Source organism: Apodemus sylvaticus, chromosome 2 (assembly GCF_947179515.1).
Source record: "Apodemus sylvaticus chromosome 2, mApoSyl1.1, whole genome shotgun sequence".
Classification (NCBI taxonomy): Eukaryota; Metazoa; Chordata; class Mammalia; order Rodentia; family Muridae; genus Apodemus; species Apodemus sylvaticus.
This window is the reverse complement of record NC_067473.1, coordinates 61,999,196-62,139,699: the sequence shown is the minus strand read 5'-3', so window position 1 is coordinate 62,139,699 and position 140,504 is coordinate 61,999,196. Positions and strand designations below refer to the sequence as shown.

Sequence of the window (140,504 nt, the reverse complement as noted above, 5' to 3'; positions counted from 1 at the left end):
TCCTCTAGCCTCTGCGCGGTGTACGGCTGTGGAACCCAAATTCTGGAATAAAGAAACCCTCATGTTATTGCATCGAGACCATTTCTTGTGAGTGATTTGGGTGTCCCCTTCAGGGGCGTGGGGTGCTGGGGCACTCTCAGTTTTTGAGAGTGGGGGTCTTACACTTCCAGGTGGCAAAGCATCCCAATAAGGTTCTCTACAAGATAAGCTTATAGATGGTATTTTAAATTTTTACTTATCAGTCTATTGTCACTGCTCTGGAGGCAGTGGGACCTGGGAGAATGGAGCCTAAAAATAAAGAGGACTAAAGCCTCATGCAGAAGCCAACTTTATTCAGAGCATCAGACAGTTTATATCCTGAGGGTTATGTAAGGTCTTATGAGCAAAGCTCACAGAGATCAGGCTCCTGTGAACATTATGCATAAGAACACAAGCAACAGTGAGTAATCAGAAGCAAACCCTCTCCTCTTCGCTATGCCTGGGAGGGCCATGGAACACAATCTAAGAACAAACCCATGCTTTGGAGGAGCAGAGTTCACAAAACTCTTGTTTTCACTTTGGAATTTTCTCACAAGCACTCAGAATTCTCCTTGTACAGGTCCATTTTTTTGTTGTTTTGGCTGTGTTCTGACAGTCTATGCCTCATAAATGCGCTGTATAAATGATTATTCTTTTTAAAACTTTCTGCATGTGCAACTATAAGGAGACAGTTTCCTGAGTCCACCCATCTCAGTAACAAGTTCCAATTTGTTGTCAGGGCAGGATCCAAATATGATAGAGATTCTTAAAGAGGAAATGGATAAATCCTTTAATGAAATCTAGCAAAACACAATGAAAGAAAATAAGACAGTTCAAGACCTGAAATACAGATAATCCCAGACCAAGAAATCAAAATAGGGAAACATACCCACAACCACCACCACCACCAACAGCAACATAATAGGAATCAACAAACACTGTTCATTGATATCTCTCAAGATTAATGGTCTCAGTTCACCAATAAAAAGAAAGAGACTAATAAAATGGATGCAAAAATAGTATCCATCTTTCTGCTGTTCCATGGTACCTTGACATCAAGGAAAGGCATCAACTCAGAGCAAAATGGTGGAAAAAAATATATTCCATGAAAATGGACCTAAGAAGCAAGCTGGTGTAGCCATTTTAATATCTGACAAAATAGACTTCAAACCAAAACTTTCCCATGTTAATGGAAAAGTGTGGGAGACCAAACTGTGGAAAACCAGACTTTCAACAGCTCCCACCTTGAGAGTCCACTGACCTTGTGGTTTACATCTGAACCACCCCCTTCCTCACACACGGCTGATCAACTGGTTCTTATCCTGGCTGAACACCTGGGGTTGTCTAGGCAGAATCAGCATTCCAGAAATGCTGCTAGATGCCACAGTCAGCATCTGCCCCGATGACCTTTCCTCCTTCTGTGCTTTTAGCATCCCCCTCAGCCCCTCCCTACTTCCTCTTATGGAGTGTTCAAAACCAGGTGCTTTGCTTTTCATTAAAGAGGCTTTGACAAGACACCCCTTTTTGCTTGGCCTCGCTCTGTCTTTCCTGCCCATTTCTCTTCCAGGCTTGGTCATCCTCAACCGCCCCACCCCCACCCCCGAATAACTATGTCCCGCAGGACGGGATAGAAAAGGTTTAAAAAAACATTTTCTATCACTTGGCTAAATCAGAAGAGATGATGAAGGACACTACACACCCAATAGAAAACTCAACCAAGAGGACATTATAATTTTTAACATCTAGCCACCAAACACAAGGGTACCCAAGATCATAAAGAAATATTATTAGCTGGGCAGTGGTGGTACATGACTGTAATACCAGCACTTGGGAAGCAGAGGCAGGTGGATTTCTGAGTTCGAGGCCAGGCTGGTCTACAGAGTGAGTTCCAGGACAGCCAGGGCTATTCAGAGAAACCCTATCTTAGAAAAACAAACAAACAAACAAACAAACAAACAAACAAAATCCAAAAAAAAAAAGAAAGAAAAAATGTTGCTTAAATTACATATTAACCCTCTTACACTGATGTTAGGAAACTTTACCTACTCTTGCCAATAGATAGGTCTTCCAAGTTAAAAAAAAAAAAAGAAAGTTTAGTGCTAACTGACATTATACATATATATTATATATTATACATATTATATATTACATATATTATACATTATTATATATTATAATATGTATAATATATTATACATATTATATATTATGTCCACCAGGTGGATATGACAGATCTTCAAGTAACTTTTTACCCAAACAAAAAAAGTATATACTTTCTTCTCAGTATCTCACAGAAATTCCTCCAGAACTAATTATTTTCTCGAACACAAAGTCAGTCTGAACAGATAAAAGAAATTGAAATAACACCCTGACAATAACATCTGAAATTTATATAACATCTGACTGACAAAATTAAAGCTGGATATCGTCATCAACAACAGAAACAACGGAAATCTTACAAACTTGTGGAAATTGAATAACTCACTACTGAATAAAAAATAGGTCATGCATATAGAGACTGATGAATTTGTACCTGATATCTCATAATTAACTCTGTTATATATACAATTGCAATAGGCCATCAGAAGTAGAAACTAGCCATATAGGTTTGCCATGTCCATTGGCTCAAGAAAATGATGAAATTGACCGATTACTATAATAGGAAATGTGTTAGAAGCCCCAAATTTTCATAAGAAACATATTAATGGGAAAGTTTAAAAAAAAAATCTTATCACTTGGCAACAAGCCAAAGATATAATAAAGAAAAATGTCCTATGTGTTCTCTATACAACCAAACTATGTTTGTTAACCTGCTGGTAGTAACTCTAGGGGTACTGGCAGATGGATGTTTTTCATTTTGTAGAATTTGGAAAACGAAGGTATATAAACCATACCACTGACATGAACTCAGAGTTCAGTGGGCAACTGCTTTAAGTTCTGAAAGGGCTAATTGTGTAATTACACATTTATTGGAAATAATGGCAATGATCTGGGTATCTGCACAAATTAAAACTGATGTCCCCATATATGTATCCAATAAAATGAAGCAATTCTTTGCACATTACAATATAAAGCTTGTTACTGGTATGCCACACAATCCCACGGGACAAGTAATTCTAGAAAGAGCGAATCATTCTTTAAAAGGGAAAACTTATGAAACAAAAAAAGTATGAGTTAAAAACCCCAGGGACAGACTAAATAATGCTTTGTTAACTCTAAATTTTCTTAATGTTAGTGAAAAAAGAATAGCAGCAGCTGAGAGACATGGGGTTATCAAAAAAAACTGAGGAACTAGGCCATACTATAAGAATGTGTTGACATTAGAAGAGAAACATACAATTTTTAAGATGGGGCATGGTTATGCTTACATATGTACAGAGAATGAAAAAATATGGTTACCAGAAAAACTTATAAAGATTAAATCTGATAAGGGAAAACCTTGTATCAGTTGAGACAGAATATGTTCACAAGGCAAATAGCTCAGGTAATCTACTCTCACAGACAACACAGAGACTGGACAACACATAGACTGGACAGACAACACATAGATTGGACAACATGTGGACTAGACAGACAACACAGAGACTGCACAACAAATGCTACAGTTAGCGTTTTTCAGGCTAATCATTTTTTTTCCCTTGGGCCCCAAACAGAAATTCTTCACTGCAGTCATCCTGGTCCCTTAAGTTGAGGTGGTTGTTTTGGTCATTTGATGTGTTATGGTTGTTATTATCTAGGAGGGTAGGTTATTACTGGATATGATCAGGTAGGAAACAAGTTGATTAATGTATACTGATAGAAATTTAAGGTTTTTTGTTTGACTATATTGCTTATAAGCCACTTATTTAAAATGTGATATAAAGTTCTAGTTTTATGGTTCTTTTTTTTGTTTGTTTGTTTTGTTTTGTTTTGTTTTTTTGAGACAGGGTTTCTCTGTGTGGCCCTAGCTGTCCTGGAACTCACTCTGTAGACCAGGCTGGATTTGAACTCAGAAATCTGCCTGCCTCTTGCCTCCCAAGTGCTGGGATTTTAAAGGCATGTGCTACTGCCCAGCTAGTTTTATGGTTCTTATAATTATTTCTATTGTATGTAGATTATTAATGTTAGAGAAAAAATTTTTTAAACAGAAAGGGATATGAAGCAGAAATGTCTGGTTTCTTTAGAGACTTAGTTGTGTCATATGATGCTTTTCTGGAAGCTGTCTTATGAGAGGATATTTTGCTGAGGCAGACAATGAGAGGTTTTGTTGAGGCAGACACTAGAGAGACTGTGTGGTGTTTGGAAAGAGTGTAATTAAAACCTAATAGACAAAAACAATCCTCTTGCATTGGTCCCCCTTGAAATGCTTTGCTGATCTTTATTGATCTTCACTTGTGATAACTGAGAGAAACCCACCAAAGAACTTCTCATGGTATTCCTGCTGCTTCTTCCACTTCTCAGGACTCACACCAGTTTGCCAGGGCCTATGGGTATCTTCTGGATTGAGCTGATACTCCTGATCCATGTTTGGTATTTGACAATTGGACGGAATTGCTGCTGCTCATTTGTGTTTGATGCTTTGGACTTAGACTGCTGATATCCTGCCAATGAAGATTGGAGTCATCCTAAGAACTGTTTCTAAATAGCTCCACATTCCCTCTGTCCTATTAACCATCTATCCCCCCCCCTACCCTTGGTTGTGTAGAAGGGAGGTTGAAGCTTATTAAAGTAGGTTTTGAAAAATCTAAGTCTACAGGGTCAATATCAAAATTAAGAAAAAAAATTAAGACTTTCTAGAATTTAATGCAAATGAAAACACAGCATACCTAAACTTAAGGGACACAACGAAGGCTGTTCTGACAGGCAAGTTCATAGCACTAAGTGCCTACATTCAAAATTGGAGAGACCTTGTGATAGTAACTTAACACACCTGAAAGAAGTAGATCAAAATGAAGAAATCACACCCAAAATGGAGTGGGTGGCAAGGAATAATCAAACTCAGGGCTGAGATCAATAAAATAGAAACAAACACAAAGAATCAATGAATTCTCAAAGAACCAAACAAAGAATTGGTTCTTTGAGAAAATTCATAAGACTGATAAACCATTATCCAAATTTGTAAAAAAAGGCAAAGAGGAAATATCCAAATTAACAAAATTAGAAATGAACAGGGAAAATAACAACAAACATGAATGAAATCTAGAGAATTATGAGGACATACTTTTCAAAATTTGAAAATCTAAAACAGGTAACTTTCTCAGTACACACCACTTATCAGAGTTAAATCAAGGTTAGGTAGACCATCTAAACAAACATATACCCTGCCTGTGAAATAGAAACAGTTGTTAAAAGTCTCTCAATCAAAAAAAAAAAGGGGGGGGGCAGGGTCAGGTGGTTTTTAGTGCAGAATTCTACCAGATTTTCATAGAAGAGTTAACACCAATATTCCTCAAATTATTATACAAAATAGAAACAGAATGAATATCTGTTTTTATTCATTTTATGAAGCCATAGTTACCTTGATACCCAAACCACATAAAGACCCTACAAAGAAAAAGAATTACAGATAAATTTATGAATCCAAATATTCCCAATAAGATACTTGAAAACAAACAATCAAATAAACACCAAAAAAAAAAAAAACAAAACAAAAAAACCCAACGAAACAAATAAAAAACATATCAAAAGGTCATCCACCATGACCGAATAGGCTTCATCCTAGAGTTACAGGGACGGTTCAACATATGCCAGTGAATGTTATCCATATGTAAACAAACTGAAAGACAGAACCTACATCATCATCTAATTTGATTTAGAAAGGGCCTTTTACAAAATCCAACACCCCTTCATGATAAAATCCAGGAGAGATTAGAGATACATAGGATACCTCAACATAAGAAAGACAGTTTACATTAAGTCCTTAGCCACCATCAACTTAAATGGAGAGAAACTCAAACCAATTCCACTAAAATCAGAAACAAGGTGTCTTAGTTTGGGTTTCCATTGTAGTGAAGAGACACCATGATCAAGGCAACTCTTATAAATGAAAACATACAATTGTGGCTGGCCTACAAGTTTAGATACTCAGTCCATTATCATCATGGCAGGAAGCATGGTAGCATGCAGGCAGACATGATACTTTAGAAGCTGAGAGTTCTAAATCTTGATCTTAAGACTACCAGAAGACTGGCATCTTCAGGCAGCTAGAAGGAAGCTCTCTTCCCCACTGGGTGGAGCTTAAGCATAGGACCTCAAAAGCCACCCCCACAGTGATTCATTTCCTCCATCCAGGTCATACCTACTCCAATAAGGCCACACTTCCTAATAGTGCCAATTCCCATGGGCTAAGCATATTGAAATCACCACTCAAGGCAAGAATGTCCACTTTCTCCATACCTATTTAATACAGCAATAAGGAGGAGATCAGGGGATACAAATTGGAAAGGAAGAAGTCAAAATTATCTTTATTTGCCTATGACAGTATATATAAATGATCCTGAAAATTCCACCAGGCAACTTCTACAGCTGATAAACATTTTCAACAAAGTGGCTGGACACAAAATTAACTAAAAATATCAGTAGTTCTCCAATATAAAATGACAAATATACTGAGAAAGAAATCAGAGAAGCAACACCCTTTACAATAGCCTCAAATAACATAAAATATCTTGGGATAACTTGAACCAAGCAAATTAAAGACTGGTATAATTAAAAACTTTAAGGTATTCAAGAAAAAAAAATGAAGATCCTATCAAAAGATGAAAAGATCTTCCATGCTCATGGATTGGTAGAATTAATATAGTAAACACTGACATCCTACAAAAAGCAATCTACAGATTCAATGCAATCTCCATCAAAATTCCAACATACCTTTACAAAATTTGAAAGGACAATTCTCAGCTTCATATGGAAACACACACCCAAAGAGGATCAATAAAGCAATCCTGATTAGTAAAAGAACTGTGGTAAGTTATCACCCCTGATTCCAAGATATAGTACAGAGCTCTAGTAATAAAAACAGCATTATATTGGCATGAAAACAGACATGATGATCAATGGTATGAAACTGAAGTCATTACCATAAGTTCACATACCTATACTTTTTTAAATTAAAAAACAAGAATTACAAACTTCAAAAAAGACAGTATCTTCAACAAATGGTCCTGGTGCCACTGGATGGTTGCATGTAGAAGAATGCAAAGAGACCCATACCTATCACCCTGCACAAACTCAACTTCAAATGGATCAAAGTCCTCAACATAAGGTCAGGTATACTTAATCTATTAGAAGAGAGAGTGGAGAATAACCTTGCATTCTTTGGCATAGAAAAAGACTTTCTAAACAGAACACTAAGATCAACAGTCAATAAATGGGACCTTATGAAACTGACAAACCTCTATAAGGCAAAGGATACTGTCATGTGGATAAAATGGAAGGATACAGAATGGGAAAAGATATTTTTACCAACCATACATACAATAGAGGTCTAGTATCCAAGATATGTAAACAACTAAAAAGAAAACCCTAGATATCAAGAACCAAACAACCCAGTTATAAAGTGGGGTACAGATTTAAACAGAATTATCAAAAATGAAACTGAAATGGCTATGAAACACTTAAAGAAACGTTCAATATCCTTAGCCATTAGAGAAGTATAAATCAAAACTATTTTGAGATTTCATCTTATACCCATCAGAAAGGCTAAACCCAATAAAAACAAGCGACAGGTCATGCTGGTAAGGATGTGAGGTAAGAGGAACAGTTATCCATTGATTGTGGGAATGCAATCTTGTACGGTCAGTATAGAAATCAGTATGGTAGTTCTTTAGGAAGATGGAAATAAACTTGTCTCAAGAACCAGGTATACCACTCCTGGATATATATACCTCAATAATTGATGTGGAACTATTAGGGTTTGAGTATTGGTGACAGAAGGCCCCATACTCAAATAGTATGCAAGAACAAAAAGTGTTTATTCTGCAGAAACAACCAGCATGTTAGGGTCACCATCGCTTCAGAGTGGTGACTCAGACAGAGACATTTGAGCCCCTTTTATAACAGAACTGATTAACTGCTTCTGAGATAATAATAGACTTCTAAAACCTAGAGCACATTCCAAGGAGTTATAAAAACTATTAACTGAAGGTCATTAAGAAGGAGCTAAGTATATACACCACAGGTGCAAGGACAGGAGATAAAATATTGACTGGGTTTATCTGTACAAAACTTCAAGGACAACTTAGTTATGGTTTCTAACTCTGCATGAATTGTAAGCTAGTAACAAATGATGGTTTAGTAAGATAATTACTCCTAGTGGCTATACATGTAGACATTCTCTGCTATAAACCTCTTATTCAATTTATGACCTGAATTTATGTGCAAACTCATAGTGAACACACACTCTGAAAGTCGTAGTGCCGAGAACAAAGTGCAGAGACAGGCCTCCCTCTCCTTTTCTTCAGGAGATATTAACTTAGAATCATCAATTCCTACCAAGATAGGACAAGGCTACTTTACCTAGCCTCCTGCTGGGTTACTATGAGGTGCTAAAGTGGAGACTGTAGCTTCTCATCTCAGAGAAACCCAGACTGGCAGATCAGCTGTGGAAGCAAAGTACCTTACACTTAGGATGGGTAGCAACTGTTTTATGGCCTAGTTTCTGAGTGGAGACAAAAAGAGATAAAAAGAATCCTTCAGGTTGTGCTGGTATTGGCAAAGACTGGGCATATGCGAGAATAGAGTACATGAAAAAAATCTTGGTGGGTTCTGTATTGGCTGGTTTGTGTCAACTTGACACAGGCTGTAGTTATCACAGAGAAAGGAGCTTCAGTTGGGGAAATCCCTCCTCGAGATCCAGCTGTGGGGTATTTTCTCAATTAGTGATCAAGGTGGGAGGGCTACTTGTGGTGGTGCCATCTCTGGGCTGGTAGTCTTGGGGTCTATAAGAGAGCAGGCTGAGCAAGCCAGGGGAAGCAAGCCAGTAAGTAACATTGTGCCCCCTGTCCCCCCAACGGCATCAGCTCCTGCTTCCTGACCTGCTTGAGTTCCAGTCCTAACTTCCTTTGGTGATCAACAGCAATGTGGAATTGTAAGCTGAATAAACCCTTTCCTCCCCAACTTGCTTCTTGGTCATGATGTTTGTGCAGGAATAGAAACCCTGACTAAGACAGCTTCCATTTGTAACTTCCATTCATCTTTTTCATGATTCTAAAACCAAGAGGTAACAACAGGAAGGAAGAACAGGAACAAAGAACCTCTGATTCCCAGGTAGGTCAAGATCAGTATGTGAGGACCTGACATAGCCTGTTTGCTGAGAGCATCATCTGGGGCAAATGGCAAGGCTGATAAAAGCCTTTAACATAAGCAGCAAGAAACACAAGCTGGTCAGGGTCAGTAAACTCCTTTGATATAACAGCAAAATACTCATTGTGTTGGAGAGGATATCCTATAGTTCAACCTGAGGAAAATGGACCTAGGCTAAAAGGTGGGTAGAGAAATGACACACCTAAGGGTCTGAGAAAGAAGTGAGAGAAGTACCTATCTCCTTAATACACTATACTCAAAACTGCAGACTTATCCTCATGGCTGTAGCTCGCAGACACTGTTGAGCCTGTTCATTCCCACCCTGGGAAAGAACTATCCTTGCTTCCTCCTCTAGGCAGCGGCTCAGAGCTGCCCTATCCCTCAGGGTACAAGGTCCTCCTCCTCCTTTTCTTCTGAAACAAGGTATCTGTGAGTAGCCCTGGCTGTGCTGTTCTGAAGACCAGGCTGGCCTTAACTCAAACTCAGCCTCATGAATGCAGGAATCAAAGGTGTACACTACCACACCAGGCTTAAAATGCTTTTATCAATGAAACCTGAACAACATCTGGGCTCCCTGGGGGGGGTGGGGGTCATGGCTTTACAAGCCAGGCCTGGTGTCTCATTGTGGTAATTCCAACACTTGGAAACTAGAGGCAAAAGGATGCGGAGTTTAAGGGAAGCCTGGATTATACACTTTGGACAAAACAAAACACTGCTATGCAAACCAAAGTCTACATCAACAAAAGCAAAAAGGCAAACAAGAAGCACTGGAACAGACTCTGAACACAGTATGGGCTTGGTATCCATGCTCTGACTCACTAGCCAACAGGACCCTTCCTCCCTCTTTTACTCTTCTTGTCTCACAGTTATATGAGTTTGAGGCCAGCCTGGTCTACAAAGTAAGCTCTGGGACAGCCAAGGATACACAGAGAAACCCTGTCCTCAAGAAAGCAAAACGAAACCAACCAAACAAAGGGTCAAAGGGCAAGGAAGAGTCTGTTGCTCCTGGCCATCTCAAGCTTTGGAAATTGCAGCATGGGCTTTGTTTTCAACAAAAACCAAGCTGGGGAGGTGAAAGTTGGGGACTTCTATGCATTGTTAGCCTCTGCCAGGCTAGCTATCTTTGACTAAAAAGAAAAAAAAAACCCAATATACTATGACGCCCACCTTGGATCTGATTAGTATGTTCCTGCAGCTTATCAGACTCCATAGTAACCATTTACATTTACATAGTTATTACTGAGGCTGTCACAATAAAATCTATAAAGATCAGCCAAATGAAATAAATATATATAATACCAAGTATGTGGATATGTGGATGGGTAACGAGATTTCCTTCTCTCTCCAAGCATGCCACGCTCCAGGAAATTCCACACATTTTACAACCAGAAATTCCTAGATTTCATTCCCTTTTAGTTATCATGGTAGTGATAAGCATAATTGATTAAACATTAGTCAATGTTGATCAACTTAATCTTTAGTCTGTTTCCTAACTCAACATTTTGGTGGCAGGGCTGAAAGTCTAATTTTGCCTTACTCTTTCCAGTGCCAAAGCCCATTCTGAAGCTGTCTAGGGACTAGCCACTATTCATCCTATTAATGTTCAATAGGTGCTAGTCACTCTATGGATTCCAAGGTTTTTAGGAGTGGTAAGTTAGCAAGCAATGAAGAAGTTGAAAACAAAATATTTTACAACTTTGATGAGAGCCTCTTGAAGCTAGTCAGTCCTATAGAAAGCTCAGATTTCTATATATATGGAGAGAGTCTCTGGGTATGATGATGTCCACCTGGAATCCTAATACTAGAAGGCTAAGGCAAAAGAACCATGACTGTATGTCCAGCCTGGGTGCATTAGTGACTTTTCTGTTGCTATGAAAAACACTGTGATCAAGGCAACATAGAGAAGAAAGGATTGATTTGGGACCGTGTTTCCCTAAGGTTAGAGTCCAGGATGGCAGAGTGAAGGCATGGCAGCAGGAGCAAGGGGCTCACACCTGGAACTGTAAACTGAAGAAGAGAGATGAACTAGAAACTCCCACAGCACAGTACTATTGACATACTTCCTCCAAAAATTCCATACTTCCTAAGCCTCCCAGAAGAGTACTACCAACTGAGGAACAAGCATTCAAATGCCCAAAACTACGGGAGGCATTTCTCATTCAGACTGCCACACTAGGCTATATAAGGAGATTTTGCAAACTAAAAAGAATGGAAAAAAAAAAAAAAAAGAAGCTAGAGAGAAGTTAAGAGCACTGACTGCTAGGTTTGGATTCTAGTACCCACATGGCAACTCACAATCATTTATAACTTTATTACACTAGTTCCAGAGAATCCAGAATTTTTTTTTTTACCACTTTAGCACCAGGCATGCATAGAATACACAGACACAGATATAGGTAAAACAGTCATATACATTTAAAAAAAAACTTAAGAGAGAAAGGATTCTAGAACATTATGTATGTGTGAGAAGTAAGGAAAGTGTGAGCCTTTTGTGTGTATAATGGTAGATTAAAGACTGCCTCTATCTGAGGAAGAGAGTCATAAAAAAGAAAAATTAGATTTTATTCCAAAGAGAGAAATAGAGTAAACACTTGAGAAATCTATAAGGGAAGAGAAAAGATAATGGGAAAGAAGAAAACTGGAAGTACTACACTTGAAAGGGTCAGCTCAGGAACTTTGGAAAGGTCTTTGAACACTTGCCCCTCCCAGAACGGAGAGGCTAAATTACATTTCTCAGACCACAGGGAGGTCCCTGCAGCTAGGGGAGGCCCAGAGACCCTTGGCCACCTACCTAATGGTTCTGCCAATCACATTGTGCCTAATGGTGGCTGCCCTGAGGACTGTAAAAAGGCTATCAGCCCACTGCATTGTGGTCGTTCTCTGACCATGTGCAGGGTGACCCCAGCATGCTGGATTGAATAAAAATCCTTGCTTTTTGGATCGATTCTTGTCTCCACGCTGTTCACTCAGGGAGTCTCTCCGGTAAGTTAAGGTTCCCCCAAGTCTTACACACAGAGTAGCAAACTTAACTTGTCCTCAGCTGCCCAGTTTCCTGGTGTGATGGGGAGGGGAGTGGAAACAGAAGCTACTTCCAAAGCAGTTTGTTTTCCTCTAGCCAAGTAGTACTATGTATTTAAAGTACTTCTCATAAAAACAGAACAAAAGAAAAAACAAAACAAAAACAAAACAAAAGCAACAACAATAAGAATATCCAAAGCTTTATCAACAAATATACAGTGTATAACATTGAAACACAAAATAACAGGAGAAGGGGTGCAAAACAGCGTGACTCCTCAATTACCACTGAGAGATACTGACTGGGATGAAGGCCAAAGGAAGATTTCATAAGTTTTTGCTAAAACTCCAAATAGCCTATTTTAGGGTTTTCATTGCTGCGATAAACACCTTGACCTAAAGCAACTTGGGAAGAAAAGGGTTTATTTCAGCTCATAGTTCCACATCACTGTCCTTCAGGGAAGGACTTATGACAGGAACCAAAGCACAAGCCATGGAGGAATCCTGCTTACTGGCTTGCTTGCTAATCTGCTTTCTTATACACCTCAGGACTACCTGCCCACAGTGGCATCATCCATAGTAATCTGGGACCTCCCACACTAATCATTAATCAAGAAACTACCTCACAGACTTGCCAATGGGCTAATGGAGGCATTTTCTCAATTAAGATTCTCTCTTCACAAATATGTCTAGATTTGTGTCAAGTTGACCGAAACCAATGCGCCCAAAGATAGAAACAGGCAGAGGAATTCATCCAGTACCCAGAGAAGAATCAGCAGCAGAAGGAAAAGTTAGCAAAATAAATAGGGAAATTAGAAATGTGGATGGAAAGAAAGACAATGACAAAATGGAGATTTGGGGGGTAAAGTAGAAATGTAGGAAATAAAAAGCTCAACAAATCAAATAAAAACACAACAGAAGCATCACCAATAGACTCATCAAGCAGAAGAAAGACTAGGGATATTTATAAGTGTTAGGGTCTTGCAGTGGAAGACCCTTGGTGGGTTGGGCATAAGGAATGTCTTATAGTCACATTATGGAACAGATATCATGTGAGAGATTTGTTGGGGAAAGGGGAAGGCCACCTCTGAGCAGGGGTGAGAGAGACGGGGTAGGGCAGGGGAGTGAGAGAGACAGACAGAGGCTGGAGCATGATGGCTCGGGTTTTGATAACTGGTACTCAACTTGTGGCGACAGTGGAAATGTGGTGCATGACAACTGGTGATGATGTGGCTGCAGGCAAGGTGGACCTCCTTCCTGATGATGAGGTTGTTGGAATAAGCATGACCCACAACATCCAAGAACTTTGCAAAATGATTAAGAGATGAAACATAAGAATGCATGAGAGGGAAAGGGCTAAGATGACACATAAGGTCTATTTAATGAGACTACAGCATTCTAGAGGAGGATTTATTCACTGGGACTATTATATTCTTCACAGAATTAGAAAAAGAAATCATAAAATGTAATTGAGAGCACAAAAGGCCCTATAGACAATGCAATCCTTAGCACACAGAACAATGGCAGGCATAGCAATGTCAGATCTCAAATTATATTACACAGACACAATAGCAAAGACTGCATAGTATTAGGACAATAGACACATAAACTGGTGACATAGGATAGAGGAGCCAGAGATCCCACACAGTTAACTGTAACCTAATTTTTTACAACGCTGTTAAAAAACAAAACAAACAAACAAACAAAAACAAAAACAAATTGGAAAAGATAGTCTCTTTAAAGAAAGAGAATAGATAGTCCTGGAAAAACTGGATTCATACATGCTGAAAACTGACATTTGACCTGCATATCTATCTCATCCTGTATAAAAAATAAGCTCATTGTGGATCCAACATTGACCTGAAACTGAAACTGCTGAAGGCAGGTGAAAGAGGGAAAGTACTCAAGATACAGGCAGGACTTTCTGAAAAGGACTCCAACTGCACTGGACACAGTCCTAGATTGACAAATGGAACCTTCTGAACAACAAAGGAAGCAATCACCAGAATGAAGAGACTGCCTACAGGATGGAAAATTGCCAACCATCATCTAGACGCCCCCAGAGTTATCTAAAATATATCTAGACACACACACACACACACACACACACACTAAGCATCAACCCCCCCAAGTCATCTAATTAATAAATAAGCTAATGAGATGGATAGACAGTACTCAAAAGGACACATACAAATGTCCAATAGTCCAATGAATGATTGAAGAAAAGGCAGAGGAAGGAGAATCTCTGTGAGTTCATCAATCACTTCCAGGTTAATTGAGACCCTGTCTCCATAAAGGAAGGAGTAGGGAGATGGAGAGAAGAAGAGGAGGGAAGAAAGAAAAGAAACACAACAAACTCTGATGAAGATGTGGGAAGAGAGGAATTCTTAGTTCTGGTGCAAATGAAACTTGTGCAACAACTATGGAGATCGGTGTGGAGGTTCCTCAAAGAACTGAAAAACAAACAAACCACAAAAAAACCCAACCAACAAACCAGACAAACTACAAAAATATACCATATGGCCTGGTTATAGTTGTAATTATATTACTGTTGTGTTCTGAAAGAAGTTGTAAAGCTACCACAGAGAAATGTACATATCTGCCTTTATTTTTGCACTACTCACAATAAGCAGGAAACAGAATCAGCCTATATATCAAGCAACAGAATAATGGATGAAGAAGACTCTGGTATACATACACACAGTGGGATATTTTGCAGCCATAAAGAGGAATAAAGGCAGGACATTTGTAGGGACATGCTTGTAAATAGAAACTATTATGTTATATGAAATAAGTCAGACTCAGACAAATGTCTTTCATATGCAGAAGCTAGATTTAAAAAGATTTATGTGTGCATTTATATATGCATAGGTTGGTTGTACTGGTTGGTTTTGGGTGTCAACTTGACACAGGCTGGAGTTATCACAGAGAAAGGAGCCTCCCTTGAGGAAATGCCTCCATGAGATCCAGCTGTAAGGCATTTTCTCAATTAGTGATCAAGGGGCGAGGGCCCCTTATGGGTGGTACCATCTCTGGGCTGGTAGTCTTGGGTTCTATAAGAGAGCAGGCTGAGCAAGCCAGGGGAAGCAAGCTAGTAAGGAACATCACTCCATAGCCTCTGCATCAGCTCCTGCTTTCTGACCTGCTTGAGTTCCAGTCCTGACTTCCTTTGGTGATGAACAGCAATGTGGAAGTATAAGCTGAATAAACCCTTTCCTCCCCAATTTGCTTCTTGGTCATGATGTTTGTGCAGGAATAGAAACCCTGACTAAGACATTGGTCATGCAACTTGAAAAGGGATCATGGGAAGATAGAAAGGGATCTTAAGGGAGGTGGTAAATAGGATAACAGACATGTAGAAAGCAGAAGTTGGGACTAACTGAGGAAGAACGTTAACCAAAGCTAGGCGTGGTGACTCAAGATTGTAGACCTGACATTCATGAGGTTGAAGCAGGCAGACTGGTATGAGTTCAAGGCCTGTCTGGGCTATAGAATGTCACTATATAAATACATAAAAAAGAAAGGAAAAAGAGAAAAGCAAGCAGGCTGGCAGCTGGAGTGGCAGGGAGTGGAAGTAGGCGATAGTGATAAAGAAAAATAACTCGTAATGACACATGTGTGAAAGTACCATGATGAAATCTATTACTTTGTATGTTAATCTAAAAAGAGGAGAATATATAAATAAATAACCAATAACATGGTAATGTCAAAAGAACACAAGAATCAACTTGGAGAGGAGCCATTGTCCACTAGAAGGCTCCAGCCTTCACTTCCTGGTAATGGTTCTGGAATGCCTAGAGATGAAGAAAGATAAGGGCCACCTACTCTAGATTTCAGCAACAGTTTCCAGCCACCACACCCTGGTAATGGACAATGGGTCAGTAAGTTTCCAGCCCTCCCCAGTAACAGTTTCCAGCCTAGATGCCCTGGAAATGGAATGCCCCTAGAAATGGAGTAAGTTAGAGGTCCCTACCCCAGATTCCCCTGATGTGCTTTATTTAATTAATTTATTTATTTGGGTATTTTATTATTTACATTTCATATGTTATCCCCGTTCCCGATTTTCATGTGTATTTGGACTTTCTGTTGTTTTTGTTGCTATTGAAGACCAGCCTTAGTCCATGGTGATTTGACAGGATGCATGGGATTATTTCAATCTTGAATCTGTTGAGGCGTGTTTTGTGACCAATTATACGGTTGGTTTTGGAGAAGGTACCATGAGGTACTGAGTAGAAGGTATATTCTTTTGTTTCAGGATGAAATGTTCTATAGATAATTTGTTAAATCCATTTGGTTCATAACTTCTGTTAGTTTCACTGTGTCTCTGTTTAGTTTCTGTTTCCATGATCTGTCCATTGGTGATAGTGGGGTATTGAAGTCTACAACTATTATTGTATGAGGTACAGTGTGTGCTTTGAGCTTTAGTAAAGTTTCTTTTATGAATGTGGGTGCCCTTGCATTTGGAGCATAGATGTTCAGAATTGAGAGTTCTTCTTGGTAGATTTTTCCTTTGATGAATATGAAGTGTTCTTTCTTATCTTTTTTGATTACTTTAGGTTGAAAGGTGATTTTATTGGGTATTACAATGGCTACTCCAGCTTGTTTCTTGGGACAGTTTGCTTGGAAAACCTTTTTCCAGCCAGGGATGTGGGAGCACGGATAGGTAAACGCTTGGGCCTTTTTTCATTTACCAGACTTCTGACAGTATATGTGAAAATCCCTTGAAATATACCATCGAAGACAATTTAGCACCCATTGGGTGCAAGGGAAGTTACTGGCTAATTTGTACCAGCATTCCAGAGGACTTCCAGTTACGGCCAAGGTAGAAATTCAGGTCGTCACAAGTATTTTCTAGGGCCTGGTGTCGACATTTCCTAGAAACGTCAGAAAGCAATCCAACCTGGTCCAGGAATTTTTGGCTGCTGCTAGAGCCCAAGGGATTATGAACTGCTTTCGGGAACTGAAGGGCCTCTATATCCTAACTCAAATGCCAGGTGGGAGGCTTGGTCATGTCTCGGAGATTAGACAGTGGTTCTAAAGGCGAAGGCCTTTTCCATGGCTCCCCACAGCAGATCCCGATGAAAAGAGGCAGTCCACAATTTTAAGGCATTTATTGTCATGATAGAAGGTAGATGAGCAAAACCATACCCCACTTCTCAGGGTCGGCCTGAGGTTAGATAAATACCTTTTGCAGGGAGGAATGTCTCGGCAGGAAAACTGATTGGCTAAGCGCTCCAGGCTTTTAGGTACCTCATTAAAATGGAAATCTGTCTTGAGCCTATACTGTCCCAGGTCCCCAGACTTTGAATGAGAAAGCTAGGCTGATTTCATGCCAGACTTTAAATTGCAGTTAGGGAGACTAGACCTAAGAAGTCCTGGCAAGTCCAGGCAAGTCAGTTACTACTAGAAGAAAACCCCAGGCTCCCGCCTCCATGCCCTGGTAATTGTTCCAGAATGCCTAAAGATAGAGTAAGATAAAGCCCACCTCCCCCAGAATTCCTTAAAGTGCTTTAAATCAGGCCTGTGAGCTCACTTGGTTGTCTCTCTTTTCTGGTAATGGGAGACCCCGGCATGCTGGGGACTTTTGTAGAATGAAACACTCTTTATGTTTACATACTATTTGAGACTAGGGTCTCATTCTTCAGTGAACCATGGCCCCATACATCTGGGAGGTTGTCATGGATTTGCTGGAGACCCCCTGACCCAAATAGTGGAGTGTTTTTCAGATCAGTAAGTCCAGGGCACCTCGTTGTCTTTTGTGTTGTCCAACTGTGTTTCTGTTTTGGGTTTAATCTGCAAGCAGAAAGGGTCAAAGTGGGCTCATATTTTGTCAGCTGGCCAGGGGCAATGGAGGGCACTCTCAACCCACTCCCCGAAGCTGGAGAACTTGCTAGTTCTCATCTGACTTCTGAACCGGCTGTGGGGTGCAGGGAGGAAGACTGCTGAGACAGCCTTCTGGTTTTGTTTTTGTTTTCCCAGGAATGTCCTTCTGAGTCTGTTGGTGTGTACTCTGTGCTTTCTGTCCTCTCATACAGAGTTCTCTTTGATTCCTGCGATGGGACAGGCACAAAGCACCTCACTGGGCTTGGTCCTAACCGCACTGCCCCGACACCCTTTGGAAGCTTCAGCCACGGAATGGCTTCGCTGTCTGCCTCTGGCACCCAAAAGCCAGCCCCTATTGTATGCCTTTGACGAGACATGGAGAGAGGCATCAAGAGACTTGGACAAGCCTGCTTCAAGGAGTCAAGTACTCACTCACCACCTCCGAGGAGGCACTGCACGAGGACTTGGGTGAGTTCTGGCAGACACACTCCCAAATAACTGTGCTCCAGTATTGATTTTCCGCCCAGGAACCCCTACCCCGACTTGGAGACATTCTAGGAGGTCACAGGAGACCTGCTACAGGAGCTGAGTCAACTTGGCTACCAAGTGTTTGTTGAGAAGGCCCAGTTTTGTCAACTTGAGGTCACCTATCTGGGGTACAGGGAGTGGGGTGGGTCAACGCATACTGTCTGACACCCCTCCCTCAAAAGCAAACCATCCTAAACATCCCAGTTCCTTCAATTTGAAGGCAAATATGGGAATTTCTGGGATCTGTCTGGTTTTGTAGACTTTGGGTGCCAGGGTTCACTAGAACAACCAGAGAAACCCTGTGAAAACCAAAACCAAAACCAAATCAAAACAGCAACAACAAACCGGATGTGGCTGGGGAAGGCCCCCCATGAAAAGCGCCTACGTGGACTAACTCCACTTTTTTGTAGTCCTTACTCTTGCTAAGTGTTCTTGTTGACTGAAGTGTGTCAACCAGGATGTGGTTTTTGTCTATAAAAGGCAAAAAAAAAAAAAAGTGATGATCAGGGTTGCTTTATTTGGGCAAGTTACCATTTGAGCAGCCTAGGCAGCTATAAAAGACGTTCTTTTTGGCTTTCAGATTGTCTCTGTGTGTTCTCTGGTGGACGTAACTTGCCACAGGTAGGTACAGTAGAGATGGGTACATTGAGATGGGGGAAGTTTTTTTTTGAGGTCCAAAATGCTTTGTTTTGTTTTGTTTGTTTGTTTGTTTTTGGTTTTGTTTTTTTTTTGAGACAGGGTTTCTTTGTGTAGTCATGGCTGTTCTGGAACTCACTCTGTAGACCAGGCTGGCCTTGAACTCAGAAATCCACCTGCCTCTGCCTCCTAAGTACTGGGATTAAAGGCGTGTGCCACCACCGCCCGGCCCAAAATGCTTTCTGACGATGCTATCTGCTCTTGGACTGGTGGAAGTTAATGTTCTGCCACATTAATAGTTTCTAAGAGGTTTTTATTTATTATTATAAGGTGTTAGTTCAGATACAGAGTGGGACAAGGCTGTTTAAGAAGGCTAAAAGAAGCTGAGGATAAAGTAGTTAGCTTCCAAGCCTACAAAGTCCCAGTCTCTTCACCATGGTACTGATGTTCCAACTGCTCCCTCCATCCCTGCAGACACAGACACTTCTTTCGTGAGTTTTTTGTTCCTGGTGACACAGCTTCCTTTCAGAAACTTTTTGTTCATCGAGTTTTGGAATAGCCTAGATACACAAAAGATTCTGGCTCAAAAAAGAGAAAGGAAGACAAATGCAGCTGAAGATGACCTTGAACTTTCGAGTGACTTGTCTCAGATTCCCAAGCCTTAGTATTGTGGTGAGGGGAAAATAAGCTTCCAACAGATTAATAAGAAAACCAAAACCACATAAGTTTTGAGTTTTTGTTTGAAATGGGGTCATAGGTACAAGCTATTGCACTTGGCTCAAATCTGTTTGAAACTGAACGTTTTACTTGATGAAAGTGAAGAATGCTTCATAGAGAAAAGATAAAGCACCACCCAAATAACCAGGCTTTGAAGGTTACATTCCATCCTGGCAAAGGAAGATCACTTTAAAGAAAAAGAGAGTGAATAAAGGACATTTGAGCTTCCACGGGAGATGGATTTTAGGAAGGCAAATATTTGGTTAGATACATACATGCAAGGCAGAAGCAGAAGGATCTCTCCAATTTTGAGGTCAGCCTGGTCTACACTAGTGAGTTTCAGGCCAACTACTGCTACACAGAGAAAACTTATCTTAAAAACAAAACAAAACAAAACAATAGAAAATGAGGACAGTTCATGAGGGTTACTTACAAAACTACTTTCTTGGCGGCGTCTTGTCTTCAGTGGTAAGGTTGCTATTTGTTCCTATGCAGGAAGTGTGTGAGAGGGCTGTCATTCTCAAAGGGATTGTGATCTGTTTTCAGGCATATGTGACAGCAAAGCTCCTTCTGGGTCTGCTTTTCCTTAATTGCCTTCTGCTCAAAATAATCTTATTCTAGTGTGGCACATTTTGCAGCGCCATATTGTGACCTACTGCTTATCTATAGGTAAAATTGAAATCTGCTCTAAAATAGCCTAGTTGGGGAGTAAATAGGAGTATGTAAAAAAGATTTGTAAAGCCTGGTGATGGTGTCACATGCCTTTGATCTCAACACTCAGCAGGCAGAGGCAGGTGGATATTTGAGGACAGCCTGATCTACATAGTGAGTTCCGGAACAGCCACCACTACATAGAGAAATGCTGTCTCAAATAAAAACAAATCAAATTAAATCAAAACAAAACAAATTTTTTTAACAATGATTTATGATGTATTGGTATCTTATGAAACAAAGTAATATATAGATATAGATAGGGTCATGTGTTAGCCATTCTTCTGTGGCTGTGATACATGTACTATGACCAAGATAATTTATAGATGAAAACGTAGGTGTGGGCTTGCATTTTCAGAGGGTTAGAGTTCACAATGTCAGGGACAATGTGGCAGCCATCTTCAGCCACAAGCAGGAAGTAGAGCAAACGAGTAGGTGAAAATATGAATTCTCTCCTCTCTCTCTATTTCTCTCTCTCTCTCTCTCTCTCTCTCTCTCTATGTCTTTCTCTTCACACACACACACACACACACACACACACACACACACACACACACACACACGTTTTGTTTTTTGTTTCTTCAAGAAAGAATTCCTCTGTGTAGCCTTGGTTGTCTTGAAACTCCCTTTGTAGATCAGGCTGGACTCAAAATCAAAGATCCACCTCTCTCTGCCTCCCAAGTGCTCGAATTAAAGGCCTATGCCACCATGGCCAGAATGCTGTGGATTTTTAATTGTGCCCTCAGTACATCTTCCAACAAGGGCATACCTCCTCTCCAAACAGCCAACTTGGGACCAAGTATTCATATACCTGAACCTATTAGGGCACTTTCTTATTTCAATCAGTATAGGTCATTATACAATTTCTCTAATTTTATATATATTTTAATCACACTGATATGCTGCTACTTTTGATATTTTATATTTTAAGGAAAGAAACATAGAGCCTTGTGTATGTTTAGCAAGTACCCTACTCTGGGTCCAATATTAATAGTTCACAATGTAACCAAAACATGGCATTACCCATATCACTCCCTTTTTCTGAAAGACTATTACTATGTAGCCCTTGTTGGCCTGGAACTCACTATGTAGACCATACTAACCTTTAACTTATATAGTGATCCACCTGCCTTTGCCTGGCATTGAAGGCATGTGCCACCAGGCACTTGTAGTAAGAAGATTTGAAAAATCCCTGGAATGTTGCAAAATGATTAGAATCTAATCCGTGATTATCAACCTTCCTACTGGCACAACCCTTTTCTACAGTTCATATGTTGTGGTGCCCCCCAAACATAAAATCACGTTTGTTGCTACTTCATAATTGCAATTTTGCTACTGTTATGAATTGTAATGTGAATATCTGATATGCAGGATATCTCATATGCATCTCATATGCCTATCTCATATCCCTGGGAAAGGGTCATTTGACCCCTAAAGGGGTCATGGCCCACAGATTGAGGACCATTGGATTAGATGATTCTGGTGGAAACTCAGACAAGTATGCTATTAGGAATGTGAACTTTCAGATGGAAATTAGACTCTGTTATAGATGACAGGACATTTATATTCCATTCTAGCAAAGGATATGTCTATATTTTGTCTGTACCCTGGGACTTTAAGTGATGCTAAATTTTAAAGTAATGGACACATTAATGTTAAAATTTTCATACCAATAAAGCATTCAATTTATGACATGAATATCACTGGTGCTTTTAGTTAGATTTATGGTAAGCATTGGATCAAAGTAGGAAGATTTTGAATTACAGCCAAGTACTCTTAACGGCTGAGTCATCTCTTCAGCTACATAATTCTAAACTCAAAAAAAAAAAAAGAATTATATTTAATGTGTACGAGTGTTCTTGCTTGGATGTATACAGATGTACCATATGAGTGCCTGGTGCTTAAGGAGGTTAGAAGGCATCAGTCCCCTGGATTGGAGTTACAGGTGGTTGCGAGTTACCAGTGGGTACTCTAAATGAGCAGCTAGTCCTCTTAACTGACAAACCATCCTCTCTCCTTGGTATACTTATGAGTGTGAACAAAGATAAAAACTAGGGCTATATTGAGTAAATCAGGGAGTGGCCCATCCAGCAGAGATTGATTATCCTATATCCAAAATGCTTAAAACCAGAAATGCTTCAGGTCTCAGGATTTAAATATTTGTACTTAAATAAGAAGATATATGGGTATAGGACCCAAGTCTAAGCACAAATTATATTTATGTTTCATATTATATACCTTACACACTTATCCTGAAGGTATTATTGTTGGGGTTCAGGAATCGTCATACAAACCACTCAGACTCTGGTCTCAGTTAAGCAAGAATAGTTTATTGAATGCATACCCAATGACTGATGGGTTAGGGTCGAAACCTAGACTCAGGAACTAAGACTAGACCACAAATGCTTCCCAGGGCTAGTTTATAAAGTCAAAAACCACAATGAGCTCATGTGTAGGTGCAGGAAGTGCCGCCCAGTGATCAGCTATGACTGAAAATATTTTGGCTAGTTATACAGAACAGTTATAACTTACCTTTGTTTGGATTGGTCCTAAGTGGAGCTCATTGTTACGGAATTTCTTAAGATTAACAAACCTTAGAACATAACTGATATGTGGTTATAATGGATGTGTGGTTAGCTTGTGGTCTGTGTAGAGTTATTTTTCTGTGTCAATATTACAGCAACAATATGAAATGGCTGACAGGCATGAAACACAATGGCTACAGCTGTGCTAAGAGGGCAGGCCTTAACAATTATTTATTTTGTTTTTTTGAGACAAGGTCTCACTCTGGAGAAGTAGCAATCCCGGAACTCACTGTGTAGAGCAGGTACAGAGATTCTCTTGCCTCTGACTACTATGCGTTGGCCTGAGGGTATTTTTTAGACACTTTCATTAAAGCCTGTCACAGGCAGTCAGATGTGAAACATTCCACTGTGGCATCTTGGTAATATCCTCAAAGTATTATATTTTGGATAGTTTCATATCCCAGTTTGGGAATGTTCAACTTGCCCATATAATATACATCTAGTTGTGCTTCGAAGGCTACAGAGTCTTGCATAATGTACTACAGTGTGTGCAGGCACTTCTCTTTCAGTACATGAGAGAGAAGTTTCACAATGAAAAAAATGTTGTGGACTTCACTGCCTGAGTTGTTCTGTGTCCTTGCATTGTGTGTCTCCAGCACAGACACATGCCAACAGCAGTACTAGGTCATAAGGGAGACGAATTTCCAAAGTTCTCAGATATTGTCAAATTCCACTCGAAACAGTTTTGCTAACGCTCTCTATTAGTGTAGAATACTCATTTGGCTATAACTCTACTAGTATGCATACAACAAACCATTCTCATTTTATCAGTATGCTTGTTGAAAAGTGGTATGTCATTTAAAGGACTTTGTTTTTTAAACTTTTATTTTTAAAAATCAGTTCATAAAAGAACAGGTTTCCTCTCCCCCCCCCCCCTTTTCTTTCAAAATCTCATGTACCCCAAGCTGGGCTTCAAGTCCTGAGCTTCATGGCTTGATCTCCAAGTGCTGGGATTCTAGGTGTGTGCCACCGTGTGCTTTCAAATGTATCTCACTCTGGTCCTCCTTCTCCTGCTTCCTCACCTCCTCACACCCCTGCCCTCACGGTATCTTTTTTCTCTGTATCTACTCTTTTACTTTCTCCCTTTGTCCTTTATACACACCTCTCCTAAAACCTGTCCGTGGATCCCCCTTCGTTTCCTGGGCTTTTTCCACATTTGCTCTTACCTGGATGCACATATTTAACAGTGGCCAGGACCTGCATATGGGAGAGAACATATGGTATCTGTCTTTCTGAGTCCAGTTACCTTACCACCATTAACATTGTCCACTTCCACCCACTGTTCTGCAAACCTCGTAGTTTTGGTTTTCTTTATGACTGACTAAAATTCCACTGTGTATTCGCACCACATTTTCATTATCCATCCATCAGTTGATGGATATCCGAGCTGATTCCTCGATGTTTTGAAAAGATACAGTGGTTAAACCTCTAAGTATAAGTGTTTCTGTAGTAGGATATATGGTATTTTGTGTGTACCCAGGAGTGGTATAGCTGGGGCATATGCTACTTCTAACTTTTTTTTTTTTGAACAGTCTCCATGTGATTTTTCTACTGGCTGACCTAGTTTACATTTGTACTAACTGTGCCACAGGCAGATAGTGCAGAGCTTCCTCTGCCATGTATTCTTAATTAGAATTTGATCCGTTGATGGAGAATCCCATGGAAAGTTACCAACTCTATTCTAGGAACCCAAGGTCAAGATACCCCAGTTAATTTATCTTAGTTTCTATTAAATTGCCTGTTTGTGCAAACCTCCCTCCCTCCTCAGATAACGGCTTATGGTAGCTTCTGTCAAATTGCTTGCTTATTTGAAATATCCTCTGTAGCCATTAAGTAAGATGCCAAGATGTGTTTTCTGATTTCATGAACTCCAGACTCTGTATACACAAGGCTGTATGTAGGTCCCAAATAACTAAGTGTAGTCCCAGCCAGCTGGAACAAAGACTTTCAATTGGCTATAAACTGTGTCTGTGTGGTCATCTGGTAGGCTCCCTATACTATAAAATGGGATAAAGTGTCCCCTTTCCCCACAGTGATCATTTTGGACTGTGTAGTAAGTTTGAGATTACCCCAGTATACATGAGAAACTGAGAAAAAGAGTGGTATATCATTCTTATTTCAATTTTTATTTGTCCAGTTACCAGTAATAGTTAGCATTCTTTCATGTTTTTTGACTATTTAATTTTCTCTCCTGTACTTCATACATTCTTATAATTAGTTTACTTTTCTGTTAAACTGTTAATCCTTTTCTTATTGATATAATCGGAATTTACATGTATTGTATATCTTAGTTTCATTTCAATTACTGTGATAAAACACCATGACCAAAACAACTTATAAAATGGAACATATAATTTGGAGTTTGTAGTTCCAGAGGGTCAGAGTTCATGACCATCATGGTGGAGATCATGACAGCAGGTAGGCAAGGCATAGTGCTAGAGTGGTAGTTGAGTGCTTACATCTTTACTTGCAAGCACTAGGCAGAGAAACCTAACTGGGAATCATGTGGGCTTTTGATCCATCAAAGGCCAAGCCTAGTGACACATCTCTTTCAGCAAGGCCACACCTCCTGACCTGTCTGAAACAGGTCTACCAATTGGGACTAAGCATTCAAACATATGAGACTATGGGAGCCATTCTTCAAACTGCCATGTTATATATAAACACAATTACACATCTTCTGCCTTATAATCCTTTGCCTATTAACTACATTGCTAATTTTTTCTACATTGCAAGTATTTTCTATATTCCCCCTACTCCCCTAAATAGGGTTTTGCTATGAAGCCCTGGCTGGCCTGGAATTCTCTTGTAGACTAAGCTGGCCTTGCAATAATATTCCTGCCTGCCTCTGAGTGTGGAATCATAGGCCTATAGCACCATGCCAAGCCCATATTTATTTTATTTTATTTTGCTTCTGAAATTTGTGTTTGTTTGTTTTGGTTTGGTTTTGAGAAAGGTTTTTTATTTTTATTTATTTATTTATTTATTTATTTATTTAATGTATTCTTGACTGCCCTGGAACTTACTATGTAGACCAGACTGGCCTCCTACTCAGGTATCTGCATGTCGTGGTCTCCTGACTGCTGTGATTAAAGGAGAGCACCATCACTACCCCACCTGCAATTTTTTTTATCATACAGAAATTTAACTCTCTGTCTGTCTGTCTGTCTGTCTGTCTGTCTCTGTCTATGTGTGCATGTGTGTATGCATGTGTGTGTATGTGTGTGCGTGTGTGTGTGTGTGTGTGTGTGTGTATGTGTGTGTGTGTGTGTGTGTGTGTGAGAGAGAGAGAGAGAGAGAGAGAGAGAGAATTCTAGACTGGATTAAAATTTTATATAGTTGAGAATGACTTTGAACTTCTGATCCTTCTGCTTCCACTTATATCTTTTAATTGTCAACTTGACACTGCCTGCCATCTCCTGAGAAGGGAGTGTAAACTGCAGTATTGGCCCATGAGTATTTCTGTGAGAGATTGATTATATTGAACGTTCATTGATCTAGGAGGACCCAGACCACCATGAGTGGCACCCTTTGTGGAACAGATGGCCCTGGGTAATATAGAAATTCTAGTTAAGCATGAACCTGGCCAATCTACCAAGTACTGGTCTTCTCTGTTTTCTATGTCATATTCCTCCTTGAGTTCTGCCAGGTCTAGCATAGCCTGAGACATGGTCCAGCCCCTGGAGCAGAGCCAACGGGATGTGGGCTTCCATGAGTCTTGTTGGTTGTTGTAGGTATTAGGCTTGTTTGTATAATAATATACTTAATTTACTTCATGTTCCCCTTTCAGGAAATGTTCTCCTTGCCAAAGTTATTGAGGAATGTTCTCCCACTCCATGATAATTAGAAACTGCATGAGTCCAGGAGGCAAGACTTTATTCCTCAGCAAAATGGTAAATGCTAGGACCTTCAGGACAGCCCTTAATGTGGAAAGGAACTCCAAAAACATGAGTTTTAAAATATATATTTTCACAACCATGCAAAATATAAAGATGCAATGTGAATTGTATGAGGGGCTTCATGGACCTGAAAGAAAAGAAGCACCTGCACTAATGAGTCTGCTAAGGGAAAGGAATGGTTAAAAAAAAAATGCTCATGGTTCAAAAGGAGCACTAGGAAGTAAGGAAGTAGTGATCTTGGGACATGGGATCCCAATCAGCTAAACTTATTGTTCATGCTTACAAAGGCAAGCTGATTTCTGAGTTCTAGGTCATCCTGGGACAAATCCAGTTTAGGTTCAGAGGTTGTGGAAGTGGCGATCTCAGAGTGGGATCCTACCGCTCTAGTTTACTGTTTGTGGTTACAAAGGCAGGCAGATCTCCGAGTTCATTTGCTATGTTAAAAAAATGTACTTGCTGTCTTTTTCTAGGAATCAAGAGGCTAAGGTCATCATATGCTGATTTGTGGGATAATCAAATGGGAACCTGGGTGTATAACTGAACTGATATGTAATGACTGGGCTTTGATTTACTAGAGCTGAGCTATTTACACCGCTGTCTAGAGAGCCAGCTCAAGCAGAAGACAGAGCTGTCAGCTTGCACACATCACTGACTTTGACTTATTTTTTCTGCTGCTCCCAAACACCCCTTCTTTACGAACCCTTCTTCAAGCTCAGGGTGGTCCTTGGGAGAGTTCCTGTCCTGTCTTCTCTCCACGACAGACTAGAAGTGTAAGCCAAAATAAACCTTTCTTTCCTTAAGCTGCATTTGATCACAGTATTTGTACTTGAACAATCCCCTAAGTGCTGAGATTACAGGTGTGTCAACACTCCCAGTGTATGGGGTGACTAGGGGACATACCTAGGGATGCATGTGTGCTAAGCAAACACTCTACCAACTGAGTCATACCCCAAGACTCAACAATCTAAATGTTTTGAATGCATTTTCATGTATTATTTATTTTGTCTATGTATGCATACTTGCATGCATACTTCATGTTCCCCTTTCAGGAAATGTTCTCCTTGCCAAAGTTATTGAGGAATGTTCTCCCTCCCAGGGTTAATGACTCCATGATAATTAGAAACATGCACATGTCACTGCATATGCACCCAAGGAAGTACAAGGACAATACTCAGAAGTCAACTGTTTCTTTCTACCTTGTAGATTTGGGGGATTGAATTCAGGTCATTGGTCTTGGCAACCAGTCTCTTAATCAGCTGATCCACACCAACACCCCTACAGTTTTAATGTAATAACATTAAGCAATAAACCATGCCTTTGTCATCTTACTTAGGAAGATTTAAGACTTAAAACTCAACATATTTTTCTGTATTTTTTTGCCTATCATTAAAAAAGTTTTCATTTTATATTTGATTTTTCAACTATGTGAACATATTAATACAAGTTTTAAAAATTATGTTAAAAAACCTTTATCGTGTGTATATGTATGTAGGCACACACATGTGAGAATTAAATGATAACGTGCAGGAATTGGTTCTCATTCCACCATGGTACGTCTTGAGATTGAACTCAAGCTAAACTTAGCTTATTGGGTTTGGTGGCAGACACTTCCACCTGCTGAGCTATTTTGCCAGTCCCTAATAGCAGTTTTAAAGTCAGACACATATGCACTCAGGAAAAAAACTTTGCAGGCTTTGGAGTTAGCAGAAAGATACCTACTTCTATGTCATCCTCATCACATAGAATGACATATGTCCCAGCACACAGGGAGCCTAGTATGTGCTCTCATTGTCAGTTTTAAATGTGCAATAGTGTTTTATCTGCAGGTATGTCAGTGTGAGGAGGTCATTATCAAGTTGCATAGATTCTATTTTGCAAGTGGCCTAATTGTATACTTACAACTAGAGTGAGCTGACATGGTGGGTCAGGCCTATAATTTCAGCACATGGATGACTGGGGTGGGTCTGTCATAAATTCAAGCCCTGCTGAGGTTGTGACATTAGACTCTGTCACATCAGGAACATTGAAGAGCTGGTCATGCTGGCCCACATGAGGATCTCAGCACTGCAAATTGAGGCAGGTGGGGGTACCCTGCGTTTCATGACATGCTGGGCTACATTGTGAATCTCAGGCCATGCAGGTATACAGATGGAGATACTGCTGGCTTTGTTCTCTTTGTAATTCAGACTGGTCTCAGAATCTGCATGTAGTTGTAGAGGTAATTGAACTACTGATTCTACTGTTTGCATCTCCTCAATCCTGGGATTAGAGACATTTGCAATCATGCCCAGATAAGGACTCATTTAAAAAAGTATAAAATAAAATGTTGAAAAAAATTACATATAGCTTGCCAAAGTTTTCTGGGCAATTGACCAAAATTAATTAAAAGTTTTATGAAAGATGCTATGGTTTTAGGTAAAAATTTAAAAAGAGAAATCTGATAGATTTAAAAAAATGAAATCTTAGACTCAAAAGGCTGTAATAATAAATAAATATTTGGAAAGATGAGAGGAAGAAAATGTATAAATATTTAATATGACCACATTAGTGCAAATTTTCAGCTACCATTTAAAAAATTCCTATATATAACAAATGGATATGAAGTGAAAGGACTTTCTACATAATGTAAATATATAATATAATTGAAACCAAATATAGTCCCAACACTAGGAAGGCTGTTGCAGGAGGATCGATCACCTCAAATTTGAAGCCAGCTTGGGCTACATAGTGATTCCTAAGTCAGTCTGGCAAGACCCTATCAAAAAAAGAAAAAGAAAGAAAGAAAGGAAGGAAGGAAGGAAGGAAGGAAGGAAGAGAAAGGAAGAAGAAAGAAAGAAAGAAAGAAAGAAAGAAAGAAAGAAAGAAAGAAAGAAAGAAAGAAAGAAAGAAAGAACTGTAAAATCCCATATACTTCAGGATCATCATGACAAAAGGCAAAGCTTCACAATTAAAATGAAAGTGGAAAGCAATAAGATCTTTATTTTATACTCTACACAAAAAAGTCAATCAAGGGCTGGAGAGATGACTTAGTAGTTAAGAGCACTGGCTGCTCTTCCAGAGGGACCTGGCTTCAATTCCCAGCACCTGGTTGGAATGAGTGTGGCCTTGTTAGAGGAACTGGGCCACCGAGACTGGACTTTGAGGTTACAAAAAACCCACGTCAAGTCCGGAGTCTTTCTCTGCTTGTGTATCAGGATATAGCTCTCAGCTTCCACTCCAGCGACTGCATGTGTGCTGCCCTGCTTCCTGGCATGATGAAAATGGACTTAACCTCTGAACCTGTGAGCAAGCCTCAACTGCATGGTTTCTTTTATAAGAGCTGTCTCTTTACAGCAATAGAACAGTGACCAAGACACAGTGGCAATGTTTCTTGTATTATTGTTGCTGAATTTCTACATATGACACTAAGAACTTAGGGAACCAATGTAAAAACAGATAAGTAGGATTACATCGAGCTAAAAAGCACAGCAACAGAAACAAAATGAGACAGTAACACAGAGAACAGAAGAAAATACTTGCAAACAATGTATCTGATACAGGACACATGGGCACACAGACAGATAGACAGACAGACAGACACACACACACACACACACAGACGAACTCCTATAATTCAATAACAATAAAAAGAAAAGAGGAAGAACTGGATTTTAAAGTGGGTGAAGGATACTGGTTTCATAATTTAGCATGTACAAGTGATGGCGGCCAACTAAATTCTTAGCTGAAACCCACAAAGCAAGTCAATGAGCAGTATACACCTGTAATCCCAGGACTCCTGACACCCTATGGAAGATGGAGACGGGAGAGTCTCTGGGAGTGTCACAGGCCAACCAGCATGAATACACAGCAAAGTAAAAACAAGAACCCCAGCCTCAACAGAGTGGAACGCTAGAACCAAATACCTTCACATGGGAGGCAAACTGTGACAAGTCTGCTTTCCCCAATAATAGTTACTATAACAACAACAGAAATAATGATAATCAAAGAATCTGAATAGAGATTGCTCCCCAAAGAAATTTTGATTCAGATGTTTGAGATACTGGTCAGCATCTTTGATCTGCAGAGGCAGAAGGATTGTAGGACGTTTAGTTCCAGTCAGGGCAATATAGCAAGACCCCATCTACAGGGAAGGAAGGAAGGAAGGAAGGAAGGAAGGAAGGAAGGAAGGAAGGAAGGAAGGAAGGAAGGAAGGAAGAAAGGAAGGAAGGAAGGAAGGAAAAAACCTTTTGGGCAATCATTGAGGGTCAGTTTTTTGTTTTCTGTTTTTCCTTGAGAAAATGAAAGAGGTCAGTTTCTTTTTCTTTCTTTCCTTTCCTTTCCTTTCCTTTCCTTTCCTTTCTTTCTCTCTCTTTCTATCTTTCATTCTTTTTCTTTTTCTTTCTTTTGTTTTTGTTTTTAATTTACCTTGAGAAAATGAGATATATTCCAACTCAAAAATGAGTTCTTTCTTTTCATTTCAATGAGCATGAAAATAATTGTTGTGCTGTTTTTGCTAAAGCAATTATATGAATAAACCATGAAAACCAGAGTCAGTTTACATGAGCAAATGCTTCAAAATACTGAACAATTAGAATGTATTGATAGCTAATAAATAATCAGTGATGGCTTTCACTCACAGTTCTGTAGGTATGCAGAGCCCAGAGTGTGTAATTTATTATACATAATAATCCTGCAGACATCTGGCAAATATAGAGCTCATCTATAATTGTTTGCATTTTTATTCATATTAGACATGTAGTTTATTGCATGAATTACTTTTTAAAAAATTGAAGAAATTTAGCTATATGAAAAGACATGAAACAATTGCATATACCTTGCTCTGAAAAGCTTTTTAAAAAAATATAGTAGTCAATAAGATTCTGGATTGCAGGCCTAACAGTTTTTGTTTTTAATGCCCCACAACCATCTGTCCCATATTTTCTAGGACAGACATGGTTTCAATATCCTTTAAAGTTAGTTTTATAAACTTACAATTCCACAGGAATTCAGATACTCTAGATTCTTTGGCAAGAAGGAAGTGAATTAAGGTAGTATCCATTAAGTATATGTATAACAAGAAGTCCCAGGTGACAGACAGAGTTCCAGAGTAAGGAAGACTTTTCAGTGTTTACATGAGCTCATGCATGCCTAAATAGCTACATACAGCATCATTACAGACCCAGAAGCTATGGGGAATAAGGGGGACTTCTGTCCATTTCCGCACCTCAGAACTTGCTTGCTTTCCCAAATGTGGCTCTGCCTCCCTTAGTGGCTCAGCTTCCGCCCATCTGTTCTGGTAATTGCTTTTCCTTCCTCAATGTTTCCAATGTCCGGACAGGCTTATCCTGTTTCCTCCAGACGTGGTTTTTGTTTGTAATCAGTTCCTGACTCCTCTTCCTTTCCCCTTCCTTTGTGTCCGTTGGACTTCTCCTTTGCACTCCGCACTTAAAATGTACAGTCTAAACATAATTAGGATAGCAATCCCTAGCATTTAAGTATGCTCTCCAGAATACTCTAGTTCCTGATTTCGGTATCATAGGTTTTGTACATGCCACACACACACATGCACACACACGAAATTTATTAATCTTTGAAACAGTGTCTACTTAAGTAGCACAGGCTGCCCTTGCATTCTTCATTCTCATGCCTCTGTCTTTAGAGGCTGAGTAACTGCGAAACCCATTCATACTGGATTTTAAGTAACATACTTGTAACAAATATTTGTTGCAGCCTCTTAATTATTTTCATTTTTAATTTATATGCTCAGTGGTGTGTGTGTGTGTGTGTGTGTGTGTGTGTACAGAGCCATATTGGGGTGTCATGCTACATGGTAGGAACTTGACATTGGACAAGGACAAGGGCTTTGGGCAGGAATCTGACGTTAGGGCATAATAGGGAAGTAGGTTACAGCAGGAATTTTTATCCTAGGGTGGAGTGCTCAGAGTGAACTTGACATTGGTCAAGGTGGACTTCTCCTAGCCTTTGTTGAGCAGGGAATTTGTGCTAGTCAGGATCCTGCTCTACCTAGGGTGGAGTGCTCAGAGTGAAGGTGAAGTTCATTGTTCCTCCAAGTCTACAAATTCCTGAATTAAGTAGGTGACCCACCCAGCTACCTGAGCAGTGGAGCCAAGAACCACCAGACAACTTTCCCGGAACTCAGCCTGGAGTGGGGGGGGGAGGGTGGGGGGGATTGGGGGTGGGGGGTGGGGGTGGGGGGGGGAAGGGGCTTGGCCTGCCTTTTTATCTTGGGAGAGATGCATTAAAGGTTGAGACTTGAATCAGAAGCCATGTCTGTCTCCACGTGTTTTCTCTTGCCACCCTGTTCCTATTCCCATCTCTCCCTCCAGAGAACATGCCATTAGAATATAGGTACAGAATCCTACATGTGTGTGAGATGTGGGGTGTGTATGTGTGTATGTGTGTGTGTGTGTGTGTGTGAGAGAGAGAGAGAGAGAGAGAGAGAGATGGTGTCTGTGTGTGTGTGTGTGTGTGTGTGTGTACTCTTCAGGCATGAGGAACTGGGCAAAGCAGCATGTGCAGGTTTCTCAAGTACTAAGGGTTTACAGACAGGAAGTTCCTGGGTTTGCTGGCCAGCCAGTCTATGGAAAATGGTAAGTTCCAGGTTTAGTGAGACAACTTGTCAAAAAACAAGTGGAAAGTAATAGACACAAACACCTGATAATGCCTGCACACAGGTACAAGAGTGTGGTGTATGGATATGTATGTACACACACACACACACACACACACACACACACACAGACAATGGGGTTATAGCTCAGGTGATCTGTTTAGCATGATCGAAGCCCTGGATTTGATTTCTAGTACAAAAAAACAAAACAAAACCAGCACCAAAGAAAACCACCACCACTGCCACTAAAACCCAACTAACAGCAGCAACAACAATAACAACAACAACAAAAATAGCTGTTGTGGCTTGTACCTGTAATCGCAGCCCTTAAGAGGTGGAGGTATAAGGGTCAGAAGTTCAAGGTTATCTTTGATTATTGATGGAGTTTGAGGCCAGTGTAGATAGATTACATGAATCCCTGTCTCAAAAATAAAACAGAGGCAGGAGTAACGGCTCAGCAGACAAGAACCATTACTGCTCTGGCAGAAGACCTGGGTTAGATTCCCAGCACCACATGCTGCCTCACAAATGTCTATAATTCCAGTTTCAGAGATGCCATCCCCCCCCCCCCCCCCCCCCCGTGAGTACTAGGCAAACGCGTGGTAGAATACATGTAGGCAAAACACATGAGTATTTTTATATACATAAAACAAAACAAATCAACAACAAAAACCCCATTTAATCAAGTAGACACTGTATAAAGCCATATTGGGGTGTCTTGCCACATGGTAGAAACTTGACATTCGCCAAGGACAATTCCTGGCTTTGGGCAGGAATCTGACGTTAGGGCATAATAGGGAAGTAGGTTACAGCAGAAATTTTTATCCTAGGGTGCAGTGCTAAGACTGTACTTGACATTGGTCAAGGTGAACTTCTCCCAGCCTTTGTTGAGTGCGGATTCCCGTGCTAGTCAGGATCCTATTCTACCTAGGGTGGAGAAGCTCAGAGTGAAGGTTAAGTTAATTGTTCCTCCAGGTCTATGAATTCCTGAATTAAGCAGGTGACCCCCCCCCCCCCCCCCCCCCCCGCCCCAGCTACCTGAGCAGTAGAGGCAAGGACCACCAGACTACTGCTCCAGAACTCAGCCCAGAGTCTGAGAGGATGGGGCTTGCCTAAACTGTTAAATTGTCTGACTGCCATTAAAGTTGGGGCCTCAATCGTAAACTATCCTTCTGGCTTCGTTCTTTTACCCCTTCCCTATCTATCCCTCAGCTTCTGTTCCAGCAACCCAGTTCGTAGTAGCTGGAGGCAGCTACGGAATACAACAAGACACTGTCTGTCTCTGCCTGATTTTCTGAATTATTCAGAGAAGCAAAACTTTTATTTCTTCTGTTTCTTTGTATTTTATTTTAATTTTTTCTGAGACAAGATTTTTCCGTGAAGTCCTGACTATCTTGTAACTTGCTCTGTACACAAGGCTGCCTCATGTGCTGGGATTAAAAGTGCATGTCACCCCCACCTGGCTTCTGTCTCTTCTCTAAGCATGCTTTTCATAACATTTTGAGATTTCTCATCAATATTTGGGCTTCCATATTCTCTCTTTAAAGCCTTCTGGCCATGTGGCTACTTATCATTCCTGTGTCTGACCTCCATGTCAGCTTCAATGACATAGGTTTTCCCTTTCTTTCTTCCATTCACCTCCTCCTGTCAGCTGCTGTGGTTTATAGCTAAAACTTCTTGTTCTTTGATAATGATGATGGTGATGGTGATGATACGTAATTAAAACAAATGAAAACCAAGATCTCTTGGAAGACATTTTTAGGGTAATAACTCTAGGAAAGAGGAATTTGTGTTTTTCCCTGTATGGCCATCTTCATAGAGGCCCAAGTAAACTCTATTCTCATACTTGGTGTAAACTGGAGTTCTCAGAAGAGATAACTATATTAAGCCGTCTATATTAAATATTCTGTAGGCTGTTTGACCTTGGTCGTGATTGGGGAAAGATAGAATGTGGTGGGCAGGACTCATAATTGACTTGAGTTGGTGAACTTGCTTGATGGCACACAATGATAATCTGAGCTCTTTGGACGCTGAGGCAAGAGGAGTTCAGGGCTAGCCTGAGCTATATAACCAGATCTTCTAGAAAATAGTTTTTCCTCAGGCTATCTTTAGTGAGCTCCATTTACTATCAATCTCTGTATGTAATAAAATATTTTTATGGCTACTAGATAAAACTTTTAGAAAATGTTATATCCAAATTTATCAATCATAAAAGTAGGATGTGATAAAAGAGATTTACCTACTGGCCCTACCAAGGTATTCAGTAAATATAGCAATTCATGAATTGTCTTTGTTTTGTGACAATAAAACCCCATGCATCTTTTTCCATGGTGGAATATGTCAGTCAGGGTAAGTTGAATCTGTGTTCTTGGGCTGTAATGACTCATGGTCTGTTCATCATAAATGCTCTTCTTTTCCTAAAGCAGAGTTAATGATTCATGTTGACCCGCATGTGCCTGTTAGGTTTATAATACAAGAAAGAAAGCACTTAGTTCTATGCCGACACTGGGGCAAGTTGGTCAGCAGGAGATTTTTCTCAAGTGCCAGCTGTAAAGTTGCCAAGCAGAAGAAAAGAAATAAAACCTGAGAGTAACTGTTTGCAACTTACTCACAGAAAAAATGGGGACTTGACTATAGTTATAGTAACAGGAAGTAAATGTGACTAAAATCACGAGTAATTGGGGGTTGTTGAGAGACAGTTCTGCAAATACCTTACATTTCTGAACATTTTGCACCCAGGGAGATATAGGATTCTCTGCTCCTTTCTTTTTCTAGACAAGGTCTCATGTTATGTTGTTATTGAAAACCAAAAGTAAAAACTGAAATGTTGCAAGGCAAAAAATTTATTTTTATGGCCAGATCAAACTTGCTATCTTCTCAGAAGTAGCAGAATGAATCAGCCAAGACTGAAAGCAGGGGAGCCCTTTTAGTAGTAAGTGAGAAAGCGAATAGAAAACCTGAAATTTTGCAGTTATTTTTATGATTATGTTGTGGGTTTATAGTCAGATGGTCCCTGGAATATACCATGAAATATTGCAAACAAATTATGACATGTGAATCACAAGATTATAAAGAAAAAGTCAAAAAATCAAGTTGACTTTTAGCTGAAGACATGATTAGAGAAGAGAAAAACAACATTAAGGAACAATATGGAAATAAACAAAATTCTAATACCATGTTTATGTTTAACTAAAAATGGAAAAAAAATGGAGTCAGCTGTCCCTTAACAATGTAGCTTAACATGGTCTCAAACCACCCATACAGTGATGGATGACTGTGAACTCATGATCTTCTAATTACCTGTGGGTTTTATGCAGTGGTAGGGCTTGAACCCTGGACCTTATGAATGCTGTGCAAACTCTACCAGCTAGAATGCATCCCCAGCTTTTGACCTATCTTTTCAAAGAGATTTACACTTCAGGTTGTCTTGGTGGAGACACTATCTCCCTGCCTCTGGACTCATTTTCAAATGCTCACCGTCTCCTTTCACCCAAGTGTCTGAGAGATAAAGATGTCAAATTTAATGGCCAAAGATAGAAGCAAACTTTGTTCACAAATCAGCTTCTCAATCCCCCTGGAGTTGATGGGGTTTAGAGAAAAGATGGGAACAGTGAAGCGGAAAGAGACTTGAAGAGGATGTCGGTTGTGCATCCTGAGTCATGTCAGTGGGGATAAGGCTGCTCAACTACCGTCATCCCATCTCAAGAAAGTACCCTAAGAATACTACAAATGCTCAAACTATCTTGGGTAAAACCTTAAAGTCCTATACAATGTAGCTCTGAGCAGGGAACCTGTCTGACCACTGTAGCATCCTTGCTTCTGTAAATAACATTTGCTTTCTATATTTGTCACAATCATAGTTTTTGTTTGTCCTTAAAAACTCTAACTGTAGGTCTGCTCTGCTTCCCACTACTCTGCCTAGGACAGTCCTGTCCATGTAAAAATGACTCCTTTCAAATTATTCAATCTACTCAGGATGTTTTCTCTTCATCAATGGCAACAACAGGTAGAAAGATGAGTTACATCAGGACAGTAGGGAAACCCCTGCTGTAGGCTTCAGAATCAATGTACCATATTTTTAGTTTTGGATTTTATGGATTGGTTGTACCAAGGAGGTTTATCCAGGTACAGAGGTGAATAAAAGATGGCTGTTAAGGGGTTTAAAGAGAAGATAAATTGCAGTTGGCCTCTGGACTTGCAAAAATTCAACTTCATAATAAATAATAATAATAATAATAATAGATAATAAATTTTTAATCAATTTTTTGGAAGGTTCAGCATAAGATGTGGAACTTTCACAATGGAAAAATGTTCCTCCCCTTTCTGGAAAGAGTCAGAGACCAACTAGTAACTTAGGGATTGGTGGTGTTACAGGACAAGAAAATGCATAGGTCTCTCTCCAAATTTTATTCTTGCTGAGGTCATTTTAGATTTAACTATAATTTGACCTCCATGATTGATAATCCTATGGAAAATTACTCAGTCCATTCTTGGAAACCAAGGTCTGGATGTTTTGGCTAACTTATTTTAGCCTATTTGTGTGGACCCCCATTCCCACTACAGCTAACTGCTTATCTTACCTTCTGTTAAGCTGCTTGCTTCTGCAAAGCTCCATTGTAACTGCCAGATGAGATGCCAGGATATGAATTTTGCCTTCAAAACCCTATGCTCTGGAATCACAGCTAGGTCCCTTAACACCTGGGTATGGTCCCAGCCTGCTGGAATGAAGACTTTCAATTGGGTATAAGCTATGTCTGAGTGTTTATCTCTGATGGGCTACCTGTAACAGCAGGTATCTTAAAACAGAAGAGGGGAACAGACTGGGAAAATTTAGGTCAACTTAATCCTATTTAGTGATTATGCTACTGGGGTTTTGAGGTCAGAGCCTGGGCCATGGCAATCCTAACAAGCAGTGTTTCATAAACCATCTTCAGTAGTTCAACTTAAGTGACAGATGATTGATCATGTAATGCAGAAAAAGAAGATACATTCAAGGTGGCCACAGAGAGAGGGCTAGTGACCTTCCAGTCCATCTTGAGGACCCTTTCTTGACCCATGAAAAGGTAGGAAAGAACCAACTCTACAAAGTTGTCCTGTCTGATCTCCATACAAACAGAAAATGTAAACACAAAGTAAGAAAGCTCGTGTATGCGGTGGTATACATCTTTGATTCTAGCACCTAATAAATAAGAGGCAGATTTCTATGAGTTTTAGACTAGATGTCTACATATTTCCAGACCAACTAACAAAATATTTAATAATTAGGTTCAAAGCAGTCCCATCAAGTTAATGGAAGTGTTGGTGATCAAGTCTTAAACAGAACTCTCACTGGGCAAACAGGAAGGGACTGTTTAGTGGGTAAACAGAAGCCTAACTTCAGCATTCTGTAGGACGGCTCTGCTTACTACATATATAAAGCATCGGTCAACTACCTCCAGCAAGTGCATCTAGTTCCTGATTAATGAAATTGGGGCCCATGGACCAAGCCTCCTATGCCACATCCCACGTTGCTCTGGCCTGATCACTCCTGATGCAACCTGTTGCCTTAAAACTGACAAGGCTTTTCCCACTGTCCAAGGCTCTCTGTCCCTTGAGTGGTTGGATTACTCAAATTTATCACCAAGTGGACCACTCACTGAGTGGTCCAGTTGGGTGGTTCCACTGCTTTCTTGCTTACATTAACTAAGAAATCTCACCCCCCCCAAAAACAAGCAACAAACAAACAGACAAAATAACATTTAAAGAAGCAGTGAGTTTATTCACTAAATATCTTTCCCTGTTACAACCCTGCTCTGTATGAGGCTTCAACAGGACCTGGCATCAGCCTGTAGGAACTGAGTATGGAGGGGACCTGATATAGACATGCTGTTGCTGTGAAAGGGCCTGAATGGCACCTGCATGTTCAGTGACCATTCCTTGGATTGTGGGTTTCTGGTGCCGCTGAAGCCTTGGTTCTTCAAGATGTTTCAAAGTTTTATTAAGAATGTCTGAGTCCCCTAGAAACTCTTCTCTACCCATCTTTAGTCAGTAAATTTAGGTAGAAATGTATGATCACCTTTCTTGTTTAGAAAGTACTGATAAGAGAAGTAAAGTTTTCAAAGGCTCAGATTCTGCACCTGCTCCATGGCCATCATTAATCAACTCTCTGAGTACTTTTAAGCAACCTGTGTTAGATGGAGTATTATTTAGGGTTCTCTAGAGGAACAATGTTGCGGGGTTTCGACCAAGGAAGACTACTGTAGCTGGCTGGCAACTACACAGCTGTTTGGGATCTCCATGTAGCCCCAAACCTTTCTCCGGGTAAGCTTTTAAGGACAAAAGCCATATCCTGGTTCTGGCCTGCATGGTATCAGCTGTGCTAAGGTCTGAGGATCTATAATGACAGAACTGATAGAATGAACACACACACACACACACTCATTCATTCATTATATATATGTTTATACATACACACATATCATACACATTCATTACACACACATTCACACACACAGATGACACATTCATTATATATATGTATATATGCATACATACATACACATATATCATACACATTCATTATACACACACATACACACATTTCTTATGTATATGTATATACATACATATGCATATCATACACATTCATTTTACACACACACATACACACACACACAATCCAACAATTGTTATCTCCCAGTGAAAAGTCCAAGAATCCAGTATATTCCTGAAGGAGTAGGCTCTAATGCCAGTGAAGGAATCGACTTCCCAGTGACAGTAAGGGCAAAAAGGCAGAATGAACACTTTTTTTTGTCTATGTCCTTTTTATAGACTACAACCAGACTTAAGGTGAATCTTCTCACCTTAAAAGATCCAGATTTAGGGTGAGTCTTCCTTCTTCAAATAATTTAATTTAAAAAAGTCCTTTACAAGTGTACCCAGTGCTTGGATTTTAGTTAATTCCAGATGTAGTCTGTAGAGGAATTTTAATCCAGAAACAGCTGCTCTGGCAAGGGATCTTGTATCAGGCTAGAATGCAGACAAATCCACATACTTACTTCTTCTGCCAGGTATACAGACATGCCTATAGTACACACCTTTAATCCCAAACAAACAACAATGTCTAAGGGAAAGGCAGACAAAATGACAAATCAGAGAATGATTTGACGGAATGTGTCAGCGACAGGATATACCCAACTCTCACAAGAAGGGACAGGAAAGAGAGGCTACTTGAAGAGCAGTGAGAGAATTCAATTCAGTTCAGGTCAGGCCATAGTAGTTCATTTCAGAGCAGCTGAGTTAAATGCGGTGAAGTTGAGTGCAGTTAAGCTCAGAGCATAGTAGTTGAGTTTGGAGCAATTCAGTTTGGGTAGTTCAGAGGCAGTCTTTCTAAGCAGATCAATTCAGTCAAAAGCCGAGAGAAGCCAATTTGAATCAGTCAGCTTGGAGAGGAGTATGAGCCAGAGCAACTAAGTTGAACTAGCCAACCATAGTTAAAAAAAAAGAGCTAGGTAGAGTGAGTTTATTCAGCAGTAGGTCTTGGAGGCTGAAATATTCTAGGCATAGGCTAGCATACAGAGACTAGAAATCATAGCCCTTTATGGTCTGGTATTGCAGAAGATATTATGCAGGCTAAAAGCTTTCAGGCCAAGGCTGAAATAACTCTAGGCTCAGCCCAAGCTATGTATCATAAAGCTTGGGTATGGCTCTTGTCTTATCCTTTCATCCGAGGAAATAAAAGGGACATTTACATTTGTTTTTTGATTTTGTTTTTAATTAATTAATTAATTATATGTATATGAGCACACTGTAGCTGTCTTCAGACACACCAGAAGATCGGATCCCATTACAGATGGTTGTGAGCCACCATGTGGTTGCTGGGAATTGAACTCAGGACCTCTGGAAGAATAGTCAGTGCTCTTAACAGCTGAGCCATATTTCTAGCCCAACATTTTCATTTGTCATTGTATGACACTCCCCTGCCCCAACCCACCACAGTATAGTTATAACCATTTTGTTCCATGCTTGCCAGCTATTTCATACTGTTGCTGTGACATGCCTGCTAGGCATTGACAAAGGGAAATGACTTGGCTCAAGGACATGCTGATCATATATCCTGTTTTGTTCTCTATGTTCTGAATGTTCTGTATGAGGTCTGATACTATTAAGAAATTCTATGAAGATTTATGTGGGTCCCATCAAATCAAAGGTCAATATGAACTGTTATGTCTAAAATATTTTGAGTCAGAGCTGACCACTGGAAAGCTCTTCCTGTACTTATAAATGGATGAGTTCATTGTGGTTTTTGTGGCTGACACTGAAAAATGCTACCAATAAGTCAAAAAGTTGTGATTACACAACTCATGTTCTGTTATCTCAATGTTCTGAAATTCCCCTGTTCACCACTCATTCACCACCCCACTTACCTTTCTCAGGACCAATCAGGTTAAAGGGTAGCTGATAATACTTTGCCTCGTATGTCAACTGCTCTCCTTACCCTTTAAACTTTTGAACCTTTTTTTTTTTTTTTTTAAAACAAACCTACTTGAGAATAGACTAATTAAGTAGTCCTGGATGTGCAATATTATGGTGTATATTCAATAAACTATTCTTACTTAACTGAAATGGTGTAAAATTTGAGTAGTGATTGTAAGGTTTGAGTAGTGATTCCTGAACCATAACACATTAATAGTAGGCAAATTAATAACCATGAATATCCACCACAGATGGGAATATGGATGTGTTGTAGATTTCTGTTTGTATTTTGATGCTAATTCTGCTTTCTCAAGAGAGGCTGCCTCATATAAAGAGTGGCTTATGCTCTCAGATGACTTCATGTGAACCTGTTCCCCACCTTAACAGGTCAAATAAAGGCTAGAGCCTGTGATTGGGCAGTGGAAGGAAAAGCGGGGTAGGAAGTTTTAAAGAAGAGGGAGAAGGAAGAAGATGGGGGATGGAGGGAGAAAAAGATGGGGGAAGAAGAGTTGGAAGATGGAGCAGACCCACATGGCCTGGTAGAGCCGCAAATAGCTAGGGATTTCATAGCTGGGCAATAGAATAATGCAGTGGTATATCTGCCCAATCTACTTATGCAGCTTGTAAATATATTAACTGAGTTGTGCATTCTTTACATAGGCATATTGGGGTTGGAGATTTCCTGACATAAATCTGGCTGACATAAATATAAGTCTCTAGTGCTTTCCTTTCGTGGGACTAGAGGATGCTGAGTGAGATTGGCATGGCTGTTATCATTTTGTAGACCAGTCACAGGAGGACCAGAAGGCTGGTTGGAGCTAGTTGTTGGGGTTGGGTGAGACCTCTGCTGCTGGCACCTAGCTGGAGAAATCGTGGGATTTATTTTTAATTACATGCTACAGCGATGTCCCTGTTTTAATCACTATGTATAAGTATCTTGATGAGATTCGCCTCTACCAATGTGTACTACTTTCTGTGTCCCCATGAATAGGTTTTTCCTTAGAATGTAGCAGGCATCCTCAGAACCTCACTAAGACACCTTAGGAAACCTGAAGAACAATGAAGTCTCTATTGCATAAGGGTTGGTGGTCAGGCTCTAATAGGCCTTTGGGCATATCTGTGGGAAATTGTTCTGATAACCTTAATTGATGTGTGAAGGCTGATAAAAAGCTATATCTCATTTGTTCAGTTGAGGTCTAGGACTATATAAGGAGAAAATGAACTTACTCTAATTTCAATAGTCAATAAATATTTGTTTTAAGATGAAAAGGAAAAAAATACTGTTACTCTGATTGGAGGTATTGCTGACTTAAACAGTCCTTAATTTTGGTCTGTAGCATCTCATGTCTTTTCCTAACTGTGACAGACTAACCAACAGTTGGTAAGTGGGGCAAGTAGGGTCCCTATTTATGTTAATAGTGTATTAGTATTATATGATTTCTCTCCCAGTTTCATTTACATAGTTGTGATTATATGATGCTGACAAAAAGCAACAGGGAGAAAGGGTTTGGTTTAGTTCACAAGTCTAGGTCACAGCTATCACAGCAGGCAGTTAAGGCAGTAGAAATTTAAGATAATCAAGCACATCATGATCAAGGAGAGAAATGACCTTTATTTTGATTGGTCCTAAGTGGAACTTATAGTTGTGAAATTTCTTAAGATTATTAGCACATAGAATGTAACAGGCTATGTGGTCAGCATGGCCCTGCTCTGAGTCAAGCTATTTTTCTGCATCAATAACTAATGACTTGCAGGCATGGAACAAAATTGTGATAGCTATACTGGGAGGGGGTAGGCCTCAACAATAATCATGATATTTTGCGAGGGGAAAAATATATTTTCAATAAAAGGAAAAAAGTGTAATAAATTTCTTTTAAAATGAAAACAATAAAAGAAAAAAATTTTAAACTGGTAATAATCCAGAAATATCCTTGGGTTTGTATGTAGCTTAGTTCTTGCCAGAGGCCAGAGATGTCAGAAGTGATTAAGCCTAAGTACCTTTGGTTCCACCTGACCAGAGGCCAGGAAGTCAAGATGGGAAGATTTCCTTATCTATTTCCCCTAAAAGAGTACATTTTTTAAAGGCACTGAGGACGTGTCACCTGGAATAGGAAATGGACTGATCATGGTAAGCTCCCTACTCTACCCAGTAAAGTACTATTGAATAATTTCTATGCTTTCTAGTTCTTTTAGAACTCTGGCTGGCTGTTTCAACACAGCTGTTCTGGCTTGAATTCCTCTCTAAGCTGATTCAACATGGCTTCCAGTCCTTTCCAAATCAATTGGACTGATTCAATTTGATTTCTCTCAGCTTCTCACTCTTGGCCTCAGATTCTAGCAATTTGTTCTAATCTCTGGCTCCTTATTCTCTGGGTTCAACCGACTCTGCAGACCTGCATCAACTCACAAAGGAATTCAACTCCACTGCATTCACTGACTCTCTACTGACTGACTCGACCTACTGACAAACTCAACTCCACCCAAATGAACTCACTAAACTACTTTTCAACTCTCTACACTGGTCTTATTTTCTTCTGAGAGTTGGGAGTATCCTATCTCTGACTCATTCTGTCAAATCTCCCTCTGACTCATTCTGTCAAATCTTCCTCTGATTCATGACTTTGTCTGCCCCTCAATTAGGCTGTTATTGTTTGGGTTTAAAAGTGTATGTCTGCATTCCAGCTAGATCACACAGGCCTAGAAGGTCTTTGGATGTGATTAGAGTAGCCATGTTGCAGTATTAAAATTCCTCTACATCTTTCTGTATTTTTCTTTTTACTTCTAATTTCAAAATGTAAGTGGCAGGCTGGAGAGATGGTTCAGGGTTAAGAGAACTTGCTGTTATTTCAGAAGACACATGTTCAGTTCCCAAGACTACCAATGTGACTCCAGTTTCAGACAACCCAAAGCTCACTTCTGATCTTCATAGGCTGCTGCATGCACATAATATACCTATATACATTTAGGCACACACACACACACACACACAGAACGAGAGAGAGAGAGAGAGAGAGAGAGAGAGAGAGAGAGAGAGAGAGAGAGAGCATGGCTTCCAGTCCTTTCCAAATAGTTCCATCAACCAACCAGGGACCAACTATTCCAATATTCCAACACATGAACCTAAGAGTGACATTCTCATTCAACACAACAAGAAAGAAAATTAAAATAGAGTCATATTCATAACTTTCTAAACAGTAGAAACCATATAACCTCATGAAAAATTTATTATTTTTGCATGCAATATCAACCACAAAAATATGGCACTTATTAAATGCCCAGCTTTCTCTGTCATATTCAGAACTCTGAGAGGTTAGTTGATAGATAATCTTTAGTATTCTATTGAGAATAACTTTAAGGGCCAACTTGAAGTTGAGAGGACTTCAAAGGCTTTACGATTAAAGAATAGAAATGGTTGCTAGGACAACCTTCTCAGGCTCAAAAGAGAACAATCATGCAGAACATGATTGGACACAGACTTTGCTGGATTGTGGTCTTCCCTTCTATAACATACTGTCCATTAGCTTGGTTCTTAGGAAGAACAGTTTAGCATGTCTGTTTAAAAGTTCAGTTTGGGGTCAAAAGAAGCAGAGGCAGTGAGGTGAACATTAAATGGCTGGTAAAGAGCAACCTGAAGAGATGTACAGTCACTTTCAAGGTTCCTGCTGAACTATCTGGATAATTAGTTTGAGTGAATTAAATAATATATTATTGTTATGTTTATTCATTTATATATTTATTTAGTGTGTCTGTGTAGCGGGAATAATAAAAAGAAATCTGCCTGGTCAACTCTCCGCGGCAGTGCTGGATGACGCTTCTGAGATCTGCCAGCCTGACAATTTGTAACACTGTGTGCTGGCAGGGTCCTGCTCTGCGTGACGCAAGCTCCCCGGCTGTCCTGCCTGCCTGGCATCTCTCCAGCAGAGGTCCAGGGCTAACCAGTGTGGTTCCCACATGTTCATCTCACTTTCACCCAACACCTACTCCTTCCAATTACCGGTAAAGCATGACTCTAAATCTTAAATAGTTAGCCAAAGATTTATGCATATTAAACTCACAAATACAAGATGCCAATTTACAACAATAAAAGTCTTATCCCAATCTCTAACTTTTATTTTTAGATAATCTAACGTTTGATTCCACCTTGAGATTCCAACCTCTCACAGGCCTCTCTGCTGTCCTCTCCCTGATCCTCCAAGTCCTAGCTCTGCCTACTCTTTCCTGCCCAATCACAGGCCTCTCACTGCCTCAATGTGATTGGTTAGGGAATATGCTGCAACATGTCTGTGTTGGCATGTACGTTCTATGGTGTATGAGGAAAGGTCAGAGGACAACATTCAAAAGTGTTTCTGTCCTTCTACCATATGATTCCTAGGAATGAAGTAGGTTTGAAGCTTGTTGGCTGGTACCTTCACCTACTGAACCACCTTACCAGCCCCCAGGAGGCATCTAGAGCTGCCAAATATAGAAGGTGTTTGTTTAAGGGAATGCAAGAATGGAGTCCAAATCAATTTTTCTGTTGGGTGTAGAAATACATTTGATTAGTTAAGAAAGTAATGATTTTATATTTTCTTTATTTCCCTATTTTTGTTGTTATTATTTTGGGGAATAAGGTCTCATGTAGCTGAGGCTAGCCCTTAATTCACTACAGAATCTAGGTAAGCTTTGACTTCCTGGTTCTTCTGCCTTTGCCTCTAGAGTGTTGAAATTATAGGTGTTTTCTTCCTTCCTTCCTTCCTTCCTCCCTCCCTCCCTCCCTCCCTTCCTTCCTTCCTTCCTTCCTTCCTTCCTTCCTTCCTTCCTTTCTTTCTTTCTTTTTTCTTTCTTTCTTTTTCTTTATGTCTTCCTTCCCTTCCTCCCTTGCCCTTCCTTCCTTCTTTCCTTCCTTCCTTCCTTCCTTCCTTCCTTCCTTCCTTCCTTCCTTCCTTCCTTCCTCCCTCCCTCCCTCCCTCCCTTCCTTCTTTCTTTCTTTCTTTCTTCTTGTTGATTATTTAAGAATCTCATATCATGCACCCCAGTAGAGCTTACCTCCCAGTCCTCCCATGTCTGCCCCACCTCCCCTATGACCTCCACGCCCAAAGAAAATAAGGACCCTCCTCACCCAGTCCATTTTTTGTTTTTCATATATTCACTTGATCATGATCATATTCCTAGTGCCCAGCTCCTCTCTCCCCAAGCGAGAATGAACCTTTCTCTACCTGCCTCTACACCAGAAGCCATCTACTGAAGAAAGCCATGTGGTGGCTGGTGAGTGTAGAGAAAATATTTTGTATGTTGTTTGAATGCATCACCCATCAATTAAAAGCCCTATTGCCTATGGCTTAGGCAGGAAATAGAGGTGGTACATCTGGGAGAAGAAAGAATTCTGGGAGAGAGAAGGTGGGAGAGTCACCAAAAAGATGTGACAAGACAGACGCATGTTACCGGAGCACAGTTAATCAGCCTCATGGCAGAATATAGGCTAGAATAAATGGGATATTTTAAGTTGTATCTTGTCAGAGAAGAGTCTAGCTGTATGGCCAAAGTAGTTGCAAATATATTTTGAATCGAGTCTTATTTCTGGGAGCTTGGGGCTAGCAGGAAGAACCAGGGCTTAATTCCTACAGCAAGGGGTAGGGCCAGCTTTCCTGAGCCTTCAGACGTCAACATGGCTTAAGTGGCTGCCCCGACTACAGACATCTTCATGGTCATAAGTGGAAAGAGTAGCATGGCAGCTATTGACTATGACTTTGAAAGAATGGCATAAACCCCATCTGTCTACATTTTAGGACCAGGCCTGGCTTCAAAAGGTGACTTCAAAGGTCACTAGCTCCAGGAACAGACCATCAATCCCAGGAAGTAGGCCATAAGTCATCAGCTCAGGAAAAGATCATAAATTCTAGGAACAAGGCCATAAAACCTCGCTCCCAAAGAACAGTCTGGACATAACCACAAGAATGAGAAAATACCTTATCTGAGGACATGTATCTGTGCTGAGCAGCCCTATTTCATCCTGAGGTTAAACATTCATGATGTAGGAATGCACACCACTGATCAAGCCAATCAGAAACTGACACATGAGACCTTTCCAGCACCCACCAATGAAATTTTAGATTACCTAACCAGCTCTATAAATATAGAAAAACTAACATAGTAGCCAATCAAAATTGTACTAATGTTACCTCTATGACCCCTATCATATCAGAGATTATCTAATCCTTCTAAAAAATTCCTCTGGCTTTGTATAAAAAGGGCCCTATGAGCTCCTTCACAGTCACCATTTTGATAAATGGTTGACCCTCACATGCTGGTTGTTTCCATAAAATAAACATTCCTTGTCTTTGTATACTATTTGAGTCTGATGTCTTCCTTCAGTAATTTTTGGACACTTACAGCCTAATGCATTCCTAAAACTAGTATTTAGAAGGCAAAGGCAGGATGTCATGGTGAGTTCTAGGTCAGCCAGGACTGCAAGAAGGGACTCTGCCTCTAAAGTAAAAATAAACACCGGGCAGTGGTGCCACACACCTTAAATTCAAGCAATTGGGAAGCAAAGACAGTCAGATTTCTGTGAATTTAAGGTTAGCCTGGTTTACAAACAAATGCATCAAAACAGCAAACAAACAATCAAACAAACAAACAAATAAATGAAAAAGCAAGCAGCAGATGTGAACACTGAATTCTGGAGTTCCCTTTCACTGCTTCAATGATTGTCAAAGTTTGAGGTCTGTGACAGTCAATTTTTTTTCCAATAAAATGAAAATGAAGTCTGCAGTGTTTGAAGGAAGGATTGCATTTCATATCCAACCCCCAAATACAATTCAAAGACCTTGTAGAACAAAGCTTGATATGAATCCAGCTTCTTGGCAACCATTAAGTCAAAGGTTTGCATATCATGCTTACTATGACCAAAGGACGAGAGATGTGGAGGAGGCAGATTAGGAGGATGTCAATAATCTGGTTATTCTACTGAATCATGATAAATCCATGATATCTCAAAGCTAGCAGAATCATTAGCCAAGAAAACAAAACAAACACCAACAATACCACCTGTCTTAGGGTTTTACTGCTGTGAAAAGACACTATGACCAATGCAACTCTTATATGGACAACATTTAATTGGAGCTGGCTTATAGCTTCAGAGGTTCAGTTCATTATCATAAAGGGAGGAGCATGCCAACATCCAGGCAGGCATGGTGCAGGAGGAGCTAAGAGTTCTACATATTCATCTGAAGGCTGCTAGTGGAAGACTGACTTTCAGTAAAGGATATTAAAGCCCACACCCACAGTGACACACCTACTCCAACAAGACCACACCTCCTCATAGTGCCTCTCTCTAGTCCAAGCATATTCAAACCATGACAGCACCCCTCCCATGCCACCCTTAAAACCAATATTCCTAGAGATAAACTGTGAATTAGATATTAACTAAGTTAACATTCTAGGTTATTTCGTTTGGGACTAAGTCTCTGCTTTAAGACCCAATACAGCTGACTGAAAATGAAGTAATCTACTCAAGAAAGTTACAGACCACCACTATCAATAAGTATGAGTATGAGTCGTTTATTTGGCCAGCTAGTGGACTAAAGCCTTAGAATCTTAGTACCAAAGCTCAAGGTTACAGCATTTTTAAAGGCAAAGACCATACAGATGACAATTACATCAGTCTTAGATAAGGTAACATCTGTTTTGGCAGAACATAGTAGTTATTTTAGACACAACACAATTAATTTTGATTTATACCCTTTCCAGTTAGTTTGTGTTCAGTTTGTACAAACCTTAGACTTTGGGGTAATACATTTAGACTATAGTCAGGGTCATAGACAGTCCCAAATGTATTGCTAAGGTTGATGTGGCCATTGAAAGGAGATAGGGTAGAGAAAGACCTAAGCTGACACCAGTGGACTCAGGACAAGTTGACTTCTTTACCTTAGTTCAAAAATAAAAACAGAGCCACATATCCTAAAGTCCCACTAACAAACCTATAATCCCAGCACTTCGGAGGCTGGGACAGGAAGATCTCAGGTTTGAGGCTGAGGGCAGCCTGGGCAGTAGCATTAGACTCTGTTTATGAGAACAAAACAGTGCACAAGTGAAATTTCCAGTCAATTAGGTGAAATTGTGCTGTTTATATGACCCAAGGTCCAATAACCAACCTGCCCAAACAGGCCAGTTTGAGTTGGCAGGAAAATGATGTAGCCTGTGCCATGATTCCTACGCAAGAATCTCACTTGAGGTAAGTGGTGCTAACTACTCAGTTATTCTCCCGTGCTCAACTTTGAAATGACCATTTGCTTTTTTCTTTGGTATAGGTAGGGTCTAAATGGCTGCAGTCTTAGTTGTTGTTGTTTGTTTGTTTGTTTGTTTGTTCATTTTGCAAGGCAGTGTCTCTCTCTTTGTCTCTCTACATAGCCCTGGCTGTCCTGTAACTCACTGTTACGCACTGGGCCTACTGGGACTGGAATTATAGGCCAAGTCTGTAACTCTCAGAGATCCACCTGCCTTGGCCTCCTAAATACTGGGATTATAGGCACCGGACACCACACCCCCTTTAGTCAACAAACCTTTCCTCTGGTTTCTAACAAGTCTGGTGAGTATGCCACTTGTCTTTGGATTATATTACAGATGGCTCCTTTTTGCTGACTATTACATTGTATAACCTAATATTTCCTAATCCAGTTTGTTGGTAAATCTTGGCTAACATTAATTTATCATTTCCAGTCTTTCCTATATCAATCCATACTGCTGTAATCCCTCAACACTCTCTAAGAAACTGGTAAAGTTGTTGAATCATTGACCTTGGGTGGAAACATTTCGTCTGTAGTTAGTGTCCTGGATGGAAAGAGTATATGACTGGTCATGTCTTTCCAGGAAAAAAACCCACACAACAGAGGAGGTCAGGTTCAAGGTCATTCTCAGCTATAGAGTGATTTAAAGGCCAGACCTAAGATGCTGTGAAAAGGCTCCTTCTATACCTGCAAACAAAATAAACAACACAACTAAAAAACAAAAAGGGTGTAGTGAGGCTCAAGAGAAGACTGAGGTTAAGAGTGCTTACTGTTCTTGTAGTGTAGTATGTTTGGTTCCCAGTCAGTGGCCTATAATTCCAGTCTTAGCAGGCCCAGTGCCCTCTGGCCTCCTCAAGCCAGAAAGAATATGGTACATGTAAACTCATACAAGCTAATACACATACAGAGATAAAATTAAACCTTCTTTGGCCTTTCTTTCTTTCTTTCTTTCTTTCTTTCTTTCTTTCTTTCTTTCTTTCTTTCTTTCTTTCTTTCTTTCTTTCTTTCTTTCTTTCTTTCTTTCTTTCTTTCTTTCTTTCTTTTTTGTGAGAGAGAGTGTTTCTTTGGGTACCTCTAGCTACCCTGGAACTCACTGTGCAGTCCAGGCTGGCCTTGAGCTCAGAGTCGCACTTGCTTCCCAAGTGCTGGGATTAAAGGTATATACTTCAAACCTACCCTCCCTTCTATCCTTCCCCCTCCTGGGTAAAACTTAATCCTATAAATAAATAAATAAATAAATAAATAAATAAATAAATAAATAAATAGGGCTGGGGCTAATACTCAGGAGCAGAGTAGTCTAGCAATATGAAGTCAGTTCCATCTCTAGGACCAAGAGAGAAGCAACAACTCCAAAGACCACAGGAGCATGAAGGCTTGCCAAGAAGCAGAGTAAGAGCTCAGTTTAGATGATTCTGTGTTGCTATGTGTCTGAGAGATACATATGATGTACACTGCCTGTTCTGTTAGGCCTTTCTGGAAGCACATTCGTAGACACACTCAGAGGTGTGTTTCCATGGTGACTCTGAATCCTATCAAGCTGACAGTGAAAATCAACCATCACACTGTTTTTATAATTTCTCTTTAAAAAAAATAATTACAGAAACCGAATGTTTAAATTTTACTCTGGACAAATATGTCTATGGAGCTGAGCCTCGAATCTTTGTCCAAAAAAATTTAAACTTGCTTGTATAAACTTTAAGCACTAGTAGAGTTTAAATATAAAACAAAATGATACCAGGGTTTTGTCATTGTTTTCTTTTTTGAGGCAGGGTTTCACTGTGTAGTCCTGGCTGCTCTGGCTTTTATTCATTAGGTAGATCAAGCTGGTCTTGAACTCACAGAGACCCATTTGATTTTGCCTCTTGAGTGCTGATGTTCTGGATAGTTTTATGTTAATTTGACATAAGCTATGGTCACCTGAGAGGAAGAAACCTTGACTGAGAAAATGACTCTATAAAATTGGGCTCTAGACAAGCCTACAGAGCATTTTCTTAATTGGTGATTGATGTGGGAGGGCCCAGCTCATTGTGGATGCTTTTTATAAGAAGGCAGACTGAGCAAGCTATGAGGAGCAAGCCAGTAAGCAGCATTCCTCTATGACTTCTTTATCAGCTCCTGCCTCCAAGTTCCTGCCCTGTTTGAGTTCCTGCCTTGACTTCCTTCAGTGATGGACAGTGATGTAAAAGCACAAGCCAACAACTCTTTCATCTCCAAAATGCTTTTGGTCATGGTGTTTCATCACAGCAAGAGAAATCCTAATTAGGACAACTAGGATTGAAGGCATGCCTGATTTCAGGTTCCCTCATGTATATGTTTTAAAATGTAAGTCTTCTCAACTGAAGAATTACTGAGATCATATTGGCCTGTGGCTATGACTGGGGTGTGTGTATGTGGTGCTGTCCTGATTAAATTGCTGTAGAGGGGCCCAACTCACTGTGAACCATGCCATCTTTAGGGAGATAGGCCAGAACTTGTAAGAATGATAGCTAAGCAGGAGCCTGGGAGCCAGCTAGACATCAAGCAGCATTCCTTCCCAATTTTTATTTTCAGGCTCCTGGCCTGACTTCTCTTTATGATATAACTTATGAGCTATAAAATGTATATATATATACATATATACCCTTTGTTCCCAGGAATGAAGGAAAGAACTGTGAAGAGACACTATTATAAAGGCAAATATTTAATTGGCTTATATTGTCAGAGGTTTTAGTCCATTATCATCATGGTGGAAAACTGCCGGAGTCTAGCCTCAAATTGGGAGTCACCAAGGACTAGGGATACATGGTTGGCAAAGAAGAAAACAAACAATTGAGGCTGTTCTTGCAGTGAGAGCTCCTGAGCTCAGGAGTCAGGGTGCTCTACAGACATGACTCAACCCCAGTCTTTTACTGAAATCATACAAGAAAGTTGGGTTACAAAGTTCATAGGGGTGTGTGTAATGCTTCTCTATTTTCTTGTGATTCAGAATAGTACAGCTTTAGAACAGAAAAAGGGAACTATAAAATCTCAAACATAAAAGTTTTATAGCAAGCACAATTTTTTTTTTATATCTCCTGACCACCAAACTCTGGTGAGGTCAAGGGCAACATTATTGCAGTTACAAAGTCGTTATCTTTCAGATATGTTCGAGGTAGTATGGTTTCATAAAACCATACTGGGTGAACATGAGGTTATACTGCTAACCCTGCAGTCTGTAATTCTTACTGGACCTGACCTGTATACCATCTATTTAATTCTCCTGGCTGCTCTAATTTTATACATTTTAATTCTTTTGTAGATATGTAACTTAATTCTCTTTTTATTGGGAATACAGTCTCATGGCAATGTGCTCCAAAGTGATCTTAAAAATCAGCAAGGGTCATGTTCCTTCGCCAATATCTCTTTCTAGAATTGGGTCCGATACCCTAATCCCACAAGAATTTCAGTCCAGCTCAAACATCCAGAACCCTATCTGTCTGTCTTCAAAAACTATCCTCACTTAACCTGTTTGTAGACTTCCTAGGGGCCTGCCACCATCTTTCCTGAACCCAAGGATTCCATTGCTGACTTTCTGGGAAATATCTGTACTTATTCCAAAACTAAAATGTCCTGGTTTTATTATATTGAGACCAAGACTGGAGGAACAGCTGCAGATTTATTCATCTCTGCCTGTGGCTCTAGGTTACCTTGATTTTATCTATATATACATTGGGTGCAATTTTCCCAAATTTGTAGAGCTTCCTCTACAGTTACATTTCTCTTGAATTCATGAACAACTTTCACTTTAAGATTATCGGTAACATCTAGTTCCTGGATATCTTTAGGGCTCCTACTAGGTTTTGCCAGGTTACCAAATATCAGTTTAATCAAGGAAGGAGGAAAGAGAAGGAACAGTAAATACATGAAGAGAATGATAAGTACTAAGAATAGTTGTAGAAATGATGTTACGAGATGTTTGCCCAAAGAAGCAGGCCTTCCTCAGTTCTCATACTGGGGCCCACAAAATGCCATAGCCTTGAGCCCTGAAACATGAGACCCCTGGTAGGTTTTTCTTCTTCCTTGTCATCAGGGGTCTCAGGCATTTTGAGCTTAGTTTGGGGTGTCTTCAACAGAAAACATGGCAGAATGCAATCTGACTCGATGCTGGAGGAGCCAAGAGTTCTATGTCTGCAGAAGGGTATTGGCTTCTACAGGAAGGTGAAGGTGCTCTTCCACACTCTGCAAAGCCTGAGCATTGGACACCTCAAAGCCCAAAGCCTCAGAGTGGCTCATTTTCTCCAACAAAGCCACAACTACCCCAACAAAGCCACACCTCCTAATAGTTCACTGCAGACCAAGCATTCAAATGCATGGCGGCCAAATGTATTCAAACTACCACAATGGGTTTAGCTGACTTTAAGTGCCATTTTGTGGTAGACACTGGTCATTATGAACTTTATACCACATAGACTGAGAAAGTCAAATTGTCTTTTAAACCCTTATATGTAACCAGTTTTGGCTGATGGAGAAGGGCAAAAATATTGTTGGTATATCCTGGAGCAACCCTGCTTCCTCACTGACCATTTTTTGGGAGAAAGAATCTTGTCAATGCAAGAACCACATCTCTTATCTTAAACCGAGTGAAAAATAGTTTTCTCTGGAGCCATTTTGAGTGGTTATAGGCCAGAAACACAGATTTAGATCACCCTAAATCCCATGACCTAAAATGTCAGTACTTGCATGCAGTTTTATAGTTTCACAGAACAAAGACAGTCACAAATCAAGGCACCTTTAAAATACATTGGTGGGTTCATTAGAGATATAGTACAGGAAGATGGAGGGTAGCTTTTCTATAGACCTAAAATGCTGTTTGATGGTGGCCTTAGCTTTTGGGTTGGTAGAAGCTAGTGAATCTGTTAGTTAATAGATTCCAAAGGTTTTTAATCTCTCAGTCATAAGATGTCTCTAACACAGAGGTGGGCAGAGAATGCCTGTGACTACGGACAGTGGTCTTAGGGTAACTTATGCTTGCTGTGGATGGGACTTCTGTTCAAGTGTGGAAAATGTATGAGGCACTGTGCATGGTTGAGGACATGGAAGCCAGAGTGGAGGGCTTTTTCTCTGGGGTATAGTGAGTGCTAGGTGCGTATGGCTGACAAAGGCAACATTGGGCTTTTTGGTGAAAAGCTGGACTGTTAGCTGTAGCTCTAGAGCAGAACTGTCTTTCAAATGCTGTTAAGCTCACAGCACACAGCACACTGATTTCTAGATAAATTGAAAAAAATTTGGTACCAAAATAGACTCACCAAAGTAAGTAGTGCCAGGGACTAGGAGTTCATGGTTAACCTATCTATGATAAACAGACCAGCAAAGCAAAGCAAAGCAAAGCAAAGCAGAGCAGAGCAGAGCAGAGCAGAGCAGAGCAGAGCAGAGCAGAGCAGAGCAGAACAAAGCAAAGCAAAGCAAAGCAAAGCAAAGCACCCTAAGTATTAAGATGATTCTTTGTAAAGCATCACCCTGCACAATGATCCCTGCTGGTACACATGAAGAGCATCACAGTGAGGTTACCTCATAAGCCATGGATGGCACCCATGGCACTGACCTTTGTAGCGAAGGATAATTGATTTTGAACAACTTAGGCAATCCTCTTTATTTGTCTTTGGTAAACCTCTCCTTTTTGTTACAACCTTCCCCATGCCTATGACATCCCTATTGGGTATGTACTCTGGATTCATTCCAGAACTGAACCCTCCATGTCTGCTTCTCTGTCTTTTTCTATAAGTACTTATTATTTTTTTTTAATGCTGACAATACCTAGGAACCCTATAGCTGGGAAAAATATTGGCAACTAGTGAATGAAAACAATTTGCGATTGGAAAAGATTTTGCTAGGCAGATCAACTGGTTTAAGTGACTAGCCTGTTTGCTGTACAGACTTGAGGACCTGAGAGGGATCCCTGGAATCAACATAAAGGTGGAAGGAGAGATTCAACTCCACAAAGATGTCTTCTGACCTCTATGTATGTACTGTGATATGCATGTAGTTACCCCATTGTCTTGGTTAGGGTTTTGGTGCTGTGAACAGACACCATGGCCAAGATAACTCTTTTTTTGTTTTTGTTTTTGTTTTGTTTTGTTTTTTTTTTTTGAGACAGGGTTTCTCTGTGTAGTCCTGGCTGTCCTAGAACTCACTCTGTAGATCAGACTGTCCTAGAACTCAGAAATCCTCCTGCCTCTGCCTCCCAAGTGCTGGGATTAAAGGCGTGCATCACCATGCCAGGCCCAAGGTAGCTCTTAAAGGAACAACATTTTACTTGGGTCTGGCTTGCAGGTTCAGAGTTTCAGTCCATTATCATCATGGTGGGAGCAGGGAAATGTTCAGGCAGGCATGGTGCAAGAGGAGCTGAGTGTTCTACATCTTCATCTGAAGGCCTCTAGTAGACTGGCTTCCGTGCAGCTATGATGAAAGTCTTAAAGTCCACATTCACAGTGACACACCTACTCCAGAAAGCCCACACTTAGGTCCTCAAGGCTACACTTCCAAATAGTGCCACTTCCTGGGCCAGCATATTCAAACCATGACACTTATAATAAGTATAATTTTAATTTAAAAAAATAAATAAAAGAATATGCTAGATCTATGCTAGCTGCATTTGGTCTAGACTGGGGATTCACAAACTTTCTGAGTTGTCTATCACTTTGCTAAGATAGAGCCCTGGAAATGCCGACAGGCTGAGAAGAAACCAAAGTGGAAGAACACTTCAACAAAGATTGAGTGGCCAGTGGTCGAGAGAAAGATGGGATTGAAAGTATCTGTTAGATTTAATTTAGGGAGTTTGCCGTGGGGGTAGTAGCAGGGTCAGTGCAGAGGTGTGGGGCTACAGACAGGAGTATACAGTGAGACTACAGCACTTTTAGGTTAAAAGCTATTTCATTTCTTGTTCTTTTAAGCCAAGAGGCCCCAAACTAGAAACATAGAGGCTGGCTTTCACAGAACGAAATGGATAAAGAGAAAAGGTAAACTCAGTATTAGGGGTTGCCAGTGTGATAGCATTAAGAGATAGAGTGATGGTTTCCACCTGAAATCTCAATACTTGGGAGGTTGCTCTAGAACAGTTAGGAGTTCAGCGTTATCTTAGGCTACATAGTGGGTTTGAGTCTAACCTGGAGTACATGTCTCAAAAAACAAAATTAAGGCACTACACTCATTAGGTCTGTTATTTGTCAAGGGATTAAGATTGGACTGCTGCTGAGGATTGGGACTGACATTCTAATGAAAGTCTTGAAGCTGCTTTGGGCTCCCTTGACTCTTTTGCAGTCTTCTAGTTAAAAGCTAGATGTGAGCAGTGGATCTAGAAGGGAGTCTTACACACAGTCTAAGCCTTGCTCCTAGGTGTGCAGTTTGACAGATTATTTTGTGGTGTGTGTGTGTGTGTGTGTGTGTGTGTGTGTGTGTGCATGTGAAAGAGAGAGAGAGGTAGAAAGAGAGAGAGAGAGAATGTGGGTATGTATACATGGTTGCTGGTTCCCATAGAAGCTAGGGGGTATTACATTATTCTTGAAGCTGATATTACAGCAGACAGCTGTGAGCCACCTAATGTGAGTGCTGGGAATGAAATGGAATCCTCTGGGAGAGCAGTGTATGCTCTAAACAGTGAGTTATCTCTCCAGCCCTTCTTCAAAGACTTTTGAACTTTAGGGATAATATAGCTTCAATTTTTGATGTTTTTGTTTAGTTTTGTTTTGTTTTAACTGATGGCCCTGAGCCTAATGTTAGAACCTTGAACGTTCCACAAAGGAGTGAGATGTGAGGTCACCAGGAGACCCTCAGCCCTGTCATATCTTTATATTCTGAACCACTCTGTGGCTAAGTGTCCTTGAGGCAGCAGATAGGCCCTCACTACATAAAAAACCCAGAATTTTCTCAAGCAGTCATTATGGAAGGGTCTGCATCCTCGGAGAACCTTGACTTCTTTATAACATCCTTCACATTGTGGTTTTGCTACCTGCCCCCAGCCTGCTTTGTGGGTTTTTCCAGAACATCATAATAAGAAATATCCTAAAATGAAGAACTCTCTACTGTGAGTTGGGTAGGAAAAGGGATATCTTACCTCCAAAATATGCTACCCACTTTATAAGTATTCATAAAATCTTTAAAATCCACAAGGCAGAACCCTCTGCCTCTACTACTGGCCTTTGGCATTGTCCACTCCTATCTCTCCTCAGAGTTTTTGAATAAAATAATCTTCTGCTTAAGTTGTCTGCATCTCTGGGTTGAATTTCCTTCGAGAAGTCAAGGACTGTGAGACTACTCTAACAAAATCACAGCATTCCCTCCTTGTGCAGGATGGAGAGAAAGGGTGTGGTCTTGTAAAGAGCAACTCTTCTGACTAACCTGCTGGTACCTTGCTATTGAGCTTCTAGACTCCAGGACCTGGAGAAAATAAATTTCTTGGTTATTTTTAAGCTAGTAACCAGGCTCAGTTATTTCATCATAGCAACAGAAAACTGACTAAGAACTAGGACTGTTATGGCAGTTGAAAGAACCCCATTTGTCTCCATTTAAGGGCCAAGCCTGATTTCAGGAAAAACGTCCATAAGGCACCAGCTCCAAGAACAGACCATACATCCTAGAAACTAGGTAATAAGATACCAGCTCTAGGAACAGACCATAAAATCCAGTACAAAATCATAAAACCCCCTTCTTAAGAACAGCCTAGGGATAACCACAAAGATGGGGAAATATCTTATTTCAGAATGGGCCATCTGTGCTGGGTGACCCTATCTCATCCTATGGTTAAATGTTCATGACATAGGAATGCAGACCACTGACTGTCCCTTCCCCCCACAGCATTTAGCTGTGACCCTCCTGGCTGGCAACCCCCACTCTTCCCCTGGCGTTATCTCCGGCCTATTCAAGCTGTGACATTCCTGGCCTACAGCCTCCACTTTTCCCCTGGCGTTATCTCCGGCCCTTGTTCCGTTGGGAACAATACAGCCACTTTCACCTTAACTACCAGGGCCTCCTCAGCGCAGTTTCACCTGGAGACCAGCAGAAAACTGCGTGACTAGAAGCAGGCAACCCGCTGAGAAGAAGATCCAAGGAATTCTCGGCCATTTGGGGGGCAGGGTGGTTTTTCCAAAGGCTATAAATATTGGCTAAATAATAGTAAAGTCAGTCTCTATGGGCAACTGTCCTCTTGACTCATTTCTCTTTCGCCCCCTTCCCGTTACCCCCAGAATTCTCTTCCAGGTAATCCGGTTCGCATGTGGCCGCGGGCGGCAACAACTGACCACCTGTGACCCCTAGCACCCACCAATGAAATTTTAGATTACCCAATCCTTCTAGAGAGTTCTCCTGGTTTCCAATGAGAAGGCCTGCATTCCTTTCCTGGGAGTCACCATTTTGGAGAATGGTTGACCCCCCACATGCTGGTTGTTTCAGCAGAATAAACGCTCTTTGTCTTTGCATACTATCTGAGTCTGGGGTTGTCCTTAAGCGATCTTTGAACTCTTAAATAATTAGAAGCAGTATCTAGAATAATTTTCTGTATTGATTCACTCTGCAGATAAGCCTACCTGAAAAAAATAAATCACCGAGAAAAGGCAGGAAGAGCTTGCCTGAGTATGCACAAGGTTCTGGGTTTGATCCCTGTCACTGCCGGTGGGGTTAGGGGACTGAGTGAATTTTAAAAATATAAATATTTGGGTCAGCAAGATTGCCCAGTGGTTAAAGACACTTGGTACCAAGCCTGGTGACCTGAATTTGATCCTCAGAACCCACACAGGGCCAAGGAAGAAACTGGCTTTTCTGTATATTGTCCTCTGACCTCCACATGTGTGAATTCCCCCTACACACGTAGACACACAAAATGATGAAAATTAAACTTTGAGCCTTGACCAGAAAGATCAAGACTAAATCAAATAATGTTAAATTTATATTAAATACTAAAATTTAATTACATAATAAATTATATTAAGTAATTTTAAAAGGATAAATATGTGGGTTTTGCTTAAAAGTTTCATACTCCACTGCTCTCTGTATTAGCCTTCATTTCCTCCTGGTAGAGACTATCCTGTTGAATGAGCCTTGATTTATTTTACTAAACCCTCTATTTATGGATATCTAGTTATCTCTATTTTTTCTTCCTTCCTTTCTGTTTGTCTATCTGTATTTTTATTGTCATTACAAAATCTTACTAAGTCCTATATGCATGTAGTATTTGTATTTATGCCCAAGTATAAGATTAATTCCTGGAAATAGAATTTCTGACATTCAGAAAAGTAACGTAAATTTAAAGTTTTGATAGACAAGAGCTAGGTGAGGTGGCATATACTTGTGAGTCCAGCATGTGAGATGTTGGCACTCAATAGATTCAGAAGTTCAAAAGTCAACCTCAGCTGCTCATCGAATAGCAACATGAAGTCATCATTTTGGGCCAACTGCCACAGAGCAGAATAAAAGTAAAAATGGAGGATCTCGTGCTGCAGTTCCACGTTCTTAAGCCAAAACTAGGCTGTCACCTGGCTTCCTGAAATGTCAGGAACAAGAATAGGCAGTGTTACTAAGGGGTCTCTGATTCAACCTTTACCTACCAATAACCAGTTAGCCAATCCATTGTTTTTCTGTTATTTTGGCTCTTGCTCTTCTCTTACAAGGAAAGTAACTTTGAATCAACTTTGAAATCATTTGCAATTTCCTACAGGAGTAGACTGCCCCCTGAGCTTGCTTTCCAACATAATCCAACTGAAACAAAGGATGGGATCTGTGGGCTTTCCCTGCATACACGAAGTGATGAAAATTAAACTTTGAGCCTTGTTCAGTCTTTGCTTCATCCCTCTCTCGCACCCCCTTCCTTTTTCATTTTCAGCCCCTCTTTCAGGTAGACCCAGTTCATCCATGGCTGCTGCACGGCTACATGTTCTAATGCTTCTTGTTGGCAGTGACCACCTGCCCAGCAATCCTGTCTGGATCTCTCTGTCCCTGAGGTGTTAGTTTGCCACCCCCTCCAGGACCTGGAGGCCTGGCATGCCACACTCCTGGAGCCTCTGCTGAAGTAGCTGGGCCTGACCCTGTTTCTCTGCCATCCTCCATAGATCTTGTTCATGGAACCAACCCCTGCGCTACCACAAAGGTACAAGTGTCGTGCTGTGGAACCAGTTCATGTGTAGAACCAGTTCCCAACATATAGGGCAAACTCTTAGTTTGGCCAGCTTGACTGTGTCTCCCATTGTGAGGACTTTCAGCTTCCTGGACTTTTTGAGGAAGGCTGCCAGAACTCTGATGGTTAATGTCTTTTATGGTAACTCTAAATATCGTGTGGCCTCCTTACTGCATGCCAGGGGAGTGTGTTGCTTTTTTTCAGCTCTCTTCTGTTCAGCTCATTGGAACTCTTTAACTGTGCTTTATGGATGAAGTGATACTTCATTCTAGAGTTGTAAAATAAAGCTAATTACTTTCTTTAAATTAAATTGCTGTAACTTGGGGCAGAAGACATCCAGAGGCCACTGCCCACTGCCTCACAGCTCATGTAGAAGACAATCAGAGGCCTGGGTGCCACTAAGATAGACAAGTAAGTAGTGAAGAGATGAGAAAGAATTAGAATGGTGTGTTGTGTGCACAATGAAAAGATGTGGAACTGGTGACTTGAGGATAATGTAAAACAAACTGGCATGAGCAGCCTGTGGCCTGAGGCCATGGTGAGATTCCAGCCTGTGCTGCTACCAAGGATGATGTCTGGACACATGGATATGTGTTGATGTCCTAGGTCCTTGTTACCACAAAAGGCCATGTAGATGTCAGTAGCCTGGGCTGCCACCTGGAGCCATGCTGATGTCTGAGGGCTTCACAGAGTTGGCCCCACCACTCACCAGCTGCAGCACTTGGGAGAGCAGAGCCATTCACCTCACCTGGGAAGCAGGTTAGATCTGGCCCTGGTGATGTAAGCATGGAAGAGGCAGCCCCAAGGGCATGAGATCGAGGAAAGCTGGCCCTGTCCCTTGCTGGTTGTGGCACTCAGTCTCCCTAGGGCAGTGCGGGAGAGCTGGCCCTGATGACATGGTTGCAGGATTACAGGCAGACTGACCAATTTGACTGCAGATTGAGGGCTTTGAGTTGGCCCACTGAAGTGGAAACCTAAGGGTTCTTTGGAAAGTCAGTTGTGTTGGATGGTGTTTTGCTGGGGCAAGCATGTGAAAAAATTTTTTCCTGGAGTGGACACAGATAAAAGGCTAAGGCAGGCTCATGAAGAAACCTTTGTTGCACTAAAGCAAACATAAGTGAAAGGATGTTGTGCTAAAGCAAGCATATGAAAGGACGTGTGATGAAGGATTCTCTGCTAATGACACACATGTATTGGTTTATCTTACATTGTACAGTTGAGCTCCATTTTTCTGGTGTCATAGAGAGAAATGCATCAAAAAACTTCTGGTGGTGTACTGAAGTTTCTTGCTACTGCAGACTCAGGCCGATTGGCAGAGTGATGTCAGCTGGGGCAGAATCATGTGCTGAGGCAAGACCTGTAGAAGACAAGAACACGAGATGTTTGGAAGGAGTATAAAAAGGACTCACAGACAGTGAAGTATGGTGAGCTTGGCTTGCTTGTGTAGTTAAATACTTGTTGGTCTTGAATCTTCAATGATCTTCACTTCACTGAGAGAGGCACAGCTGAGAACTTTGCCCTGGTCCTTCCTGCTGACTTGTACAGAGGCTGAGGCCTGACTGTTCCTGTTAGGTTGTGCCACCACTGCTGCAACCCGATACTACTGAACTGGACTGCAGGTATATCTGTGAAGTGTTTATGTGTGGATTGACCTGCTGCTGCTGATCTGTGAAGTAAACTGCCAATTTCTAGACAACACAGGTAGGATTTGCTCCAAAGAATCATTTCTAAACAGGTCCACTTCCTCCATATACTTTCTTTTCTACTACCTCTGGTGGGTAATGGGCTAAAAGGGAGGCTAAAGCATTTAAGAACCATGATTAAAAGTAGACTTTGAAGAAAAATAAAGTTTACAGCCTACCCCAACATCCACCCCATCGATGAACTGCGGGTACATGAAGGGGACAGGCCTACAAATCCCAAATTACAGAATTTCCATGACACAGGGCATCAACAGGATATCTAAGAGGAATCCCAGTGAGGATCCAATATTTGTAGTGTAGCAGAAGTCAGAGGCCTTGAACAACACTAATGATTCACTGCAATAAATATGTAAGTTGAAAGGATAGAAAATACAGCCTAACTCTCTAATGACCCCAAGAAATCAGAAGTTTAAAATGCTATCTCGCTCCAAAGAAGCTCTAACTCCAGCCTTCTAAGGAGCCCCAAACACTTCATATTCCAGAGCCCGCTCTTTGAAACTAGGTAAAAGGTCGAATTCCAGAGCCCGCCCTTTGTGAAGAGCTAGGGAAAAAGGCCTTGGATAGGTGATCCTGGTCCCATAAGGTAACTGGAAATGAGCTAATTATCTGCTTATCTGGCTTCTATAAACTGCTTATGCCATTACCCCCATCCAGGAGTTCATGCAGCTATAGACCTCCAAGAAAATAGGAAACTAATTGGTTTACAGAGCACGGACTCCAATAATTTAAACTGATTGGCCTAAAAACTATGGAGTGGTACAAATCGATTGGCTCGCACTTCACGATGCTAAGGAATGATTGGTTTGTGATTCTTGGGCTTTGTTGTAAACTTATAAAAGCTGTCCCAATTCTGTACCCAGGGTCCCACAGTCCTCTATCCCTGTGTGGTATATGGCTGTGGACCCCAGAGCTCTGGAATAAAAGAAATCCTCTTGCTAATTGCATCAAGACCGTTTCTCGTGAGTGGGGTGCTGGGGCACACTCAGTTTTTGGGGGTCTTACAAAGTAAACCTGTTTGGGCAAAAGGGTACACTGTGTGACACACTATGACACACCACAGCTTCCATGGTTAGGTATTTATTTTACTTTTTTATTTTTATTTTTATTCTTTGGTTTCTTTGGCAGGGAGGTTCCAAGGGTGAAGGACACATATGGAGGGAAAAGGAGGTGAGTCAGATTGGGGTACATGATGTGAAATTCACAAAGAATCAATAAAAAGTTTTTTAAATTAGCTGTAATTTTTCTTTTCTGCCAACAAACAAATAAATACTTCTGTAGACCAAAGTCTTTCATAAACATAAATCCTTAACATATTAGTGAGTTGAGTCCAGAAGAAGAAAAATCGGATAAATGGAATTTGTATAAGGAATAAAAGATTTGTTCAATGTTTGAAAATGGATCTGCATATTCCACTGCTATGTACAGAATAAAAACTCTATGGTTATCTCCATAGATGAGGAAGTAGTCCTTGTCAAAAAGCAGCAGCCATTCTTTGAAATCTAAAAATTGTGAAGGGTGTGTCTATTTTGATAAAGGATATCTATAAAACATCTCAGCTAGTTATCAGACTTAGAAAAGGAAAAAATCAGGACTGGAAAGATGGCTCAGAGGTTAAAAATCCTTTTCCAGAGGAGCTGGGTATGAATCCCAGAACTCATACGGTAGCTTATTTTCTATTTTAACTAACTCTGGTTCCAGGGTCCCTCCTGCAGGACCACACACACACAAAGAACACATACACATATATAGGCAAAACACTAAATTGCATAAAATAAAAATAAATAAATTTTTTAAAAGAAAGATAATGAAACACTATGGCCAACAAGATGGATCGTTAGATAAAGTGCTTGGCCTGCAAGCTTGATGTTCTGAGTTAGATACCCAGGACCATATAAAGAAAAGATATAGTTGACTCTACAAAATCTTCCTCTGATCTGACAGACTCTGTCATGCACATCTATTTTTAACACACAAATCATGCATATATGCAATGCATGTTTTAAAAAACTTACATTATTTTCTTAAATTTAAGAATTTCAATTTTTTAGCCCTTTTTTTTCTCTGTGTAGCTCTGGCTGTCCTGGAACTCACTTTGTAGATCAGGCTGGCCTCAAACTCAGAAATCTGCCTGCCTCTGCCTCCCAAGTGCTGGGATAAAAGGCATTCACCACTACTGCCTGGCAAGGAATTTGAATTAGCTGAATGTCTCTGAAGAGCTGAGAATGGAAATATGGGCCCAGAGAGCTGGACTCTGGCCTGGGACCAAAGGGAAAAGTGCAGGGGGAAAGCTCCGGCAAGTGTCCTTGGCTTGGTCTGCTGCTGGCTTGGGTTGTGGCTCTAGCTGGGAATGCTGGGAGGCCTTCCAGTGGGAGTCTAGACTGCTGCTCTTTAGGGGAAGACCTGCCCCATTGTTCCAGCATGGTGTGTCCAGATGAGAAGAGGCAGTCCATGGTTTTTGAGAGTTTATTGTAGAGAAGTAGAGAAAGGGAGAATGTAGAGAAGTAGAGGCTGGCCATGGCCACGTGGAGAGAGGTAGGAAGGGAATGGGGAGAGAGGGAGAGGGAAAAGAGTAAGGGAACAGGAGAGAACAAGAGAGCAAGAGAGTAAGAGAGTGGGGGAGGAGACAAGTATCCCCTCTTATAGTGGGCTGGGCCTACCTGGATATTGCCAGGTGACTGTGGGGTAGAGTCCAGACAGAATACCAGGGGCTTGGCGCATTGCCCTACATGACTGATTGCCACAGGATAATGGAGTTGAAGGCCTGTGTCTGGGAGCATGGCCAATGTGTCTGTCCCTTGTAGAATATCTACTGGGTCTCTGGGGGTTAGGCCTCACTCAACCAGAACACAGACAGCCTTTCACGGTCCACAAAATATTGCCAAGTGGTGGCAGTACATGCCTTTAATCCCACCCCGCAGATGAGGCAGAGGCAGGGGTAGGCAGATTTCTGAGATTAAGGCCATCCTGGTCTACAGAGCAAATTCCAGGACAGCTAAAGTCACACAAATAAACCCTGTCTTAAAAAACCAAAACAAAATCCAAACAAAACCAAAATAACCAAACAACCAAACCAAATCAAACCAAAAACCCAAAAAGAAAGAAAGAAGACAATAAAATAGTAAAGTATTTATAAGAAGACAAGAGAGAGAAAAGAAAAGAAAAGAAAGAAAAGAAAGAACCCTGATATGACATTATGAGAAAAGAAACCTCCATTAAATCCATTTTTCTATTGGCCATCTACAGCTAGATGTGGAGCCTATCCTTAGGAATATTTTGTTTTCCCAGTGATACTCCCTTGGATAAAACTAAATTTTAATTTGTAAGTGGTTATTAGTTGGAGATAGCTTCTGGGCATGTGTCTACTTCTCCTTTCAGCTCTAGGATGCTGCCTGGTGCAGACCAGTTCAGGCCCTGTCAAGAGCCTCAGTCTCTGTAAGGTCATATGTTTATTGGTCCTGCTGTGTCTAAAGGGCCCTATTACCTAGCTGTCCTCCATTCCTTCTGACTCTTACAATCTTTCTGCATCCTCTTCCACAGAGTTCCCTAAGACTCAAGGGGTGGAAGTGATAGAGAAATCCCTGTTTGAGCTGTGTGTTCCAAAGTCCCTCATTCTTTGCTTATTGTTTGGTGGTGGGTCTCTGTATTTGTTCCAATTAACTTCAAGAGGAAGCTTCTCTGACGATGGCTGAGCAAGGCACTGATCTATGAGCATAGCAGACTGTCATTAGGAGTTTTATTACTATGTTCCCTTAATGGATAGCATTAATGGACCTCTATGACCCTGGTCTAGTCTCAGGTTCTTGGCCACCCAAGCGGTGTCTAGTATGGGGCCCATTTATTTCTTTTTACCCTACAGGTATTTCTTGTATATATTATGGCTTCTAGTTTTGCATTTTTATGGGATCCCAAGAGTGAGAATGAATCAGACTCTGTGTCTATATCTATTTCTTGTGCTCTTTTCCTTTTTTTTTTACTGTTCAAATTAGATTATTTTATGCTTTATCTTATTATATTTTATTTTATTAATATTCTTTAGAAGCTTTTTTTCTAATGAAAGACAGAAAGAGTATGAATCTAGAGAAGAGGGGTAGAAGGGAGGAATTGGGAGAAGTATAGGAATAGGAAACTATAGTCTAGACATATTGAGAAATAATGACTGTAGCTCCAGTGACCCCTCCCCTTTTTGTTCCAAAAATTACCTGACCAACTTGAGAAAGAATTCAGAATTCTTATAATTGCCTTAGTTAAGAAACCCTAAGAGCTGTTTCAGACCTACACCCTCTTTACAGATTCCTGCTCCTGCCTGGGGTCAAAGATAGGCAGAATTCCATTCTCCACCCATGGGGCATTCCTGAGTAAGAATGCTCAGAAAAAATTCACAGAACATATTAACTGATAACCACCTGACCCCCGGGAAATCCCAGGTAAATCTAAAGATCAATAGTCAATAGATATTAGCTAATGCTCTTAAACTATAACCTAACTGACATAACCTGTGCCCATAAAAAGTAGTATAAAAACGGCCTGTAATGTCCCTTCTGGTCACCTCCCCTTTGTGGGTAGGATGACCCTGACGTGTTGGCTCAATAAACCTTTTGCTGTTTGCATCGACTGCTGCCTCCATGTCTCTTTGAGAAGGGATCTTCCTGAGCAAGGCTCTTCGAGTCTTTCACTTGGTATGTAAACCTCCCCTTCTTGGAACCAGACTTCAGTTGTCAGAGGGATTGCTCGAGCAAGTATTGTGTTTGCTGTCTGCTTTCTCTGCTGTCTGTCATGTTTTAACTTTCTCCATCTGCTTTGTTTGAGAACGTCCAAGTAATCTAGACTTGGCAAAATGCATAGGGCAGACATGCTGCACTGCTATGGCCAGGGAGAATCTGAGGGGACCTCACCCTCCCCTCCGCGGATCTGAATCTCCTCTGAAAAGCCTGAGATTACAGGTCTTGTGACTGTGGTCTAGAAGTCTTTTGGTTTTGTTCCTTTTCTTTTTTTTTTTTTTTAGATTAATTTTTTTTATTCGATATAATTTATTTACATTTCAAATGATTTCCCTTTTCTAGCCCCCGCACTCCCCGAAAGTCCCGTAAGCCCCCTTCTCTTCCCCTGTCCTCCCACCTACCCCTTCCCACTTCCCCGTTCTGGTTTTGCCGAATACTGTTTCACTGAGTCTTTCCAGAACCAGGGGCCACTCCTCCTTTCTTCTTGTACCTCATTTGATGTGTGGATTATGTTTTGGGTATTCCAGTTTTCTAGGTTAATATCCACTTATTAGTGAGTGCATACCATGATTCACCTTTTGAGTCTGGGTTACCTCACTTAGTATGATATTCTCTAGCTCCATCCATTTGCCTAAGAATTTCGTGAATTCATTGTTTCTAATGGCTGAATAGTACTCCATTGTGTAGATATACCACATTTTTTTGCATCCACTCTTCTGTTGAGGGATACCTGGGTTCTTTCCAGCATCTGGCAATTATAAATAGAGCTGCTATGAACATAGTAGAACATGTATCCTTATTACATGGTGGGGAGTCTTCTGGGTATATGCCCAGGAGTGGTATAGCAGGATCTTCTCGAAGTGAGGTGCCCAGTTTTCGGAGGAACCGCCAGACTGATTTCCAGAGTGGTTGTACCAATTTGCAACCCCACCAGCAGTGGAGGAGTGTTCCTCTTTGTCCACACCCTCTCCAACACCTGCTGTCTCCTGAATTTTTAATCTTAGCCATTCTGACTGGTGTAAGATGAAATCTTAGGGTTGTTTTGATTTGCATTTCCCTAATGACTAATGAAGTTGAGCATTTTTTAAGATGCTTCTCTGCCATCTGAAGTTCTTCAGGTGAGAATTCTTTGTTTAACTCTGTACCCCATTTTTTAATAGGGTTGTTTGGTTTTCTGGAGTCTAACTTCTTGAGTTCTTTATATATATTGGATATTAGCCCTCTATCTGATGTAGGATTGGTGAAGATCTTTTCCCAATTTGTTGGTTGCCGATTTGTCCTCTTGATGGTGTCCTTTGCCTTACAGAAACTTTGTAATTTTATGAGGTCCCATTTGTCAATTCTTGCTCTTAGAGCATACGCTATTGGTGTTCTGTTCAGAAACTTTCTCCCTGTACCGATGTCCTCAAGGGTCTTCCCCAGTTTCTTTTCTATTAGCTTCAGAGTGTCTGGCTTTATGTGGAGGTCCTTGATCCATTTGGATTTGAGCTTAGTACAAGGAGACAAGGATGGATCAATTCGCATTCTTCTGCATGTTGACCTCCAGTTGAACCAGCACCATTTGTTGAAAAGGCTATCTTTTTTCCATTGGATGTTTTCAGCCTCTTTGTCGAGGATCAAGTGGCCATAGGTGTGTGGGTTCATTTCTGGATCTTCAATCCTGTTCCATTGATCCTCCTGCCTGTCACTGTACCAATACCATGCAGTTTTTAACACTATTGCTCTGTAGTATTGCTTGAGGTCAGGGATACTGATTCCCCCAGATTTTCTTTTGTTGCTGAGAATAGTTTTAGCTATCCTTGGTTTTTTGTTGTTCCAGATGAATTTGATAATTGCTCTTTCTAACTCTGTGAAGAATTGAGTTGGGATTTTGATGGGTATTGCATTGAATCTGTATAGTGCTTTAGGCAAAATGGCCATTTTAACTATATTGATTCTACCGATCCATGAGCATGGGAGTATTTCCCATTTTTTGAGGTCTTCTTCCATTTCCTTCTTCAGAGTCTTGAAGTTCTTGTCATACAGATCTTTCACATGTTTGGTAAGAGTCACCCCAAGATACTTTATACTGTTTGTGGCTATTGTGAAGGGGGTCATTTCCCTAATTTCTTTCTCAGCCTGCTTATCCTTTGAGTATAGGAAGGCCACTGATTTGCTTGAGTTGATTTTATAACCTGCCACTTTGCTGAAGTTGTTTATCAGCTGTAGGAGCTCTCTAGTGGAGTTCTTTGGGTCACTTAGGTAGACGATCATGTCGTCTGCAAATAATGATAGTTTGACTTCTTCCTTTCCAATTTGTATCCCTTTGACCTCCTTATGTTGTCGAATTGCCCGAGCTAGTACCTCAAGTACAATATTGAAAAGATAAGGAGAAAGGGGGCAGCCTTGTCTGGTCCCTGATTTCAGTGGGATTGCTTCAAGTTTCTCTCCATTTAGTTTGATGCTGGCTACCGGTTTGCTGTATATTGCTTTTACTATGTTTAGGTATGGGCCTTGAATTCCTGTTCTCTCCAAGACTTTAAGCATGAAGGGATGCTGAATTTTGTCAAATGCTTTTTCAGCATCCAATGAAATGACCATGTGGTTTTGTTCTTTGAGTTTGTTTATGTAGTGGATTGTATTGATGGATTTCCGTATATTGAACCAACCCTGCATTCCCGGGATAAAGCCTACTTGATCATGGTGGATGATCGTTTTGATGTGTTCTTGGATTCGGTTGGCAAGAATTTTATTGAGTATTTTTGCATCAATGTTCATAAGGGAAATTGGTCTGAAGTTCTCTTTCTTTGTTGGATCTTTTTGTGGCTTTGGTATCAGCGTAATTGTGGCTTCATAGAAGGAATTGGGTAGTGTTCCTTCTGTTTCTATTTTGTGGAATAGTTTGAAGAGTATTGGTGTTAACTCTTCTTTGAAGGTCTGGTAGAATTCTGCACTGAAGCCATCTGGTCCTGTGCTTTTTTTGGTTGGAAGACTTTCTATGACTCCTTCTATTTCTTTAGGCATTATGGGACTGTTTAGATGGTCTAGTTGGTCCTGATTTAATTTTGGTATTTGGTATCTGTCAAGGAAATTGTCCATTTCCTCCAGATTCTCCAGTTGTGTTGAGTACAGGCTCTTGTAGTAGGATCTGATGATTTTTTGGATTTCCTCAGTTTCCATTGTTATATCTCCCTTTTCATTTCTAAGTTTGTTAATTTGGATACTTTCTCTGTGCTCTTTGGTCAGTCTGGCTAAGGGTTTATCTATCTTGTTGATTTTCTCAAAGAACCAGCTCCTGGTTTTGTTGATTTTTTGTATGGTTCTCTTTGTTTCTATTTGATTGATTTCGGCCCTGAGTTTGATGATTTCCTGCCTTCTACTCCTCCTGGGCGAAATAGCTTCTTTTTGTTCTAGGGCTTTCAGGTGTGTCATTAAGCTGGTAATGTATGCTCTCTCCATTTTCTTTTTGGAGGCACTCAGGGCTATGAGTTTTCCTCTTAGCACTGCTTTCATTGTGTCCTATAGATTTGGGTATGTTGTGTTTTCATTTTCATTGTGTTCTAAAAAGTCTTTAATTTCTTTCTTTATTTCTTCCTTGACCAAGGTATCATTGAGTAGAGTATTGTTCAGTTTCCACGTGTATGTGGGTTTTCTGTTGTTTCTATTGCTATTGAAGACCACTTTTACTCCATAGTGATCAGAAAGGAGGCATGGGATTAGTTCTATCTTCTTATATTTGTTGAGGTCTGTCTTGTGACCAATTATATGGTCGATTTTGGAGAAGGTACCATGAGGTGCTGAGAAAAAGGTATATTCTTTTGTTTTAGGATAGAATGTTCTATATATGTCTGTTAAATCTAATTGGTCCAAAGCTTCAATTAGTTTCATTGTGTCCTTGTTTAGTTTCTGTTTTCCTGATCGGTCCATTGAGAAAAGTGCAGTGTTGAAGTCACCCACAATTATTGTGTTAGGTGCAATGTGTGCTTTGAGTTTTAATAAAGTTTCTTTTATGAAAGAGGGTGCCCTTGCATTTGGGGCATAGATGTTCAGGATTGACAGTTCTTCTTTTTGTATTTTTCCTTTGACCAGCAAGAAGTGTCCCTAAGGGTCTCTTTTGATGACTTTGGGTTGAAAGTCAATTTTATCTGATATTAAAATGGCTACTCCAGCTTGTTTCCTGAGACCATTTGCTTGTAAAATTGTCTTCCAGCCTTTTACTCTAAGGTAGTGTTTGTCTTTGACCCTGAGGTGTGTTTCCTATAAGCAGCAAAATGTAGGGTCCTGTTTACGTATCCATTCAGTTAGTTTGTGTCTTTTTATTGGGGCATTAAGTCCATTGATGTTAAGAGATATTAAGGAATAGTGATTGTTACTTCCTATCATTTTTGACGTTATTTTTTAAATTTGAATGCTTAACTTCTTTTGGGTTTGATGAAAGGTTACTATCTTGCTTTTTCCAGGGTGAAGTTTCCCTCCTTGTATTGGTGTTGTCCTCCTATTATCCTTTTTAGGGCCGGGTTTGTGGATAGATATTGGGTAAACTTGGTTTTGTCATGAAATATCTTAGTTTCTCCATCTATGGTGATTGAGAGTTTTGCTGGATATAGTAGTTTTGGTTGGCATTTGTGTTCTCTTAGAGTCTGCATGAGATCTGCCCAGGACCTTCTAGCCTTCATAGTCTCAGGTGAAAAGTCTGCTGTGATTCTGATAGGTCTTCCTTTATATGTTACTTGGCCTTTTTCTCTTACTGCCTTTAGTATTCTTTCTTTGTTTAGAACATTTGGTGTTTTGATTATTATGTGACGGGAAGTATTTCTGTTCTGGTCCAGTCTGTTTGGAGTTCTGTAGGCTTCTTGTATATTCATGGGCATCTCTCTCTTTAGGTTAGGGAAGTTTTCTTCCATAATTTTATTGAAGATATTTGCTGGCCCTTTAAGTTGTAAATCTTCACTCTCATCTATGCCTATAATCCTTAGGTTTGGTCTTCTCATTGTGTCCTGGATTTCCTGGCTATTTTGGGTTACAAGCTTTTTGCATTTTGCATTTTCTTTAACTGTTGAGTCCATGGTTTCTATGGAATCTTCAGCATCTGAGATTCTTTCTTCTATCTCTTGTATTCTGTTGTTGATATTTGCATCTCTGTCCCCTGATTTCTTCCCAAGGCTTTCTATCTCCAACGTTGTCTCCCTTTGAGTTTTCTTAGTTGTTTCTACTTCTGATTTTAGATCCTGGATGGTTTTGCTTAGCTCCTTCACTTGCTTGTTTGTGCTTTCCTGTAATTCTTTAAGAGATTTTTGTGTTTCCTCTTTCATGACCTCAGCCTGTTGACCAAAGTTCTCCTGTATTTCTTTAAGTGTTTTTTGCATTTCCTCCTTGTTGGCTTTTGTATTCTCCTGGATTTCTTTCAATGATTTTTGTGTTTCCCTTGCAAGGGCTTCTAACTTTTGATCCATTTTCTCCTGAATTTCTTTAAGTATGTCCTTCATGTGTTCCTGTACCAGCATCATGACCAGTGATTTTAAATCCAGATCTTGTTTTACTGGTGTGATGGGGTATCCAGGACATGTTGGTAGAGGAGAATTGGGTTCAGATGTTGCCATATTGCCTTGATTTCTGTTAGTGACGTTCCTGCGTTTGCCTTTTGCCATCTAGTTCTCACTGGTGTTAGTTTGACTTGTCAGTGCTGGACTCACCAGTGCAAGCTGCCCCTTCCCAGTTGGCCTCTGGTGCACAGCTTACCTCCTGCACTGCTTGTAGACAGGGTGCTGCTGCCCAGGCTGTTCAGATCCCAAAGCAGGCACCCGAAGGCTCCCGCTGGGGCCCGCTGGATTCACTGGAGCACACTGACTTCTCCCAGCTGGCCGCCCAGAAGCCCAGCTAGCCTCTTGCAGGACTTGGAGATGTGGTGCTGCCGCCCAGGCTGATCTCAGTCTGTCCGATCCCTGGAGTCCGGAACCAAGATGTATGCACCTTTCCTGACTGGTGGGAAGCCGAGTTCTGAAGTGGCTTCCATGCAGGAAAGGCGCCGCACAACTGCAGCTGCTTGCCGCCTGGCTGGTCAGCGAAGGTCAGTGGCCGTGGGCGCAGGGCCTAACTGGACCCTGTGTCTCCTTGGTTCCACTGCTGATGGCCCTCAAATTAACTATTTGCAGTTTTCTGGTGGTGGGAAGCTTCCTGGGGCTCGTGGTCCTCTGGTCTTCCCTGTCCTCGCGGCCCGACGACCCAAGCCCACTGAGCAGGATGAGGGTGAGTGACCCGCCTGGCCCCCCTCCGGCAGCGGCGACCTGCAACTTGTTTTGTTTGCGCGTGCGCTCGTCTGTGAGTGTGTGTGTGTGGGGGGGGGGGCGGGAGCGAGGGGTGGCGGGGTCACGGCCGCGTGGGCGCCGCAGCTCCGCAGGTGGCGCTGGCCGGCGCCGGCCGATCGGGGGCGCCTAGCCCTACGCCGCGGGTCCCCCTCCTTGTTCCTTTTCTTTTGTTGTGACTGTTTTTGTTCCTTTGTGTGTAACTTCTGACAGATGGACATGGGACAGACTGTTCAACTCTTCTGACTTTAACCTGGGATCATTGGGGCGATGTCCGCCAATGGGGCCATGATCTCTCAATAGATGTCAGGAAGTCCAAGTGGACCACTCTCTGTTCTTACAAGTGGTCCATGTTTGGGGCAGGTGACCAGCTGAGGGCTCTTTTGTTTTGGCCCTTATCTGCACTGTTTGGAGGCAGATTTTCAATCCCGGACCTCATGATCACCCAGATCAGATCCCATATATTCTAGTCTGGGAAAGTCTAGTTATAGACCCTCCCAACTGAGTACAATCCTGGTTAAATTCAACACCTGTGATACCCCCTTACACTATAGTTCTTGCCTTACAGGACCTCCCTCCACCTAAGAAAAAAGTCCTTCAGGATTTGTCCCCTTCTGACTTACTTCTCTTGGACCCCTCCCCCCTTTTTTCATTACCCTTGTTCTTTGAATCCACAAAGATAATCGCTGGTCCCTTTAGCCCCTCCTTCTGAGTCTGGTTCCGGACCAGCTATGGGGACCTGGAATCAACAAGCTGTGCCTCCAGGCACCATGGTGACCCTTCCCACTTGATGTGGATGGCAACCAAGTGTTTCAATACTGGCCATTTGTGATGGCCAATCTTTGCAATTGGAAATCACAACATCCCCCTTTCTCTAAGAGTCCTCAGGGACTCATTGATCTTCTATATTCTGTCTTGTTTACCCATCAGCCCTCCTAGGATGATTGCCAGCAGCTTTTGCAGATCCTCTTTACCACTGAAGAGAGAGAGAGAGGATCATTCTATAGGCCAGAAAAAATGTTCTTGGGGAAAATGGGACTCCTCTCAGAACCCTGCTACCACTGATGATGGATTTCCCCTCCGCTGCCCTGCCTGGAACTATAACTCCCCTAAATGTAAGGAGTACCTGAAGGTCTATCATCAGGCTCTATTGGTAGGTCTCAAAAGGGCAGCAAGCCACCCCACTAATTTGGCCAAGAGGGGTCATTCAAGGGCCAGACAAATCACCTGCTGCCTTTCTAGAAAGGCTGATGGAGGCCTTTAGACAATACACCCCCTATTATCCAGGAAGCAAGAAACAGAGACACAGAGACCGTAGCTTTCATAGACCAATCCAGCAGAGACATTAAGAGACTTTAAAGGATCTCATACAGGTGGCAGAAAAGGTATTCTTGAACAGGGAGACAGAGGAAGAAAAAGAGGCTAAGAAACAAAAAGAATTAGAATAAAGAAAGAAAAAGTGAGACAGGAGACATAAAGGAATCTTCAGAGGATTTTGACCACAATAGTTAGGGATAAAGAAGTCCAGATGGGACCAGGTCCCCAAAGGGACCAACTAGAGAGAAGCTAGCGTGCCTATTGCAAGGAGAAGGGGCACTGGGTTCAAGATTGCCCCAATACAAAGAAAAAGAAACTCCCATCTCTGCTTTGAGGACCCAAGATATTGGCCCTTCAGAAAGACAGTAACTAGGAAGGATGGGGCTCAGAACCCCTCCCTGAGTCCAGAGTAACTCTCAAGGTGGAGGGGAAGCCTATTCAGTTCCTGGTGGACATGGGAACCCAGTCCTCTGTGCTATTGGGGACGGAAGGAACAATGTCAAACAAAAAATTGTGAGTGCAAGGGACAACTGGTATCAAACATATTCACGGACTACCCAAAGATCTATAGATCTTGGAGGGGGCTGGGTATCCCACTCAACCTGAGTGCCCAAGCCCGATACGGGGGAGAGATTTGTTAACTGAAATTGGAGCCCAAATTTATTTCCAACCTGGGGAACCATGAATCATAGGCTGGAGAACATATACAGGTCTTAACTATGCAGCTAGAAGATGAGAATCAATAGTTTGAGCCCGAAAAAGAGACCCTGCCCAAGAGGGACTACTGGCTACAAACCTACCCACAGGCTTGAGGTGAGACTGGTGGACTGCTAAAAATCAACCTCTTGTCCATGTAGAACTAAAAACTCTCACCAGCCCAATAGTGGTACAACAGTACCCTATGTCCAGAGAAGCCAGAGACAGCATAACACCTAACATAGCTAGATTGCTCCAGCTTGGTGTTTTACATAAGTGCCAATCAGCTTGGAATACACCTCTCCTGCCAATATGGAAACCAGAAACAATGACTATCAGTCAGTGCAGGATCTCAGGGAAGAAAATAAAAGGGTAACAGATCTCCACCCCTCTGTGCCAAACTCCTATAACCTGCTGAGTTCCCTGCCCCCATGCAGGACTTAGTATACTGTGCTAGATTTAAAGGGTGCTTTCTTCTGCCTTTCCTTGGCCCCTCAGAGCCAGGAGTATTTTGCCTTTGAATGGAAAGATCCAGAACTGGGAATTACAGGCCAGCTGATGTGGACCTGGCTGCCCCAAGGGATCAAAAACACTCCCATTATCTTTGATGAAGTGCTGCACTGAGACCTCACCACATTTCGGGAGTCTAACCCCCAGGTAACCCTACTTCAATATGTAGATGACCTTCTTATTGCAGCTGAAGCTGAAACACAGTGCCTGGATGGAACAAAAAGGTTCCTCCCTGACCTGAGCACACTCAGCTACTGAGCCTCTGCCAAGAAGGCGCAGATCTGTCAGCAGAAGGTAGGCTGCCTGGGGTACCTGTTAGAAGACGGCAAATGACAGCTCTCTTATGCTAGAGAGGAGACTGTATTCCACATTCCCCCTCCCACAGCTCCGAAACAAGTACAGGAGTTCCTGGGTACAGCAGCTTTTGCATACTTTGGATACCAGGCTTGGCTGAACTGGCAGCTCACTTATACCCTCTAACAAAATCAGGACATCCCTTCCTTTGGGAAAACAGGGAACAGCAGGCTTTTGATTCCATCAAGCTGGCCTTGATATGTCGGCTCCCGCACTAGGACTCCCAGATATAACTAAGCCCTTCCATCTCTTCATAGCTGAGAACAGAGGAATTGCGAAGGGGGTTCTAACACAGAAGTTAGGAGGAAACCAATTGCTTACTTATCAAATAAATTGGACCCAGTGGCAGCAGGGTGGCCAGCTTGTCTTGTGTATTGTGGCTGCTGTGGCCACAAAAGTCAAAGATGCAGATAAACTAACACTAGGATAAGAACAGGTGGTGACAGCACCACATGCCTTGGAAAGTGTGGTGCGGCAGCCACCAAACCGCTGGCTTACCAACGCCAAAATGACTCATTACCAAACCCTGTTGTTTAATTCTGACTGGGTAACTCCCCTCCCCCCTCCAGTGAGCCTAAACCCAGCTACATTTTTCCCAGACCCAGAACTCGAACCTCCTATCCATGACTGCCAACAGGTGCTAGCAGAAGCACATGGCTGGTGAAAGGATTTGTCATATCAGCCCTTGACAAATGCAGAAGTGACCTGATATCCAGCTTGGAGTAGTTTCCTTGAAAATGGACAGAGAAGATCAGGTGTCCCGACCCGCAGGACAATCAACAGGGTTCCTTTAAGCCACCTAGAGGAAAGGCGATGGGGCGACAAGACACAAGAGAGAGGCAGGACAGCCTGTCTAGTTCTGATCAAGCTGTCAAACTTTAATTTTCAGACAAGTCAATATAAAGGGAAGCATACAAGGTTTGGGAGGGGTAAAGGAGTGAACAATCTCAGGGGGTTGGCATCATTTCTAAGAAACAGTTTCTCATAATTTCTGGTAAAGTTAGTTATTGCTGTTGGAATGTTGGCATGATAAAAGGGGGGTCATGAGGCGGTGAAGTGGAAAGGGGTTGCTACAGTAACCTATCTACAGATGAACGTCAAAAGGAGGGGGTTTTGAGATTTATGTAGGAACAGTTCTTGGCATGGAGATCTAAGTGAGAATGACTCCTGGTATCGAAGTCTCCTGGCATTGAGAGCCAGGTGGGGATGGCTCCTGGTATGGAGAGTTCTTGGCACTGAATTCTGAGGATGGCTCCCGGCAATTCCCCCTTCTCTGTATAGAGAGCAGAGGTCAGACAGCCATTGATGGCAAGCAGATAAGGCATCAAAATAATGGGACAGCGCCTGTCTTAGGAATCGACCCGGTCATCCATCATCCCGTTCCCGTTTGGTCATCCCTGCCAGCCTCCAGAGACACCTGTCTTAGGTGGGAGTGGCCCTGGGAAGTTGCCCGTCATTGGCTAACTGCCCAGCAAGTTAATTGTTATTGATGCCTTTAGCTTGTGGGGCTCCTTCTGGAGTCCTGGCTGGAATGGCTGGGACAAGGATGCTCTTTCTGTTAAGGCACTAGAGTGTGCTGTTTGGGCTGTTTTGCCCTGGGGGTTTAGGTAGCCATCTCTCAATCTTCCATAGCCAAACGACGGTAATGTACCTGAATAGGTTTGGCTGCCAGGTCATCTATCCGCTTCTTAATTAGGGCTGTGAGACGTTTAAAAGCCCATGGTCCAAAAGAAAATAACAATAACAGACCTACAAAGGGTCCTAGGACACTGGGTAAAAGTGTAGTGAGCCATGGAGAGGTGGAAAACCAATTTTCATACCAGCTTTCTTTCTGTTCTCTTTCTCTCTTACGTTTTTCTAGGCCTTGTCTGACTATTTTCATGCTGTCTTTTACAACTCCTGTCTTACTAACATAAAAACAACACTCTTCTTTTAAAGCTGCACAAAGTCCACCCTGTTGGAGGAACAGGAGATCAAGTCCTCTCCTATTTTGGAGGACAATCTCAGCTAGGGAGTCAACGGAGTCGGAGAGATCAATTATCCCCTGCTGAAGGCGTTGGATGTCTTGATCGATGGTAGCACTTAGCTCCGTGTACCTAGAGTTGGAAAGAACAAGGGAAGAAATACCGGTCCCTGCTCCTACAGCTCCAAGGCCAAGTAGGACAGAGAGAGTAACAGCAGAGATAGGTTCTCTGCGAGGGCGGCTCAAAGAAGTGGAGCCTCCAGTAGATGTGGATTGATCCCACAAGTGAAAAAATTCTTCAGAGCGATAATAAACTAAACGAGGGAACATCTTAATAAGAATGCAAAACTCAGGTTTCTCCCCCTTCTTTCGATTTTGAAAAACTGAGGCAGAGAGGCAAGGTGTAAGGCCATCAAGGCACACCCACCAAGTTCCCTCTGGGGGGAGAATAAAATAATTGCCAGGAGGGGAAAAATAAGTTTCATTGCACAAGTGAGCATAAAGTGAGGGGACATTTGTTCCACTAGGGATCACACAAAGTCCCAGGCCAGATATCTGGGTTAATGAAAGACCTGGCCAAGCACCCTTTTGCCAATGGCAGCGCCGTGGGTCGTCAGCATGGGGGGAATCACCAAGAACAGCAATTCCTTCATAAAAGGGTGGTTGGGAATGGTAGCACAGCCAGCAATCTTCAACAAGTTCAGGGGAAGTTTCATTTAAAGTGAGAAAAGTCTGATTAACTAAAGAAATTACAAGATTTTTAGTGGGAGCTGGCTGTACAGGCAGTGTAGTAGCTGATGGCTTAGCTGGTGGCCGGAGGGGAAATACAGAAGGTAGGGAAGTGTCTTTAATAGAAGGAGTACGGGTGCTGTCCTGATCAATTCCTTTAGGAGGAACAGGATGAGGTACCAACACAGAATTAGGTCCTATTGGGACTGGCTGGGCATGATATAAAGGCTCTTTAAGGAGCTTAATGGAGAAAATAATACCTACATCAAAGCCAAGTACATAGAGGCGAAGATCCTATTCATAGCCTATCTGCCAATGTGGATTGGGAGATTTTGCATAGGTGGTAAACTTAATTTGTAAAAGTGTGCACCATCCCTTTGTATAAGGATTAGAGGCCTTGTGGACTCATCATCTGTTAGAAAACTAGCTGAGGGTGTAACATTGTGTTTTACTTAGATGTAACCCCACAGGAGAAGTCCAGAGGCTCTCCCAAAGGCCCCAAACAACCAAAGTAAATCTTGAAGATGTCTTAAAATAAATGGCAGGCCATGTTCTATTTGGTCTGCACTTGAAATCTGTAAAATTTAAATATATGGCCTTTTGACACCCTAAAGGGGGGCAATCAACAGTAGCCAATGTCTCCCCTTTAATCTGTTTATAATTTGTCCAATTTTTAGCTAAATAAATTTGCCATGCAAAGAGGGATGTTGAGTCCGTAGATGTCCGTGGTGTCAGCACTAGTAAGAGGCATCCAAAGGTGTTGAAGACTGTAGTCATTTTTAATGATTATAATCAGCATCATTCTTTGTCTCAGCATTAGCATACTTTGGCAGCTAGCAAGTTCCTTCAGCATCCTGCAGAAAAAACACAAACATACCTCTCTCTACACTCAGAGAGTTCCCTGGTATATAGAGATGTGATTTTTCCCCTCTTTTGTTTATAAAAATATTGTTTTAAAGTTCTATGGGCCTGTTTCATAATATCTTGTCTTTGAGAATTATGAGGAATCTCAGTAATATGACCAACATCAAATTGTTAAAACATCTCAAGTAACTGGCTATAATAATCAATTATAATATTTGTCTTAATCTGATTTGGAACATCCAATATAGAAAAATAACATATGTGATAACTAATTTTATTTGTTGTTGTTGTTGTTGTTGTTGTTTCTTCTGTTAAAACATTTATTACTAGAAAGCTTGAGAAGCTGTTAATAATCATACGCTTATTTTTAATTAATTCTTTTGAATTGTATTTGTATAGATAATTGTAAAAGTTAAGAGTTGGTAGCATTAAAAAGGAAACAATTTTAAGCAATTGTAAGGCATGAGCCATATATATATATATATATTATTAATATAAAAATTAAAAGTTGATTTTTAACATTTTAAAAAGAGGAGCTACAGCACCCAATTCAATTATCTGTGCTGAAACAAGGGGACTCTCAAAAGAATAAACATGTGATTTAATTATATGAGCTTTACTCCCACAGTAGATGCATTTTTATAGGATGTATGTATAAATCTATAAAAATATAAAATCATGTATGGAGGCAAATTTTTTTAACAATTTATCTTTTGAATAACAATTATTAATTTTGTCAAAAAAGGCTTGCCATGTAATACATTGACTATCACTAATAATTAATTTGATTGCTGTTTAAAATAAGGAACAAACATTTTATCATGCTCTTAAAACATTCTTTTTAAAATTATTTCTATGATTTTATTTTGTAACACTTTATTATTACACCAAATCTTCATTGGAGGATGTCAAAACCTTATTTGGAGAGATTTTACATTAATGTTCTCTTTGTCAAGGAATGGAAGTAAACATATATCATAAATTGTTAACAAATACTTACGGTAGCTTTCTCCAAGTTATGTCTGTCAATATTTATTTTGCATTTACCTTGAGAACATCAGAGGCTTAAATCCTCTTATGACAAACTTAAAGCAGTGTCTTAGCCAAATAATTTATCTTAACATTTTTTAAAATTATTTACTTAAAAAATTTAAAAGTCCATTGTTAAGAGCAAGCCATTTCTTGAGGAAGAACTTTCTAATGAAATTATTTTTTTATTGTTTTTTTTTTAAGTTAGCTTATGTTTAACCTTTCACAGATGTAAGTTTGAACTTTATTTTGAACCACATCTATATGAATCTGTTAAAAATGTTCTTTTGGACAGAACTCTCTAGGTGAGGCCTGTAAGATAAGGCTAGACCTACACCCATCAGTCTTGCAAGGAGCCTGTAACCAGACCCCATTGTATGAAGGTCAAATAACAAAAGAACCTGTAATATCAAAGCATAACTACAATTTTTTGAAAGCAAAACCCAGTTTTAAGCAATCTTTTCTCCTTAAAAATAATGGCAAACACATTACTTTCATATTGCAAAGTTTGTCTATCAGCTTGTGTGTTTGAGTGTATGACAGTGTAACTTATTGAAGAGACATTATTTTAAATCTTATTTTTTATAAGTCTGAGTTCTAGGATAAGAATCACATAAAACATTATGTCAATTTAGAAATATCTTAGAGACCTGTTGTTCTTGGATTGTGTCATGCCACGTGTTGCTTAAAATAGTTTTAACCCTAAATTATCAGTTTTAAACTTACCTTTTGTTACCATCATTATTTTTTAAATCATGTCCAATAACTTATGAGCCAATACTCTATAGTCAAGACATGTAAAACATTTATACCTTTAAGACCAATTAGAAATAAAGATGAAGCAATTACACAAATCTCATTAATTTAAACCAAACATTTTTTTCCAGGTGTAATTTCAGGGGAATAAAGCACTTTGAACCCAGTCATCACCATGGTAGAAATTTGTCTAGGAGAATTAACCATTGAGCTTGAGGCTGCTGGCCCCTTAAGAAGTAGCTTTTTCTCCAGCTGTGTTTAACTCGTAGTTAAGAATGTGAGGCACCTTTAATCATCTTCCTCTGTGTAAATTGCAGACTGGCAGGACTACCAGTAGATAACGTATTTTTTTACCATTTTTTTTTCTTTTCAACATATAACATAAACACAACAATCATTCAGCCAATCAAAACAATAGACAAACAAATTGACACACATATGCACAGGTTTTGGTGCACCAAAGACAGACAACAGACAGAGATGGAACTCGATGTCCCAAAGAGATCCAAATATCTTAACCAGAACTAAGGATATCTCTAGTAGGATTCAGAGAGGAAATAGGACGTCTCCCATTTTTTTTTCCAGGAGAGTTTTGAAATAGTTTTTAACCAATTTTTTTTGATACCATGTCCTGCACATGGAAAAACTGCTTTTCTGAAACCTGCTTTTTCTCTTGTTTAAGAGTTAACTCCTTATCTTCTTTTTCTTCTGGGAATTCTGCCAGAGAAGGGAGGGAAGACACAGTGGCAACCACTGATAGTTACTCCATAGTGCCCTGCTTTTTTAACCCCTATTGGGTTCATAAAGAGAAAGGTTTAAAGAATGTGATATACGGCAGAGTAGAGGAGGGTGGTGCCTAGGTGCAAACACACAGACATGCTATAGAATAAAATTTATTCAGGATGGAGGATGAGAGTTAATGGGGTAGTAGAGACAGAGAAAGGCAGAGAGAGTGTGTAGATAAGTACAGACTGGCCATGACCATGTAGAAAGAGGTAGGAGGGGAGGAGAGCCCAGGAATTTCTTTACAGTCTAGGACTTACATTCTGTCCCGTGAGTAGTTTTTACTTTCGATTTCTCTTGCCATTTTAGCTGCTTCTGACTTCCAAAGAATAAATTCTCCCCCAGAGAACTCAGCTCGGGCAAGCTGGATAAATTCCTCAGGTGTGAGCCAGTCCTCCGTGCCAAAGTGAAGGGAGCATTCCGCCCATAGGCTGTGACTGCGGACCTTAATTTTTCTAAAATTTTAAAGTCAAGGGGCTTGTTTTGGCTCTGGCTTTTTCTAGCGATTTGTCTTTGAAATAAATCTTGAAGTTAGGTTTATCCCTCTGAGTCTCGTAGCTCCTTTAAGAGGACTACTTGCCCCTGTGGCTATCACTTGGTGGAGAGAAGAAATTTTTTCAGTGGCTCTCCTGCTGGCAGCTTCTCTTCTAAGTTGGCTTCCTCCTCGGGAGATAGAGTGTCAGCACCTGGACTATGACTAGATTTCAGAGTTTGTAGAGAAGGATAGACTTTGGTCTTTTTGAGAAATTAGGGAAAAGAACAGACATACACAGAAACCTTTTTAAATGTCCCTCCTCCATATTTATCAGAGGCGCGAGGGATAAGAGAGCACAGAGAAAGTGTCCGGACGAGAGCTTTTTCAGAGAAGTAGATCTTGGAAACAGGAAGAATTCTGAATAATGTCATTAATCAGAGACCAGTAGTTAAAGACAGTAACCGGAACTTTTTTTTTCCTTTTCTTGACCAAAAGTTGCATAGTAATCTCGTACTCTAGCCCATGTTTTCTTACCTATGGTTCCTTTCTCTGGGAACCAGGGACAATTTGTCCGATCTCCTTTTCTTAACCCAGCCCCGTGTCTTGCGAGATTCCTGAATCCCTGAAATGAGCAGGGATTGTTAAGTAAAAGCTTGCCCCATGGGGTCTCACCTTCCAAGAGACGAAGTTGTCGTGGAGATTTTCCCCTGGCCGAGCGCGCCGGCGGGTCAACCGTGCTTCGACCAAATCCAGTTCTCCCAAGGAGCTGCTCCTCTCCAGGAGCCGAACGCGGAGGGCCCTCCTCCTTGATCCACGACCTCCTTTCTCTAGATCGCTCCACAGGTACCACACTGTTGGGCGCCAAAGTGTCCCGACCCGCAGGACAATCAACAGGGTTCCTTTAAGCCACCTAGAGGAAAGGCGATGGGGCGACAAGACACAAGAGAGAGGCAGGACAGCCTGTCTAGTTCTGATCAAGCTGTCAAACTTTAATTTTCAGACAAGTCAATATAAAGGGAAGCATACAAGGTTTGGGAGGGGTAAAGGAGTGAACAATCTCAGGGGGTTGGCATCATTTCTAAGAAACAGTTTCTCATAATTTCTGGTAAAGTTAGTTATTGCTGTTGGAATGTTGGCATGATAAAAGGGGGGTCATGAGGCGGTGAAGTGGAAAGGGGTTGCTACAGTAACCTATCTACAGATGAACGTCAAAAGGAGGGGGTTTTGAGATTTATGTAGGAACAGTTCTTGGCATGGAGATCTAAGTGAGAATGACTCCTGGTATCGAAGTCTCCTGGCATTGAGAGCCAGGTGGGGATGGCTCCTGGTATGGAGAGTTCTTGGCACTGAATTCTGAGGATGGCTCCCGGCAATCAGGGGGAGCTGTACTGGATGGACAATGGACCATTTGGATCCAATCACTCCCTGAGGGGACCTCTGTCCAGAAGGCTGAGTTGATAACTCTCACAAAAGCCTTAGGATTGGCAGAAGTAAAAAGGGTTAACATCTACACAGACAGAAGGTATGCCTTTGCCACTGCCCATGTACACAGGGCTATCTACCAGCAGAGAGGCCTTCTCATGTCCGGAGGAAAAGAAATGAAAAATAAGACTAAAATACTGGCTCTGCTAAAAGCTCTTTTCTTGCCAATAAAGGCAAGCATAATTCATTGCCCTGGCCATCAAAAAGGTGACTCCCCTGTGGCCCAAGGGAACAACATGGCAGATGAGGCTACCCAAAAAGCTGCCCGGCCTTGCTCCCTTCATCCTGGCAGTCCAGACAGTACCAAGTGAAGAAAAGAGACAAGGATTCACTGCAGAAGACCTCACCTTGATTCACCAGGACCCCAACAACTGGTATGAATCCAGGAAAAAGGTATGCCTAACCTCTTCAGGAAAGACTATTCTACTGCAGAGACAAGCATGGCTCATGATTACGTAGATATATTATCAATGGACTCATCTTGGGGCCGATAAGTTAACACAAACTGTTTTAAAATCAAAGATTTTTGTGCCAGGACTAAACCCACTAGTAAGACAGATAGTCAACAACTGATAGTGAACCATGCAGGAAAGTCAATGCATGGAGAACTAAAGTAGAGAAGGGTAAGAGACCAAGAAGAGATGGACCAGGAACTTACTGGGAGGTAGATTTCATAGAAATAAGACCAGGAAAATATGGATATAAGTACCGAGTACTTTTTGTAGATACTTTTCCAGGATGGATTGAAGCCTTTCCCACCAAAACTGAGACCACAGAGGTGGTAGCTAAGAAGATCCTAGAAGAAATCTTTCCCAGGTTTGGAACTCCTAAGGTTATTGGGTTGGACAGCGAGCCAACTATTATAGCCTAGGTAAGTCAGAAATTAGCTACATTCCTGGGGACTGATTGGAAACCTCATTGTGCTTACCATCCCCAGAGTTCAGGACAAGTAGAGAGGATAAACAGAACTAGAAAAGAGACCTTGACTAAACTGACCTTAGAGATTGGTGCTGACTGCGTGGTGCTCCTTACCCTTCCCCTGTTCTGAGCCTGGAATACCCCTTCCCAATTTAAATTAACTCCTTTTGACATATTATACCGGACTCCTGCCCCTCTTATTCTGGTGGGAGGGATCCCTGAGGTTACCTTCCATAATGACAATGATTTATATGTCAGGCTCAAGGCTCTGCAAACCATCCAGCCAGAAGTCTGGGTGCCGCTGGCTCCCTCTACCCCTGAGGCTGTGCACACTTTCCAAGTCGGAGACCTGGTGTACGTGAGATGATATTAGACATAGACCTTGGAACCTATATGGAAGGGCCCCTACTTAGCCCTAAAGGTAGAAGGAATTGTTGCCTGGATTCATATGTCACACGTGAAGCCCGCCATGACCAGTGACTTCAGGTTGGAGAGTAGCAAGAACAGGACACCCTCTCAAGATCAAGATCTCCAGAGCCAAAGAAGTCCAGGATGCTGATGGTCCTCGGGATACTCCTATGATGGTGACCCAAATAAGAGGTTGTCTTGACTGGCCCACTGATGGACACCAGCTTCTGATTTCACTATTTGGTAACCCCTGTGACTGCAGAGGAAGTACCCGACCTTCTCCCCCCTCCCTGCGCCCCCTCCCCGCGCAGTATGGACAGTCTGTTGATTGAGGGGGGGGGGAAAGATTGCATACCTGAGCTTTTATGACAGCTCCTCTACTGGGGGGTGGGCGCTATGACAATCCTGTGTGTGTGTTCTCAAGCCAAAGCCCCTGCCTAAGCCTCCAGATGGCAGATGCCCTGCAAATTGCTCATTTGTAGATCAGATGAATGTGATCTGCTATACATCCTTCACTGAATGTACCAAGGATGGAATACCATATTTTACAGCAGTTCCCTATACCACCTACACAGATTCTTTCAGGGGTGATTGGTCAGTTATCCCCCAAGTGCTAGGAACAAACCAGAAATGTGCTCGAGCTAACTCTTTGGCCCCTATCGGCAAACAAGCCTGTTGGTCCCAGACGGTGCCAATACACGTATCAGATGGGGGTCCTAATGACCAGGTTAGGACCCTCAAGGTACAAGAGCAAGTCCAGGTGCAGATTGATAGCCTTCTGCCTCAACTTCATTGTCACCCATTCCTACTACCAAAGTCTAGGGGTTTTGATATAGGGCCTCAGACTTTGGAAATTTTAATGGCCACACGTGTTGTTCTTAACTCCTCCAACTCTCCATGTTGGCTCATGATTGTTGGCTATGCCTCACTATGGGGGCCACTTGGCCCCTAGTGGTGCCTCTGCTAAATGCCTCTGATTTATACATTCTAGAGGATGAAGAATGCTGCCCTATAAAACCTTTTAAGGTTCAACCCATTGGGTTTGGTAACACAACTTGTTTCTTCAACCATTTTAAAAACAATTTTTTTTGATGTAGATCTAGGTTTAGCCATGTTTGCTTCTTGTAGCTGAATTATTAATGCTTCTGGGGTGGGATGTCTGGGAATGGGGAAGGTTTTTGTGTGCAGAGATAGTATGCCCTACTCCTTCCTTCCTTCTAATTGGACCGGGTTGTGTGCCCCTGCTATGCTTCTACCAGATATAGAAATCCTCCAAGGAGATCAGCCTGTCCTGCTCCCCAGTTTTGATACCTTCACCCCCAGATATAAAAGAGCATTGCAATTCATTCCCCTCCTCATTGGGCTGGGGATAACTGGAACAGTTGCCACAGGCTCAGTGGGTTCAGGAGTAGCAGCAGATTCTTACACTAAGCTTTCCAAAAAATTAATTAATGATGTTAAATGGTATATCAGTCCAATCAGGACTTACAGGATCAGATAGATTCATTGGTTGAAGTGGTCCTCTAGAATAGATGTGGATTGGACCTCCTGACTGCTGACAAGGGAGGCATATGCATAGCCCTATAGGAGAAATGCTGTTTCTATACCAACAAGTCTGGGATAGTCAGAGATAGAATCCAGAAACATCATGAGGAGTTAGAGGAAAGGTGTCAAGAGCTTTTTAATAACCCTATGTGGAGCACCTGGAATGGAATTTTGCCATATCATCTCCTTTTCCTTGGTCTGCTTCTCAGTCTACTCTTAATACTTTCCTTAGGACCTATATTCTTTAATAAGTTAATTGCCTTTATTAGAGAATGTATTAATGTTGTACAAATTATGGCAATCCTACAGCAGTATCAGTAGCTGGACCAAAAAGGTGACTTCTAATTTTAAAATTAAAATAAATGACCAAAGAACGGGGGGGGGGGGGGGGGGGGAGATGAGAAATAATCACTGTGGCTCCAGTAACCCCTTCCCTTCTTAGTTAACGAGAATTACCTCACCAACATGAGAAAGAATTCAGAGTTCTTATAATTGCCTTAGTTAAGAAACCCTAAGAGCTTTTTCCACACTGTACGAACAAAATCTATTTTCAATAAAAGAAGGAAAAGAATAAAGCATTTAGTCCGCAGGGCTGTTGTTTGTTTTATGCTTTTCCTTTTTGTTAGTGAGTTAGGATATCACTATATAGCCAATGGCTTAGAACTTACACTCTTCTTTCTGACTCTGCCTCACAAGTATGGGCTGGGATCACAAGCATGAGCCATCACATCTTATCTTTTTTTAAAAAAGATGTATTTATTTATTTTTATTCATATGAGTACACTGTAGTTGTCTTCAGACAGAAGAGGACATCGGATCCCATTACAGACGGTTGTGAGCCTCCATGTGGTTGCTGGGAATTGAACTCAGGACCTCTGGAAGAGCAGTCAGTGGTCTTAACCGCTAAGCAATCTCTCCAGCCCCACATCTTATCTTTTATAGGAAATAATTAACTAGTATTATTTAGAACAGCATACAAAATTTAGTAGTTTGCATTAAATCTAAGAATGCCAGTGCAAGACACATATTAATAACTTATGAAATGTCTACTAAGGCAATTAAGATCTAAAATGAATCAATGTCCCCTGCTCATTCATCAAAAGACAGTATTATTATGATATAAACTTCCTCCAAATTAATCTACAGATAATCAAAACCTTACACTTTTTGACAAATACAAGCTGATTCTAAAATGCATGGTGCATTCAAGAGGGTGCAGTAAAGAAATGGTTGATATTGACTGTTCAATTGTTAGGGAAGATTTTTACTGTAAATATGAGAGGGAGTCAGAGGCACAGGGAGAAGGAAAAAAAATAGACTGGATATGGCCAGGGTTAGGGAAACAGGAGAGAATAGTGGAGACAGGGAGATAGCAAGAGCTAAAGAATAGAGAAGTGTGTGTGTGTGTGTGTGTGTGTGTGTGTGTGTGTGTGAGAGAGAGAGAGAGAGAGAGAGAGAGAGAGAGAGAGAAAGGTGGTTTATAGGAGGGTATATAAATAGCTTCAAGGAAGGAAGGAGAGGTTTAGGACTGAGGTTAGAGAAGGGGGTGAGAAGGCTAGGATGCTAGCATAGACTTTGAAATGAATAACAGGTACTTGTGACACTGAGGGAACCCAGAGGCCAGCATGGACTTTGATATGTTGATAGGAACTACAGGTTCTTTCTGCCAGAGGTGAGGTAACGAACTCTTGGCAGATGGCAATTAGTTTTACAAGTTCTGGAAGAATATTGACTTTTACCTAGCCACCAGAAATTCTCCTGTTCAGAATTGGGCTCAGCCTAGATTCAATTTCGGACTGAGTCAGTGGTCCTACCTTTTTTGGGTAAGGGGAATGTGGTATCCTTTGGACTTGACACATAGGAAAAAAGCAAAGAAATTAGATTTGCTAAACAATACTGTAGAAGGACTCATATTAACTGATTTCAACTCTTGCCCTAAACTTATGATCATGATAAGTGCAAGGTAAGAAAACTGGTCAATTCCTTCAGGGTTTCTCAAGCTCAGGACTAACTGAACTTTTGGGTGAGGTGTTTGTATTAGTTGTTGTTTTATTGTTGTGAAGAGATATCATGATCATAACAACTCTTTTTTTTTTTGATCATGGCAACTCTTATAAAAGAAAATATTTAATTGGTGCATGCTTACAGATCCAAAGGTTTAGTCCATTGTCAGGACTATGGTGGTACACAGTCAGACATAGTGCTGGAGAAGTAGTTAAGAATCCTACCTCTGGATCCATAAAAGATCCACTGAGCCTGGCTTTCACTTTTGAAACCTCAAAGCCCACCCCTGTAGTGAGTATTATGGAATTTTGGTTTCTTTAAACAATGCAGAAATATTTTAAGAATATGTTTTTATTTTAATCCCAGGTGTGGGGATATATGGCTGCTTCACAGCAGGTGACTATGATTTACCTTATGCTCTAGTAGAGGCATGGTTTTCCCAGCTGCAGATACAAAAGGTAGGGAGGGCCCCAAGAGGCAGGGTTTGAGGTTGGTGTTCATTTCAGGAGAGATGGTTGCAGTTTCTTAATAGTAATGATCAAAGAAGAACAAGAAGAAAGAAATTAGATTCAGATATCTTTCTCTCTCTCTCTCTTTCCCACCTCTTTCTCCCCTCTATCTTATTTTTTTCCTATCTAGCGATAAGAGGGGAAATGGGTGGGAAAAAGAAGAACCCACAAAGTAGCAAAACCCAGCTACAAGGGGCTCAACATGAGGCTCAACAGTTAACAAAAATGGGAAAGTTGATTTCAAATTTCTTAGAAGAAATGGCAGAGATGAAGGAATGAATTTAATTTTTTTTCAAGAAGTCTGAAAAAAAGTTTATTGTGACTTGTAGCATGGGGTTACCCTCTGCTGTGCAGCCAGAGGGAACTTTCTGGTTTTCTTTTTTTTTCTTTCTTTTTTTCTTTTTTTTAATTTGAAAGACTGACTGAGAAAAAAAAATGTGGGTAGAAATAGAAGGGCCTAAGAAACAATATGTAGCTGAAATGGGGGAAAAGGGGGTATACTTTACTCTCTTCTTTTTTAAAAGAATTAACAGGGCTACTGGAGAGGTTGTAGTTAGATGTGGAGTACTTAGGAGGCAAGGAACACAGAAAAGAGAGAATACAAAGGCTCAGCTCTGGTTACTGAGCAAGATAATGGGAGTTTCCTTCAGGTAGAAAGAGGGAAAGAACTGTGCCTGAGGACGGTCAAGCCAGAGAAAAGCCAAAAAAACAGGATGGGGAGTGGAAATCTGATTAAACAGCCCATTTGGAGAAAAAGGGTGAATCTCAAACCTACCACACCACCAGAGTGGGAGGAGGGGCAGCCAGTGGTTATGAGATCATGATCAGCTTTCCCAGTGGTTGTATAGTATATGCCTGCTAATGATATGGAACAAGGTTAGATCCTGAGAAGGATAGGCTGATTGCATGACAGGCTTCAAATTGGCAGTTAAGGAGACTTTGTCTAAGAACTAGGCAAGTTCAGGCAAGTAAGATACTGGAAAACAAAAACAAAAACAAAAACAAAAACCGAACAATCCCAGGCTTTAGGCAGCTGGTCAGAAACTGCCCCGCCATCAGAAGCTGCCCCACCACCTGACCTGATGCAAGAACAATGGGTCAGCAGCAGATTCCAGGCTTTTTCAGCAACAGTTTCCAGACTTCCACTGCAACAATTTCCAGCCCCCATGCCCTGGTAATGGTTCTGGTGGAATGCCCCTAGAGATGGACTCAACAGATTAAGATAGCGGTCATCTGCATTGGAATTCCCCTAATGTGCTTTAAATTAGGCCTGCCTGTGATCTCACTTTGGGGTCTCTCTATCTTGGTAATGGGAGACTCCAGCATGTTGGTCTTCTGTGAATAAGACATTCTTTGAGTTTACATGCTATTTGAGCCCAGGGTATCATTATTCAGCGAATCACGAATCCTTACATTTAGACGCTCTTGTCCAGGATTTGCTGGAGACCCCCTAATCCAAATAGTTTAGGGGGAGTTTTTCCAATAAGTAAGTCCAGGTGCCCAGTTGTCTTTTATCTTGTCCTTCTTCGTGTTTCTGTTTTGGGTTTAATCTGCAGGCTGAGAGGGACAAAGTGAACAAATATTTTGTCAACCAGTCATAGGCAATGGAGGACACTTCTGACCCACTACCAAAAGCAGAAGAACTTGCTAGTTCTCAGCTGGATTCTAAAAATTCTATGGGTCTATGGGCCTCCCATGCACAGGGAGGAAGACCATCTGAGACAGGTTTCCTGTTGTTTTTGTTTTCCTGGCAATGATATTCTGTGTCTGTCTGTGTATATTCTTTTTGTGTCTTTTGTCCTCTCATACAAATTTTGATTCCTAGGATGGGACAGGCACAAAGCACCCCACTGGGCTTGGTCCTGAACCATTTTGAGGACTTTCGCTGAGTCACAGAAGACTGGGATCTGGTTGTTTGTCCTCATAAACTATCCTTTACAGCAATAAATGGCCCACCTATGGCCTGAGGCCACTCAGACCAAGTGCTGGGCCTCTCTGCTCCCTGCCCTTCTTCCTCTAAAGGAGGGTCAGTCTCAGACACCGGCCTTGCTCCCCTTTCTGTTCCTGAGGAGAATCTTTGTCCTCCTCCTTACATTCCTGCTACTGCCCTGGCTGGCCCTGCCCAGTGAGCACAGGCAAAGGGAAGAACAGCCACTGACTCTCCTGACTCCACTTGGAGTTCACCTCACACTCAGGCCTATACCGCCCAGAGGGCCAACTCTGCTACACCCTTAGTACTCCAAGCTACAGGATCCCCAGAAGCTCAGGGGACATAGTTCATGACATATGTGCCATTTGCCAGTAATGATCTTTACCATTGAAATTTGCACAACTCTCTATTTTTAGAAAGACCATCAGCCTTCACAGGTCTTCTAGATTCAGTCATGCTCACTCATCTGCCCACCTGGGATGACTGTTAGCATTGCACCAGGTCTTCATGACAGAGGAGAGAGAGAGGCTCATGGGAACCTCCTGGATTTGGTTCGAGGAACAAATGGGCAGCCCACTCAAGTCCAGGCTGATATTGATGCAGCCTTTCCTTTGACTAGACCTGAATGGGATTTTGCCTCTTCTTCTGAAGGTAAGGAGAGGCTCTGGATCCACCACCAGATTCTGATGTAGGGCTACAGAGAGGCAGCCAGAGGGCCTACAAATTTATCTAAGGTGAGCCAAGGAATTCAGGGAAAAAATGAGAGCACCAGGGAACATATAGAAAGACTTTTTGAATCCTATAGGACCTACACTGCTTTTGACACAGAAGCCAGAGAGCATCAGTCAGCTGTGAACATGCTTTTGTTAACAAGCTGCTCCTGACATCCTTTGGAAGCGTCAGCCACTAAATGGCTTTGTAGCCTGCTTTGGCACCCAAAAGCCAGCCCCTATTTGCCTTTGAATGATAAGACTTGAAGAAAGTCTTCAAGGGACAACTGACTTGGACAGGCCTGCCTCAAGGATTCAAGAACTCTCCCAAGGGACTGCATGAGGACCACCCCCAAATAGCTGTGCTCCAGTATGGAGATACATCTTGATTGTGGGGCCCCAACTTGGAGACATGCCAGGAGGTCACAGGAGACCTGCTACAGGAGCTGAGTCAACTTGGCTACCAAGTATCTGCTAAGAAGGCCCAGCTTTGTAAACTTGAGGCCACCTATCTGGGGTACACATTCAAAGGGGCCTAGCCAATGCATGCTGGTTGATTCTTAGCATTCTTAGCATCCCAGTTCCCTCAACTCAAATGTAAGTACAGGAATTTTGGGGGTCTGCTGGTTTTGTGCCAGGATTTACTGAGATAGCCAAATCATTATATGATGCCATCAGGGGTCAAGAAGACAAAATATAATGGCATGACATTTAAGACTCTGGGAAAAGTCTTATTGGAGGGGCTAGCCTTGGTCCTCCCAGACATTCACAAACCTTTCCTCCTGCATGTGGATCAGAGAAAGGAGATAACAAAGAGGATGCTCACCCAAACTTTGGAACCATGGAAAAGACCTATGGCTTATTTATCTAGGAACTGGAGCTGATGGCCCAAGGATGACCAGTTTGCGTCTGCATCACAGTTACCACCGCCCTGCTAGTCTAGGATGCTGACAAAATAACCACAGGACAGGAGCTTTCATGATACCCCATGCTATTGAGGGAACTCTTAAGAATTCACCTAGCCGGCCGGGCGGTGGTGGCACTTGCCTATAATCCCAGCACTCTGGGAGGCAGAGTTCAAGGCCAGCCTGGTCTACAGAGTGGGTTCCAGGACAGCCAGGGCTACACAGGGAAACCCTGTCTCGAAAAAACCAAAAAAAAAAAAAAAAAAAAAACCAAAAAAAAAAAAAAAAAAAAAAGAATTCACCTAGCCAGTGACTATCCAATGCCAGATTGGTGCACTTTCAGGCTCTACTTTTGATCTCTCCCACATAAGAGATAACCTATCATCTGCTCTAACCCCAGTCACTCTGCTAACCAACACATACTCAGATGTGCAGCATGGGGCTGGAGATGTCTCAGTGGTTATGAGTACCTACTACTCTTCCAGAGGTTCTGAGTTCAAATCCCAGCAACCACATGATGGCTCACAGACATCTGTAATGGGATCTTATGCCCTCTTCTAGCATGTCTGAAGACCGCTACAGTTTATTCATATATATAAAATAATTAAAATCTTAAAAAAATAAAAAAGAAGAAGAAGGAAAGATGTGCAGCATGATTGCTCTATAGTTCTAGGGCACATCCAGAACATCATGCTGGACTTGACTGACCAGATGCAGAACACATTTACTTCATGGATGGGAGTAGCTTCATCCAGAATGGAATCACTTATGCAGGGGTGGTAGTGATGGATTTGGACTCTCTTATTTAGGCAACTGCTTTGTGGCTGGGAACTTCAGCCAAGAAAGCTGAACTAAAGTCTCTAACCCAGGTTTTAAGACTGGCAAAAGGAGCCATAGCTAACATTTACACTGACACGGATAGGATTATTGACTGCTAAAGGAAAATGTAGCGCATAGTTGCTACTACCCTTCTTTAAGCTCTAGGCAGACTGTTCTACCAGCCCCAGCCAGGTTTCTCAGATCCTCAGATGTAAAGCGCACACACATTATCTTATTTTTTATATGCTTTAGTTTGATGGCCGGGCTCATCTAAGCCTTCTTTGGCTAGCAGGCCCTTCTTTTCACTCATAGCTCAGCACATCTGAATCTGCCCTCAACATTCGTAGCTCAATTACCTTTTGTCCTAGCTCAGCACCCTAAATTTGCCCTATTCCTAATTGTGTTTCTAACCTCCAGTCTGCTAACCCAGGCAAATTGGGTAAGCAGCCAATGGCCACCCCACCCTAGATCTCACATGGCTGATGGCTCTTTCTCCCTCTGAAGCATGGTGAAACCTTTCGTCCTTTGTGTGTCTGCTAGCCTGCTTACAGAAAGCTGGAAGTCCCTCTTCCACCAAGGGCTTTGGCCACTAGCATCTTTATTGATCAATCAATAACCAATTGGAGGACAAGACCTTCAGTGTTCACATGCAGATTTTTGATCAAAGCATCAGAACCACCCTCTACAGGAAAAACCTTCAAAAATAAGGAAGGAATATTTGCTTTATTGAAAGCATTATGGCTTCCTCTCTAAGTGGCCATAATTCATTGCCCCAAGCATCAGAAAGGGACAATCAGAAATAGCCTGAGGGTACAAGGTAGCTGATAAAGCTAAAAGGGAGGCTGTTCAAGCTTCCACTGCCAACATTCTAGTAGCTTTGCTTCTCTGCACTACCAACCATCCCTGAATATACTACTGAAGACAAATTACTTCAGGCAAAATGTCAAACAGTTTACAGAAGCAATGAATGGTTGCTGACCTCTGAAGGCTGCTCCATTCTATGTAAGGAGTTTGCTAAACAACTCATCTATCAGATTCATCAAGCTTCCCATTCAATCACCAAAAACTGAAGGAATTTCTATGAGGGAAAAGTACAAAATATTTGACGTAGGGCACTTGGTTGATTAGGTAATCTCAGACTGTGCCACCTATGAGACTGTGAACTCCTCAGGCCCCAATCAAGGAGCTACTCCAGGAACCAGAATCAGGGGTCAACAGTCAGGGGCTAATTTGGAAATAATTATGCAGAAATAAAACCAGGGACTTTCCAGTCTTTGCCTCTGGATCAGGAACACCTTCGGCCACAGCGCACCATCTCTAAGCAGTGCAGGAAGCCAGCTATACACCCAGCAGCCAGTGAGGAGGAGACAGCCAGCACAACCTGCATCCAGAGCTGATCGAGGCCACAGAGGTACATACCCAAATACAACTACAAGAGAGTGGGTCTTGGCTGCCATCTTTGCTTCTGTGACTGTGCAACAGATTGGTAGGCAGGTTTCACCAGGGTAGAAGATCACTTGGGACACACCACACCAGGACTCCACCTGCACTCAAGAACTCTGCAGCACCACAGCAATTTGTGCCAGGAGAAAGCAGCTCTCCCAGGGTTGCTGAGATAGGCCTACAGGCACACACATAGGAGGGGCAAGCTCCAGCCAGTGACAGTAGGCCCAACTAACATCAGAGATAACCAGATGGCAAAAGGCAAACATGGGAACGTTGCTAACAGAAATCAAGACAATATGGCACCGTCTGAACCCAATTCTCCCACAACAGCACGCCCTGGATACCCCAACACACCAGGAAAGCAAGATTTGGAGGGCTTCAAGAAGGACATAAATAACTCCCTTAAAGAAATACAAGAGAACACAAGTAAACAGCAGGAATCCCTCAAAGAACTAAGGAAAACCACAACAAAACAGGTGAAGGAATTAAACAAAGCCATCCAGGATCTAAAGAAGGAGGTAGAAACAATAACAAAATCACAAAGGGAGACAACTCAGGACATAAAAAACCTAGGAAAGAAGTCTGGAGTCATGGATCCAAGCATCAACAACAGACTACAAGACATAGAAGAGAGAATCTCAGATGCAGAAGATACCATAGAAAGCATTGATACAATAGTCAAAGAAAATGAAAAACGCAAAAAGCTCCTGACCCAAAATATCCAGGAAATCCAGGACAAAATGAGAAGTCCAAACCTAAGGATTATAGGCATAGAAGAGAGTAAAGATTTCCAACTTAAAGGGCCAGTAAATGTCTTCAACAAAATTATAGAATAAAACTTCCCTAACCTAAAGAAAGAGATGCTCATGAACATACAAGAAGCCTACAGAACTACAAATAGATTTGGCCAGAAAAGAAATTCATCCCATCACATAATAATTGAAACACCAAATGTACTAAACCAAGAAAGAATATTAAAAGCAGTAAGGGAAAAAGTAACATATAAGGGTAGACCTATCTGAATTATACTGGATTTCTCACCAGAGACTATGAAAGCCAGAAGAGCCTGGGCAGAGTCATGCAGACCCTAAGCGAACACAAATGCCAACCCAAACTGCTATATCCAGCAAATCTCCCAATTACCATAAATGCAGAAACCAAGGTTTTTCATGACAAAAACAAATTTACACAGTATCTTTCCACAAATCCAGCCCTTAATAGGATAATGAATGGAAAACACCAACAAAGGGTGGGAAACTACACACAAGAAAAAGCAAGAAAGTAATCTCCTTTCAACAAACCCAAAAGAAGATAACCACACAAACATAAAAATTACATCAAAAACAGCAGGAAGCAACAATCACTATTCCTTAATATCTCTTAACATCAAAGGATTCAATTCCCCAATAAAAAGACATAGACTAACAGACTGGATTTGCAAACAAGACCCAACATTTTACTGCATACAGAAAACACATCAAAAATGATACAGATTTTATACTCATGAAAGGAAAAACCTACCAGGAAGAACTCTCATTTGAACATCTATGCCCCAAATACAAGGGCACTTGTATTAGTGCATTAGTAAAGGAAACCTTACTAAAGCTTAAAGCACACATCGCAACTCACACAATAATTGTGGGGGACTTAAACACCCTACTCTTCAATGGACAGATCAGGGAAACACAAACTAAATGGATTCATCATGAAACTAACAGAAGTTTTGGACCAAATGGACTTAATAGATTTCTACAGAACATTTCATCCTAAATCAAAAGAATATACCTTCTTCTCAGCACCTCATGGTACCTTCTCCAAAACTGACCACATAATTGGTCACAAAACAGATCTCAACAGATATAAGATGATCAAACTAATTCCATGCCTCCTATCAGATCACTATGGAATAAGGGTGGTCTTCAATAGCAACAAAAACAAAAAGCCCACATACAAATGGAAGCTGAGCAATTCTCTACTCAATGATACCTTGATCAAGGAAGAAATAAGGAGAGAAATCAAAGACTTTTTAGAATTTAATGAATATGAAGGCACAACATACCCAAATTTATGGGACACAATGAAAGCAGTGCTAAGAGGAAAACTCATAGCTCTGAGTGCCTCCAAAAAGAAAATGGAGAGAGCATACACTACTAGCAGCTTAACGACACACCTGAAAGCCCTGGAACAAAAAGAAGCTAATTCACCCAAAAACACATCTCCACTGCTGGTGGGGTTGCAAGCTGGTACTACCACTCTGGAAGTCAATCTGGCAAATCCTCAGAAAACCGCGAATGATACTTCTGGAGGACCCCACTATACCACTCCTGGGCATATACCCAGAGGATTCCCCAGCATGTAATAAGGATACATGCTCCACTATGTTCATAGCAGCCCTTTTTATAATAGCCAGAAGTTGGAAAGAACCCAAATGTCCCTCAATGGAGGAATGGATACAGAAAATGTGGTATACACACACACACACACACACACAATGGAGTACTATTCAGCCATTAGAAACAATGAATTCATGAAATTCTTAGACAAATGGATGGAACTGGAGAACATCATCCTAAGTGAGGTAACCCAATCTCAAAAACACTCATGGTATGCACTCACTGATAAACGGATATTAGCCTAGAAGCTTGGAATACTCAAGGGACAATTCACATATCAAATGATGCCCAAGAATAAGAGAGGAGTGGCCCCTGGTCCTGGAAAGGCTCAGTGCAGCAGTGTAGGGGAATACCAGGACAGGGAAGTGGGAAGGGGTGGACTGGGGAACAGGGGGAGGGAAAGGGAGGGACTTTTGGGGAGGGGGGATCCAGGAAGGGAAAATCACTTGAAATGTAAATAAAGAATAATCAAATTAAAAAAAAGAAAGGTACAAGTATTTCCTAGTTGGGTAGAAGTCTACCCTAAAAAGAAGACTTCCAATGTAGTCGCAAAGAAGATTCTAAAAGACATCATACTCAGGTTTGGTTTGCCTACCCTGCTTGGGTCTGACAATGGACCAGCATTCATCTCTCGGGTAACTCTATCTCTAACAAAGATTTTGGGAACCAATTGGAAGTTGCATTGTGCATACAGACCCCAGAGAGTTATGGGCAAGTAGAGAGTATCAATAAATTGGACCTTGACTAAATTAACCCCTGAAACTGGCAGTGATTGGGTGTCTCTCCTACTTTATGGCTTATATAGGACTAGGAAGACCCCCTATACCTTAGGTCTTACCCCCTTTGAGATTCTATATGGGAGGCCCCCTCCGTGCTGCTTAACCTTCAGTCTGATATCTTAGCCGTATATGACCAACATAAGTTTACCCAATCCTTGGAAGCCCTCCATAGGGGCCAGAAGCAACTCTGGCCTGCCATCTGCCAGGTTTATTAGTCTGCTCTTCCCCCTAACCCCTGTTGGTTTGAACCATGTGACAAAGTCTGGATTTAGAGACATAACCAGAGACTCTGGAACCTCCGTGGAAAGGACCTCACACTGGGATCCTGGCCTGCATATGGCTGTTAAGGTGGATGGGATTAGGATGGGACCACTCTCATGTTAATTAAGGCTCCCACTGAGAGAGACGTGTCCTAGTCGTGGTCCCAGGGGAAGAAACTTCCAGGTGAACAGCCACAAGAACAAAGGAAGGCCATTTTGATGCATATACTTTAGAGAAAATGGTGAAGAGAACAAAGAATTCTGCCATGCTGAAGGTTACAGAGTGTTTTTTTTTAAAAATAGAGAGAGGAAATTCTCTTAATTATTTGGGTTATAAAATAAGTCAACAAAAAAATCAACCACGAAAGATACAGAGCAGAAGAGATCAATTGCAAACTCTTAATGATTTTAAAAAATTGATGTGAGATATTATTAGCTAGAGCCTACCATTGGATTAACTACTGAAGAATTAATTACTTCAGCGGTTACAAAGAGATTAGGATTTACACAGTGTAAGACGGTTAACAGCTGAAGTAGAGAGAGAGTTAACTCTGGGAGAGCAGACACTGCAAGATGCACATGTGGATTGCATAGATGCCAAACTTGGTTGTGTTTTTGTTATTTTGCCTTCAACTCATTTTCCTACTGGGCTTATTATACAAAGAGAAGAGAGTATTATGGAATGGATTTTCTCAGCACACAAACAAAATAAAAAATTGAAGACTTACATAGAAGAATTTCTGATTTAATCATAAATGGTAGAATAAGATTACATCACTTGTCAGGATAGACCTGGCAGAAATTATAGTACCTTATAATAATGCTGAGATTATGTCATTATGGGTTATCAATGAAGACTGGAAACAAGCTTATAGCAACTATTTGGGAGACATTAACAGCAAGTATCCTAAAAGCAAGCATTTTCTGTTGACAAAAAGAAATAACTGGGTTCTCCCATGTATTCTAAAAGGAATGCCAATTCCTGAAACACATTCTATATAGATGCAAATAAGTTGTGAATGGCAGGCTATCAGATACAATAAGCAAAGAAATTCAAAGTCCATATACTTCATACTTCAGTTAAAAAAAAATCAGAGCTCTGTGCAATCCTTATGATATTATTAGATTTTCCTTAATCTCTTAATATAATTATGCAGAAAGAGTTGTTCTATATCACCCATATTTGGTCTCGTACAGGCTTGTCGGGCCCATTGGCACAAGAAATTGACCAATTATTAATAGAAAATGTGAGCATTTGAAGCATCAAAATTACATGAAAAATAGCAGGTTAACAGTAAAGGTTTAAAGAAAAAAAATTTCTATCACCTGGCAACGCACCAAGGCAATTATAAAAAAAAAAAAAATCTCCTTCTCTCTCTTTATATAACCAAACTCTATTACCCACTGGGTAACCCTGGGGGGAACCAAACAAAATAAAACCTGGCAGATGGATATGTTTCTTCTTGCAGAATCTGGAAAAGTAAAGTTTGTGCACCATTCCATTGATATATATTCAGGGTTTCAATGGGCGAGTGCTTTGAATTCTGAAAAGGCTGATTCTGTGATTTCACATTTACTGGAAGTCATGACCATTGTGGGGTACCCATCCACACTGAGACTGACAATGCCCCCTGCATATACGAACAGAAAGATGGGGGAATTCTTTGCATATTATAATATAAAGCACATGGCAGGTATAACACACAATCCTGCAGGACAAGCAGTTGTAGAAAGGTCTAGTCACACCTTAAAGGAAATGCTTATAAAACAAAAAGGAAGATAAAGACCCCAGGGATATACTAAATAGTGTTCTGTTAACTTTAAATTTTCTCAATCTTAATGAGAAAATAACAACAGCACCTGAGAGACACTGGATTATAGAAAAAAATTAAGTTAAATCAGCCTATATATTATAAGGAATTAAATCAGCCTATATATTATAAGGAATTAAATCAGCCTGTATATTATAAGAATCCTTTAACATCATAATGGAAGCCAGTGAATATTTTGCATAGGGGAATGCAGAGTTCTTTGTATGTCTACAGGAATGAAAAGCTGTGGATAAGATCAAAACTCATAAAGATTAGAATTGAGCAGGAGAAATCTGCTGAAAACCTGGGCCACTGACTGCTATGCACAGCATGGTTAATTGCTTAAAACAAAAAGAGGGTAAATGTAATGAGAATTCTGGAATTTTGGTTTCTTTAAAAAAGACAGAAATTTATGAGAATATATTTTTATTTTAATTCCAGGTGTGGGGATATGAGGACACCATGATTTGCCTCATGCTCTAGCAGAGGCTAGCTGCAGATAGTTTCTGTGATTGTGTGATGTTTGGAATTCTGCGGTAACAGAGGGTATATAAATGCTAGGGCCCTGTGAGTCAGGTCTGGTGGTTGTTGGTCATTCAGGGAGGTTGGTTGTAAAGAAGAAACAAAAAGAAGTTAGATTCAGATCTTCCCAGCCTCTCCTCTATCCTTCTTCCTCTTCTATCTAGTGATAGGCATGAAACAGGGATTAAGATGGTGCAGGCAGAGGCTCCAGAGTTCAAGGACATCTTGGCTATGGAGAAAATTTCATGTGCCCAGTGGTGTTATTCCAGGCCTGCACCTGCACCACCACTTGTTTTATATGTTACTGGAGACCGCACTCAGGGTTTCTTGCATGCATCTTTGACAGGTATTTGTTCACTGGGCTAGGGTCCCAGACCATGAAACTCATGTTTCTATTATTCTGCTAGGGAATTTCCTTTTTTTTTTTTTTTTTTTTTTGATCACCAAGAATGTTAAGTATACCTACCTTTTCTTGATCACTGACAGAAGTGTACTGACTTTTTTTGGGGGGGGGCATTTTTCAAGTCCCCTCCCTTCTACCTTGTACTGCAGATTGAACCCAGGCAATTTTGCATACTAGGTGTTGGGTCCATAAACCTTCATTTCCCCAAATTCCAAAAGTTAGAAGGGCAAATAGTTATCAGTGGTGCCTATTAACATATCAAAGTTCTTGCAGGACCTCCAGTATCACTAGAACCTGTTGCAAAGTCCCTGACAGTGTCCTAGCCCTTCTTACCTCTTCCCCTCCCCCACCCCAGCCCCCACCCCCAGCTCTCTGGATCCCTCCCTCAGCTACTCAGTCTCCCTACAACCATGGTATTTTTGACTCTTGTTCTCTCTGTTGCTTGCTCTCTGGCCCCTGCCCTGCCCTTTGAGCACACTATCATTGTAACAGGACCCCAGAACTTAGTAGGTCCCCAAACTCTAGTACACCTGACTTCATAATGGAAGTACCATTTGAGCCATCAAACTCAGCATATAGACCGCACCACCAGCCAAAACGCAAACAAAGACCTAATTAATCAAAGTTCATAGTTCTAGGAAAATCTCAACTAACCTTGCTTTTGGGTGTCGGTAGTTCCACTTCTGGCTAATGATTCCCATTAACTGAAGTATGTCAGCCCAGGATATGAGTTTTGTGCTTAATAGCTCAACCTGAGAAAGGGCTCCCAATCAACCAGTATAGTCACTAGCCAGCTAATAAAGACTTCCTATTGACTTAAACCCATGTCCTAGCAGTCTTCTCTGGTATATTCCCCTACATCATCTTGAGCTCTCCCTTACTCTATGCTCTTCTATCTCTCTGCATGCTTCTCTATGGCTGAGTCTCTAGTCTGATGCTATTGGGGTCTGGGAACCGCCAAACAAACCACTCAGACATCGATCTCAGTTAATCAGGGCTGGTTTATTGAACACACACTCCAAAACTGATCAATGAGGACTGTAGTAGCTCAGACTCAGGAGCTGAAAGCTATGACCATGAATGTTTTTCAGGGTCAATTTATAAGGAAAAAAATCATAATGAGCTCAAGAGCTGGTGCAGGGAGGGCTGCAGGGTGATCAACCTTTCCCAAGATTTTTAGTAGTTTAGATATAACAGCTCAAGCTGCCCTCTGTCTTGCTTTGCTTTGAGTGAAGGCTACAGTTGGGGAATTTCCAATAATAATAATAATAATAATAATTCTCAAAATATATGGTCAACTTGACCTTGTTCTGAGCCAAACTATTTTTCTGTGTCCATAGTCAACCTGCTTTTGTGTCAGCAATGTGGGATGGCTGGCAGGCATGAAACAAGAATTACAGCCAAGCTAGGGGTGATTTTAAGCTAGGGAGCAGGCTTCAATATGGGGACTGGGCTTCGACAGCTGCCACGCTCAGTCTATTATTTTCTTTCTTCACTCTGGACTCTATTGCATATCTGCAATAACAGCCTTCACCTTGAATGGTCACATTGTCAGTTCACCACTGAGCTACAGTCCCAGCTGTCTTCCACATTTAATAACCGTTTTCTCTATTTGTCCGGTCAGTTTCTTACAGCCTCAGTCGGCATTCTCTAGTAGTCTCATTGTCTTTGTAGCTTCCTCCACTTCAGTCCTTTGTTTTTTGGTGCTCAGGGCCTGCTTTCAATCTCCTGTTTGATTTCCTATCTGACTTCCTTCAGTGATGGACTGTGACCTCGAAGCATAGGCCAAATAAACCATTTCCTCCCTTAAATTGCTTTTGGGTCTGCTGTTGTTACAGAAACAGAACAAAACTGGAACAGAAGCTGTGCTAGCTAGTCACCATCCTACCACTGCTCCAGCTGCTCTGGGAGACTGAATCAGTCTCTAGTTGCTGTTGCTCTGCAACGAACTTGGCTTCCTTTAAGCTCCTCGAAGGTCTGGGGATGTAACTTAGTTGTATAGTATGTGGTTAGTATGCCTGAGGCCTAGATTTGATAGCTGCAATTCCAATTACACCCAAACCCCCAAACTAAACAGTGTATCACCACCCCTCCATGCACACCCAATTTCTTGTGGCTAAAGCTTGCAGTTGTAAATACTTTGTCCCATTGGAGTATTTATCTCTGTTCTATAATCTTGGAATATCTTTCTTCAGAAATTGGAAAACACATCATGATGATGGCATTGCACTGTTACCACCATCAAGGAAAAGCCCTGTTTATTACTCTTGAGGAAGGGTGAGAGCCTGTGACAAACACCAGCTAGCTTAAGGTCATGGAAAGCTAGATGTGCTACAGACCTGTGATCCTAGAATTTAGGAGGTAGAAGCAGGAGTATCAGGAGTTCAATGCCATGCTCAGCTACATACCAAATTCAAGGAAGGACAACCTGACCTACAGAAAAGCCTGTATCAAAACAAATATACAACTCTTCAAACAAATGAAACAAGCTCTAACAAAAAAAGGTTGTAACCACATACCCTAAAACCTTCAGCACTGGGGCTAGAGCAATGACTCAATAGTTTCAAGCATTTGCTTCTCTTGCATAGAACTTGGGTTTGGTTCCTAGCACTACTTGATAGCTCATAACCATCTAGGACATTTGATTCCCTCTTTTGGACTCTAAGGGTACCAGATTGTACTGGCTGGTTTTGTGTCAACTTGACACAAGCTGGAGTTATCATAGAGAAAGGAGTTTCAGGTGAGGAAATGCCTCCATGAGATCCAGCTGTAAGGCATTTTCTTAGTGATCAAGGGGGAGGGCGGGCCCCTTGTAGGTGGTACCATCTCAGGGCTGGTAGTCTTGGGTTCTATAAGAAAGCAGGATGAGTAAGGCAGGGGAAGCAAGCCAGTAAGTAATATTCTCCCATGACCTCTGCACCAGCTCCTGCTTCCTGACCTGCTTGAGTTCCAGTCCTGACTTCCTTTGGTGATAAACAGCTGTGTGGAAATGTAAGCTGAATAAATCCTTTCCTCCCCAAACTGCTTCTTGGTCATGATGTTTGTGCAGGAACAGAAACCCTGACTAAGACACAAATGGTGCACACGGTACACACACATATAGGTAAAAACACACACACACACACACAAAATAAAAAGGAAAACACTTTAAACATATGCTTTTATGGATAGGACAAGCTCAGTTATTTGGCTCTGTTGTCCATGGTCTCATGGAAATAGACAGTGCTAGAGCTGGATCAGTAGAGAACGGAGAAGCTGAAGCTATTCAATTCTTGCTCTCAGAGCTTCACCCTGTAGGATGAAAGTTGAGGTAGTCTGGGCCTCAGAGCTTACAAGATCAAGATTCTAGTGGGAAGGGCAGGAAGTACAAAGCCTTTTCCAATGCAGTCTAAAAAGTCAGATACCACTTATACATCTTAAATTGAATCTTGTCTTCTCAACTACCGAGCCAGAGATCATCCCAGAAGAGAGGAGAAGAATTCTGACCCATATAATCATGGGAAGTGTGTCGAGGTCACATTGTAAAAGGAACCCAGGGAAGATGATGTGACCATTTTTGGAAAACACCTGCTTTCCGAGAATTCAGATGGACAGTGTTACATAGAGTCTTTTCTATTCACAAGGAGACATCCTCTTTGCCTCTTTGTTTTCTATTAAAACATTCAATTTTTTAGAAATCTGTGCTTCTAAGATTCTTCTTCCTCTTCCTCTTCTTCTTCCCCTTCTTTCTCCTCCTCCTTTTCTTCCTCCTCCTCTTCCTCCTCCTCCTTGTCCTCTTCCTCCTCTTCCTCTTCCTCTGGGAAACTGTTGACTGCCAAATTGTCTTTATTATTTGTTCTAGCACCGAACCCCAGGGGCACCAGCCTCCTGGAATTTTCATATTTGCTATTTTAAAAATAAAGTCATAAAACTGGTAATGAGATATAAAAATTAATAACATTAATCTTTCTGTCTTTGAAAGTAATTACATAGTCACTGCACCAAGTTGAGAAAACAGATTAAATAAAATAGAGAAAATAAAATCAGTTCTGTTGTACTTCCAAAGCTCTGAGAATCTCAGTAATTTCTCTCTGTCACTCTTTCCTTGTGTGTGTGGGTTGCATGTGTGTGCATGTACAGGTGTGTGCATTCATGAGGCATATGTGTAGAGATCAGAGATCAACCTTTGGGAGCTAATTTTCTCCTTTTACCATGTGGATACCAGAAATCGTTTGGTAGCAAGAACCCTTACCATCTCCTAGCCCTTGATAATTTCTTAATAATACAATATACCTGACCTCTGACTATTTAAGAACATATTATACAAAAGTAATTTTTTTCAAAGATTTTTTTTAAAAAGTAATATGCCTACATTTTAAGTGTATTCCTTATTGAGTTTCTTTTTGAAATGTTTATTTATTTACTTACTTACTTTCTTATTTATATGTGCACCATAGTGGGCAAAAGACAAATTGTTGGAGCTGGTTCTTCCCTTCCATCATGTGGATTCCAGGCATTGAAATTAGGTTCTCAAGGTTGGAGGTAAAAATCTCTTACCTGCTGAGCTATTTTGCTGGCCTTTCATAGATTTATTTTTAAGTTTTATTTAATTTTTTTTTTTACCTTATGTGAGTGCTTCCTTGTAAGTGTTTGTGTTGTGTTTCACAAGTGGCTCAAAATTTTTCAGTTCACATCTTATCCTACTTACCACCCCCCCCCCCCCGCCCCCCCAAGACAGGGTTTCTCTGTATAGCCCTGGCTGTCCTGGAACTCACTTTGTAGACCAGGCTGGCCTCGAACTCAGAAACCTGCCTACCTCTGCCTCTCAGAGTGCTGGGATTACAGGAGTGTGCCACCACCGTCTGGCTTTTTTTGTTTTTAAAGTATTTATATCTCAGGTTGGTCTTGAACTTACTGTGTAGCTGAGGATGGCCTTGAACTAGCTGTCCTGTCTCTGCTTCCTGAGTGTTGATATTAGAAGTATGTGATTCTATACTGAGCTTTTACCTGTTTTGAATGTCCCAGAGGTGATGAAAACTGAAAACACTAGTCTCAGCAATTTCAAGGAAAACTCAGTTGTTTCCAAGCAGATGTGTATATACTACATAAAATTTCCTCAGTTGTGTGAATGCATGTCCATTTACCTCAAATAGAGCACTAATAGCAGAACAAAGAATGATTACTTGCAAGTCTCCCTTAGAGAATTGGTGAGTTTTTTGAGGGTGGTTACTTATTGAAACATAGATGAGGAATCACTTACAATAGCATAGATGACTCACAAGTAGATAAAGAACAAAAAAAAATTCCACCCCAACATTAGGACAACTCATGGTAATTGCATCCTGGGGCTCCTTGCACAATTAGCAGGCAGCCAGTCTTTTCCTCAGCAATTGTTTATTGCTTGTATGAGGGAGATTTGTGAGTCTTGTAACTTTCAGAAACTTCTTGAGTACTCTACATTTCATTCACTTCCTGAGTCTATTGGACTCCTTCCTCCCTGCAAGAGGAAAGTACTTGAACAGAAAGTTCTTTTTTCAGAGAAAACAGCTACAATATAGTCTATCCTTTCCTCCAATTTTTCTTCCTTCCTTCCTTCCTTCCTTGCTCTTTCTTCCCTTCTTTCTTTTTGAGGCAGATCTCAGTCTCAAAACATCCACACTTACACAGAATAACCTGAAATCCAGAAGGCTGGCTTGGAATTCACAAGCACCAATCCTGCCCCCAGACTCCCAAATTGCTAGGATTACAGGTGTATGCCAAAAAAAGACTAAAATCTACAGTCTTTTCCCCCTCCTCTTTTATGTTCTCTGAGCTTTGGAGGTAGTGATATAGATATCTGATTGTTGGGGGTTTTGTTTTGCTTTGTTTTGTTTTTAAGTTTAGGCTGAGTATCCCAGCAATAGCCACTCACTCTCAGGAGAGTGATTGTTTATAAGTCTCTGCATTAACCGCTGCTCACTACAAAAGGAAATAAGTTTTCTTTTGCAAGCAAGGTGGATAGTACCAATAACCAACAGATGTGAGCTCAAATGCTTAAAATCCATTGTAGAATTGAAGATGTGGCTTACTTGGTAAAAATCTTGCCTAGTGTATAAAAACCCTTGATTTGATCTCTACCATTATATAAAACTGAAGGTAATGTCTGCCTATACTCTCTGTTGTAGGGAGATAGAGACAGGAGGATCAAGAGTTCAATGTCACCCAGGAATCAAGGAATTGCCAGGGAGAGGATTTCCTTCTGATTTCCTTCTGATTTCCATCTGCACCTTAGAGCTGACCCTATGCCACAGCACACCCAAATCCTGTCAGGAGAAAGCTGGTCTCCCAGGAGTGCTGACACACCTGAGAGCACAGGTAAGACCACCAATTCTGCTCATATTCCTGGCCCAAGAGGGACCCACCCACAGCCCTTAGGACACAGGAAGGAGCAGCCTGGGACAGGATCTTTCCAGGGAGCTGACCTTGTGGCACAGCTCTCCATACAGAAATCCCACTGGGAGAGAGCTGGTCTCCCAGGAGTGCTGACATGCAGGCTTATAGGAGGGACAAACTACAGTCAGAGAGAGCAAGACCAGCTAGAACATAAGCAACAGAAACCAAGGCTACTTGGCATGATCACAACCCAGGTCTCCCACCACAGCAAGCCCTGGATAACCCAACACACTGGACAGCAAGACTCTGATTTAAAATCATATTTCATTATGATGATAGAGGACTTTATGAAGGATATAACTCCCTTAAAGAAATACAGGAGAACACAGATAAACAGCTAGAAGCTCTCAAAGAAGAAACACAAAAATCCCTTAAAGGATTACAGGAAAACACAACTAAACAGGTGAAGGAATTGAAAAAAACCATCCAGGATCTAAAAATGGAAATAGAAACAATAAAGAAATCACAAAGGGAGACAACCCTGGAGCTCAAAAACCTAGAAAAGAGATCAGGAGTTCTAGATGTAAAAATCATCTACATAATACTAGAGATAGAAGAGAGAATATCAGGGGCAGAAGAAAACATTGAGTTTCTAAATCTTAGAAAACATTGACATAATAGTCAAAGAAAATGCAAAATGCAAAAAGCTCCTAACCCAAAACATCCAGGAAATTGAGGACACAATGAGAAGACCAAACCCAAGGATAATAGGTATAGAAGAAAATGAAGATTTCCCAACTTGAAGGCCCAGTTAATATCTTCAACAAAATTATAGAAGAAAACTTCCCTAATCTAAAGAAAGAGATGCCCATAAACATACAAGAAGCCTACAGAATTCCAAAAAGATTGGACCAGAAAAGAAATTCATCCTGTTACATAATAGTCAAAACACCAAATGCATAAAATAAAGAAAATATTAAAAACAGTAAGGGAAAAAGATCAAGTAACTTATAAAGACTTGACCCGTTCAGCAGGTCCAGTTATTCAGGGTTCCGAAGGGGTACTACCCGAGGGTCAAAGGGGGGAGAGAGAAAGGAGACTAGGCAAGTGGGGTTCAATTGTGGAGGTCTCGTTTGATTTTCCGGGGTTCACAGGTTTTAAGCTTTCAGAGGAAGAACTCGCCTCAAGGCAAGAACAAAGGAAGGAGGGGCATTCTTGGCAGTTTCAGCAGGAAGAGATAAGGGCTGTCCGGTGGAGACAGACATCTGAAGTTTGTGCAGGCTGGAACATCCTGTGGTTATCTCAGAACTTCCCTTTAACTGGCAGTTCACGGGGAGAGGCTCTTCTTTGTTTTACTCAGGAACTTTGCCCTGCCAGCCCTCGGGGCTGTTAGTGAGGGTCCATTATGGCTTCCCACAAAGACAACCTATCAGAATTACACTAAACTTCTTACCAAAGACTATGAAAGTTAGAAGATCCTGGGCAAATGTCATACAGACCCTAAGAGAACACAAATGCCAGCCAGACTACTATACCCAGCAAAACTCTCAAATTACCATAGATGGAGAAACCAAGATATTCCATGACAAAGCCAAATTTATACAATATCTTTCCACAAATCCAGCCCTACAAAGGATAATAGATGGAAACTCCAACCCAAGGAGGGAAACTACACCCTAGAAAAAGCAAGAAAGTAATCTTCTTTCAAGAAACACAAAAGAAGATAGCCACACAAACATAAAAATAACAGGAAGCAACAATCACTATTCCTTAATATCTCTTAGCATCAATGGATTTAATTCTCCAATAAAAAGACATAGACTAACAGACTAGATACATAAATGGTGAAGGGGCTTAAAAAGAGAGGATGGAGGTTAAGGGAGTGTGGCACAGTGGTGTGGGGGAAGGGGGTGCCCAGGCAGGCCCTTGTCCAGGCACATCTTCCTCCTGAGGGACCACACACACACACACAGGCATGGTACAGAATAGAGTTTATTCAGGGTAGAGGATGGGAGTTAGTGGTAGAGAAAGTCAGAGAGAGAAAGAGACAGAGAGAGAGAGAGAGAGAGAGAGAGAGAGAGAGAGAGAAGTGGAGGCCGGCCATGACTACGTGGAGAGAGAGGGGAGGGGAGGAGAGCCCAAGGGGCAGAGAGGTGAGAGTGGGATGGAAGAGAGCAAAGAGAGAGGGGGGAGGGGCAAGTAGCCCCTTTTATAGTGGGCCAGATCTATGGGGCGGGGCATACCTGGCTATTGCCAGATAGGTGTGGGGTGGAGCTTAGACAGAATACCAACAAACAGGACCCAGCATTTTGCTACATACAGGATCTTTACAAATCCTATATCTGATAGAGGGCTAATATTCATTATATACAAAGAACTCAAGAAGTTAGACTCCAGAGAATCAAATAACCCTATCAAAAAAAAAAAAAAAAATCAGGTACAGAGCTAAACAGAGAATTCTCAATTGAGGAAACTAGAACAGAAGCACCTAAAGAAATGTTCAACATCCTTATTTGTCAGGGAAATGCAAATCAAAACAACCCTGAGTTCCACCTCACACCAGTCAGAATGGCTAAGATCAAATCTCAGGGAAAAGCAGATGCTGCTGAGGATGTGGAGAAAGAGGAATACTCCTCCATTGTTGGCAGGATTACAAGCTGGTACAACTGTTGCTCTCTTGCTCTTATTCTCTTGTTCTCTCTTGCCTCTCTTGAAAGAGAGGAATGGCCAAGCAGCCCCTTTTATAGTGGGCTAGGCCTACCTGGCTATTGCCAGGTAACTGTGGGGGTAGTGTCCAGACAGAGTACCAACAACAACCACTCTGGAAATCAGTCTGAAGGTACCTCAGAAAAATTGGACATAGTACTATCTGAGGACACAGCTATACCACTCCTGGGAATATACCCAGAAGATGCTCCAACATGTAATAAGGACACATGCTCCACTATGTTCATAGCAGCCTTATTTATAATACCCAGAAGCTGGAAACAACCCAGAACAACAGAAGACTGGATGCAGAAAATATGGTAAACTTGCACAATGGAGTACTACTCATCTATTAAAACAGAGACTTCATGAAATTCATAGGCAAATGGATGGATCCAGAAAGTATCATCTTGAGTGAGGTAACTCAGTCACAAAAGAAGACACATGTTATGCACTCACTGATAAGTGGGTATTAGGCAAAGAGTGTGGAATACTCATGATACAACTCATGGACCAAATGAAGCTCAAGAGGAAGGAAGACCAAAGGGTGGGTGCTTCAGTCCTATTTAGCAGGGGGAACAAAATAATCAAGGGAAGTAGAGGGTGGGAAGGACTTGGGAGGAAATGGAAGAGATGTACAGAGGGTCAGAAAATTGAACAAAGGTGGGTAGCTGGTGGTAGTAACCAGAAAGTTCCAGATGCCAGAAAGCAAGAGTCTCCCAGGACCCCGTGGGGATGACATTAGCTGAAATACAAAGGGTACAGAGAACCTGTTGAGACCATATCCAGAGGTTAGACATGGCTCTCCAGTTGAGAGATGGAATCACCCACCTACGTCCAAAATTTTAACCCAGAATTGCTCCTGTCTAAAGGAAATACATGGACAATGAGTAGAACAGAGACTGAAGGAAAGGCCATCCAGAGACTGCCCCACTTGACACAAGCAGACACCAAATCCAGATACTATTGCTGATGCCAAGAAGTGCTTGCTGACAGGAGCCTGATATAGCTGTCCCCTGAGAGGCTCTGCCAGATCCTGACCAATACAGATGCAGATGCTCGCAGCCAACCATCATACTGAACCCCAATGGAGGAGTTAGGTGAAGGACTGAAGGAGCTGAGGAGCCTTATCTGGCATCAATAGGAGGCAAGCCCTTGGTCCTGTGAAGGCTTGACGCCCCAGTGTAGAGGAATGCTACGGCAATGAGGCAGGAGTAGGTGAGCACCCTCATAAAAGCAGGGTAAGGGGGGTGGGATTGGGGTTTACAGAGGGAAGAATGGGAAGAGGATAGCAATCGAAATGTAAACAAATAAAATATCCAATTAGAAATAAAATAAAAAGTATAAATAAAAAAATAAGAGTTGTCCTTGGGTAGATAGTAAACTCTAGGCTAGCCTGAGCTACAGTATGAGATCTATGTCAAAAAGCTGTTTAGACTAGAAACTAAATTTTTGTAATAAAATGAATTTCAAAGAAAGAAAAAGAGTCCAATGTCATTTTAACTACACAGTGATTTCAAGGCTAGCTTGGGCTATCAGCTATACTCCCTCTTAAAAAATAAAAGTAAAATAATCAATCTGAGGAGCACAACTGTTGTGTGATACCACATTTTCTGGGGAGATGTAACACATGTCTCCTTATCTCAGATAGGGAGCATATAACAGACCAAAGTATTGATACCACCTAAATCTGATTTGATGAACTAATCAATGTTATTTGGTCTTCTTATGGGACTATGGTGAAGGGTTTCTTACAGGAGCAGAAACAACTGGAAGGCAGCAGTTAGTACCAAAGCCCACTCTGTTGTGGAGTATGCACCAGAAAAAAAGTGCTTAGACAAGGGTTTAAGCCAATGGAAAGTCACAAGTCAATAGAAAGAGTCCCCAGAATTTCAATCGTAAACTGTCTTCAGCTGGCAGAATCCCACCCCTGCCAGAGCATGAGATAAATTATAGTCAGCTGCTGTGGACGATCTGAAGCAGCTACGTATCCCACACCTGGGATTCAAACAAAAACACATTCATATAACATAACTGTTTTAAAATTCATTTATTTATTTTATGTATGAGAGTACACTGTCCTGTCAGTGTCTTTAGACACACCAGAAAAAGGCATAGGATCCTATTACAGATGATTGTGAACCACCATATGGGTACTGGGAATGAAAATTCAGGACTTTTGGAAGAATAGTCAGTACTCTTAACCACTGAGTCATCTCTCCAGGGCCATAGTTGTGTTTTTAAAGAAACCCAAATTCTCACTACACTTTTCCCTCACCCCTAGATTTTATGGCTCCTGGAAGTGATGTTTCTGACATATATAAGTCCTTTAATTTAAACTCCTTAGCTCCTGACTTTATTGCTCCTCCTGATACTTTTTCAAGTCTGTAAGATACACAAGAGTTAGGATTATATGATTAAACCGCTGTACAGAAGATAGGTCATCGTCATTTATTTTAAGTGTCCATTCATCTGGGATGGCTAAGTCAATCTGATGTAGGAATTTTCTCAACTGATGTTCCCTCTTCCCAGGTCACCTTAGTTTATATCAATGTAACAAAAACCTAATCTGCCCAATAGGTGAGGTGTTACTTACATGCATAACCACGAATGACGGATACAAAGACAGCTATAACACCAAAACCCCTGCCCTAGCCTTGGTAGCATCTCATTGACTCTTATATCCCCGGGGCTCCCTGAACAACTCAGCCAGCCAGCCAGTCTCCCCTTCCCAGCAATTGCTCACTGCTTGTGTAAGTTTGGGAAGGGCCGTATGTGTCTTGGAACTTACAGGAGTTTCCCAGTTTCTCTGGTCTTTTCTTCTCCCTTCAAAAGAGAAGGCTTCAATTAGAAAATAGTTCCAGAGCCATGTCAATGGTAGGACAGTCCCCACTGATCCCAAAGAGAAGTCTGTGCAGCAGATCTACTTATGAGGATCTCAGAATGTCGGAACTTTTAAAACCATCTCTTAGTTAGATGTGCGTTTTTATATGATCAATGGACAGAAGCTTAGACTATCTGTTGTAGTCTCCCAAGACTTCCATAGATGGATGATTTGTCTCTCTTTATCTCCAACCATCTGTGTCACGCCCTGAGTAGAGATGGGATATTTGACAATGTTTCTATTTTCTCTTAGCATTTTCTCAACTTTAGACTCAGACTTCCATTTCTTGGCAAGTATATTTTCTTCTAATTATTTTAGTGTAGCCTGTTATGAAGCTGAATTTATACTGTGTAGTGTCTCTATATTTTGACTGACACTGTTTTCTATTTTAATTTTTGCATATAATAATCCCTTCATATAAATAATCTAGTCTCTGTACAATATTTTTGATTCCTAGATATAGTTACTATTGAATACTGAGGGTATAAACTTTAAGATCTTTAGGAAATGAAGAACACTTCCCCAGATAATTTTCTGCTAGAAAACTTAACATTTGAAAACACAAGGAAAACATTATTTACTTGCATGTGCAAGGGGGTGGTGTGGGTGCTCATGCCACAGCCTGAGTGGAGGTCAGAGGACAGCATGTGGGAATTGAGTCTCTCTTTTTACCAGGTGGGTCCTTGAAATCAAACTTAGATCAGTAGACCTGGTATCAGGTGCTTTTTCTTTCTGAGTTTCTCTGACTCATTTGTTAACTTTTGGCTTTGTATTTTTTCCAGTCATTTAATTCTCTGAAAATGCAGAGTATTTTGTTCTTATATAATTGAGATGACTTGAGTATTCCACTTTGTAACATTCCCTTTCCATGTGATAAATCTTCAATAATAATTTGTAATGAGGGAGTGCTGCAGAACTGGTTCAGCAATTAAGAACACTGGCTTCTCTTTCATAAGACTTGGGTTCGATTCTCAGTACTCAGGCAACAGCTCAAAACTGTTAGTAATTCCAGTTCCTGGGGTTCTGAGGTCTTCTATCACCAGGAACACAGATGTATATTCAGGCAAAACACTCAGACACATTAAAAAAATCTAAAAGAATAATTTTTAATAGATCAATGGTTATCTGTTAATATAATCACTAATGTAGTTCACTTGAATTAATAAAAATCAACTACCATTTGATGTTTTGGTTGCCTCTAATTATTTACTCTTATTAAAGACAGTGAAAGAAAAATATTTAAAAAGGAATGTTTGTGTACCATTGTGGGAATTTCCTAGAATTGAGAGGATGTCTGGGTTAAAGAGCATACAAATATTTTATCCATTGATTTCCGTTTGCCAAACAGTTCTCTAGGAAGGTAATATTTGGGTTCCCCATTGATTCCTTCATGTGTCAATAACGTTGGGATTTGTTATTTTTTTTAAAATAGTCTTTAAACTTGATTTAAAAATAACCTCACCCCACACAAAGGCCATGTTTTATACACTTCCAAGAACATGCGAGCTCTGCATCTGTCCTGTCTTCCTTCCTTGTGGCGGGCTCCGTGTGAGCCCAGCTGCCTTCTGCTCTAAGTCTCTTCTACTTCCCCTCTGCCTTCCACACCTACTTCCTGCTGGTCAGTGTCACACTTTCCTAACTTGTCATTCTCAGAAGTCCCAACCTGACATTCCACAGGATCTTCAAGTGTGCCGAGGAGGCCGGTTCATGTGGCAGTGGTGTTTCCAACCTAACCCTAGTCAACTCCTGGAGGAGATGGATCTATATTAATAAACATACAGTGGGCTCCTTTCATTTGAAGTGGGTTCCTGTCTTCCAGCAGTCTAGCCTCGGTTTCTTCACATCGTGAACTGAGGATCCTAGAAGCGTATGCTCTAGACTCTGCTAGCATATGGGGAAGTAGAGACATAAGTCAGGCATGGTGGTCTTTAGAAAACAGATGCTAGGAGCTGGAGGGGCCTTAGTGGCACTGGCTGCTTTTGATGAGGACCTGAGTTCAGCTTTTAGCATCCATGCTGGGTGACTCACAGCTTCCTTTAGCTCCAGACTTCATACCTCCTTTGGCTTCTGCAGGAACCTGGACTCAACTGTACAGACCCTTACACAGACACACCAACACATAATTTAAAAAATGAAATAAATCTTAGAAAAATTCACACACACACACACACACACACACACACCGATAATAAAACTAGAATTCTGAATGGAAATGGCTCTATTTTAACTAGTTAGTGTGTTGATAAATTCTTTGAAACTGGAAAAGAATTTTCCTGAAGGTTTAATTCAGGTGATCCCTATATCTCTAAAGCCTATATGCTTTCTCTATTTCATACTTTCTTTGATGCTACCTACTATACTATTAAGTTTTGAAAACGTTGTTATTTGTTTGTTGGGGGAGGTAAACTTGTACCACAGTCTTTGTGCAGGGGTCAGAGAACAACTTTAGAAAGTCAAAGGAAGCCTCACCTTCCACCACGGAGTCAGGTAGTCAGGCTTAGGTAAGCAAGCACTTCAACCTGATGAGCTATTTCTTGTCCCATACTTTACATAACTATAGAATTCCTAACTTAAGTGCATGTTACTTTTTGCTTAAGGTCAATAGAATCAAGTCTTTTTATTTGTTTGTTTGTTTATTTATTATTTTGGTCTTTAAAGACAGAGTCTCATTCCACAGTTTAACCAACTCTTAAATTTGTGGAGATCCCTCTCTTCCTCCTTCTCCTCCTCTTCCTCTTCCTCCTCCTCCTCCTTCCCAGTGCTAGGATTAAAGGCTGGAGCCCCCACATCTAGGTTTGCTTACTACTTTAAGTCCCAGGCCAAGGGCTGACCACATGGTAGGCAGTTAATTGAGTTTTATAATCCTATTCCCAGGCTCTACCCTACCCCCAGGTGTAGAGCCTTGTTCCAGCCTGGCCTGGTGGTACAGCCTTGTAATCCCAGCAGACAGTAAGATTTCAACTTTGAGGACTGCCTGTGCTACAAAGTGAGCTCATAACCAGCCTGAGTTACTTATGAGAGTCTGTGTGTAATAATAATAATAATAATAGTAACAACAACAACAATAATAATAATAAAATTGATGGAGCTACAGATCAATGGTGTGGCATTTGACTAGGAGGTCCTGGCTTTTAAGTCCCTGGCATGATGCGGGGTGGGGTGGGGACTAGCTTAGGATCTGAATTCTTACCAAACTAAGAGAAAAATGGCATAATACTGAGAAGGCTAGGCTGATTCCTAAGACCCGGGCAAGCCCAGACAAGCCCAGGGAAGTCAATCACTAATAGAAAAAATACTCCAGGCTCTAGCTTTCATGCCCCCCAATGGTTCCTGAATGCCTAGAGAAAGAGTAAGATGAAGCTCATCTAACCTGGATTTCCAATGTGATTTAAAACAAGCCTGTGAGCTCACTTGTTTGTCTCTCTATCTTGGTAATGGGAGACCTCAGCATGTTGAACTTCTGCAGAATAAAAAGCATTTTGCATTTCCATAGTATTCCGAGTCCATGGTATCATTCTTCGTTGAATCATGGACCCTTACAGTACTTCTAGACTGGAAAAATGAATTTGCTCAGAGATCTGGTCACAGCTAGAGAGACAGATATTCTCAATATGCTTCTGCTTTGCCCAAAGCAATGTCAAAGAAAAGGCAGGAAATGTATCGCATAGGTGGTCTTGTGGGGAATGGCTTATGTAGGAAGTCTCTGGGAAGGAGTCTTAGGACAGTAGGGCTCCTGTGGAATTTCCTGGAGGAGTCCTAATCCCTAAGAGCCTTCATTACCAGATGAATGCTGGCTGTTCCTTGTACAATAGCAGCTTTACTCAAGGCCAGTTCAATTAATTTTTTTTTTTTAAATCAATGTTAAAGTGACAAACCAGGAACTAACACCTAAATGTTGCAAGGCAAAAAAAAAAAAAAAAAAAAAAAAAAAAAAAGAAAGAAAAAAGAAAAAAAAAGAAAAAAGAAAAAAAAAGAAAAAAGAAAAAAAAAAACTCCCAGCCCGGCCAAATTTACAGTCTTCTGGCGAGTAGAGTGAACTCCAGGAGCCTCTTCATAACACGTGAGCAGGGATTGCAAGTAGAATCTCGCAGTTGCTTTTACGGTCAGGGGAAACTTACATGTTATGGATTTATGGTCAGACAGTTAATGGAACATACCAGGAAACCGTTTATAGTCAGTCAGTTCTTAGAACAATGGAAACAACTTACAATGTGTCAATGACAAGATTATAAAGGAAGAACAAGTCAGAAAAACAAGTTGACCTTAAGCTTGGGACATGATTAGAGAAAAACACCATTAAGGAACAATATAGAAATAAATCAAATTCTGAAAATAAATAGAGTCCGCTGTCCCTTTAACAATCAATTGTATATTTATTTTACTGCTCATATAAATCTCTGATTTTATCACAAAATGTTTTTAATTCTACCTTCAATTAATTTAGAAAGGTTTTTTATGTCTATCATTTTATCTGTATACTTTTCCATGAAATAGTCAATTTTAACCTGTTTTTCTATATATTTCTTGAATTTTATCAGAAATATTTTCCATGTAAATCTTCAATTTTACCTGGAAAAGTTTATAATTCCACTTTCAATCAACTTAGAATTATTTTTATGCTTACCATTTTAGCTGTATAATTTTCAATGACAATCTTCAATTTTAACATGTTTTTATATATTTCTTCAATTTTATCAGATATATTTTCCATGTAAATCTTCAACTTTATCAGAAAATGTTGATATTTCCACTTTCAATCAATGTAGGAATACTTTTATTCCTACCATTGTTATATCTATATAAATTTTTCCATGATAATCTTCAATTCTAACATGCTTTTTTATATTTTTCTATAATTTTATTGGAAATATTTTCCACGTAAATCTTCAATTCCATCATAAAATGTTTCTACTTCCCTTTTCAATTAATTTAGCAATGTTTTTTATATCTACCACTTTACTCTTTAATTTTCCATGGAAACTGTCAACTTTAACATGTCTTTCTATATATCTCTTCTATTTTATCAGAAATATTTTCCATGTAAATCTTCAATTTTATCATAAAATGTCATTACTTCCTTTTTCAATAAAAGAACATGCTTTTTTTTTTTTTTTTTTTTTTTAAAAAAAAGCCTTTAAAACAAGTGAGTGAATTATTGAGTAGCTTTCCCCATTTTTGACTTGACATGTATTTTCCTGGCCTTTTAAAGATTTCTTGGATTCATGGGCTTTTGACTTATAAATTCCTAAATTATCCCATTCCCTTTCAAAGCAGAAGGGAAACACAGTTATCAGTCAGTGTCGACCACCTACAAACACCTAGGATTCTGGGAAGAGCAAATCATGAGGGTTCAGAGCAAACCCTGTCCCACCCTCACCCCAGCTCCCAGGGTAATTATCTGGCAGATGAGTTATTTCCTGCGGCAGAAGAACATGAATGGCCTCAACCCATGAAGGTCAGTAGGTCACAAGGACATCTTTGAACCTTGGAGAAACAGAATTAAGACCAGAGTAAACCTGACCAGGGCGTAGCTACCTCCTGCCTCAGTTCTTCCTTTACTAAACATGTCGCCCATCTTGGTACCCCAGAACAGATCTGGAGTCACTGACACCCTGACAGCTCTTTCCAAATGTGCGCCCATCGAATAAATCTTCTTCCTCTATTTCTTCATATTCCTCATCTATTTCATTAGCTTAGAAGGTGGGTAGTCAAGCCTAGTCTTCAGGGCCACTTCCAGACCTGGGGGTTTGCACTGAGGCTAGTGATACAGTTTGTCACCTATGAATATTGACATGACGATGACCCATGCCTAAGTGATGCCATCAGAGTATCTAAACCTGCTACTTACCTGTTTGTAAACATTTAATTTTCTAGCTTCATACATAAGATCCTTCAAAAGTACTATTAATTATTGGAGCTGGAGAGGTGACTCAGTAGTTAAGAGTATATAGTACTCTTACAGAGAACTCAGGCTAGGTTCCCAGTTCTCTACGCAACTCACAACGGTCAGTAACTCCATTTCCTGGGGTTCTGATGCCCTCTTCTGGCATCTTCAGGCACTGCATGAGTGTGATGCACACACATGCCGCTAAAGCACTTATACAAATAAAAGCAAAATTTAATACTACTACTAATTATTATAATTGTGGGGGGGGGATGCATATGACACGTGTGGGTGTGGAGGTCAGAGGGCAACTCTCTGGAGCTAGTTTTCAATTCCCATCTCTTTGTGGGTTTTGAGAACTGGACTTTTAACCCATTGATTCATCTTGTTGGCACAGCAGATAAACTTCTTTATTGTCAAAACATTGACTTCCTTTTGACCTAGTAAGGAATCCATTGATTATTTTTTTTTGATGATGTGTGTGCACATTGGCACATAATGGAAGCCAGATGTTGATGTCTTCCTTTGTGTTGTGATCATAAAGAGAAAGAGGCTAGAGAATATGGTATAGGGTGGTGTGGGGGAGGGGCGCCTCAGTGGGCCCATGCCGAGGCATCCCTTCCCCCTGGGGGACCAGACACACACGGGTATAGCATAGACTAGAGTTTATTCAGGGCATGGGGAGGGGAGTTAAGGGGGCAGTAGAGGCAGAGAAAGGCAGAGAGAGGGAGAGAGCAGAGAAGCAGAGGCCAGGCCATGACCACGTGGAGAGAAGGGGGAGGGGAGGAGAGCCCGAGAGAGAGAGAGAGAGAGAGAGAGAGAGAGAGAGAGAGAGAGAGAGAGAGCAAGAGAGAGGCTAGGAGAGAATAAGAGATGCAGCAGATGTGAGATAGGTAAGATATGTAAGAGTACTAAGAGAGGTAAGAGAGGGAGGAGTGGCTGAGCAGCCCGGCCTACCTGGCTGTTGCCAGGTAACTGTGGGGCGGGGCATACCTTCTGTTGCCACGTAACTGTGGGGTGGAGCTTAGACAGAATTCTAACACTTTGTACCCTTCCCTTCTTAATTAATTAACGAATTAATTAATTGTTTCTTTCTTTTTCAAGACAGGGTTTCTCTTCATTGCCCTGGATGCCCTAGAACTGACATTGTAAACCAGGCTAACCTCAAACTCAGAGATCGTCTTGCCTCTGCCTTCCCAGAGCTTGGATTAAAGGCTAGCGCTACCACGCACCGCCTCCTTTTCTTTTTTCTTTTCTTTTCTTTTTTTCGAGACAGGGTTTCTCTGTGTAGCCCTGGCTGTCCTGGAACTCACGTTGTAGATCAGGCTGGCCTCGAACTCAGAAATCTGCCTGCCTCTCCCTCCCAAGTACTTGGATTAAAGGCGTGTGCCACCAGTGCCTGGTGCCCCCTTCATTTCTTAAGGCAGGGTCTCTCTTTGAACCTGGAACTCACTGATTTGCCACACAGGTTCTCACAAACTCCGGGGACCCCGCGTCCACTTCCTTTGGATTAGGATTGCAGGCGTGGACCACCAGGTCTGCTCTCTCCCATGGGCTATGCTTTTGCTCGTGGGGCTGCCATTCTCAAGACCAACTCGTCCCCGCAGCGCAGATCTTGGAGCGTTCTCAGTCCCTTTGTTTACAGAGTACGATTTACTACAAAGTTTAAAGGTTAAAGAATTTTCTTGTGTGAACGAAGTTTATAAAGCAGATTTATGAGGGATATTGTTTAGATTTGGGAACAGGAGTAGTGTTAAAAAGTCAAGGCTGTAGATCATTTTGGCCCTCAGTCTTTGGCAAAATCCACAGTGCAATTTTGGCTTCATCAGTGGTATCTGGTGTTTCTGGATTCTCACAGGGTTAAAGGCCGACAGGCTTGAATGAAGAAGACCAGCTCTTCTTTGTAATGCTTCTGCTTCATGACGCCATGACGTTCTCTGTATGTTTGCATGCCACAGCTGGTTTAAGAGGCCTTGGTACACGCTGGCTTCTCTCTGTTCCATGAGGTTTTCTTAGAGATCGCCCGGGCTTCTTCACATAGCGGAGTCAGGTTTGGATAAAACTCACAGAAGCAAGCAGAACCCTGACAGGGCAGCACTTTCAAGTCTCTGCTGGCCTTACAATGGTAACGACCCGATGACCAAGGCAAACAGCAAGGCCAGATCTCAATAAAGGGAAGGAGAGTTAGAGCCAAGCTCTTAATGGCAGGGGCGCCAAGGGCCAGCTGAAGTGAGAACAGGGACCCAAGGGCTTCCCGGGCAAAGTACTATGACACTGCCGTTTGCAATCAGTCTCCCCGTTTCCTTCCTGCCCCTCCTCGTCTTTCCCTTTCTTTCCTTCTACTTCCTCTTTTGTCCCCTCTTTTTCTGATTTGCTCCTAGGATGATTCTCATTAAAATTAAGCTGTAGGGCTGCAGAAATGGTTTGGCTGCTCGGTTTGAGTCTCAGTACCCACAGGGTTGTCCACAATCACCCATAATTGCAGGTCCAAGGGAGAATGATGTCCTCTTCTGGCCTCAGCAGGTACTGCATGCATGTGGTACACAGACATTCCAGTAGGCAAAACACTCATACACATGAAATAAAAAAAAAACAAAACCTTAATTAATTAATTAGATGTGTTTGAGTACATCGTAGTTCTCTTCAGACACATCAGAAGAGGGCGTCATTACAGATGGTTGTGAGCCACCATGTGATTGCTGGGAATTGAACTCAGGACCTCTGGAAGAGCAGTCAAGTACTTTTAACTACTGAGTCATCTCTCCAGCCCATAAAACTTAATTTTAAAAAATTACAGGAATAAGGTAGATTTTACATTTGTCCTAAAGTGAAATGGTCAAAAATGGCCTGTGGATATGTTATATAAAAGGATGTGGGGGAAACTGTCAGTAAGAGTTTGTCAAGACTAAGTTCTTTAGAAAATTTATTTATAAATTACATTTATTCAAAATTATTTAATAAATAAATTTAATTATTTGTGATTAGATATATTTATACATATTTAATTATAATGAATAAATTTATAACTTTATTTGTACATTTAAAGAGCTCATCTGCAATGTAAGTAGCTAAAAATCAAACTTAGATCAAGGAGAAAGCAAAGGTTTCAGTTGTTCATTTAAGGTGTGAGCTGAAGGAAAGCACAGTAAGCAAGTATTGGTCTCTTGCTATAGAACCCAACACTTCTCATAAGGTCACTGACAGCATGTCTGATTATGTGTATACACACATTTGTGAAAAATCTTCCCATTTTGTTTATTTCTATTTCTTGCTTCCTCCTCCTCTTCCTCCTCCTCCTCTTCTTCTTCCTGCTTCTTTTCCTGCTCCCTCCTTTTCCCTCTCCCCTCCCCCTCCTTCTTCTTCATTCTCATTCTCTGGGATGAAATTAGGAGGAGATGATTATTTAAGCATGGAAACCTTAATTTGTTCAAGGTGGTTTTCTCTGAGGAAGGAAAGGTGGAGCCTGGTCTTATAGGGTAGGGTTCTGAAGACAATGTCCAATGGGGAGTGCCTACCATAATCCAGGATGTTGGAGGTTGAGACAGGAGCATTCTGAGTTGGAGACACTATCTCAGTAAACAAACAAAAAATAGCATCACCATCAGTAACAGGAAACAAAACAAAAGCAATTTTATAACCCATTAAAAAGAAAAGAGATTTTTGAAGACTTAATTATTTTTAATAATTATGGTACTGAATTAGTATCATCACCATCATCATCACCACCATCAATCATCATCATCATCATCATCATATTATTATTATTATATCTTAAACATAGTATCTCACTGTAGCCCCTGTCTTGCCTGGAACTCACAGAGATCCTCCTGCCTCTGCCTATATAGTGTTTGCATTACAGGTATGGGCTACCACACCTGGCATTTCTGTTGACCTTGTATACTTTATTTTTCATTTGAAAACAGCATTCTATACAACCCAAGATGACCTTGGATTTCTAGTACTCGTTCCTCTACCCCAAGATTGCTACAATGATGTCCTGACCCACGGGACCTAGTTATTCAGGAAGCCAAGGAGGACTAAGCCTGAGAGAGAAACGGGCGGGAAAGACAGAGCGAGGCCAAGCAAAAAGGGGTGTCTTGTCAAAGCCTCTTTAATGAAAAGCAAAACCCCTGGTTTTGAACACTCCGTAAGAGGAAGTAGGGAGGGGCTGAGGGGGATGCTAAAAGCACAGAAAAAGGAAAGGTTATCCTGGACAGATGTTGACTCCGGCTCGAAGCATCTGCAGTTTTCCTGGAATGCTGGTTCTGCCCAGACCATCCCAGGTGTTCAGCCAAGATAAGCATCAGTTGATTCTCATTATGGCCTTGTGTGAAGGAGAGGATGGCTCAGCTGTGAACTGCAAGGTCAGTGAACTCTCAAGGTGAGAGCTGTTGAAAATCTGGTTTCCCAGAATTTGGTCTCCCACATATCCCCCTTTTTTCTTTCTTAAAGTTGGGGGGTGGCTATGGAAAGAGGGTCATTGGAGAGCCTATTTTAGGTTATATGGCTAGCCCCCCACGTCCAGCACCACAGTAACTAGGCCTTTTTAGGTCCTGCTAAGGCAGGGCCTCTGTCTTAGGCTATGTGAGTAGCACCCACTCCTGGCATCACATCCCACTCCAATGACTTAATCAGACCCTTGGTGGTCGCGATGAGCGCCCAGGTAGTGGACTCACAATAATCCCGTCATGGAGTCACCCTGCAGCCAATAGGCAGTGTGCATCTGGCTCGTGGCACCACAATATTCCAGTCTTTGGCTACCCCACAGCTTATGGCCCTCAGTCACTATTAGGAGCCGGAGTTCATCCTCCCATCACTGATGTCTCCACAGCTTACGGAACCAAGAAGACTCCGTGTCTGCAGCAAGAGTGGAGAATTGAAGGCCAATGGTTGCTCTCTCTGCATAGGCAGAAGAGAGGTCTTCAGCTGAACCTCAGATGTCTAGCTGATGGTAGTGGACTGCAACTGTTTGTTTAAGGCATAATCGATCTGTGATTTAACGAAACTGGTTAATCTGTTAAAAGCTCGGGGGCCAAATGACAAAAGCAACAAAAGACCCACGAGGGGCCCCAAAAGGCTGGGGAGCAAGGTGGAGAGCCAGGGAGAAGTCTCAGCATCAGCACACTCTGGCAGCTAGAATGTTCCTTCAGCATCCTGCAGAAAAAACACAAACATGCCCTCTTCTCTACACTCAAAGTGATCCCTGATATTGAAATTTTTAAATTTTTGTGGTATATAGAGATGTGATTCTTCCCTCTTTTATTATAAAAATATTGTAAAGTTCTATGGGCCTGTTCCATAATATCTTGCCTCTTCGAATTATGAGGAATCTCAGTAATATGACTAATATCAAGTTGTTAATAAAACATCTCAAATGACTGACTATAATAGTCAGTTATAATATTTGTCTTAATCTGATTTGGAACATTCAGTATAAAAAAATAACAAATGTAAAAACAGTTATAACTAGAAAGCATGAAAAGCTGTCAATAGTCATATGTATATTTTTTGATTAATTTTTTGAATTGTATTCGTATAAGTAATTGTAAAGTTAAGAATTAGTAGCATTAAAAGTGAAACAATTTCAAGCAATTGTAAGCCTGGGGTATATTAATATATAAATCAAAAGTTTGACTTTTAACATTTTAAAAAGAACAGCTATAGCACCCAATTCAATTATCTGTGCTGATAAGTAAGGGGAAATTCAAAAGAAGAAACATGTGATCTAATTATATGAGCTTTACTCCCATAGTAGATGCATTTCATAGGATGCATGCATAAATCTATAACAATATAAAAACATGTGTAGAGGCAAATTTTTAACAATTTATCTTTTAGATAACAATTATTAATTTTGCCTAAAAAGGCTTGCCATGTAATAGATCAACCATCAATGTTTTGTAATAACCAATTTGTTTGCTGTTTGAAACAAGGAACAAATGTTTTCTACCTTGAAAACAGAGGTTTAGGTCCTCCCAGGGCGAGCTTAAGCTGAGGCTAATATAAGATAAAGCCAACTAATATATCCTAACATCCTTTAAAAATCATTTATGTAAAAATTTTAAAAGTCCATAGTTAGGAGCAAGACCTGTAACAACATTCCATGAATATTATACACTAAAAAATTTAAAATTCTAGCTTCTTGTATTGAAACAGAGACAAAACATTTCTCACATAAGGTAAGGCTATTAGCCATTCCTTGAGGGGAAAAAAAAAAAACTTCTAATGAAATTGCTTTATTGCTTCTTTAAAGTTAGAAGCAAATGCTTTTATAATTATCAGAATGTAAAGCAAAAAAACAACCCTTTAAATCTATAATAATTTTGTATGGAGTAGACAGGCCAAATTTCAATGCCTTTATAAGTTCTACATAGACTTATTGACCTTTCATAGATTTGAACTGCATTTTAAACCACACCTGGATAGGTCTGTCAAGAATGTTTTTTTTTTTTTTTTAGCCAAACAGTTCCTATGTGGGGCCTATAAGGCAGAAACAATTTCTCACAAGCTTCCTCACTAGTTTCCCCTGAGGCAGCTCTAAGCTTTGCATTAACTCAAATGTAAATTCTTTTTTTTTTTTTTTTTTTGTAATCTGCCCAAGAACCCACCTTGAGGCCTTGGCAAGGACATTATATGCGGTTTCTCAAACTTCACTATCTTCTAATCTGAGTCTTTTATCTAAGACCAGACCCAAACCCACCTCTACTGCAAGGACATTTTGAGGATTGAATAACAAAAGGAACCTGTAATTTCAGGATTCCTGGAAAAATTCTACTCGTAGTCTCACAGTAGTCAAAGGAGCCTGATTGATATCAAATAAATTTCCACTGAGATTTCCTTTTTAATCTTGGAGGGTTAAATTTTGCTTCTACCATTGTAGCCAATGAACTTGTGGAAAAGTGGCAATAGGCCTATAATGGCCACAGCTGTATCACTCTTAAAATTATCTTACTTACAAAATATGTTAAGAATCATGAGCCTTTAACCAGACTGCAAACTGAAAACTGCAGCCAATGACACACAGGCAATTTTTATTGTAACTCATTTTTTTCTTGCAATATTAGAGCACAACTACAACTTTGGAAGCAAATCCCAATTTTAAACAATCTATTTTGTTTAAAATCAATGGCAAACACATTATTTTTGCAGCACAAGGTTTGTCTGCCAGTTCTTATGTTCAAGTGTATGGCAGTGTAACTTATTAAAGAGACATTATTTTAAATCATATTTCTTATAAGTCCAATCTCCAGGTCAAGTTCACACAAAACACCATGCCAATTTAGAAGCATCTTAGAGGCCTGTATTTTCTGGGTTGCATCATGCCACGTGTAGCTAGTTAAGATGGCTCTGACACTGAATTACCAGTTTTAAACAAACCTTTTCTTAATAACACTATACCTTTTAAATCATAACCAATTAATTTATAACTCTATAGTCAAGATATGAAAAACCTTATACCATTAAGACCAATTAAAAACAAGAATAAAGCGATTACACGATTTTCATAAGTTAAGTTTTCCCAAAACTTGAGGCTGGTGGCTTTTTTTAAAAGCGGATTTTTTTCCAGCTGTGTTTGACTCCTCCTTAAGAATGAGAGGCACCTTGAATTAGCTTTCTCTGTGTAAATTGAAGAATGGCAGGACTGCCAGCAGATAAAGCTTTTTTTTTTTTTTTACCATTTTTTTCTTTTCAACATAAAACATAAAAACAACATTCAGCCAATCAAAACAATAGACAACATAAATTGACACACATATGGACAGGTGTTGGTGCACCAAAGACAGACAACAGACAGAGAGGGAACTTGATGTCCCAAAGAGATCCAAATATCTTAACCAGAACTAAGGATATCTCCAGTAGGTTTCAGAGAGGAAACAGGACACCTCCCATTTTCCTCTCCTCTCCTCCCCAGGAGAGTTTTGAAATAGCTTTTTACCACTTTTGTTTTGATACCACACATGGAAAAACTGCTTTTCTGAAACCTGCTTTTTCTCTTGTTTAAGATTTAACACGGGGGAAGGGCGGTGCCTAGGCGAACACACACACACAGACATGGTATAGAATAAAGTTTATTCAGAACAGAGGGTGAAAGTTAATGGGGTAGTGGAGACAGAGAAAGGCAGAGTGAAAGTGTAGATAAGTAGAGACTGGTGGCCATGACCACATGGAGAGAGGTGGGACAGCATCGGGCCCTGCTTAGTAAATATTTCATTTAATTCTCGACCTACTTTTTACCATATCTTTCTTTTTAACTCTAACTCCCCTTTCCCTGAGAGAAGCTTTCAGGTCTCTAATGAAGACTGCTTCTTTAGATAATGGCCCATTTCTTATGGGACGGAAAATGCAAACTTACCGAAGGTAAACTTTCTTTTATGACTGGTGAAAACGCTTCCTCCCAATGACTTCTTTGCTGCAGTGGCAGCCTTCTCCTGAATGGGTTTCCATCTGGTGAAGATCCATACCTTGAGCACCATGTGGGGTGCCACTTGTCCCGACTTGCGGGACCTAGTTATTTGGTGAGCCAAGGAGAACCCAAGCCTGAAAGAGAGAAACGGGCGGGAAAGACAGAGCGAGGCTAAGCAAAAAGGGGTATCTTGTCAAAGCCTCTTTAATGAAAAGCAAAACCGCTGGCTTTGAACACTCCATAAGAGGAAGTAGGGAGGGCTGAGGGGGATGCTAAAAGCACAGAAAGAGGAAAGGTCATCCTGGACAGATGTTGACTCCTGCTCGAAGCATCTGCAATTTTCCTGGAATGCAGGTTCTGCCCAGACCACCCCAGGTGTTCAGCCAAGATAAGGATCAGTTGATTCTCATTATGGCCTTGTGTGAAGGAGAGGGTGGTCCAGCTGTGAACTGCAAGTTCAGTGGACTCTCAAGGTGAGAGCTGTTGAAAATCTGGTTTCCCAGAATTTGGTCTCCCACACAATGACAGTTGCTAACTGCCATTCTGCTTTTCTGAGTGATAGAGATCAAACCCAGAACTTTGCATGCTAGGCAAGCACCCTACTGATGGAACCATCAACCTGGGCTTGTGCATCTTTTGTATATTTAATTATTTCATGAATCCCTTTTATCACTCTATTGTGACCTCTAGATACAGGGTTTCAGTTGCTAATTTCTGAGCTGCTTCCCTGAGCTGCTTCCCATGTTACAGCAGTTCTTGGGACCTTCGACCTCCAGCCCATAACTGCTGTCACCTCAGAGCATGCACATACCTTTCCATTTCCCTATTGTATTTAATATGTTTTGACAGCAAAGAATTAGACCCAGCAAGTGCAGACTTGTCATTTATAGAGTGACTGAATGGATCAATATGTGAACGTCGTTTACCCAGAGGGCCACTCTGGCACTGTGAGAAAGCTCATAACTGTAATAATTACTTCTTTTAACTCTCCCTGCTTTGTGTGTGTGTGTGTGTGTGTGTGTGTGTGTGTGTGTGAGAGAGAGAGAGAGAGAGAGAGAGAGAGAGATAATAATTATAACAAATTATAGCAAAAGGGTATTATTTCTTCTGACCCGTCCAGCAGGTCCAGTTATTCCAGGGTCTGGAAGAGGCACTACCTGAGGGTCAAAAATGGGGGGAAGAGAGAAGGGGGGCCAAGCACGCTAACAAATCAGAGTCAGTTTGGGTTGTGTCAAAGCCTCATTTAATGTCGGGGAGACAAACGGGTTTTAAGGCTTACAGAGAAGGAATTGACCTTCACACAAGAGCAAAGGAGGGAAGGGCAGAAACACCCCTAGTGACCGAAGCAGGAAGCGAGGAGGTCATCTGGTGAGGAACATTCCGCGGTTAGGGCAGGAACTCAGGAATTCGCACTCTTCTCACACCGACAGCTCATGGGGAAGTCTCTAGTTAATTGTTCTCATATTTTAGCAGCCACCACCTTAGGGCCATGAGTAAGCATTAAACCTGAATAGCTCAGGACGGCTTCCCACATTCTTCTTTGAATTTCCTGTTATCTTGTGGACTGTTAAGAACTATTTCCGGGGCTGGAGAGATTGCTCAGCTGTTAAGATCATTGACTGATCTTCCAGAGGTCCTGAGTTCAATTCCCAGCAACCACATGGTGGCTCACAACCATCTGTAATGAGGACCCGATGTCCTCTTCTGGTGTGTCTGAAGACAATGACGGAGTACTCACATACATGAAGTAAATAGATATATCTTAAAATAATAAATAAATAGAAAGACCCATTTCCAGGGCCAGAGAGATGATTCAGAAGACAAAAACAACTGTCACATCACCAAACAGCTCAAACCCTGGGACTTGTAAAGTGGAAAGAAAGAATTGGAATTCACAGTGTATGATGTGGCATGCTCAGGCTCACACACACTATAATCCTAGGACTTGGGAGGTAGAGGCAGGATCAGGAATTCAAGGACATCCTTTGGTATATGGCAAACTTGAGGCCAGCCTGGGCTATGTGAGACACTTCAGCTCCCTGGCCATGTAAGTGACCTGAGCGGCAAGTCACTGACTTATCGTTTGAGTTACTGGTCTACTAAGTTGTGATAATAACAAAAATATTTCTGCTTTAGGTAACTAAGATTCTGAACAATGTTACCCTGTAAGACTCAGATAAGCCTTACCTACCGGGGAATCTCTGAGTGAACCACGTGGAGTTGGGAATCAATGCAAAAGCAAGAAGAATGTATTGTTCCAGCGCGCTGGGGTCATCCTGTACACAAAAGAGAGGTGTTGATTCCAGATTGCCTGTTTGGCCAGTTTTTATACAGTTTTCAGAGGTAGAATAGAGCAACAGCCACTAGGCACAATGTGATTGGCAGAACAGCTGATTGGTCTTTAGGGAATGAGGTAGCAAGGGGTTTCCCATATCTGTAGGAACCCAAGAGTCAATCTGCCCCACAGTTTTTCTGAGGAATGTAATCAGCCTCTCCCTTCTGGCCTACAGCATAAGTGCTTCATCAGCCTCTTCCTTTTGTAAGGGGAGGGGTTTTCATGTTCTGGGACCCAGTGGGATTTTCCAACAGTCCTTAATAAGCTGACCTCTTCAACACAGCAACAGAAGACCGCACTAGAGAACTGTGGCTTGCCCCAGTGAGTTATACATGGAATCCCACCTGCTAACTGGTGCTCCCTCCAGTCTTTTTGCTGTACAGATTTTAAGGGCACAGCTTATCTCAAATGTCTATCAGGAGCCCCTCCTCAGATGGCCTAGAATATTGAGTCAAAAAATTGACATGATTTACACATCCCACTTTAGTTTAATTTGTTCAAGCAGAAAACCAGCACAACTACTAAGAATTAATGAATAAGTCATTGCAGAAAAATTACTATTAGAATGTCAGGTTTTTAATAGTCATGGTGTGTTTGAAAATAAAAGGATGATTGCCGAGTCTTTGGTGGAAATAACTTTCTTTTTCCTTCTTTCTCTCTTCCTCTAGTGTGCCTTTCTCTCTCTCTCTCTCTCTCTCTCTCTCTCTCTCTCTCTCTCTCTCTCTCTCTCTCTCTCTCTTTCTCTCTCTCTCTCTCTGACAGGATCTCATGTGTCACAGACTGCAAGGCCACTGTGTAGCTGAGGAAAATCTTCCTTCCCTCATCTCTCAAACAACTGGGATTACAAGCATGTCCTGCTATGCCTCGGTTGTGCTGTCCTGGGGCTAGAACTAGGGTTGGAGGCATTTTAGGTAATCACTCTATCAATTTAGTGACATCCCCAGCCACGGGAATATTTTTTAAACATAGTATCCCGAACACTTATCAGGCTATTAGTCAAGAATGAAACCTTTTCCTCATGTGTGTTTTTTAGTCACTTTAGTTTGTTTGGGTTCACAGTTGGAGGGCAAGTCTGTTAGGGCAGGGAGCCTGGGTGGCAGAGTGTGAGCTGCCACAGTCGGGAAGCAGAGCCAGATGAATGAAGAGACTCAGTTCATCTTCTCTGTTTCATTCATTGTGGATCCAGCCTGTGGAATTCAGACTAGATTTTCTCCCTTGAGCTAAACCTTTCTGGAAATGTCCCGTGAATATGTCAAACTGACAAGATTAGCTACCACATTGTGTGTGTGTTTGTTTGCATGTGTGTGCACATGTTGATTTGTTATGGCAGGGTTTCATGAATCCCAGGTTGGCTTCGAAGTCAATGTGCAGTCAAGGATTACCTTAAATGCCTTTCAGCATCCCCACGATCAGCTTGAATATAAACTTTTTGAAAGAAATACTGAAAGATATTCCAGAAAACATAAGAACTAGAACTCACTATGTAGATTAGACCAGGTTACTCTCCAACTCACACAGATCTACCTGTCTCTGCCTCCCTAGTGCTGGGCGTAAAGGTGTGTATCATTACATACATCCTGAGAATAATTTTTTAAAGGATGTACAATGTACATAAATGACAAGTGGGCATACTGATGCACACCTTCAATCCTAGCACTTGGCGCAGGAGTTCAAGGACAGCCTTGGTCATATAGCTGGTTATTATTTTTAGTCTCTGAGCCATTCATTGCTCATCTGTGTCAGATTTAACATCCCTTTGACTACTGAAATCTTTAAAATGTATTCTCAGCACACTGAAAAAGCTAAGCATGTCATCAGGTAGCTGCTGAGACCTAGAGAGGTTTCTCTGCTTGGTTCCACCTACTGCAGCCTTTATCAGTCTATTTGGTGAACGTTCTGATCTCTTTGTTCTGTAACTAATAAAAATCTCATGTAATCACTTCCACAGTGGAGCATGCAACCAGAATCTATATCTGGGCTACGGCCTCTCTGTTTCAGCTCTTTAATGAATTCTCTTTTATTCTCTTTGAGGTAAAAGCTGTGGGTTTGCACGGACAATCACATAGAGATGATTAATATACTAATGTATACGTAAATTTGGGGGGGTGCACAATTTCATTTTATGTAAATTTTGGGGAATGCATAGTTCCACTTTTTATTGTGGGCATTGCTCTTTTTTATTAGTTTTAAATTAGCATGTGAAGTAATGTGTTTTATTATGGCATCCTTATAACTACTTTGTTGATTTTCTGCTCCCATTCCCCTCCCTCACCCATAATCCTCCCAGGCTGGCCTCTCCTCCCTTGCTCCATTATTTCCCTTTTCTTCTTCTTCCTTTTCTTCTTCCTCTCCCTCCTCCTCACCCTTCTTATTCTTTTCTTCCCCCTCACATTTTTTTTTTTTTTGAGAATGGGTCTTACACAGATAGCATCCTTATGTAGCCAAGGCACTCACCATATTCCTGATTCACTTGCTTCTACTTTCCAGACGCTGGGATTGCAGGTCTGTGTGGGAGACCAAACTGGGAAACCAGACTTTCAACAGCTCTCATCTTGAGAGTCCACTGACTTTGCGGTTTACAGCTGAACCACCCACTTCTTCACACAAGGCTGATCAACGGTTCTTATCCTGGCCGAACACCTGAGGTTGTCTAGGCAGAACCAGCATTCCAGAAAAGCTGCTGGATGCCACAGTCAGCATCCGCCCCAGATGACCTTTCCTCTTTCTGTTCCTTTAGCATTCCCCTCAGCCCCTTGCTACTTCCTCTCACGGTGTGTTCAAAACCAGGCCTTTTGCCTTTCATTAAAGAGGCATTGACAAGACACCCTTTTTGCTTGGATCCGCTTTTCTTTCCTGCCCATTTCTCTTTCAGGCTGGTCGTCTTTGACTCCCTGAATAACTAGGTCTCACAGGACAGGATAGGTCTGGGACACTATATTGACCTTCTAAGAATTTTCAAATTATATTAATTAATCAATTTGTGTGTGTTCTGTCAACATGGCCCACAAGTAGAGGTCAGAGGATAAATTTCAGGGTCCTGGGGATCAAACTTAGGTCATTAGCCTTTGTAGCAAGCGCCTTTATCTACTGAGTCATCTTGTTGGCCGTATAAAATGTTTTCAATTTCACGCAAACATCACTTTTAAGTTTCAAACCATGTTTCTTGTTCTTTAATGACCATTTTAGTCACTGCTCTAATGCTGTGGAGAGGCACCATGACCCAGGCGACTCTTATAAAAGAAGGAATTTAATTGTGATTTGCTTACAGTTTCAGAGGTTAATCTATTATCATCATGGTGGGGAGCATGTCAGCAGGCAGTAATAGAGAAGTAGAAAATCACATTGTGATCCCTGTTGGGGGACATGTTTCTTGGTATGTGCTTTTGAAACCTCAGAGCTCACCCACAGTGACATACTTCTTCCAACAATGCCACAGCCCTTAGTCCTTCTATTCCTTTCAAATACAGTCACTCCCTGGTGACCAACCATTCAGATATTTGAGTCTACTCCGGTTGTTCTTATGCAAACCACCAAAGACATCATGGAAAACCTCAGAATGATACCATAACACTCAGCCTTTCAGGACTGAGCAATTTCTCCAGCCTCATAACTCTCTGTTTAATTGTGATTGTTAAATTAGCTCTAATCCTGATGAAAACTCTGACCTCATGATTGCAGTGTCTCTGCTCCTTGGCTTAATAGATTTGACAAGCAGAAGGAAAGTTATGTTTTAACTTTTTCTTCTCTATCATTGAGGCCAGAGAAGACTTGGGGGGAAGAGAGAAATGGCATGGCATCCACTTATATGTGGAGAAGTAAATATATATGTGTGATGTAGTGACTTCTCTGTCTCTGAAACTCACCAAATCTAAGTATATAGCTGGTAAGTAGGAGGTACTGTATTGACCTTCCTGAGGTTGTGTGTATGACAGGTCACAGGAAATGTCTGCTTGCCTTAAGCAAATCCACCATAGCATACCCTAGACTTCTCCCAGTGTCAGTCAAAATCTCCTATCACAGATACTCTTGAAGGAGCCATTCATTTCCATCTACACTTGAATGGGAGAACTCTGACTACAGTACTTACCCTGAACAAGAGTGGACCTCTAAAAAAGAGCCAGAGTTGCCAGAGTAACCAAACAAGCCCTGGCTTCTGCTGCAACTGATTTCCTATCATCTGTATAGTGAGTCCTATAAAATACATTCCTGCAAATTGAATACACGGCACCCCATGGAAACTAATCCTGAGAGACAGCCATTCCTTACCCCAGAGATATCCTGATCCTGAGTGTCTCTACTTGCCCACAGGTTCTTGTGCAATGAGTAAGCCAAAGTAGCCAGACTAAAATGACACAGCTAGCAAGAATACAGCTAAGAGATTAAATATAGATAAATTTGACAAGCCGTATGTTTTAAAAAGAAATAAGCCAGTTATGGAGTTGAGCAATAGAATAAGTTGAACACAGAAATAGTTTAGCCAGGGATGTAGCATCTTCAACTCACCTACACTGCTGTTCTCCATTAATGTGAAGCAACCATTCAAATCTGTGACATTTGATCTTGAGTTTTGTTGGTGGTTTTATTTATTGGGGAACTGACCCATCCAGCAGGTCCAGTTATTCAGGGTCCTGAAGAGGTGCTACCTGAGGGTCAAAAGGGGGGAGAAAGAAGGAGACCAGGCAGGGTTCAATTGTCGAGGTCTCGTTTAATGAAGCAGGTTTACAGGTTTTATAGTTTTCAGAGGAGGAACTTGGCTCATAGCAAGGGGAGGGGGGCAGATATTTCTGGCAGTTTCAGCAGGAAGAGATAAGGGTCATCTGGTGGAGACATCTGGTGTTTGTGAAGGCTGGAGCATTCTGCAGTTTCTCTTGGAACTTTCTTTAACCGGCAGTTCATGGGAGGGGCTCTAGTTTGCTGTTCTCATGGCCCTTTGGTAGCCATTTTAGGCGGAGATACAAGCATATGTTTAGGATGGCTCTCCACAGGGAACATTATTTTCATGGTTAACCTCCCCACTTTAGTGTCAAGTCCCATGAATTCTGACAAATTCTCATGGTTGTGGAATGAAGACTAGGACCAAAATACAGTGTTTTCAACCCACCCCTTCCAAAAGTCCCGCATGTCCCTACTGTCATTAACCTAAGTCTACAGCAAGTATTGGTTTCTGCTCCTTTTCCATTAAACCATATAGATAGAGGACTATTGTCTATATAACGTGGAATCTGGGCTCTTTATCTCATTGTTTTAGTTAACTGTAACTGTCAACTTGATACAGCTTGAGTCACCAGAGAAGTGAGTCTGTAGTGATGGGTTGCCCAGAGCAGATTGATCTTTGCAATGATTTGGGGGGATTGTCTTGATTGTTTGTTGATATGGGATGGCCAGCACACTGCAGATAGTATCATTTCCTAGATAGGTAATTCTGGGCTGTGTAAGGAAACTAACTGAGTGAGCATCAACCATCAAGCGGCATTCCACCATGACTTCTGTTTCAAGTTTCTACTTGAGTTCCTTTCTTGACTTCCTTTATTGATAAGCTTACCTGTAAGTATAAGGTAAATAAATCCTTTCTCTCTTTGAGGCAGGCTCTCATTGTGTTGCTCTGGCTAGCCCAAAACTCACTTTTGAAGACCAAGATGGCCTCAAACTCATACAGATCTGCCTGCCTCTGTTTCCAGAGTTCTGGAATTAAAGGTATATGCCATCGTTCCTTGTTTTGTTTTGTTTCCAAATAAGTTTATTGCAATAAGGCCAGCTTACCGGTAAAGGTATTTGATGTACAAGCTTGATGACTCAGGTTCCATCCTGGAAACTACATAAGGTACCAAGAGAGAGCTGACTCCACAAAGATGTCCTCTGACCTCCACACAAGTGCATATATTCTTTCCCTCTTCCACACACACAAAAGAAAATTAAAATGGCAATGAATCATGTTTGAAGGTCTAGGGGGAAAAGGCCATTCTCCTTTCCCATCTGAGAGGAGCCATTTTCTAGGACAAGCACAAGAAATCCCACTGTCAGTGAGTGACATATCTTAACACTTTTGTTCAACACTTGATACCCACTGCTTTGTCTTTTCAGATTAGTTGGACTATAGCCAAGGCACAGCTAGAGCCACCCTATGATCTCACTGTGGAAAAGGGGAGATAGGAAAGGGGAGGAGGGTCTCTTAGAACTGAAATTTGAATAATAAAAAAAAAGCTTCTGAACTATGTGTTTGACCACTCCTGAGATAGGGAAGTGCCACCTTCCAGTGGGAAGTGTCTTTACCCAAGCCCTTAGAATGTGCATCAATTCCTTCCTTTTCCTCAGCTCCTTTCTTTCTGTCAATCCCCATGCTTAAATCCATGCTAAACTTTTCCTTTTTACTAATAAACTCCAACTCTGCCTCAGACTGGCTTGCCCTAAGTTCTGTTCTGTGTTGAAGTCAAGACTCTGTGTAACTTAACTCCAGTGCAGGTCCCCAAAGAACAAGAGAACTCCTTAGCCTGCTGGCAACAGAGTCAGTTGTGTATCCTGTTGCATCATCATTGGCATAGACATATTCTAAAACATTTATTTCAATAATTTCTTAGGCCAGATATGGTGGCACAGGCCTTCAATCCAAGCATTTGAAACCAGAGGCAGGCAGGTCTCAATGAGTTTGAATCCAGCCTGGTCTACATAGAAAGTTCCAGGCCAACCAGGACTACTGTGATTCTATCTAAAAATAAAAGTATATATATTTTATATATATTTATACACACACACACACACACACACACACACACACACACAAGGAAACACATACATATATACATATATAAATATACACACATACATACATACATATATACATACATACATATGCACATACATGTGTATGTGTGTGTATATCTATGCGTATGTGTGCAATATGTCCAGGAACACAGATTCAAGTTGAAACAAATAAACAAGCAAGCCAACACATTTCTGGGATAGGCAGGCATGGTGGCCCATGTCCAGAATCCTAGCTCTTAGGGTGCTGAGGCAGAAGAATTACTGTGACTTTGTGGCCTACCTTGGTTACATAATAAATCTCATTCCTGAAGACTTGTTTGTATCTTGTGAGTGCTTTACCACTGAGGCACATGCCCAGGCCCTGTGCGTCTCTTAAGATTTCAAAAATGGTTCTGTATTAGGCTATTCATCTACCAATTTTAAATTCACAAGCAATCAAATCAACATAAATATTTTGCATTCTGATGGTAGCTCACCAAATAAAAAAATAATAGCAGGATGGTGATTTCCTCTTAATGAAGTTATACATCTGTCTAGACTGCCCTGCATTGAGAGGAGGAGGGTTCAGCATCTATTTTGTTTTTATTTTTCATCTTTAGAGAGGTAAGCATTGAGGAAACCTGATTACATAAATATGTAGATATAAAACGTAGAAGGAGTTTAGTTACAGCTCTGCCAATCAATTCTTGGAACGATGAGTTGTTTTCTAAAAAAAATCACAGAGTCATCTTTGTTGAAAATTGCTTTTAATGAGTTATCAGCTTGTTACTCAGTAAAGTCTTCCAATTCTGTCACCCAAACCATTGGAAATCATCTGACTCGCAAAGAGGCTCCTCCTCTGAAAGCCAGTTACTAGGAAGCCTATTAAAAAGTATTATAAACGTGGGCTGTTATCTCAGTAGCCAAAAGCCATAGGGAGAATTATCGGGGAGTTAGTGACGTGGGTTCGTGGGTAGGGTGCTTGTCTAATAAGCTTGAGGCCCTGGGCTTGATCCCCAGCACCTCATAAACCACATATAACCCCAGCATTGGCACGGGAGAGGAAAGCATGATGATCTGAAGTTCAAGGTTATTTTCAACTTCACAGCAAATTTGAGGTTAGTCTGAGCTAAAAAAGACTCTATCTCGGAAACAAACCAACCAACCAAAATAACAAATAAAACAAACAAACAAAAAAAACCCCAAAAAACCAAAACCCTAGTAACTTGTCAAATTAAAGGGAATGGAAATTAGACATTTCAACTCCTCCCTTAAATCCATGCTAAACCAAACTTTTGTTTGGTTGGTTGGTTTTGGTTGTTGTTGTTGGTGGTGGTAGTTGGTTGGTTGGGTTTTTTTGTTGTTGTTTTGTTTTTTGGGGGCCGGTTTTTTTTGTTTTGTTTTTTGAGATGGTTCACATTTATCCCAGGCTGCCTTTGCACACTCACCTCCACACAAGCATATCCACACACGGGCAAACGTGTATGCACAGATATGGACATAACACACAGAGGGACTAATAATAATAAATAAAATAAATAAACAAACAAAATATATCAGACAGAAACAAGTAACTACATCCAGAACGTCGAAAATTCTACACCCCACTCCACCCCCACTCCACCCCCAAAATAAAAACAATTTAACTTGATTTCTTTTTATCCTTCCTTCCTTCCTTCCTTCCTTCCTTCCTTCCTTCCTTCCTTCCTTCCTTCCTTCCTTCCTTCCTCCCTTCCTTCCTTCCTTCCTTCCTTCCCTCCCTCCCTCCCTTTTCTCTTTCTCCCCTTCCCCCCCCCCCCACTTTTTTTTTTTTTTGAACATGGTTTCACAATGTAGCCCTGGCTAGTCTGGAACTCTCTATGTAGCCAAAGTTGGCCTTGAATTCACAGAGATCCAACTACTTCTATTTAGAGTGCTGGGATTAAAGGGACACACCAGCACTCTAAGCCTGAAGAAAATTGTGATTATCTAAGTTTGTGTTTAATAGATCCTTGACAATTAGTTGGGTATGGCAGTGCAGGACTGTAATCCCAGTGCTTAAGAGGCTGAGGCAGGAGGAACCTGCGTTCAAGAATAGCCTTGGCTACATAGCAAGGCAAATCAGTTATAGCACTATTTGTAATAAACACTCATTTGACTTTTTTTGCTATGTTTGTGTAACTTTTTGAAGTGTTTTGTAATAAAATATAGACAAGATATTGTCTTTGCATAATGCTTTCAGTATACAGGGAACAAAAGATAGTTTATTCTTGGGTCAATATGAATAGTGGTTGTCCAGAAACACAGGTTCAGTTTGACCTAGATAATAAGTTCTTACATGGAAATGATTTCATGAAATATTTACAGTTACAGAACAACAGAAAATCAAATCAAGACACTTTTCAAATATGTTGGTGAGAAAAAAAGAAGAGAAAGAAAAATGTCGTTTATTGTTCTGAACACCAGGGCAGGGCAAACAGGGTCTGTGTATTGGGAGTTTCTCTTAAAACTTTTAACAGAAAGTATCATTGCCCTGTCCC

General features: G+C 41.1%; 1 long non-coding RNA gene and 1 pseudogene across 2 annotated transcripts; one reads left to right on the top strand and one right to left on the bottom strand.

Annotated features, from left to right (window-relative positions):
- The first annotated feature begins 19,213 nt into the window (after positions 1–19,213).
- On the top strand, positions 19,214–59,598 carry LOC127678479 (uncharacterized). 2 transcript variants are annotated; one of them, XR_007976573.1, is made up of 3 exons: positions 19,214–19,287; positions 52,655–52,864; positions 59,351–59,598. It is a non-coding gene; the product is annotated as an uncharacterized LOC127678479 (long non-coding RNA). The 2 variants fall into 2 exon arrangements; XR_007976572.1 differs by lacking the exon at positions 19,214–19,287 and adding an exon at positions 50,651–50,844.
- A 1,825-nt stretch (positions 59,599–61,423) lies between these two features.
- Positions 61,424–62,888, bottom strand: LOC127677876 (40S ribosomal protein S19-like; annotated as a pseudogene).
- Positions 62,889–140,504: the final 77,616 nt, after the last annotated feature.